The sequence below is a fragment of the Anopheles funestus genome, chromosome 2RL (genome assembly GCF_943734845.2).
Source record: "Anopheles funestus chromosome 2RL, idAnoFuneDA-416_04, whole genome shotgun sequence".
In the NCBI taxonomy this organism is placed as follows: Eukaryota; Metazoa; Arthropoda; class Insecta; order Diptera; family Culicidae; genus Anopheles; species Anopheles funestus.
In genome coordinates this window covers 45081441-45225619 of record NC_064598.1, presented here as the reverse complement: position 1 = coordinate 45225619, position 144179 = coordinate 45081441, and the positions used below count along the sequence as shown (strand labels likewise).

The 144179-nt window shown below is 41.4% G+C and overlaps 1 protein-coding gene across 1 annotated transcript; it reads left to right on the top strand.

Moving 5' to 3' along the window:
* The first annotated feature begins 46408 nt into the window (after positions 1-46408).
* On the top strand, positions 46409-140504 carry LOC125764112 (headcase protein). The gene is made up of 6 exons (XM_049427985.1): positions 46409-49754; positions 68795-68891; positions 138637-138825; positions 139495-139583; positions 140140-140239; positions 140324-140504. The coding sequence occupies exons 1-6, from the start codon at positions 48475-48477 to the stop codon at positions 140495-140497; spliced, it is 1929 nt and encodes a 642-aa protein (XP_049283942.1). The 5' UTR covers positions 46409-48474; the 3' UTR covers positions 140498-140504.
* The last annotated feature ends 3675 nt before the right edge of the window (positions 140505-144179 follow it).

Genomic DNA, 144179 nt, shown 5'->3' with positions numbered 1-144179 from the left:
AGATGAAAATGAAAATGAGGAATAAATAAAGAACCTGTAAAAGTGAGGTAAAATTACGAACGCAGAAACAGAACAAAATCTGCCATAAAAGAGGATGTGTAAGAGAGAACGCAACAAGAATGGTAAATAGAATCGAGAAGATAAAAAAAAAAACAAGACATGCCAACTGCGAGAAGAAACTTCAAGTTCAAGATCTCCAAGTCTTTCTTATAGGAAATGAAGCAAAAAGAAACCAACGCTTACAAAAGCAACCAGGCCAGCGGGCTAACTATCAGCACGAAGGTAGAGACCAACTCCAACGAGGGAAGATCGCATCGTTACCACACCAACATATTCGCGGACTGCGAAAAGAAAAGGAAACGAACGTACTCAAACCCTTGGAAGCCCGTGGAAGTAAAAGTGCACACGGCCATACATACATTCCTTACCGGTTTTCCTCGCACCGGTCTCGTGACGCAACAAAGCACTGTGGAGTTTTTTTCTTGTTCTGTTGCTATTACCATTACACGATCATCCTTTATTTCTGCTTTTCTTCCTGTTTTATCCCCACGGTCCAAGCCACGATCTGTACAATCTGATATTCTCGAACCTAATGCCGTGGCGCAATTGACAGCTGGTGAGCCCGGTGGGTACATCTCGATAGAAGCCGTCTTTTTCCAACCATTCCAAGGCCAACTTTGTTTTGGAATGATGCTTGCTACCAGTGCCCGGTATGTATGCGTTGCCAATGAGCGCAAAACTAACACAAACGAAATTGAGAAAAGACGGAATAGAACGGCACAAGCATTCGTAAGAACTTTTTCGCACTAAGTAAGCAGCAAACAGTGGCTTGAATACGAAGTAAAATACGCAATAAAGCCAAAATAATTCTTTGTGAAAGTAAAAAAAAGAGAACGAAACACATATACGCACAGAAGCAGAACTAGCGAACGAGAGTGAAACAGGGAATTAACGAAGAATCGCAAAAATCAAGCGTATGGCATCATTCATGTGTAGAACGAAAGGAAATAACTAAGCACCTTGTTCTTACATCATTCTGGACATACCATGCTGGAGTGGATGGGAAGTGACCAAAAACGTGGCAACCGTTCCAGGGAAAGCGCAAGTGCAACGAAAGAGAAGAACGATGGTTTGGAGAAGGTGCAGCAAAAGGGGAGTTAAGGAAACGAGAAACGTATTTATCTTGCCTGTAAAAAACGAATCGAATACAAAAACGATGCTGAAGTGTTTAACGAAGGAATGGATAAAAATAAATGCAATCAATTACTGCAACTGTAAAGCGGCTGCTTTCTGGATACTATTTTCTATTGCATGTGAAGGTTGTTACAGGCCTGGTTGACGTTTTATTTTTTCATTTATAACGTTTAGCCTTTCTTTACAATTTATATTATGTGTATTTAAATCTAAACGAAAATAACTTTAATAACAATTAAGTTATTTAAGCACTATTTAGTTCTAGATGGCCAACAGTTAATTGAAACGTAGATTAAATGCTTAGCATCTTCTATTCTACGGAAAGGGTTTACAATGGAAATTTTACTAATTACTTTTCTTCCGTAAATAAGTAAGCATGCATGTACAAATCGGTAATTCAAAACGGCGTTACCAATTTTACAGAAATAAAAAAGTTTAATTAGATATTAAAATCAGCACCAGTTAAGGAATAAAGATTTATCTACCTATTTTAAGGAATTAATTAACAAAAGTATTAACAAAAAATAATAAATTCTTTGTAGAATAACATGATGTTATCATGAAACAAATTATTTCTGATTTGCTTAATTTTTGAGCTCCAAATTACTGAAATTACTGCTGTAATCATAATATTAAAATAAACAAAAAAAATACTAGTATATAAGTTACCGTATCGTGTAGGATAGTGTTAGTATTAAGTATTCTATTTATTTATTAGTTTAAGCAAGGTGTAAGGTACGCATAGATTTTAATAAAACTTTAGTCGATAAGCCATCACCAGAGTGTACAGACTCGATAATTTATGTATGCATCACTGTATAATGAAACTGACATATAAGAGTGAACTGACAAACCATTTATTAAAAAAAACGAAAAACTTTAAAAATAGCTTCAAAACGGTATTACTTTCAAAATTCAAAAGTTAGCAAATCGACCCTAACCTCACATAGTTTTTCGACATCAATATCTGGATGATATTGAAGATGAATAGTGTATTATTATTTTATTTTATTATTGCAGTTTTTTGCAGGATTTTTGCTTCATTTGCAGTCCCATTTGAGATGAGGTGTGTATAATATACTCAAGCCAATTCGTTATTATCTAAATCAAAACGTCACCCACATGTCACATAATACTGCAATATTAATTTTGTATATTAGTTTTCATTATTGCATGCCGTCACATACTTTCCACGCCGTATATACATTTCCATGAAACTGAAAACAATATTTAAAAAAAAACCATGTTACTCTTACCATCGCTTGCAAAGTTCGGCTATTTCTGTACAGTTTCGGCCCGCATCCAGCCCATGGCAACAGTCTCATTCCCAGGCTACGCCGAAAACAAGCGAACCAGAAAAGGCCAAACCGAATAACCAAACTCAAAATTGCCAACCTCCTTCCAGTGCTTCATTCTGAACCATCGCCCATCATCTTACCTTGTGTGCTCGTAAAAAAACCATCTTCGCCGCATCGCCAAACCCACGGGGTTTATCTTCATGCCGGTGTAGTTTTGCTGCCTTGCTAGTTGGCGATGAGTTCTTGGCATGGTGGTGTAAGGAACGCGGTGGAGTCTTAAGAAAATTGGTACTCCGTTCTGCTCCGCTGAGTTGTGCAATTTTTCGGTGCGTGGAGTCGTTTTTCATTTCATTCTCCGTCGGTTCGCTTTGCGGTTTTGCTGGTGAAAGTATCCCTCGCCATCCGATCGTGCGATGTGTCTCATACCGGAGCGGTGCAAGATGGTAGCAGGCAGCACGAAAGGGAACGAGAACGCGCGCAGTTTCCCAAGATTCTGGTGATCTTTGCGAACTGTCACCGACCTGCAACACGCCAACACCGAGAGACTTTTATCGTCGGCAAAATCACCATCTGCCGTTGTTTGGAGCCATTCCGGAGGGCGAAATAATGGCTTATGTGCCCTTCCTTACATTGTTCTATCGAAAATCTATCGCTAGGAGAAACTATAAATTAAACGCACCGTACGGTAAAAACAACCACTTCGGAGACAAATTCGAAATACGGTTTTGCGGTGTCCTTGAGACGGTGGAAAATGTATGAAACCTTTCATCGGAATTAATATCCCTGCGAAGCGTTATTTTGTTCCACACTCGCTTTCCCCATTAGGTAGAGGAAAAGAAAACAGTACATATATGTAGTTTCGTAGAATGTTCATTTCTTCCGGCGAATAAGATGACCGAGTTGATGATGAGAAGAAGTAAACCATTGAACACCGGAATCGAGAACTCATACGCACCTGCCCATACGGATCCAAGCTCAATCTTACACTAGAGCAGATTTAAAACGACTGTTGTCAGGGGAAGTGGCGTGGTTTTTGCGTGGTTAAGAAGCAAACCTCAGTCTCTCAGTCCACCAACATCCATCCAAGACCTTTTCTCCAGCTTCCGGTTTTCGGCCTGGCGTCAGAAAGAATGGCGTCGTCGTTATTTCCCGTCCCTCGCGGAATCGTGCGATGCGGAGTTTAATGTCACTCAGTCCTCCTGACCTGACGGGGACAAATCTTGTTGGGGATGGTTTCACTTACCAGCTACGTTCCCAGAGAGGCCTACATGGTCTATTTTCTGGGGAGCATATTTACGCAGTAACTACATTTCTTTCTATCGCAGTTTTTCCTTCGTTCTTTGTTTTTGTATATGTCTGTGTCTGTGTACTTTGCGTCGAGTCAATACTGCGTTCTTGCTACTGGCTTGAAGTTGGCCGAGGAAAGAAAATATGCCAAGCGTTTTTCGTTACCGTTTTTTTTTTCAAAAAGTCGGGAGAATGATTTCACATAAAAATGGGATAGCATTGGTACAGTGTTTCCAGTTGTCTAAAAGCCGCCGTTTGCTAGAGAGCAAAACCTGAGAAGTTAGATGGAAGCGAAAAGGAGATAAATTTCCGTGTTTCCTTAGTGGTAGTTTGAACTGTACATATTAGTTTAGGTAACATTAAATAATTCATTAATTGCAAAAATTATTTAATTAATAATCTATATAGAGCAATTTTGAGCTTTGTTTCTGAGCTTTGAAAACTCATACGGATTATGGTTTCAGCATAATATCGAAAACGGGAGGGCCCAGTGGTGTATGTCATAAACGGCGCCAGGTTCACACGACAAGAACTGGTATCAAATCTCATGTGAACCGTATCAAAGAATGACTCTCTAGTTGCGTGGTAAAAATAAGTGTAGTCAGCCACAAATTGGCGACATGACCTTAGAGGTCGTAAAGCCTAGAAGAGAATATAAAAAAAAATTCAACCAAAAAGTTTTACAAAAAATATTAAAAATTAAAATACATGAAACTTTGCATCGCAGCCCTGGAGCTTAGCTGCAGGACAACGATAACTTACTTATTTGTTAACCGCAGCAAACGGCGTCGTCTGTCAATCCATTTTACGGATCTTTTTGGCAGACACATCAACTATTAATCGTACATTTGTTTGTAATTACGCCTCCTATGCGAACGGCCTAATACGACTGCTCGGACTTGGTTGTTTGGTGTTATTTTAATACCATGATCAAGCTCATCACAGTCCACATTAATTTAAATTGTTTTCTTTAATTTATTAGTTTCTTTAAAAAACAATAATGCTTAATTGTGCCTTGCGACATAAAATGTCAATAAAAAAATTTGAAATCAAAGATAAACAAATACAACTGGCAAGAACGAAATACATGTTGGCAACACTGTTTGTTGACCATAATGAAATTCTTCCCTTCCGTAAAATTAGCTTACTTAGACGGCACGAACCGCACAGCACATGAATCGATCACGGTAAATGTGTGTCCCTGGCCCCTAGCGCCATCTTTTTCTTCTGCTCTCGTCCAGCGCATCCCACTTGCTCATACTAATGTACTGAAATGCTCACACTGTGACCACCAGAGATCAACTTCCGTACGTCGAAGACCCCCCGCACCAGACCCAAAAAACCTCCAGGATGTAGTTCAGTTCGGTCGTTGTTTGTTGTTTTCCCCGCAGAAGAACGCTGAAGAGCTGGCCGTTTTTTCTTGCTCCTTTGCCAGCAGCATCCCAGCATCCAGGACATCATTGGAAGCGATGGAAAGCGTAGGGAGAGCATATATTTCCGAGTGAAACCGACATTGGAAGGAACTGGCACAGGATACGGTGCCGGTCCGTGAGGAAGGTCTTGCCAGCGTGAAGAGGAGCATATTTTCGCAAAACTCCTGTACACCGTCCTTATCTGCCCGTGCTGTTGCTCTCGCTCTTGCGCTCTCTTTCTATTATGTGGCCTACCGTTAGCGGCATTTTAGAAGGCAGAAGCACTGCCTAGCGAAACGTACGGTGCCAGAAGGCATTTTATGTATTACATAATAGTCCCTCAAACCTTCCGCCACTACCGACTGCTGCCAGCGGTCGATTGTCATTCCCCCAAACGGGTGGACCCCTTTTTTCGCAAAACTTTTGAACGTTGCGAAGTGGGAACCGATTGCGGAGACACATTAGGGTACCGGGTTCCCGGGTACCAGAGACAACGTGGTGGCATATCGTGCCGAAAAGAAGCGGTCGATTTTTAGACGAAGATCATGTGGTGGAGATCAAGGTGGGGTTGGGTGTCGGAGGTGAAAACCAGTTTTCAAGTGCAAAAATCGATTTTTGCCAACCTAAGTGTGCCCTTCGTTTCATCTGCTTGGCCTTCTCCGTTCGCTTGTGCCCGAGTGGCCTGGCGACACACACCATATTCCCTCGCACCCTCTTTTATCAGCATGCAAGTGCCCTTTGCCAAATTGAAGCGACTGGAGAAAAAAAAACCCGCCTACAGGACGCTTTGCGCCTCTGCATTAACGCGTCCTGTCGCGACCATCTTTCGTGGGACGTTCGGGCTGGTGGCATAATTCCTTTTTCCCGTTTTCTACTTTGCAATAACTTTCATTACCCCACGCATTAGCACAAACTGGTATCGGGATTTTGTTTCTTTTTTATTTGTATATAATATTCAACCACAATACACCCGAAGGATGTGCGTTTTGTGCAGCGAACAAAACCAACAATGGCGTGGACGCAAAAAATGGTTCGTCGGGTGTAATGTTGGTTAAGTCTCCAGCCATCACCAGTGCCTGGCATTGGGCCCACCCGGTTCGAAACGAGAAAAAAGGGTTGTGCCATTTTTCAACATGTCAAATTTTTATACTTTTTCCACATAACTCCAACGCTTTCGTGCCGTTCAGTTTCCGTTGCCAGCGGTCTTTCCGTTTCTTGGTGACATTTTTTTTTATTTAAAAACATATTAAACCGATAGGCGGTATGTGCGGTACTTTTAGGTCGGCTGATAGTGATGAACGATTCGGCAGCTCGCAGGCAAACGTATGCAAAGCAAATGAAATCCATTTCCGAATGAAACGCACGGTTCAGGTGTGTCTGGGTTGGTGATGGAGAAAAAAAATGGAAGGATTTATGCATATTTTTAAATGTGATTTTTATGTTTTCACTTTCGATACTGTCCTGGCAAAGTGGGAAATTTCGGTTGATGAGTAAAATTGAGTTGAGCTGAGTGTGGAAATGTTTCGTTTTTAGCGTAACAAGAAGGAAGTTGAAACACATAACAAATATTTGTTGTGTTAAAGATATTAGAACAGCATTAATCTGATGGATTCTTTTCAAGAAAAAAGAAAATTTGAATAATGCTAATTAGAACAGTTTTCTGGGGGATAATTATTTCGATTTCAATGAGCCTTCACTCGGAGACGTTTCATGTGGGCATAAAATAAAGGCAGAAAAATTAGCTGATAATCACATTGGTTATTTAAAAATTTCATCACATCACATTGGTTATTTCTGGGGCGGCCCGGTAGTGCATGTGATAAACGGCGCCGGTCTACACGGCAGGACCGTGTTCAAATCCCATCCTCCCCCCGTAGCAAGGACTGACTATCCGGCTACGTGGTAAAAATAAGTCTAGTAAGACAGAAAACACAGGCGTGACCTGTAAGGTTGTTAAAGCCAAGAAGAGAGAGAGAGAGAGTTCCTTAGTCACCTTTTTGATGAAAGCATTCGTCGTTTTCATCACGAAAAGATTAGATTATATTTTATTTTATTATTATTATATTTGATTAAGTGGGCGAAGGATGACCGATGTTTTTCTTTTACCCGAATAGGGCAGACGATTTGATCAAGCAAAGATACAAGTATCATTGCAATAATGTAGATACTATTGATCTTGCGCGTAGTAAACTTGAAAAGATTATTTGTGTTTAGTGTCTTCCTCGTTGGAACTGCTGTTCGATAAGGTCTTGGACGTATAACGTATAACGTAACTTCTATCCGTAAATATGTTCTGCTTCTACTTTGGAGACTCCTGCCTCATTACAGACAAAGAATTCGGTTCAGCAGTACATTCTCAGAGGTTTTATTCTCTTTCTTCCAATATTTCCTAACTTTTTTTTTGTAGTGCTGTAGTGGAAAAGGTGTACTATGACGTCTACGTATATAAGTCATATAATTTTTAGGTATAACTGAAGTCCTGGTATATAAAAGTCAATAGTTAGATTACTATCCACATCTTCCCATTTCCATGTTTTCCAATTGCTCCATTCCGTTACGTTTTCAATTTGCAATAAAATTGTATATATCAATAACGCAAAGTCTGGAGAACTGATTTTACCAATGGGAACGTATCGTGCGAACCGAGTTTTGTATCACCAACACTTTACTCACACCACAGTGCGAATGTACCACGCTTCCAGCAGAGGGCCGATGAAGAGACCAACTTTCAATGACATTTGTATCACCGATCGCCATTGTTAGCCGTCCCGTTTTTTGTCCATCCTGCGACGTGAACATGAGAAGTTCATTTTGTCGTTTCAAAAATTATTTGCTAGCTGAAATTCAATAACTGTGGAACCGTACGTATTTCAATCCTATTCAACACCATTCTGCGCCAACATCTTCACAACCAACCAGAAGCTCAGAACACGAAACGAACGCACGGCAAAAGAAGGAAGATGTTGGACCAAAGTCGTGAAAGCGTAACCGAAAGCGTCTGACCTGTTCCTCGCAAACGCGGCAACGTGTTTCGGCAACACAAAACCAACAAATCCACGACGGCAAGATGCACATTTGTGCATCGCAACCCTGTGTATGCCATCCTGGCTGTGCATCGGGATGCATCGTGCCACGGATTATGTAATGTAAGCTCGTATGCTCGATCGCTACCTAATGATATAATAACCGATATCTTCCACCATGCCACGCCATACCGTGGTGTTAATAATATCCCCCAATTCGCATTCTTCGATTCACACGACTGGCCATCCTTACTGCACCACCAACATACAGATACACACGTGCAACCCATCCCGCGATGGGATTTTATGTTGCGCGAATGCGCACCACTGTTGAATTCGATTGTTTTTTAATGCTCTTTTCAACCCAACCCACTTGAGCAGAAATGTGTATGCAGTTTGTGAGTTTTTCCCCTTTGCAAACAACAAAAAAAAAAATGCCCAAAAACTACCGAGTGCAACGATGCGCTTGCAACTGGCACGCATTCCCTTGCTGGGAGCCTTGTTCCCTAATTTTATGGAAACGAAAATGAAAATCGCATCATGCGAAAGCGCAATTTGTGGTTTGGCAATCCGTAGGAAGCGATCCATTCCCACCTTCTCGTCATTTTGCATGCAAACGAACAATTCATTCTTTTCACTTAAAATGTGTGCACTCAAACAAGGAGAACGAGGGGTTGTGTGAGTGTGTGTGTGTGTGTGTGTGTGTGTGTGTGTGTGTGTGTGTGTGTGCACCCGTTTTTCCTATGCACCAGCACCACCAACAATCCATACACCATCGTCACGCACGTGTTAATCGATGGCCGTGTTTGCAGCCCTTGCAATCGTTGCATTTCGATGTGCATGTGCATACGGCGGGCAAGAATGCGTCCCGTTGATGAGATTCTAATGGGATCCAGAACCGGTAGGAACGTCCAGCCTTGTTCCGATGTGAAAATGTGCGTACCAGCGATGGGGGGTGGTTTTTGCGTATGTGCGTGTTTGTGTGAAGATAAAGCCGCCTCCATAGCTCTGTACTCCCTACCGTACTCCTTCATAATACGTCCGTCCTCCTGTACATTCTCGTAATACGACCGATAATGATGAGTATTGTATAAATGCATTCAATTTGCACCGCATTGCGTGTTTGGTTTTAGGAGTGAAAGTCGTCCCAATTGGGCAGTGGGAGCCGACAATTCGTATGTTCGTTCATTTTTGCAACTTTTAATGCGAATTGGATTATTATTGCGTGAAGTGCAGCAGTGAGCAGCACAAATAAAGAGAGAATTAATGTAAACGTTATAATCATCTGTTGAGTGAGAACGTTCGTTGTTTTTATTTTGTTACATACTACGAAAATGACTCATTGCAATATGATATACAGCGGTGCACGAAATAAAAGCAGTGAAACTACAATGTTTCGGAGATTTAACGGGAGACATTAAAACTTGACATTAAAAAAGACTTAATAAAACATAAAAGACAACGAAAACATTAGAGAACCGAAATGTTCAAAAAGTATAATGCCAACTGCGTCAAGAGAATTATATTTTAATAGATGTTTTATATTCACTATGTGTTGGATATAAATTTAGCAAAACAGCTTTGTTGATTTTACTTTTTTAACAAAAATTTAATAAGTTTAACAAAAATCTAATAATTTAATAAGTGCACGCTATTTGTGCACCGGACATGGCTTTTTTACGATTACGAATCAAAAATATAGAGGATATATCAACTAACATCAATTCATATTATATTCCTATATGCAAGCATTTTGAATCAAAAATCATGGAAATGTTTATTTAAAATAAAACTTAAATTTGTAAATAAATCTGAATGCCATAAATAAAAAACAATTAGATAAATTAAATAATATCCAGGGAGTAGAAAACCATCAGGAAGATATTTTGAATATGGTGATACTGCTATTGTTTTGAACACTGCTGTTAGACAACAGTATCATAATTTATTTATTTAAAAATAAATTGAAAACTAAAAAAAATATATTCAAATATGAGCAATTGATTAAAACATAAATAAATTAATGCATTTATTTTTCTACTAAACAATATGCTATAAGATATTAAGGTCCATTGATTTCATTACGAATTCATCTATGTAATAGTGAAATTTAAGTTGTATTGTACACTTTTTTCGTCACTTTTATGTTCGGCCATGATTATATATTTTCTATAATCACATTCAAGTTTACAGTTTTTGTTTCATTATTCCTTTACTATGCACATAATATCCTTTGTCGTGTCTATTTCATGCACTTTCTACAATAATCGTCACTCATAGAATCTCATTATTCTTTTCTTTTAATCAATATAAGCAAACCATTTTAGTCTTTAAGTGTTTTCATCATTGTTTTCTATCGCACTGTACACCATAAAGCGTATCTCCTTCAGCCGGGCACTTGAAAAAAATTCCATTCGTCCAAAATTAAAAGATAATTAGAACCATCCCGATAAAGCGATTCCCCTTTAATTGCACTCATAGACAAAAGGCACTGTTTCTGTGCCCGGTATGGAGAGGCCCTTTTACGTACCTTCTTGATAATATGACATAATCGGTTTAAAATCGTCCACTCGAAAACGGTACGCAAAATTTCGGATACCGAAATACGTTTGGAAAGTATGGCTGCGCTCCTCCGCTGTTGAGTTCCTCGCCCGGGATATAAAGTTCCCCATCGTCCATAGTTCTTATTTAATTTCGCACAACCGAAACACACGCACACGCACACACACCCCAATGCTATACGCTGGAAATGGCAAGAATAAAAATAATATTACTGTGTAACTCACCCATCCACCGTGGCCCACCGTTAACACTACCAGCGTTTCGGTGCACCGTGTTCGTGTGTTGTGAACGCATTCGAGATTTGTTGATGCGTTGCAGAATAACATTTTGTCCTTGAAAATCATCCCCGCTCGGCCGCGGCCCACCACACCTGAACATTTTCATTCGAACGTATACCCCGTTCATTCGTTGCTCTCACACGCTTCTGCGCTTCTTTTCTTCGACCGGTTTTCCAGTATCGCTTGTTTCGCTCGTTCGTTCTCGCTATTTATCCGTTTCTTGTTAATTTTATTTTCGTTTCTATTTCATTTTTTTCTTCTGCTTTTTTATTTATTGCTCGTTTTATTTCCCTGGTTTTGCCCTGTTCTCATTTTCTGTGTTCTCATTTTTGCAATGCAAAGGAAAAAAGTACCGTTCTCGGTCTCTGTGGTCCAGTGCGTTTCCTGTCAGGTTGGTTGGTTTTCACTCTTCGTTTGCCCGTTTCGCTTTCTTCCGTTTCATAATTTAATAGTAGCCTGCAGTCTCGTTATTTCTTATTTGCTTCTATTTTACTCTCTCTCTCTCTCTGTTTTCTCCTTTTCTTAGCATTCATTTGTTCTTTTCTTATGTTTTATGTTTTTGTTTTAATTTAAAAGGCCGTAGTTTGAGACTTTTATTATGTTTAACCATTTTCATATTTTTATATCACATTTTTATAATTTGTAAATGTACTTTTTTATTAAAAAAAATTTCTTACTACAAAAATGTTCGATTAAGCACTGGCTGTACTTATATCAGAATCTCTTTCCTGTCTAAAACGGTGACTGTTCCTCCCTTATGCATATCTCGTGAGACACATTTAACCGAATGTTTTACGTTAGTCATTGCTACATTATGTTGGTCCCTTATGTTGTAGATTCATTTATGCGTTTCGCGATATCAAAAAAACAGCAAAGTAGCGTTTCATGTTTATTTCTCCATTTCCACCCAGCACGTCCCTGCTCACTCTATCCTTTCGCTGTTTCATCCCGACAACGATCTCTGACCAACAACAGCAACATGCAACATCCCGGGAAAGAGTTCTTACGATTCTTTGCCAATTTGGTGTATATTTTTTTGCATTTTTTGCCAAGCTACCGGTCGCGAGCTAAATAAAAAGCGCGTTCTTTCACTAACACACAGCACAACCGTACCGCACGAACCGGCCACCAAAGGCAGAACGCGTACCCAGGCTCTTCCTCTCGGTTGGTCGCTTTGCCAATTTATTTTAGCATTTTTTTTTCGTTGTTGTTTTGGCGTGGTTGTTGTTGTTAAGTTCGACCATTCTATGCTTCTCCGCGCTATTCAACGTTCACCCGTGTCTCTATGGTTCCTCGCGCGTTCTGCTCCGGCGACGAGTTTTGGAAACTCGTTTATTTTTGCAACAAACCATACACCGTCCCTGCCGTGCCTTTGCCGGTTCTTGCTAGTTCCTGCTGCTGCTACTGTACGCTATCCATGCCCGCGTGCTGTTTCGTTTGCGCGGTGTTTTGTTCGCGAATTCGGCGCATACGCACATACGGTTTTTGGGAATATTTGCGAAACCAAGCGAAGGATGGGTAGGAAAGCAAAAGCAGGCTTTTATGTTTTTCTACGAAATGTTTTACTGTGTTTTATAAATGTTCATTTAGTCTTTAGCGCCTAGAACATGTAGTTATAAAAAAAATGTATTTTTAATGTAGAAGATAATCGCTTACGTATATGACATTCTTCGCAAAGTGTTAAACTTTTTACTAATATTCCACAAACTGAAATGGTACAGTGCAACGCAAAACAGGAGAACTACCGACATCATGTACTCGCATTTAAAAAAAAAGTTTTATCATATAATTAAACAAAGAAAATATGTAAAAAAATGAAAAAGAAAATTTAGTAAAAAAAAAGTTTAGTAAAAGTAAAATAAAAAATATTTTCAGGGATAGTTGAAGTGCGAATTAATGGAAAATTAGACTACATAAAAAATAAATCTAAAAAAACAATCTAAATTTCTATAAATTATATTTGATAAAAGTATTTAAAACCAAGCATTGAAAAATAAAAAAAAACTTTTTCAGTTTATTCACAATATTAATGTAAATAGCAAAATAAAAGATAATTTAAAAAAAACTCTTCCATATATTATACTCTTTTGATCCCGGTTTTAAGAAATGGTTCTACGAGAGATAAAAAAAACATGTGAAAACACTCACACCGTCATGTTCGCCCGCCACTAATTCGCCGATGGATGGGTGCCTTGTTCTGTTTCCATTTAAAATCTGATCTATTTCTAGCTCGGATGTGTGTGTGTGTGTGTGTGTTTTTTTTTTGTTTCTTATATAAAGAATCCAAATCTGGCCACCAGAAGCGAACCGAGATTGATTCAAACATTCACCGCCACACATAGCATCCGATTGCGGTGAAGCATGTGGTACGCTTTCATACGCTTCGCTGTGGCGCACACAGCCCGGCTTGAAAGAGAATTCAACGTCGGTGAAGAACAGAAACCCCTTGCGTTTCCGTTCCGTAGCGCCACCGGCATTACCGATCCCACGCAATTTTCATGACAGGAATTACGTGTTTTTTTTTCTTTTTTGAGGCGTTTTACTTCGTCCTCTGCTTTTTCGCGCGAATACACATCCACACTCGTGTGGTTCTGACCTACAGAGCACCTCTGCCGAGCAGGGAAGCACAAACTCTGGAAGCTGGAAGTAGAATGTTTGGAGTTTTATTTTTAACACTCCCAGCAAATGTGGAAGAGTTGTTTCCACTTTACTTCACCAGGCAGACGCCATTTTTTTCCCATGGTTCTGTAGGTGCAGCATTTGTAGCGTTTGTTGCTTTTCACCCGGCCAAAGTGTCTAAAAACAGCAGGGCTCACCGGTTTGTGTTGGCACACACAGGGGCACGCATACAACTACGCGGAAAGGACCGGCCCAGCTCGTATACCTTTATCTTTTTTTCGGGTCTATCCTTTGCCTCACAGGTTCTCGTCGTTGTCCGTGCATTCTTCCCGTTCCTGACCATTCCCGAAAAAGAATCCATAATGGCGTCCGTGGAGTGGATTTTTTTTATTCTATTTCCTCTCATTCTCACTCTCTCTCTCTCTATCGCAATCTTTCGGTCTCTTCTTCATTTCTGTGCTTTGCACTTATATACATGGTTGGTTCTATAGGATGATGTACATACCTTTTGCTTTCCGACCATACTCCACTCCATACTGTTATTGCCAGCGTGGCCTCTTTCGCCGCAATCAGAACGGCATCCATCATCATTCGCGCACGCTAGAATGGGCCTTTCGAATGCAAACCGAACCGATGACGGTAATGATGATGATGATGATGATAGATGCTACGTTAATGAGTGTGAGTCTTCTCGTGTTCCTTTTAAACTGGCTTCTTATTTTTTCCTTTTTTACATTCGGTGACCGAATATGCTGCGAGCTATTTCATTCACACGCACGTTCCGTTGAAAACTCTTTAGAACGTTTGCATCCTTTCCATTTCCACTTGTTGTGACCCTTCCAGCAACCATGATGCCCTTGGCCTTCAATGGGAAGTTTTGTGAACAGAGGAGAATAATAATCCGACTGCCACACAATACCCGCTGGGGGAGTCCGGATGGGGAGGCCAAGTACACTCACTCACCAGCGGAACAAACACACGCATACACTCTTGGTGCACCGAAGAAACAGTATTCCTTCAGTGCCTGTTTAAGTAGGTGCCATTCCAGGTCTACAATCTTCACTTTCCGTTGCGATAACCGGGACTGGCGGGAACCGGTTATATCATCGCTTTCATAAGACGCACGATGCCATCCAAATGGTTCTGTGCCCGTTCATTTACGCCAACGTAACGTCCACATGGGATGTGGACCCACCGGCGGCACATAAGATATGGACCAGATTCTTGATGTTTGAGAATCTCTTCTGCCGTTGTTTTTTTTTTTGTTGATTTTCTTAGCTTCCTTTTTATATCCTTTACCCTCGATTATACACACCACGCAAAGAGTTGTCTCTCTCTCAGTCAGTAAGTTACCAGTGCTGTCCATAGCCGAAAGGGTTTTCCAGATCAACTTCAGCGTGCTGCTTTATGGTGAATCCACTGTGGACTCTGTGTGGTACAGCTGCCGTTCGCTTCATCGTTCGCGCTGGAAACGAATATAGTAAAGTCCTTAAAAAACTGTTTCAAATTCACTTTCTCACAAACACAGGAAAGTACTTTTTTGTTTTCTAGCTTGTTTTTTTTTTGTTTGTTTGCTTCCTCTTCCGCGCTTTAGCAGCTTGCCATATTTTATGCCATTTTTAACACATTTATCTCCATTCCTTCATTTCCATTCCGAGTGTGCAACACACAGTGAAGCATCCTGCATCACAAATCCTTTGCCCTGCTGACCTGAGTTATGTGGCAAGTGCTTGAAACTGGTGTACTTTGTGGTACACCCTCGCACACCACCCGTCAACATGGCTTACCCACCAAAAACCGCTCGTTGCATATTGTTTGGAGCAAACGGGTGCTTGTTTTCCGAACGCTTTAACTGGGTTCGCACCGTGGAACAATGGCTTTTGCATTTGTAACTATCGACCTTTAAAGCTGTACGAAAAAAACAGCCAATTCCAATGCTTTGGTAATGGTGAGTTGCATGGAACAGACACATCAATACCGTCATACTTTTGTGATAAATGGAGCACTGAAGCAGTATTTGTTGCATTTTTGAGGTCTACTAATGTCTTTATTAACGGTATGAGAAGTAAATGCAGTTAACAAATATTAAATTATATTAAAAGTAAATTTTCCTGACAAGCTTGGGAAAATAACAAATAAAATATGTTTGTATAAAAATACAATAAATGAACAATTATTTATCCAGTTTTTGGAACAATTAAACATAAAAGGTAATTTGTTATTTTATTGTCATTTAAATAAATAATATCATTATTTTTTATTGACAATACTATTTTTACAGGGGTTCGATTTCAGGTAGAAAATTTAACTCCATGTCAGCATTACTTTCAAGTTAAACTGAAATGTGTTGAAGAAGATCAAGAGATCTTCCTACTTTTTTAACTTTTCAAATAGAATTCTATTTTGTTTAAAGGTTTCATGCTTTACACATTTGGAAAGCTTTCACTTAAGATAGATGTGAACAAAATTGATTTGAATATGAAACGTTAGAAGAATTATAGAAGAATTCCATTCTTACCTTGAATCATTCAAGTTCATCTTGAAAGGAATCTAAAACTGTCTCCAAATTTTCCACTCGAACTCAAAAGACCTCCAATGAAAAACAAATTATTTGTAAACGAAATTCCATTATCGTTACTTTATTTTTTACAACTTCATTCACAATGAAACATCTCATTTTTCAACCAATTGTTGATTTACAATAAAACAATAAATTTAAACGTTTCTTCACACAATCAGCCTGCTACTGTTTGTGCAACAGCTTCATCGGGTTTTTGGTCTCGCTCTATACTACCATGGCAGTGGGAGATGTTCCCCATCGATGGCTTCACATTTTCCGAACGTGTACCCGATACCTCCGCCTAAGAAAAGCATCCTAACCTTCGCCCCATTTGCTGACATTTGGCAATGTGCCCGGTGCTATGCTCCGAAAAATGGCACAGACCTGCACGGACTAAAAATATCCCAGACGAAGTGCAGATAAATTTTTAATTAGACAATTAGACCACTTTCCAGCCGGTCTTTCAGGGCGCTCGAAACGACGATGCTATCCCACGGCGCACATTTGTGTGGTAGCGAAACTTAAACATACCCAAAGCAAAGCAAAAAAAATACATCATGCCAGCCTATTCCTCAGAATGCTGCCGCTACTTCAGCAGTCATTTAATTTAATTAATGCCTTCTTTACGTTCACCCGATGCTGTACGATGGTGAGGGGCACAAAATGGGTTGGTGGAGTTACCATCGACCAAAAAACCTTATGTCAACAAAGTCCCTCAAATACAACCTCGTGGATTGTTCCTTTCGATTGGGCACTTGATGTCAGTAACGCAACACGACTTTTGCCTACCGATGATCTAATTTTAGCACGACCAAAATCGGTCCAAAAATGCGAATGTCTCGTCATCATCGTCAACGTTGGCGGCGTCATACTTGAGACATGTTCTTTACAGGGTTCTCCAATGCCTCCTAACATGGCAATAACGGCTACGTAAAAACCACACACACACACACACACGCGCGCGAGCGCTCGCTCATACATAAGTGCATCAAGTGCAGCTCCCGACCCAGACCCACAACTGCATTCGGTATCGCATGCTCCCCATCGGCTGCATCCCCGTGTGCATGCTCGTTTCGCATCCAGTTTGTTGGTGTGTTAGAGTTTTCGGTTTCGCCTGTTAGGTTGCGTTTTTTTTCGTGTTTCACTCCTTCCTGTCCTCCTCTCCACCACTGGACACTTCCACCAGGTACCGGATGTCTCGGTTCGTTCGTTGCAGTGAAGTGTGTTAGCAGTGCAACCGTCAACGAGCCATGGTCATGGGCGTTCTGCCGGTTCCATGTGGGAACTGTGGACCAGTTTGAAAGAAAGGGAAGGGGGGGGGGGGGGGGCGTTTGGGAAAATGCATCCCACAGCCAGCAAAGCGGGCAGGGAAGCAAAAGCGAAACGAGCAAAAGTTAGGCAATAGTGAAAGCGGAACAGGGAATGTTGGAGTGGCAAGGGTTTCAAGGGTGGTTGGATGTGATACAATGTTTGTCAGTCAGTCAGTCAGTCAGTCGGTGAGAAAGATGAGTAAAAGTAGTAGAAATCATATTAAATAATCGTACAATAGTAGGTTTATGCTGTTGGGTTAACTGATGTACATATCTTAAATTGCCCAGTAAAACAATGCACAATCATTAATGCGATTTTATGAAACTTGTCAGAATTGTTTTCTTGTTTGTAGTATTTAAAAATATTTATACAAATATTATCGTCTATTAACTAAAATATCCTAAAATAACTAAACCACAAAAAAAAACAATTTAAATGGTTTTCTAACTATTATTACTAAATCCAACTCAACAGCATGTTGCAACTGCAGCGTGCAAATGTTAAGAATTGTGATTCTTTTTCAAATGCAGCTGCATAAATGCAATATATTATGCCACGTATTCTTGGTTTATTTTTGCCTTCTTTTTCCACCCATAAACCTATGTTGCAAACTGCACACAACATTTAAAAAAAAAACACACCAAAAATGTAATCCTCCTGAATGTCGCTTCAAAGTCAAAACATGCAACTGCAATTCTTTAGGTTTCTTTGCTCCGTTGTTAGTGGAGGGTTTTGTTTTTTTTCGTTTTTTGGTTTTGCTCGTTCTTTTCGTTTGTTGCCTCTTTTTGGGTGTTTATTACCGATGCACTTTATGCACTTCATGGTTTGCTGTATTTGGTTTGTGAATTTGTGCAGCTAAGATGGTGCATGTTAATACGGTGACATAAGACAGTCCGTCGGCCACAATGGTATATGACAGTCTGTGACGGCTAGTAGTTATCAACACTTCATTCAGTAGATAGTATTTTATATTTTCATTTTTTTAAGATTATATTTTAATAAATAAAACAATTAATTACATTTGATTATTATAAAAAACAACATTAATTTTTACCAAAAACAAAGGAACTGCACATGATAGGATGCAAGCACTGTACATGCATGAGGAACTGTTTGGTCGTTCTACACACCCAGCTTAATAGTGTTGGTAGTGCAAACGGAATGTATGTTAGTAGCATCGTCCACCGATACAGCAACACTTGCACTTTACATATAATGCACTGCATTTGACTGCTGCTATTATTACTGACACTGTAAAGGTTGTGGTGTGGCAAGCATAAATGTACTTGCAGCATAAAATCGAACCGAATGCGTTGCCTTTCGATCGATATTTCCTGCACAACCCCAAAATCGGTGCAAAATACGTTCTACTGCTTAAGTTGGTTTAAAAAAAAAAAGAGGAAAACCAAAATCAAACTGAAATGCGTTGAGTTAGAAGTGAAAATTGGACTGTCATTACCATTCCTGTCAGGATTTTCCTTATTTTGTTTTTGTTTCTTTTTTTGTTTGCACCATCAAATTGAAACGGGTTTCTTTCGTGCATCAAATACACACGCAAATGAAAAAGCGTTTTCATTTTCCAGGAAAAGAAAAATCTCCACCACCACCCTCAAGGAAAGTGGAAACTAAATCCTTGCCGTATATTGTTTCCTCACGCCAAAAATTCACCGTACTTGTGCGGGAGTTTTGCAAATTCATTAAAAGCGTATCCCCCGAAGTGCGTTAAAATTAATTTCCCTGCGCCTAAAGTGGTGAATTTGCGAATATTCGCATACGGTTGTTGTTGGCGGACAGCAGTGCAAAGGGTTCCCGAAAAGCCGAACCGATTGACGGGAATGGGGATGGTGAGGGAAAACATTCAAGACACAGTTTGTGCCGCGAGTTTTAAAACTCATCTACTCAAACACACATACACACACCTCGATGAGCATGTATTGTTGTGCCGGAGGAAGAAGGGAGGAAGGGGTTTGGGGAACCGAATGGAATTCTCCCGGAAAGGGAGTATCAGACCTTTAGAATCTTTCCCTTGTTCCAAATGGTTTCGTCGCTTCGCTGTCGTATGGTGCTACCCAGGCTAGAGGACAAAAAGAGGTCGCAGGGCGCAATGAAACAAAAACACAAGAAGCTACATAAACAACGCCATTCCCGAATGTAACAGAGTGGAAAAAGGAAAGAGACCGAACAAGCGGACATCCCGCCGAACCCTCCCCCGTTGGTATGCTACCCACGGTATACCCTTTGCATTCCCGGTTCCATCCCGGATGGCTTTCATAATATATTGCATAATCGCAATATCTCCAGGCGTTTCCTGTGTGGCCGTGATGTTCCCTGTTGTTGATCGCTTCGGCCGGTGCACACTTTTCCGTCATTTTCAAGAGCACACATACAGCCAGACAGACACACGCACACACACGCATACACATGAAGGTCCTCCCGGCACATACATACAAACAGCAAGCGCTGTATGCGTACCATCGTGTGCAATCAAACGCCACGGATACGGTGGCGCGTTATCGCTGTCGATGTCAGGCGTCGTTTGACGGTTTTTGGTGCGCGAACCGACGGGAACGATAGAGAGATAGAGAGAGAGAGAGAAAAAAACCCCTCCAATGTTAGCCATCTTGTCGGTGGGTTGCTACGCGTTTACCTTTTTATGTTGCAATTCCATGCCATTCCTTAATGCCATTCCCCCCTTTACCCTTGACCCTGGGCCGGTGTTTTAAAGCACCAACACAAACACTATATCGACAAAACAACAATCGCGGCCCTTTTCGGACTCGGAATCCTGGACCCTTGGGCGCAGTCGTTACCAAACGCCGCTTGATACGACGCAATGTGGTATTTTATTTAAAATTTCTCCAAAAACAAATGGCATGATCCCTTTTTTCTAATTTTTTTTTTTACTTTTGGAGAGGCCACTTTTCGTAGAAACGCAGACGAAAATGAAACCAGCCGGCCCTGACCAGTGTGGCCCCACTATGAGCGACAGGTGCAAAGCACCTAATGGCAAAGCACAGATCCGGATGCGTGTGCTCCGGAAGATAATACGCAGCTTGCCGAGTGCTATCAGCACACACACACACACACACACACACACACACTCTGGGAGTTCAGCCATACTGGCACCGGCCTGGCAGCTGCTAGGTTGGTTTCTGTTTCACCACAACATCGGTATCTGTTTTTACTTCATTTAATCAATTCGTTTTTTTTTTGTTGAGGTTCTGCTTCCGTTCCAATCGTTGCAGCTTTTTGGAGGATTTTTGTTTGATCGCACGAAAGGAAAGGATTATAAAAATAAAATCGCATCGGCTAATGTTTGCGGAAGGATTGCGCATAGGTGATTGAGTTTATGTTGCGTAATTATGTATGATAGAAGGTGAAGTAAAGTAGAACAATACACTGTCTTTTTATATGCTCTTTTATGTGTTGGGCGACATCACTTTTGGCTACTTCAAAATTAGTATAATAAAGCCATTTTATTAAATTTTGTTTTGGAGAAATTTTTAGATTGAATCTTTCTTTTTTTATTTGACGTCGAATATTTTTGATCTAATAGCACTAATCTCGAAAGGAAACTCACATCTGAAAAAAAACACATTTATAAAAGTCAGACATGGATTAAAACTCCGCTGCAGGAAATTCGACCAAATTCATCTCCGAACAAATTTCAGTATCGACTCGGGCTCCAGTCCGATTCGGACTTTCGTACGAGATCAAATTGATGTCCGATAACCAAAATTTGAAACTGACTTTAAGTCTACTCCAGAGTTACGCAGATTTTGAATCGATCTGACTTCGTCAAAATTAATATTTTAATCATAAGCAATGTTCACAATTATCCATTCTGAAGAGGCTCTTCAGTAACTTTAAGCAGTAGTAAAATCACTACTTTAGTGATGGCCAGGTCACCAATCCGTTTTCCGGAAACTAGGTACCGAGGCGGTATTCTCCATCGTAAACTCTAAAATCGCAGGCATTGAGGCCTATCGATTGTATTAAAATGTATTAAATATTTTCTATCTTAGAGTCTTCTGGATGTTTCATTGTTTTCTATGACTTAATATGGATTCTTCAATAAAACGCATAGTGTTGGAATATCCTCAATTCCTTTACAACTTATGCGACTTTGCGTTTAGGCTAATGTATCTAATATTTATACATGTCATGACAAAGCCAAGGATGAACAAATAGGTAAGGTAGGCATAACAATGATATTCGATTCGGCCACAGAAGAGTATAAATCTCCAGAAGTCTGAATCATTTTTCCTGCGTTGATCAGCTGCAAAATTTAACTAACTTTATGCTAACTAAGTGTTTATTATTCTTAATTTAATAAGCTTCGTCAAGGCAGAATTTTATCAATTGGTATAAACATGTAATAATTATAAGCGTAATTACGAGTCACAAACTCTCCACAGATAATTCAAAAACTTTATCATTTTAAATCAATCCCCCTTAGGCACTACATTACAAAAAGTAAGACAAGCACTATCCATATCAAGTTTTGTCCAGTTTATCAAGAAATAGGAATGATACATCGAAAGTAATAAAAATATATTAAAACGTATACTTCAAACAGTCAATCTATTACCGATACATTACACTCCACCTTCGAACTGCCAGGTTCGCAACGAAAGATGCTTCCCGGTAATAGCTATCGTTTTTAGTGCATATTTAAGGATTTTTCCACCTCATTCATCGCTTTCCAGGATGATGATGTTGATGATGACGATGATGTAAAAATCTTCCCATGAAACTAGCAGTCAGCTATCAAAGGACTGGATGGGAAAAAGCTTCCCCGATAAAATTGCAGTGCTATTTGTTATCCTCCCTTATGGTAAGCAGCAGTACCAGAAGCATTACATTACGAAACACTTCCAAAAGTAAACCGTTTACTTGCCCATCCGCACTTCCACGCCAATGCGGGTTGTTATGCGAAAATGCTTTTGCAAATGTTGTGCAAATGTTGCCAAAGAAAAGCGGTAGAGAGAGAGTATAAAAAAAAGTATGCGCTCACACACGCGCCTACCCAGCTAGCTACGCCCTTTGGGCGACAACATTATTATGCTCGTTGCTATGCCATGCCGCACGAAGCCTTGCATGGAAAATATGCGCCCCACGAAACGTGCCCGGGCAAAACGTTCGTACCACCCGTCATCATCTTTCTGACGGCGTGCGGCGCCTTGCTCGAGTAGCTCTCCCGAATTCCGGGCCGGCAAAGAAGGGGAGGCGTTGGCATCGTAGATGGTGTGGATGCACCACATGCCCCGTTCGGATGCGATTCCGAACCCGTTTTAGTGTCGGGAAGTTTTCTGGAGCTACCCGGGAATTGTACGTACGGCGCAATCATGCGCTTTTCAATTGCTTAACCTTGACTTTGTAGCCGTGATCGTCGACCGGGACACCAAGTCCTGGCACTAACACAACGATTATCGGGAGAGAAAATACTGCACTGCAGTAATGCCGAATGTCTTGCGTATCTGTGTGTGCGTCAAGGGCTGTATGTATGCCGTGGCGTATACATAACCGTAGCTAGACTTTTGCTTTATGGAACTTTTTTTCTGCCATTTTTTACCGCTTTCCTTCTCTACCAGCATAAAGGAAAAGCTTTTGTGCATCATGTTCTAGACTGTTCCATGGTTGATATTACTTTTTTCTTTTGTTTTTGTGGAAAACCCATCACTCTTCTTTATGTACGTTGCCCATTGCATAATGCGTTGGAGAAGGAACGAGATGAAGGTGGAAATTTGTCGCTATAAAAGCACCTATACACTCACACAGAAGGCCTCCTCTTGACCTTCTTCTGCGAGTAAGTCAGGATATTGCTGATGGAGCTGATGATGACGCTGATGATGATGATGATGATGCTGATGAGAGCACATACGCTTTCGCCTTCATGACCATGAAAATGGCGCATCCCGCAAAATGTCCCGGACAAAGTGAAAGCGAAAATATGCTCTCCATCTCTTGAGCGGAAAATGAAAACTACCGTAGAAAAAAAAACGCAAACAAACTATGCGCTAGTTTATGTTCGTTCTCCAACTCATGGCATAGAAGTAAATGGGGGAAAACGATCAATATTTGCCTTATAGTGCGATATCGTACTCAATAAACGCTCCTCCACAATGTGTTTTTTTGTACTGCAGTGAAAATGGAATTTTCTACTCGAATGGGGAATATTCTTCTTCGTCAGCTACCAGCCTCAAATCGGATCGGTAGTTCCACTGCGGACAATTATCACCTGAAGCGTTCTAATGACATAAAACGGTTTCCCCGGTAAAAGGAAACTCTGAACGATTGTCAAGGGAAGAAAAGTGTCAGTTTAATAATTGATAGGCAATAATTACCTAAAGCCATTTAGGAAGAACCTGAATAAAAAAAAATCCTCAATTAATTATTTGTTAAACGATAGGTCTCTTTTTTATCTCCACAACAGCAAGATCTTCTCTGACCATGATATTTCCCTTTTTCCAGTTCCCCCAATGTTTTGGTACTCCACCGGGTTTTTTTAAAGCGATCCTTCATGAAACGACACTCCATCAGTTAACATTTCTGCCCGCAGTTTTTTTTCCCCCGATAAAATTGCTGCATCGAAATGGACCTACCGAAATTCCCCATTCATATTCGATTCTCTACTTTCAGCATATTCAAATTACGTACAGCGCTAACTGTTTAATTGTCAAGTCACAAACGATCCGGTTCGGGTTTGGATATTTTTCGTCACTTAAACAATTTAAAATTGGAAGCGCTCACGTTACACGATGCTGCAAACGTGACTGGTCGTGTGTTTCTGGTCGTCATCTGGTTGTCATTTTGGAGGTTGGGACTGGAATTCTTCATCAAAACGGTCGGATGCGTGAAATACCAAAAAAAAAAATCTTACAACAAAAATGAACTGATTATCTGTGCGTGAAGTTTCTTGAAAGATGGAAAAGGTTTTACTTGCGTTTTGGATTTGGGTTGATTATTTTCTTTTACGACCCATGACGTGACACCCAGCCGGATCGGATGAAGTGCGCGATCGCTTTGGTCGTAAAATTATGTTTATTACAGTTTCGTTCGCTCTGATTTTTTTGTTGCTGTTTTTTCTTTGCTAGATCAAGAATTGGACAATACCTAAAGTGTGCTTAGAAGTACAGGAGCATAGCAAATGCTTCTTGACACAGGTCTCACAGTCTAAGATGCTATTTTTTAACATTCTTTACAAATTCCTGAATAATAAAAACCATTCATTCATTATTGCTTTATACAGCAGCATACATTTTTAGGACAGTAAATTAAATCTAGTTCTTATGAATATGTTCATCAATCGGTTCTTTGTTAAGCATTTTCACGGCACCGAATAGTTCCAATTATTACAAAACGAGGAATGATTTTAATGACGAGCAGCATAATGATTTAGATACTTTTACTGATCCGATCGCTTTGGTTTCAATCTGTTTCCACTTAAAGGCAAATCATTTCGTAGCTAATTTACTGTCCTTCGGGCAAAACGGAAAAGCGAAACAAAATCCACCAACTATTTAACACGAAACAAAACATTCTCTGTTCTATTACTCCCTTTTTTCCAAATGATGCGATTTTTCTTGAATGAAATCATCACCCGGCACTGAAGCAACACATGGTACACCGGTTTGGTGACCTATACTTGAGTGGGAACCGAACGGAAATTCATTGCCTAATGAAAACCATCCCTAAAAATACCATATCTAACACCAAACTGACACACTCATGGTACAAATAGATCTCTAAATCATTCAACGATTTCTTGCGCAAAGTTGCAAAGAATGTTGATACGGCTGCGAAACGCCACAACCAGTTAAGCATACCGGAACGCCATATAGAGAGACCCTAGCGAATGCCCAGCATGAACACCAACATGCGTTCACTTTCGTTTCCCATGTTCTGCCCAACGCACAAAACATGTGTTTGCGAGCTTCTTTGTTTCGCTCCTTAGACCCTTGTGCGTAGTGTGGGGACGGTTCCGGACTGTGGTGTCACTGTGTACCATCTGTACGTCCAGTTCCTCCATCTGGGACACCCTCCTAGGTTGTATGCGGCCTATCGAATCGGCAAACCGTACCGTTTCGTAATGGGTTGTCACGGAATCAGGTCAGGGCGAACGATCGTCAACCGACCGGATGTGTGCTCCTCGCGTTCCAGAACTTACGTTTGCAGGGGTCGCATGGTAGTTGGATTTTTTTATGACCGACCCCGTGGAGCCCGCGCTCATCTTGTGGCGGCACTAAAAGTGTTGCTAATGGTGGTTTCAGTTCATCGTACCAGCATCGGAAGGTACCTTTGGCACTGTGCAGTAAGCAAACAAAGCCAATATCTAGTACGGTGCCGATTAGCCGTAGGTATAGTAGGAATAGTAGTTCAAGAGCGCAAATAGCAGCTCCATTTGGTGTGGTTACAACCGCAGAAACTATCTGTTTGATCACGCACTTTGCCACCACCGTGAAGCTGTCACCGGTAATGATTTGTGGCTAGTGTCGCCTGGGTTGTGCTTAGAATGCGCTTCAAAGGTCACTGATCAGTTCATACGAAACCTGGTGAGCTGTGGGTTGTTTTGAGTTCGTTTGCTTTGTTTGGAGTGTTTCATTCTTTGTATTATTCGTTGTTTTTATCTCTGTTAAATGTTATAGTAAAGTGTTTCTCCAATTTGTTAATAACTTGGGATGCCCTGGCGATAAATTTGCATGTTAAATTGGTCTACAACATATTGATGAACAACATTCACAGACCACAGACCACTAAAAGTTTGATAATTATTGAGGTATCTCTGGAGCTTTTCTACGTCTAAAGGCTCTCTCCTGTGGATAACTGCCGCTTTTCCTGCCACGCCACTATTGCTGATAAATCTTCTTCTAGTTTATAAAAAAGCTCAATAAAGTTCACTCAACTTTTAAATACGCTCAAAAACATATCGTCCTCCTTACCCAGATTGACAAAACGTGTCTGCTAAACAAAAAGCTCAATAATTGTCACCAATTGCAATTCATTTCTCCATCTGTGCTGGCTCAGATTGATCATAAGTTATAGATTAAGATTAATAGCAGAAATAAGGATCCATGAAGTATGGCGATTGTGGAAAAATTTCCCATTTCAGATTTTTCAGTTATAAAACATCTAAGAAATAGGCGGATAAGCGGATTTATAGGGAAAAAATTACTTTCTCATGTCTTCTAGTAGGACTGAGGTCGTCTTAGGGCTTCACTTACTAGCATCAACAGCATACAATGTAGAGTTCCTGCGATAGAATCGCCATGTCACAAAAGCTCATAATAAACAACATCGAGTTGATCCCACCAGACGATTGATGTAGATTTTTCTTGTACTGGGCCAAAATATGAAATTGACTCGCGATTAAACTATATCAATACAAACATTTCATATATCTTATCTCAGAATGATCTTAAATTACTATCAACATTTTTTGGAGACTGAAAATTATGATGTTCCGTAACAAAAATGTCTGCCAGACCAACGTATGAATTTGTTTACTTTTGGTCATGAACTTTAGATTGATGCCGTACACAACTTGCACCATCCCTATGGCTCATTCATCCTATATAATGCATCACAATTGCAATCATACGTTTTTGGTGTGCAAAGGAAACCAAAAATCTACCAAACCGCAGCAGGTGCTTCAAATATATTGGCCAACTTCGAAGACTTCAAATGTTGTGTTTCATACTGCGCAACTGCATTATTAGTTGCATACAGCCAGCACACATATGCAAGCTGGTTTTGTTGCACCAGATGTTTTCAATAATATAAATTCGCTTTTGGGCGTATTTTAAGATGCAGAGATACCTATTGCTAATTTTGCTTTAGACGCCAAAAACACACATACGGACCATCAGCTCTGTTTCATTTCCAGGGTACTGTGTCATAACCTAATTGCGATTCGAAGAATGCATCGACACCCTTTTCGCCGGATGGTCGCCGTGGACTGCAACAACACACTGCACTGTACCCGAATTCCGGCAGATTGTTAAAATTGCATAACCCTCCTAAATTGGACGACGCAATATTCAAGGGTCTGCAGTTGTTGTTTTTTTCTTTCTCTCTTTGTCCCCATCAGGACAACGGCAACGCAGCACGGATGGATTCTTTTGTCGAGTTGAAAACGCTCTAACGCAGCACCGGATCGTATTCGCTGCGTATTGCGTTCTAATTCTTCCTCCAGAATGGCACCCTAAGACATTCGCCACTCCACACCTTCATTCCGCCGGCTATGGTTCCGCTTTGGCACCGGAAGAAAACGCACACAACCAAAAAGCAAACCCAAAAAAAAAAAAACAGAAGAGACCACTGTTCGTGCCGCGAGTCACTGCGGGGCTGCGTGCAGATGTTATTAATTTTAAATGAGACAGAATAAAACCGGCCACATTCAGACAGGCGCACGGGTAAAAAGACCGATGCGGTGACGAAAGCCATGCTCAATGGGGCAGCTGGTTCGGTGGGTGGGTTCGGAGGTTTGGGTTGGAGCGGATGTTTCCCTCAAATGGGTGGCATATAGAGGGCAGCAGGGCAGAATTCGTCTCACTGTCGCCGAATCCACCGCACACCATCCGTACGTGTTCAACACTGGGCATGTGTGTAAGTGTGGATGATATCGCGCAGAACGTGTGTGCTGGGTTTTTGGTACAGAAATCGGCCACCAAATGGAAAGCGAAAACGGCCTAAAAGCACGCACCGAAATACAGCACCTTCGTTCGTCAAGATCGGACGGATTATGTCGTGACGGTTGGGCGGACATGAGACGCCAGAGCGGTAGCGTTGCGGATGGTGGGAGGAAACGAGGAACGGGGGCCTTTTATCCAACGAATCTTGAATCTCTGTTGCTGGCTGGATGCTTTTCATGCAAAAGTAATCTGCCCGTTCGTTCGTTCTGCCCTCGGGAGAGGCATTCACTGTTTCAGAACCCACTTGACAACTGACAAAAGAATTTTTGGAGCACTGGAACGTTGGGCAGGAACGAGATGGGTCCACGGCAGTGAAGACGTCCTGGGATCGAACGTAATATTCAGATACGGCCAATGGTTTTGCGAGTCTGCAGAAAGGGTCTTTCGTTTTGGGAACGTATGTTGGCCAGCATGCCAGCAGGTCGTGCGGTTGATTGCATGTTCACGGGGTATGTGTGTGTTGGGGGGGGGGGGGGGGACGAGTAGGAAGGAAGGAAGGAGGAGATCGTCAGAAGCGTCTTTGTAGCCCGGGGCTAATTAGAGTACATTCTGTGTGTCCGTGCTTCTTAAGCGTATGGTAATGGCAGGCAGAAACACCTAGAGTAGAGTCTTTCAAAATTCCATTCATTGATCAAATTTAAATTTTAGTGAATTTTAATCAATAACAAATATTTGACACAGGTAGAAAAATATACAAATAAATAAGTAAATAAGATTATGGAATTATTAAAAAAAATATGTTTTTTTACATGAATAAATTACAATATTGTAAACTATGATTTGATGCATTAACTCCAAAATTAATTCAAATTTTTAATAAAGTTTATTTTTTTAGCTCCGAATTTTCATTGTTTAATAAACCGCGGAAAAGTTTGTTTATGAAAATAAGTATTTGCAAAGCAAACAACTAAAACAACCATTTTTAAAACGAATGATTGTTCCAATTCAAAACAAGTGCTTGACTGAAACGCAACATACAAATACGATAAGGTAAAACAACATTCGATGTAAAAATAAACCAAAGAAGAAAAAATAGCACCAAACAGGGAGAAGGTAAAAAACGACAACACTTTGCCATTTTTGTTCTAGTTTGCTTTGTTCCTTAAGTCCGACTATTGTCTGCACCGTGCTGCTCCTCAAGTGATTTGGTCACCCCATTTTCGTTCGTTCCTGCATGATAATGGTGCAGCAGTGGTGCTGCCAGGTCTGGTACTGCTGCAGTCCCGTAGCGAACCACTTGTTCTTACGATGCTGCCCTTTTTGCCATGTGCATCGTGCGCCTTTGATGCTGTAACACGATTGGCATACATATATGCACGGCAGGGCATGGTTCGGGATTTTTTTTTCTTTACATTTGCTCTTGTTACCCCTTTGCTAATCATCCGCCGGAGCACTGCCGGATGTCGTAATAGCAAGGAACCAACCGACGACAATGCCAACAGCGACACAGACACGAGGTGGAAAAAAACCAAACCAAAACGAAGCCAAATATTGAAGAGATTTAACAATGTGTGTGATGAAATGATGCCGGCACAGGAAGATTTGGAATGTGTGTTAGAAGGTCAGCGGAGCATTGCTGATGTGAAGATGCGTACCATCTTGGAAAAATATTCCATTTCCGCATGACGAAATGCTTCCTTTCCCGATTTTATCAAACCCCGATCGGTGCCTTGGCACATTGATTCTAAGCATGATCGTATTCAAAATATGCTGCCATGCTGCTTAACCTAACTAATAATTATCTGCCTCTATTATGGAACCTTGAAATAGTGTGTCTGGCACATTTCGCATATCAATATCCACGCTTGTTTGATCGTACCAGCGCAACACAGAGTTAAACCATAAAGTACCCCTTTGGCAAAGCGCAGGATGGGCCGCATGATCCGGCAGCACTTGTTTCGAAATCGGCATATCGCGTTACATAAGTGAGCACAAGGCGCAAAGAAACAAATAGAAACGAAAAAAAAACAAACACACACACACGCACAAGTATATAAAATCAGCGCCATCGGCTTAAGCTAACCATACTGCGTGTGTGTGTGTGTGTGTGTGTGTGTATGCTTGTTTGAACAGCAAAAGGTTTAGTAATTGAAATAAACAAAACCGGCGATGCTGGTTAGCAAAAACGGCGACCTCCCGAGAGCAATTAAGAGTAATCTGAGAAGCTCACCGAAGCGGATTATGATGCTTTTTTGGGGGGCCGATTTTGGAACGCGAATGGATTCGAAACGGCACTAGGAAGTTCGTTAAGCGATTGTTTCGTGAATAGAAATGATTGATAGTACAAGGCCGATCAAGATTGTGCCAAAAAGCGTTTGTTTGATCAACGAAATTGCTGCTTATGAGGTAAAGATCACGATCACCAGTATGTACTCATCGCGGTTAGTAAAACAATATTTTAAAACAAGAGTTTTTTATATTTTATCGATCACCACAGCAATGTTGATTGTTGTTCATGATTGTGATCATGATATTTTATTCGTTTAATTTTTTGTTGTGTTTAAATAGTTCCATCTTCGATTCGAGCGATGATTATTAGATTCCATCAAAGAGATGATTTCATCTTTGTCTTCTTTTTGTATTTGGTTTGACTTTGAAATGTTTCATACACTATTTTAACTCCTGCCTTACTGCAACCTTATATTTATATTCTTTTAATTTTGATAAATTCTTGCAAGCAACAAACGATCACGTATAAATCAATTAACGTAAAATGTCGGTATCATGCAGCTCCATCCATATAAAAATTGGATTAAAAATTCACAAGATTCTCGAGCTCAACTGGCAAAATCTATTTTATTTTTAGTGTTGATTCTAGAGAAAATATAATGTTGTAAGATAGATCCGAGTCTTATTTATTTTTAATTAAATTCCTTCGAAGCTTTCTCGACTGATACACTGTATAGCGGAAGCATATTCCTTTTGAACAAGATCCATAAATAATGTAATATTCCATCAACTTCCTTCAACGCATTCTAGTTAAACTCGATCAAAATCCAGATACTCGAAATTTTTCTTTTTGCCTTACTGTGGATTTTCAAACTGTTTAAGTCATTTCTTGACACTTTTTAAGTTGAACTTTAACGTGTCGAGGTAGATGTAGAACCCTATTAGCCGTTTTGTGGCTATTATGTGGGTATTGTGAAAGATTTGTTCACAAATTATTCTTACAAACGTACGTAAGAGATTTTTACAAGCTGAGGCCAAGTGTTATTCAAAATTGTCCTAAAGTTAAATTGACTAAATTGACTTAAAGTTTTGCCAGAGTTCTAGGAAATGGACAGCATTCCAGCTCTACTTCGAAACCTACTAGTTCAACTTCAACAGCATCCAGAAATGACTGCAACTCTGCAACTTGAACTCATAGACTTTATATAAATATTCAATTTAATTCATGTATATGTTACTATAAATAAGTCTAGTAAGCCAGAAATGGCCGGCGTGACCTGTGTAAGGTCGTTAAGCCAAGAAGAAGAAGAAGAATATGTTACTATTTTCCAATGAGGATGTAATGCATTTCGAGTAAATAATTTAAACTTATTAAATTTAAAACCAATTCTAAACTCACTCCCAACACCCAAAACATTCAAGGATATTCGAAAGCTCCACAGATGTTAGTGGGTAATCAAACTGTGCCACAGAGAACTGTCACAGATTGCTGCCATGTTTAATCACTTTCACATCACCGCAAACCATTCATCCTTGCCCTGAAAGGGCCAACCGCGTCCTAGAAACCGGCACCTGGGAAAACCACAACGAACAACCACGGTGACCTGCTAAATTGGTGCGCTTGCATGAACAATTGAGAAGCGTTTATACACATTTTTTTTCTCTTCATTTTGTTTGCCCACCAGTTACCTGCCTGTCGAATCCACAAATCCACTAGCGCCACACTATTGAACTAATTTCAAATTTATGTTAAGCAAACAAGTGCGCGCACAAGTTTGCGCAAAATTCTGGTCACGGGTTTTGGGCAAATTCTAACCTGGGATGATGGAACGAACCGCACCACGGAGTAGGTCGTCGTAAAAGTCGAAAGCCCCATAAGAGCTGGCCAAAGTTCCCGCTTTTTGGACAAAGGAATTACAACAACGATATGCACAGTGTTGTCAGCCGGCGTTTTTTGGGATACATTTTTTATGATGCCACGCCACAAAACCGATGAAACGCCGATGGTTGGATTTGGGAGGTTTGGGTTTCAATTATCATGGGACGCTTTGTGCCGCAGGTACCGACCGCGTTACAACAATAGGCGCAGCAACTCGCGCACAATAGCAACCGAACGGGTGGCGTAATGTCTTGCCGGTGGTTTAATTTTCCAGTTCTGGTACACATTCTTCATGTAAATCTTTGCTTCTCATCGCGCTACCTGAAACCACGGCAGCCGTCGGGATCGTTTTTTTTTGCATTTTTTGGATCTATTCCTATTTCTTTAGTTCCCCACCATTTGTTGGGGCACAGTTTTTGGGTTTCTGCTCTGCAATCTTCATTCTCTAGATGCCGGAGGTTGGCACTGGCGGATGATTAAAAATACGCCTCTCGCGCCCTGATACGGTGTGCCAGCATTTTGTACGCAAGAATCGCAAAGAATCTCCCCAAAACATCGCATCCCTCATCATCGTCATCATCATCAGCATCATCATCTTCGCTAGCGCGGTCTCACGGAAGTGCTGTCGTTTTCGATTATTTCCACACTGTGCGATCCCCACAGCAGTTTTATTGCCTTCCAAGGTCGTAAAACAATGCTGGAGTCGAGTTTTTGTGTTTGATGGGAGCTTAAGCTTTGATTTCGAAGACGCGATTTTTGGATAGATTTTCGCAAACGCGTTTCAGCTCCCAAAAACCTTCCAAATGGTTCTTGGTCCGCGTCCGCTTCGAAGGTCAACCAGCCCTCGTAGAATGATCGGTACCGTCATCGTGTCGTCTAGCCGTAGCCGGAGCAAACTGTTTCCAAAGGGGAGTTTCATTCGAATAGACCACGACGAAATGATTTTCTAGCATTTCCAGCTAAAACAGAACCATTGCTTTTAGGGGGTTGTCTCTGTTTGGCGCGAGATTTTAGTATGTTGCCGACAGCAGCTTTATGCTGTGAAGTTTATGATGGGCAGGGAACTGCAAGACGGCATGCAGGATAGAGGAAGGGCGAACATCAAGCGATAGACTAATACATACAGAGCGTAATATTTGTAGTGCGGGAAAATCCGCATCAGCTTTTGGTACAGTTCCGGAAAAGGGACAACAAGCATCGAGTGTACCGGGTGGAAAACTCACCACCGTTCAGCACATTGCCAAACAAAGTTGAATGTTGGAAAGGAAAATTCCCCTTAGGGCTCCTGCCACTTTCCTTCCATCCTTGTAAATTATCTCACACCATCGACGGTATAGCGTATCCTTCGATTCACTTTCACTTGTGTAGAATTTCCCCTTCGGTGGGGAAAATTCGTGCAGTTTGCTATAGAGCTGCGTACAACACATTCGAGCAGTTTGGAAGGAATGAAACAAACCACACTCCCTGCCGTTATACGACGCTTTAGAAAGAAAGAGAGGATAAATATACCGCGCGCACACACACACACAGAGGTAAGGGGTTGGAAAATAGAATTTTCCTCTAGAGGGTGGCATTGCGTGCATGCGTGCCTGCGTGCGTAAATGTGTGTGAGGCGTTTTTTTATGGCAGCAAAACAAACCGATGTTCCACTGCCCGAAATGAGAGCGAGAGTGAAAATGTACGCTTTTGTTTCCTTTCTTCCTTCTGCTCATGTTTCTTGTTCGCCTTCCCTTCCGCTTTTTTTTTTGTTGGTATGCAAACCGTGCGTATACGCATCAGCCGTGTACGCGCAAGACAAACGCAACTCCCAAATACCCAACGGCTCACTCTGGTGGCGTCGCTTCCAGCTCGGTTTACACCTCTTCCGTGTGTATAGAGACCATCAAAGCCCGTTTTTAGGGGTGACTGAAGAAGGACACGGAAAAGTGGGTTGGACGGCCGGATGTGCGTGTGCGTGTATGCGTTCGTTTCGATATTTGCCACTAGATCTCCCTTTTTAGCTTTCTGTTTTTCCTAACTTTTCCTGCTAGTGGTGTGTTGTCTCTTTCTGAAGTTTGTCGACAAAAAAAGCAATATTCTACGCACGTATTTTTTAATATTTTTTTTCTTTCTTACATTCCTTACCCTTTTCATCCCGGAATTAGGATCCGGGAATAGGAATAACTGTACTAAGGGGGTAACGCGTTACGCAACCACACGCAATAACATAAACACGAGAAAAACGGGAACGGCCACTGAGGGCAGGAAAGCAAGGGAAATGCTCGCCTGCAAGGAAGAAACACTACGGACACTACGAAATGTGCCGGGAACCGAACTGGAGATGTGTTGCCAAGTGAACCGAGCAAAATACGCCTCCTTTCCCGGCTGCTTGTACCGTGTTCATGCCCTCGTTTCATCCCAGTTCCTAACGAACAGCCCAACCTTCCGTCACCGAGCTCACTAGACCACACGGGTTAGTGCTGGAAGGGCTTTGCTTCCGCTTTTTTCCTCGATCCCACGGCGGCCGGGGTGATGCGGAAGCGGCGGGGGATTTAAAGATGGCTGCTAAATTGGCAAATTGCTGGCTGACGGTAGCACAACGCTGCCGAGGGTCTGATAGATACGGAGGGTTAAATGTAATCAAGATACATGGCACAAGGGTGTTGTGTATCGTAGTTTGAAAGATGGCCGAATGAGATGGGCCACTCTGGTGAGGATGGTTTTGGTAATGGCTGAGCCTGTGTATTGGCCAGCATAGAGGAATGGGACAGTTTTTCAAATGTTTCAAACCCCGCTCACCCAAAAGTTGAGCATTATATAAGAATTGTATTAAATATTGCCACTAGAGAGGCATGGTAGCAGTGTTTTGGGCACTACGATTGTGGACTAGAGTAGGTTGCAGGGAGCAAAAAAAAACGGAGTCCATTACGTGCGCTTGGTAAAATTTATAGTTATGACCTTGAGGTGGTAGGAACCCTACCAACAAAAGTAGAATAATAGTTGCGTGTCGTTGTTTTCGACGCGTTGTGGACAATTAGCTTCAGTTCGAATTATGCCAAGGTTTCATTATATTGTTTCTTACATTTGCTAACCTTAGAGAATTATTCAAATGTTTGATGTGATTTGATATTTGTGGGTATTTTCCCGCAGGAAAACTACGGAAGAATGACTACTGTTCAGTGTAATTCAGCTACAATTAATTAATTGCTATTTGCAGGGTTGCACCAACTCCGAAAACAGGTAATTTAAGACACAGATAGCTAGTCATTTAGGGAGATAGACCAATGTCCAAACATTTTTGCAACACAGGACTGACTAAAACCTGATATTGCTTATAATGTTGTTTGTTATCAGTAATAAATATAATAATTTATATTTAGTACTAGACGGATGATATCAGTTAAAGAAAATAAAGTGTATTTTCTAAACATTGGTTTAATTATATTTTATGATAGAACCCAGTATTGTTTTCAAAAATGTGTTTATATTTCTTATTTAATTTAAGATAACAATGAATGCAGAATTCTCTCTCTTTCTCTCTCTCTCTCTCTCTCTCTGTCTCTCTCTCTTTCTCTCTCCTTCTCTCTCTTTGTCTCTCTCTCTATTCTTGTCTTAACGACCTTAGAGGTTATGCCGGCCATTTCTGATTTATTAGATTTATTTTACCACTTTGCTGGAAAATTAGTACCTGCTACGGGGAGACGGTCGGGATGGGATTTGATACCCGGTCCTGTTGTGTAGAACCGTTGCCAGACACCACTGGGCCACCCCAATTAAAAACTATTACTACATATAAGATTATTATAAGCTATTAGAGAATTACTACTATCTCGAAGTTTTCTCCGTCAATTAAAAATTCTTCATCGGATAAATAAAACCTTTGAAAAAGACCTTACAATAGACATTTAAAATAAACGACACTCGGTTAGAATATCTAGGAATAAGTGCTACTAGTTGTTTAAATCGGCTTTTAAATTACTTTTGGAGTTCTTATGGCGTAGCTCATATTTTACTTGTTCATGCAATCGTTCGTAATCCTGATTGAACGCACTCTGAGAGGCTTTGGGAGGTCACTGCTTTGGTGTAGTGGCCGCGATGGAAGCTTCGATCAACAACCTTCAATGTAATAGACTTTATGGTGAGTCACAAACGCATATGATCGCTTCTTCAATAAATTTAAGAATATTTTACAGCTTCTAATTTTGATATTCGCATCCTTAAACTGAATACTATTTTCAATTTTTCCTACAAAATACATCGATCTGTTTGTAAATCTGTAGAACAATGAACTGTTCTAAAAAAAAATTAAACACATATAGAACATAAACTACCTTCAGGCAACTGATCCATATATTCGAACTAAGCCATACAAGTTTGTCTTACAAGTCCAAAGATTTGTTTAATCACAACATGCACCGAGCCCGATCGTGCGCAATTTTGAGCGCGAAATCATTATGTTTTAAATCATATTTTATCAATATACACACACACATAAAATTCGTCTGTTTGCATGCCAACATCAGTCCCCGTGATAGATGGCCGTAAGTGGATGCACAAGGGTCCAAAATCCTGCCCACTGATGCATATCTAAACTCGCGCTATTCTCTCGGGTGCGCCACCCAGCGGGATTGTGCTTGATTGTGCCGGTCTGTTTGTTCCACAAAGCCACAGTTTCCATTCGTCCTTCCCCTGGGTGGCAGATATATCACAAAACGCCCGCATGTCTGGGCGAATTTTTGTCACCCAAGCTGTAGAGCTCGTGTTTGCTCTCCGCTATGCCACTTGACGCCACCAACAACATCATCATCATCATCATCGCCGCCGTCATCCGGTCGACGGTCAAACAGGCCAGTAACATTTGCCAAAATTTTAACCATGGCTCATATGGTACCTCATGAAGGCACTTACCAGAGCGCGCTGGTTTGGTGATGTTGGTGTTGTGTACCGGAGAGTGTGCTTGAAAATTCAAATTTGTTTGCACTTGTCGTGTGTCTCGCGATCCCCACCAAACCGGTGTTTGCCTGTAACTTGAACACACAAACCCATCCCAATGCCCCGCAACGTTTTGTACCGAAATGACGCATCGGAATTAGGGACCTCCTGGGTGTAGATATAATGCCAACATGAATACCTCCGTTGGGCAGGCTGCGAGATGGATACCGAAACGGTTATGTAATTTGCTTTTATTGATTAATGTCCTCCATAGTGCACATTGGTGTTGGTGCCTATACGATCGTTGTGTTTGTGTCTGTGTGTGTTTATGTGCTTTTGGGTCTATTTCCGGAACGCCATTTGTTGGATAAATAAATGAATTTCCACTTCCTTTCGCGCTTGACATGCGGCGCTGAATACGTACACTGCGAATCCCTTTATGCTCTCCCCACGTCGTACCGACACGGAATGAGTGACAGAGAGCAAATAAATGAACCTTCCCAGTGCTCCAGGTCCTTTGCCCGTTTCGGCCCCATTCCCATCAGCCGGAGACAGTTTTGGAAACTTTTCCTTTCGAATACACGCTGTATCCGACTAGCGGACCCTCATCCTGTACTACCCAGCTACCGTAATAGCCTGTCCTTTCATTCCCCCCCCCTCCCCCCCAGGAATGCTTTTCTGGCCTGGATACAGGAAGCGAACCGGGCTACGCCCCAACAACGCCATCAAAACCAGGACCATACTAATACACACTCACCCAGAGACTGAGATTCAATCGTTCGCGAGGGAAAATGAAAGGAAAAAGCCATAACAAACATAGAGAGAGAAAGAGAGAGAGAGAGAGAGCTCATACAACATAACTCACACACAGTCAACCCGATTCCCGATTCCTGGTTCTTCGCATGGCAGGGAACAACAAGGAAGCATAAATGGATTATGGGGCTAAAATAGTGTCTACTTGTGGTTGGAACAGGATAGGGAAGGGATTTAGAGAACACAGACACAATCTCGACTCCATCCTTCTGTCCTCTCTCCCCTAGAGACCCCGGATGTCCCAGTGGATGCCAAACTGCGTCACATGTTTTTTTTCTTCCTTCTTCGTAATGTCCATACACCGAACATGTCTCTCTAGTGGCAAGGACACCGCGCAATAGAGGGCCAAATGGGGCGCAACTGCGGAACACGGAATGGGGTGCACACCGGTGATGGGCACCGGACCGATCGAAACTGGTGAACCGATTTGCTGAAATGTAGGGCTGCCTTCGGGGGACGTGTACCAGTGTGCGAGTCCGCAATCTGTCGCTGCCCATTGCACCCATCCAACAGGATGGGCAAACACGGTGTCCTGGTGGACTGCTTTTCCGTCCAATGCTTGGTTTGGTTTGAGTCTGGTGTTTTCTTCTTCTCCACAGCACAACTTCCGCAGGGAACTAGTTTTCCCTTTCCATAAGATTTCCTTTTTTTGTATAGACTCTGGTTTCAGCCGGATGTGTACGGCAGCAGGGATAAGAGACACACGTGGTCACACGTGGAAAATGCTGAAATCGATTTTAACGTGAAACCGTTCACATTCTCGAACAAATGGTAATGGCGATTTTATGTTGCTAAATGTTGTTAAATTCAGTTCTTTTTTTGTTGTTGGTAATCTTAACCAAAGTCTTCCAAAAACCAATCTAAAATAGTTTGTTTTTTTTTTATTTTACGAGAAGGATAAAAAGAAAATGCAAAGGAGAGTACGTAAACATTGGTGAAGAGTTTTTTTTGCCCGAACCCGTATGGTATCTGCTTTTGGAAGTGGAAGTTTATATTTTTCATCCAATACTCTTTTTTTTCAATTCTCTTTAGCATCCGAACAATGAGAAGTCTGTTAGGGTAAGTGTACCTTTTAATGAACTTTTTGAATGGCAAATGTCCACTTAGCACTTTCGGCTTGAAGAACATGTGTGGTGATGTTGAGATGTTGTTGAATTTTAAACGTTTTGGTGAAGTTTATCCACAAATAAGTTTTTGAGTTGGGATGTCATTTTTAAGATGGAGTTTTATTACTTTTTATCAATTAAAATATTAAAAAGCAGATGCAATTTAAAAACTAATATATTTTTATAAACTAAGCTTAAGTAAGTAGAATTTTTTTTAGTAACGTAAGTCAAGAAATAATGTTTTATAACTTACAACCCATTAGAATATAATTTGGAATAAACCGACCTTATATTTAGAATATTTTCTGTTAGTTAATCATTTACATCTCATAACGAAAATATTTAGGCTTACAGGAAAATTTGGGTAATCTTTTTTTAAATCTTCCTTTCATTCTTTCAATCTTTCATTAATTCCAACTCATTTACTAAATTTCTACCTAGCGTCTTGAGTTAAAGTCTGTATATTATTTATGTTATGATTTTGACTATGACTTATTTATATTATGATTTATGCTCTTAAAATTGCAGAAAACAAATCTACAATTTTTTTTATTAAGTATGTACTAAGTAAAAAATATTTTAAAATTGGTATCATAACACAAAATTGTCTTTTACATTAATTAAAAAATATTATTTCATTGTACGTCCATAAAAACATCTTGGTGGAAAAATCAACCAAAACGCAAGTAAGCGCTGCTTCCTGTTGCGGCAATTCGTCTCACATCTGCGTCTTGTCCACGCCATCAGTCCGGCGCTTCTTTCTGTCCAACTTGCTCCGATGAAAGCGAAAACGCAACTAACGAAACACCGCCGAACGCAAAGCAACCGCGACCACGCGCGATCGATGCCGGGCACGGACGGCAAAGTCGACATTCGCACACACACTACCGAACGCCGGTCGTTCTCGCTGCACGTGTGAACGGGATGGAAGCGTAAATAGTGTGAGCTGTCGTCTCGCTCGCACTCACGCGTGCCGGTTTAGTGTGTGCAGCAAAAGCCGAAGCAGCATGCGGGGCAACCTTTTTTTGCTATTCTCATCTATTTGCACACACACACCAACAAACCGGTGGCTTGCCGGTGCGAAATGTGAGAGTATGGGTAGTGTGAGAGAGTGTGTGTCACCGAACAATCGTAGTCGGAAAATGCGGCGAGATTTGCAGTACAGTTGCATCGATAGTGAGTTTTCCACTGGGAAACTTATTGAAGCTTTTGGAAAACAGCAAAAATCATATTTTCATTCATTTAAGCCTTAGTATTGATAAAATAATGTTATAAAATAGCACATAATTTAAAGAAATTTTTCTCAAAGCTCAATTTTGTGATTAAAATTCCAAAATCGTGTATAAAAGTTTAATATTTTAAATTAATGTCTAAATAAGTCTTAATAAATAAAATAATTGAAATAAGTTTTAATAAACATCTTTGTTCGGTTATTCAATATAATAAGCAACTATAACAGAAATTTCTTACGCCACTAAAATCAGCTTTAATTCACACAATTATTGTGTGCGTGCGTATGATAAACGTGATTCACCACTTCCTACCTGACGTATGCGTATACATTTTCACTACCAAACGCTCGCTTTGGTGAAGAAATGAAAAGCTTCTCACTTTCATTGCTCATGCCGGTGAGATAAACTAACACCGAGTCACCGTCTGGCCATGAACGTGAAAATGAATCAGCACGACAATAGCCGGCAAATGCACCACCAAACCCACCCTCATTCCCCAAATAGCACAAAGGGTTGTGACACTGCACCGACCGAGTCGTGCAGTGTGCGGTTTCGTGCCGTGATTTCGCTTTCCATTGGCCTTCCTCATCGTCATGCGTGTAACGCATAGCCGTGGCAACGCCACACCGAAACAATGTGCCACGAGCAAGCCGGCTCACGGCAACAGCCGAACCCCGAACCGTGTTCGTGTGCAGTTCGCCGATCGAGGAGAGCAGAACAAAAAAAAATAATCACAACCGTCTAGCCGAAGTCTAGCCGACAAAGTGATAGTGAAAACTAGATGAAAACCAAACCATCCATCATATCGTCCCGCAGCAGCGATGCAATTCCTCGCCGGCTGTGCATCACACCGCCTGCACTCCGATGCACGAGCGCACCGAAGCTGTTTGCCGACAGCTTTTTGGCGAAGCTTTTGCGTTTGCGCAACCCGAACGGGTGTCGGGTATCCACCGACCGGCCGTTGTCGTTTTTGGCCAGAAGTCAATGTGCATCTACGTGCGGTACATTGTCACTGCACTCGGCACAAACCCGTGGTTTCATGCCATTCCTTTCAAGCGCTAGAAAGATGGGATTTCCTTGTGCCACTGTACATAAGCCATACATCATCCCGGTGTGTTGGTGCATCCAAACCGGCAATGCACACACATGTATGGGGCCGCACAGGGTAAACGTTTCCTGATCGGTACTTCGGGGCTATGTGGACGATGACGGGTGGAAAACCATTTTTGTTTTCCCGAACCGAATGCAATGCACCCCGTATCATGGTGGTGTTGGAGAAGGCCAACGTCCAAACCCGCTGCTTCGTACTAGTCCCGGGAATTTCCCGATCCTTGCTGAGTCGATTTCGCCCCCCACCTCGAACGCCGGAAATGACGTTTTGGGGTGCAACGGTGCAACGGTTGCCGTTGCGCCTAGCCGTGGTACCCGCTTTCTGTAATGGAAAGTGAAATTGTATTACATTGTAGTGGTGCAGGTATACAGCGCATAGGGTTTTTACAACCCTCGATGTACGGAACCCATTACATACTCATGCACAACTCGTCGCCATGCAAGTACTTACTACACGCATTAGTTTTTCAGCTCATGGCACATTTTTTTCCTCTTCTCTCCCACCGAACTGTGCCGCCGTAAGCGGGAAACTGAAAACTGGGTTTTTACATCTACCGGTGATTGTAAAACGGTATGTGGCCGGGCTCCATATTGCCGGCAGGACCTCTGTGTAAGGGGGGATCTCTGAATGTGAGCGTGTGGGCGCTTTATCTGTTTTCCAAGCAACATAATTCAAGCTCATGGTCACGGGCACAACAGTACCGCCGTTCCAACGGCACCGAAAAAGGGGAATATTCTGGATTGCCAGTATGAGCTGACCGTGTGGACAGTGGTACAGGTGATCAGGACGCAAAACTCGAAATCGATACGAAACATCAGGGAGATTCCGAGGGTTTTCCCTTTCCTTCACTAAAAGCCATTTAATTAAAGCGAACATGTATTTGTTCTCACCCATCTGCATCTGCTTGATGCATTTTGCAAATGCATTTTATAAATGTACTTTTTATTTCAATCATCCGCATCGTGCTGTTTCTGCTATATTACAAGCAGTGGAAAATAATGCCCCAAAACAACGGTTGCATTCCCCCTAGGGGTTGGTTGTTTGAGAGGTTTTCTTTTTGCGCAAAATGCAATTCCCTATTTTAAATTATGCAACGCGTTTTACTATGGGCGCCTGATGGAGACACTGCCATTGATGGACCGCGTCAATGTTTGTGTTGGTGATGGTTTTTTGTGATTGAAGTGTGCGTTTTATGTTTAACCCTCAGTACTCCATGCGAAGCCCTCTGCTCCAGGTATCATTGACATTGACTGAATTTTCCAACCGAACCACAGGTGACGATCATCATAATTATATGGCGCAGTGGGTCGAATGGGTGAGGTCGGTTTGATGTAAATGGCATCCTACCGATCTGGACATGCCGCGGGAAAACATGGTTGCGAACCAGCAGTGGAAATAAATGTTTGGTTGGTTGAATGTACAGCATGACTAATAGTGATTATGGGCAACAGCTTTACGGTAGAAATTGGTTAAATGTGAAAAATCGTATTTTTCTTCCCAACACATTGCGTTTTAATTAACTTAACTTGTTCAAACTTTTTATGGGTTTATTGAAAAACATTTTACACCTTATTAATACTTCGTCTTGAAGCGGTTGTTTGATTAGTAAAATTTGATAAATAAATTTGGAGTGTGTGGATAGTCGTTGTGTATGATATCGTAATTGACAATGAAAGATACATCCTCTATGGAGTTTTTATTAACCAAGTTTATTAATATATTAATTAGTCAATTAGAAAAATAATTCAGCTTCAGTTTCAGCTTGCTGATCTTCCTCGACATATTCTAGTTTAAGTTGAAAAGAATCCACAAATGACACTTACATACTTTGCAATTTGAACTACAAACCTCGGTACGTACAATGTTTGTAGATTTTATTGTTGAATAAGTCGTTTAAAATTTATGAAAATTTTAAATAGAATAAACCATTTGATTGGATTGGAAAATTATTCGCACTTTTGCTCACCGAAAAACTCAGCAAAACTCAGCTAAATGCAGGGCATAAAGCAGCAATGTTGGAGACATTTTATGATGATTTTCAAGTTGAACTGTCGAGGTGTGTCGAGGTAGACGTGGAATCCATTTAATTTTTTTTTCTAAATTAATTAAATGAATCAACACTCATGCATTTGTCATGCTGGAAAAGCTTTCCAAAAGCAAATATTTGTGAGTGATGCAAAAACTTTAAACAGAATCGATTTCATCTTCTGAAAGTTCAAGAAAGGTTTAACAATTTTAAAAAGAAGGGCTACTGCTACGTTTAGACATTCTAGTTCAAGAATTCAGAAATAGCTGTAATTTAACATTTTAGAATGAATGAAAGCACCTTTTAAGACACAGCTTTGCAGTTTTTATCATTGAACAAGAACAACTAACAAGAAAAAAAACTATGGTTTGCAAAACAATCAAAACAATCAAAAGTGCATCCTTTCGCAGAAAACTTAAATTACCTTAACCTAACTTAGACATCCGTCGTCATATGCACGTCGGTACATATCAAGCGTATTTTCGATTTTAATTAGTTTTGTCCGTTGTGTCGTTTGTCGACTACCCTCAGCTTCAGCTTAAGTGTTACCGAAAAACCCATCCTTTCCGGCTGCACCTTAGCTTCCATGTTGTTGTGCCAAACAGTGCCGTTCGAAATGCAAATTCGACAAATGTGCTGACAGAATACATTATGCAACTTGTACGGGTTTTCCTATGCAGGTTGTCCAATGGGGTGTGCAATCCAAAAATGTGTGGCTGTTGCGGTTTCCTTTTTGGCAATCGGCATGTGCATTCAGCCATTTTTACTTGCCCTGCAGTTTAAAGTTATTTTATTTGTTGTTTTTTTTTCTCTCCATCCAAATCGACCCACGTCTGGCGTCAATGAAGAGAAGCGAGGAAATAATTAAAGTCATTGGAAAAACTTTGGAAATAAAATTGGCAAAAAAAATAAAGAAATTAGTCCGGAGGAGAAATAGTGGACCGAGAAAAGCTTCGTGGAAAAGTCCTCACGAGCTAATAATGTTCAGCCGTTTGGCGCTGAACACCAAACGATGGACCCTTCTGTTAGTTTCCGTCTTTACAGTTCCAACATTTCAACGGGCGTTTGTTAGTTTTAGTTATGGTTTTACCAGGACCCGAACCGTCCTGGATCTCTGGTTCGAGAACGCTTGGAGTATGGGAATGAAAATTTAATTTTCTTCCACAACAATTTAAAATGACTCACAGTATAAAGCACCGCCCCGAATATTGGCCTTCACCGGGGGGAGAAGTTTTTTTTTTTAAATGAATCTCGCGGAAAATTGTATCAACACACACACACACACGTGCGCCCTCTGGTACACAGATTCTGTGAAAGGATTTTCTTTTTCAGGTCCGCACAACAATGGAATCGTCCTTACTAACACAAACATCGAATTAGTTCTCGTACCTGACTCCACCCTCCCTATTACGTCTCCATTTGGGGCACAAAGAAAGGGGACGCAACCGGGAAAAGTGTACCGTAACCAAACAGGCCAAGAGGCGGATGCTTTTGCGGATCCGGCAGAGAGGAGGTTCACTTTTCTTCCACACCCGGTACTCGGGGAAATTCAACCACTTTCCAAACTAAACAAGGATAGCGTTCGAGTGTGGTAGTGGAAGTGTCCCACCAGTTGTCTCGCTTTCTTCATCGGCTGGGAAAACTCACCGTGTGAAAGCGAAAACGGTTGTACCGGACCGGGGTGGGGAAGAATTTTCCTCAACGTTTTGTGGCGTCCACAGACCCGGAATGGGCGCTAGAGCGGGAAGGACACATTGTCTCAACAGGACGGCGTTTTAGTGCGTTGGGCGGTGGAGGGAGTGTGGGGTTGGTTTCGGTTGGGGAGCTAGGGCAGGGTGTCATCCCGCGCTGTTGCTTTCGTTTTCATCCAATCGAAGGACACGTAAATGTTGAATTGCAGTTTAATGGGAACATTCGTACCGTAATTCCCACTGGCTCTTTTCGGGGAGGTGGAATGTTCCAAGCTTTACACTTGGTGAAAAGCTTTACTTTTCGTAGCGTTTATCTCGCCCAGCAATCAACGATATACTGAATGCATTGAAACAACGAACAGTGAATTAGTAAGCGGTTTGCAATTAATTAGATTTTAAAGTTGCAAAATAGACTTATAACTAGTAGACTTATAATATCGTATTTCTTTTTTAATTTTTACAATAAATAAGCTCAAGATGAAGATGAAGATCAACATGAACAGGATATGTGGATAGAAATGGCAGTCTTATTCCTCGGGTTTCCTTTAATAACAATAAATTTAGTTACAATAGTCCAGATAATTTTTAATCTATTAATTTAAAATAAAAAAGCGTTCATTTTTACAAAACTATTTAAAGAAGACTAAAATATACTAAAAAAAACAACATACCTAACATCAATTCAATAAATGCTTGTTGCAAGTTAAGGATTCAAAAAATTAAAAACAATGCCTTTAAAAGCAATCCATTTTAAAAGCTAAAAACATGATATAATAAATAAAAAGATAATTATAAATAAGAGACAATTAATAAATGGCAAATTTAAGGACAACTATCAAAGAAATTTTACCGACAATACATTACTCACCATCGATGCAACTGTGCTGCAAATTTCGCCGCATTTTCCGACTACGATTGTTCGGTGAATAGCGATGACACACACTCTCTCACACTACCCATACTCTCACATTTCGCACCGGCAAGCCACCGGTTTGTTGGTGTGTGTGTGTGCAAATAGATGAGAATAGCAAAAAAAGGTTGCCCCGCATGCTGCTTCGGCTTTTGCTGCACACAATAAACCGGCACGCGTGAGTGCGAGCGAGACGACAGCTCACGCTATTCACGCTTCCATTCCGTTCACACGTGCAGCGAGAACGACCGGCGTTCGGTAGTGTGTGTGCGAATGTCGACTTTGCCGTCCGTGCCCGGCATCGATCGCGCGTGGTCGCGGTTGCTTTGCGTTCGGCGGTGTTTCGTTAGTTGCGTTTTCGCTTTCATCGGAGCAAGTTGGGCAGAAAGAAGCGCCGGAGCAGTGTGACAGACGTTTTGAAAAGACACACAGTGCGAGACGAGTAAGCAGCAGCAGCTAGTGAGGCAGCGCGTGAGGAACGAATCAAACGTAGCGAGCGAGCGTTCACTTTCGTCGCGGCTAGTTTTTCCGTCAACAGTTTCCCGAGTGTGCGTACGCGCGTGTGTGTGTGTACACCGATGTTGTGTGAAAAGTGAAAAGTCCAGCCCTTGGTAGAAGCGCGTAGTCCATCGAAGACAAAAGGTTGGAGGTCGTATTTTTTTGGGCTGGCCGTTTCGTTGCGTGCACACAGACTAATTCTGTTTTAATGGAGTTAAAACAATCGGTCGCGAAGCAGAAGACGACGACTGCGAGTATCTTCCTGGAAGTGAGCCTCATACCCGTACCGTGGAGTGCGAAAGCAATCAGTGGAAGCCGGAGCGAACTGTGCGGTAAACAACCTCCGGTGACGTTGCGACCGTGTCGTTGCCAGCGGTCAACACCGTGAACGGGGCACATTCATTTGCCAAAAATCTACCTCGTTTTTTTAGCGAAAAGAGAAGAGAAACAAAACACACGCACATCATCCGCCTCGGGTTCATGCACAGCTGTGAGGACAGCACACATCTCAGTAGGCAAAAAAAAACGGAAAAAGCACACCAACGAAAACTGTGTGTAGAGCTCCTTGCGCCCACTTGGATGATTTTTCCACAAAAAAAAAACCAAAACCCGTTCCAGTTTCCCCAGCATACAGTGCGGCTCCGTTCAACGACACTATTTCCCGCGCGATTGAACTTTCCGTGTCAGCGTACGTGTGAGTGAAAGCAAAAATCGATGTTACAGCATTTTTCCTCCCGCGTACCGTGCGTCCGTGGCAGCTTCCCGTCCGTGTGACACAGTGCGGTGCCTTTGCTCTTTTGCGAGAGCAGAAACATCCAACACACCGGAGAAAAGAGTGCGTGACACGATACCCAACAGCTCACGAGTTACCTCAGAAAGGGAACAAAAGGTGTAGTATAAAAGTGTGTGTGTGTGTGCAGGCTGAGAGCAAAAGTTGATGAAATAGAATTTTCCAAACCACCAAACCACGAAGCTAAACGAATGAACACCAGAGCGCTTTTCGGAGGGAAAACAAGTGTAGATCAAACTTCTGTGAAATTTTCCAACCTTCTCTCCTGTGCGGTACCGGTTACGAACTGGAGGAAAAAAAACAGTTTCCAAAGAAGGAAGCGCATAGTAACAAGCAGTAGGCGACGACGGCTTTTCATGTGTTGACCGAAGTTTGCTTCAACGAACAAAAGGGCGCTTGTGACGTATTGTATGCTGTTTGGTTCCCCGAATCGGTCGGTTAACAATTGTGCACAAGAATATTATCGTATTGTGGTTAAAATTTGTTTGGTGCGCCTTTTAATTTTACGCGATTCTATTTTGCGTTTATGTTGTGTGTCGCGTGTGCTACGTGTGTGTCACGAATGGAAGAAGACCGAACGCAATAAAATGGTAGTGTGTCGTCCGGTTTAGAGAAAATAGAAACTTCTACATAAGAACAGGAAAATACACGAAACTATAGGTAGGACAAACAGTGGAAGTGAAAGCATAAGAAAAACAGTACGATATAAGACAGGAATTTGCCGAATTGCATTCGTCAGAGGGGGGGCCCTTTATACAGGCTTTTGGATGTTGTTCCCCATAAATCAAATTAAAAAAGAGCACTTTTCTGTTTACTGACGTTTGGTGATCTCCATAAGATTGACAGCTATAGACAATCAGTTTTGTGTTTGTGTGTGTGTGTGTAAATCTCAGTACTCATGTTGTGTGTTGCGTGAATGTGTAGCGAGGACATGTAAGATTTGTGTGCGTACGAAACAAGCATCGTATGAAGAGTGGTTTTGCGACAAAAGTTACGCACTATTGAACATCGTGTCGCTGCAAAACGCCCGTGTGAGCGTTTTGGGAAGAAATTTAAAAATTGATAATCAACTATTGTTCGGTGGGTCGTTGCTGGCCGCAATGGCACCATTACGTGCAGGACGAACCACTGTCAGCGAGGGACTAATGCAGCATCCCTCCTGCATGAACCAATCCACCCTTACGACGTCCATCGGCGGTGGTGTGTACGATCCGTTCTCCTGGGGCGTGAGCGGTGACTCGGACCATGGCTTCGAATCGTCCCAGTCGGGCGATGGGTCCGGTTCGGAAGGTGCCGGAATGGTACGTTGCTGCATGCCGATCGGTGAGTGCGTGAAGCCGAAAGGTGGCAATCCATTCTCGGAGCTGGGCGCAATGATCAATCTGGAGGATTTGCGCGAATGTGTGCGGGTGCAGTGCAGCAACGAATCTTGCACCGCCGGTCAGTACATGCACCGGGAGTGTTTCGATCGGTGGGAGGATGAGGTGATGGCGTACTTGAAATCTACCGCCCGTGCACGCTCCTGGTCGGATAAGCAACGGCAGCAGTACCTCTGGACGAAGAAGGGTTACGAGCTGGTGCACAAGATGTGTGCCTGCAAGTGTGGACGTGGCAACTTGAAGAAGGATCTGGACTGGAATGCTCCCACTACGGCTACTATGTTTGGACGTGCTCTCGTAGGAAACGGCGGAGGAGGCGGTATCTCCGTTGGAGATGGTTCCATTGACGTCAGTTCGTTGGATGTTGGAGGTATGCTGGGGCCGATCGGTGGTCGCGATGATGAAAGTGCAAAGAAGCAGAAGAAAAAGAAGAATCGGCACAATCAAAAATTGGCGATCTCGACCAGTGCTAGTAGCAGTGCTAACAGTAGCGCTACCAGCAGTCCCAACAGCCAGCAACAGTTACTCCAGCAGCAAACGGATCTTATTCTTCAGCATCACCATCACCTGCTGCAGCAGCAGCAACAGCAACAGCAGCAACATCAAACTACTGAGCAGCAACATCAGCTCAAGTTGCTGTCGATACTGAGCAAGATAAGTGTTTCGACACCGAACGCTGCCACACCGATGCGGCGTGGTACGAATCAACCTCCCGGTCTTGGTGGGCTTGTCATCAGTGGAATGCATTCGCAGCATCAACAGCATCTGCACCATGGTGCACCAGTTCCGGCAGGTATGGTATCGACCTCTGCCTCGGCCCGTATGCGTGCCAACAGTCTGTCATCGATCAGCAATGGGTCTTGCACACCGCCTGCTTCGTCGATTGGTGGATCGGAACAGTCTATCTCACCGATCCACAACCAAGCTCCGAGCCCGGCTAGCATTGCGAAGTTGCCACTGACACCGAAGTCGAAAGTTGAGCTGTACTCGGAACGTGTACGGTAAGTGAATCAGATATTTCATTAAAGAATTTACTAAGATATTACGAATGCTGGAAGAATATGGACTTTAGCAGACATGGTCTTTACAAAAAAGTATTACAGGCTGAAAGGGCTGAGCCCGGTCAATGGACTAATGAAGTCAAGAATGATTCTGGTCAGAAATTCCTTGAGGATGATCTCTTGAGATGGTAGTTTCGCAAAAAAAAATAATTCCAAAGCGGTTTAACAGATGTTAGAACCACAACCTTCAGTTCATTAGACGTGACACCATGAAACTCCTTTGAAATGTATTTCAATAAATCATAACTTATTTATTTATAGGAGCATACTTACCTTCTCAAATTCCCGTCGGGATATGACATATTCTATGAATAGGCAACGTGACATGGGGCTTTTGAATATGTATGCATTTCTACATTGAAAGAGCAGACATTACTGTCGGATTTTCAAGAATTCGCCCGTGAAAATAATATCTATGAATTTTAGATGCGATTCATGTCAATGTTTTTAGTGCTAGTCATTTCTCATCTAGTCACATTATTAGTGTTTTGCTATCAATTTTGTTAGAAACAATTCGATTGTTTTTATTTTTCCTTTTATTTATAAATTTATCTTCTTTTTTTGTTTATTTCTAAATTTTCATTTATATATTTTGAAATATTTCTAACATGTTGGTACACAAACCCTGTCTTTTCTAACTTTTCTAACCTTGGATAACAGCTGATAGATTATGATTCCTTTATGTCGAATCCTCCACAACGAGCGAGCACTCTCTCTCTTTCTCTGTTTCTAGTGATTTTATGTTGCAAGTAACTCACCGAAACCAACCGGCATTGGTGTTCATTCCAATGTAATGCGATGGTAAAATTTTTCCCCTTTTTTATCATCATCCCTTGTTTCGTGCCCCTGTTATCGTTCCTTCATCACAGGCTCTATGTTCTCTGTGTAATGTTCTCTCCAGTTTGTAATGTTGCTCTCCACAGTTTTCACCATCGTGTTTTCACGGTACGGCTGGTGTAGAAAGCTTTTCCGTGAGCAAAACAGTGATCCCCCTCTGCAGCTGCTAGCAAGACAGGAAAAGGGAAGCTGTATTAGAACGCAGTGCAAAAGGCAGGTCAAGGAGAAAAGTGTCGTTTTTCATTGCCTGTAACAGGTTCTGGGTAGGCGAGCGGGATCCGTTGAAGAAAAGACGACGCGCTTTGATGGAGGTTTTCCGTAGAAGAACAAAATGATACCAGAAGGAGGCCTTTTTCCTTCGAGGAGCTCACTCTGTGCTCACTTCCTTCCCTTTGCTCTAGTAAGGGGGTTTCTTTGTGCTGTAAGGAAAATCGACTTTCCACAAGTGGGTTGACCTTGGTATGAATGGTTGTGTTGTACCGTTTCTGCCATGTTCTTCATGCCCACGAATTTATTATCCGGTATTTCCTTTTACATTCACACCTTCAAGGGTAATGATGGTCGATAGTAGTAAAATGTATATACTAACCGTTGTAGAACTTTTCACCGTAGGCCTTTCCTGTTGCACAATGTTGGCAACAACCGATAAGATAGGGGAGGAAAACAACTCTGTGTGTTTTAAATCGTGATTATTTTTTTCCTGTGGTACTGGTTACTTGGGAAGAAATCTGGAGAATATACAATTTTATCACTCTCACGAATCTTCCAATTGTGTGTTTTTTTTGCTTTGAAGAAAATGAAACCAAACAAAAAGGAAAAATTTACAGACATTTAATTTCCTTTTCCTTCTACAAATGTACCTTTTTCCATTTTCTGTTTGGGTCACACATTTCAGTGAGCTTTGGTTTGTTTTTCTTACGATTAAGATTTGCTTGAGCCGGATCGATATTTGTACGAAGTTGTTCTTATTTGGTTTTTTCAGTTGCGTTGCGCTTTTTACAGTTTGTACGTTTTTAAGTTGGATGTTAATTTTTTATCATAACGTCATTTTTCTATAGTGCGTAAAATAACATAATAAGACCATATTTGTTGCTTAAAATATCATCGAAACTTAAAAAAAGTGGTCTATCAATATTTAATGTGTATTTCATGTAGTGATGGGTAAATTATACATTTTGCCATCCGGTAAATTATACTCCGCCACCGGCTGGAGTCGGAGTCCGAATGATTCCGGCAGAAGTGCCGGCAGAATCGACTCCTGTTAAATTTGGTCGAGTACGATCAACTCCAATCGGACTCATCTGGACTCATCCTGATTCGAACGGACCCATTCGGACTCATCCGGACTCGATCGAACTCGGAGTCGACCGGACTCGACCGGGCTCGCCGGATTCAATTTTGATTTTTAGTCGGAGTCGGAACCAATTTTTCATACGCGGAGTGTATCCACGATTCCACAAATTTGTTCTATTGAGTTTAATAATAATTCAGTTGGCTTCAGTGATTTGTTAAAAAATCAATTGTTTTCATAAGTCCTTTTTTTTGCTCTGCATTTGCAACACACGAATCTTTAGGTGTATCGAAATTATGTGATTTTGTGGTTCTCGTTGCAGTCATTGCATAATGCGTGCGAATGTGTTTTTGTTTTGTTGTATCATTCTAAACGGTGCTCAAAAGAAAAAAAAAACAAAAAAAAAACAATGAAAAGAGTGGAAACCGAAATAAAAAAACCGGTATTATAATGTTTTGTAATGTGTTTTTCTTTTCGTATTTACTTCTAAACACCCCAGTTCGGTCTGGTGCGTGCGTGCTGGATTTGTTGGCGATTGTACCCTCTTGCCGTGTCTGCCTTCCACCATCTAGTCGCGGGACAAATCACCATCTATCACGGGAAGAAGATGACGAGTTCGGGTTATGGTAATGACCTAGAAATTATAAACCGGTTTCATTCCGAGTAACTAAACGGTGATACCTTTGAACACATCAGCGCCGGTAACACCTCCGGTGTAAGTTAACGGGAGGGTACGGATGCTGTATCAGCTGCGTTTTAAAGTTTTTATTTTCTGTGTACATTGTGAATAATGTTGTTGCATTTTTGTTCAAACTTGCAATATTCGAATCTCATTAGCTCCGCTACCCAAGTAACGGAAGGAACGCAACAATAAATGATGGTGCGTTTTGTTGGTTGGATACGTTGCAAAAAAGATATGTTGCAGCCGTCAATTCTTCCGACACACAGCAGATGGATGATTCCCGTATTTTTTTTTAAATTCGCGCCCATCATCACCGAAACCGTTTAATTGGAGGCGCGTGTGCGCCACTATTCACATATATGGCTGATTTTGTACAGGTGCATTGATGCAGCTGTCAATTTTTTGGCGGTTTTCACATCGCTGGTAATAAATTTCCATCCGCCTTCTGTCGTATTTTGTCGTTGCTGTTGTTTTGCAATTTTTAGTGTCGTGAACGGGTGTAATGTTAAATACCGATCCGTTAAATAGGCCATTTTTTACAGACGGAAGCACAGTTTAACAAATAATTATTAACGCATTCACTGTTATATGTGCCTAAAATGGCGCAAAAGAGGTGGAGAGAGAGAGTAAGAACGAATGATGGACCTGACATAGTGTAACGCGTTATTTTTACATGTATTTCATGCTTGTTGCGTTGCCGAGACCACGCTGCGTGCCGCTTTTTGCTGCAACCTTCAACCATATGATGTGTTAACCTTGAATTTTAAGTTTGTCAAAAGAATCGTTTGCTTTTGTGACACGCGGTGGTGTGTTTTGTTCATTCGATTAGGTCGTTAGGTCGCATATTCAAACAATATGTCACGCCAGTACTATGTAGGGTTCCCGCCCCAAAAAAACGCACGTGTGTGCGTAGAGTTTTGTTTCGTAAAAGTAGCTGCTCTTCAATATATCAACCGCGCTGATGCGTTACGTTAGAGGTTTTTGTATAGTTGTTTGGAGCCCTTATAGTGCGTGCAGCTGTACCTTTACTTGAAGAGTAATATGCGTGAGTAGCACACGATCACCAATCAACATTTTTGGTGAGGCGGTTACCGGATTTGCGTGTATTGTAGGGGTGGGTGTTCGGTTCGTCTAGTGCCAAAAGTGTGGCCAAACTGTAAAGCGTTATATGTTAATGAGCGTTGGTGCGCACGGGGTCGGTTTTTTTTGGTAAAATGTATAATCACAAGCGAGAGACCGCTTTTGGTGTGGGAAAAAGCGACAAATGCATTAAGCGGGCGCACATCGCAGGCAGGTGACCGACGATAGTGTTCCGCCTGTGTTTCTTCACCACTTTTAAGGGGTATAGTGAGTTGTTTTGGTGGTTGTGTTGTTGTGGCCGTTCGAATAACCTTGAAGATTTAGAGCAGCGTTTCCGCAAGACGGCGCTTGTCAACTTCTAATCGTTGTGCTTTAACAAAGTTGTTAAGTTACATTGCTTACTAATGCTGTTATAATGAATTTAGTAAATAATTTTACGGCAATTTTTTGAATAGTTAAATAGTTCCAAAAATATTTTAACGCGTTTGAAGAAAAATAGTCATCCATCCATTCCTATTTATTTCACAAAGACAAGTGTGTTGATACAAAAAAAAACCATAGCGTTTGCATACGACAACAGTTGGTGGTCATAAATTAAAATAATGAGCCTTAAAATTGCATATTCAAAATGATTTTAGCCACTCAAGGACAAAGGAGACGGTGTTTGCATTAAACCGTTGCGAAGAAGCTTTTGTTTCTATTCTTCACAGAACCGAACGTTTTAAAGTCGTATGGTGTCCAATGTTTTACATACCTACTGACCTCGAAACTGAATTCTAGTTTGCATGCGGCCAAAAAGTTAATCATCAAAACGCCAACCAATATCACCGCGAATTCTTGTAACTTTATCGGTTTTCTGCATTTAACGCATGGCTTCAGGCTTTCCGGCGGACCCTGACAGTTGATCTTGTGTACCGTTTTCCTTCAACTTGATCGCCCCGCTTGGTGTCGAGGTCATCGAGTGTGCGTTTCGTCAAGCGGGTTAACCTCTGTGCCAGAAGGAAGACAATCCCTTCTAGCCGGCAATAGAAAACGGTGTAAATCGACAGAGTATGACTAACGGTTGAAGGTATTTTAAGTAATGAAATTTATCACCTGTCAAGGAAACACGAAACAACGGTAGGAGAGCGACTTACGTAAGGCTTGTTCGTTCACACACCCACCCTCTGACGTATGACGTTTGAGGAGAGGGTAATTAGTAAAAAATGTGTCCGTTCCAATGAGATACATGTGACCCAAGTTGAGTGCTTGTGACCCTCATGTTTTATCGCGCGTAGCACCAACCCGCATATGGGATAGTTTCACCTTCGAATGATTCACTTGGATGCGCTCCGGATCTCCGGAAATGGATGTTAGTGGTAATTAAGATGTTGAAATATTTTATTTCAGTTGTATAAATTGACCGTCTAATATTGAGCAGTGGGTTCTGAGTGAGCGCTTTACAAGGCTCTAGAGAGATACTTTGCAGTTTTGAAAGCACAATTCATAGGGAAATTGTATTGTATAGTCATTCCATGTCTATGTTGTACCATTTAGACATAAATAAAGATCCAAGATATTCGACAACCTTTGTTTTTCAAAATCCATTTTATTGTCCTTATATGGTTTGAAAAGGAGCAGAAGATCACCTGAACATCTTTGATCGCTTTTGGTTGAAGATCTCCTTTTTTTTCTTCACAAGATCTAGAAGACCCGGTTGACCTCGTTTCATTCATTCAGGACATTCGTTAGGTTATTGCAACATGGGATTTATTCCAACAGAAATCGTTCATCGCACCGCGGGTGGCTATCATCTGGGCCGTTCGTGTTGGTTCATCGCCTCTGCAAGCATTTTTCCGAAGGATTTGTATTTAATCCTGTTGCGTGAAAAGAGGTCGTCGTGCGAGCCAAGTGTGTGGTTTTTTCCCAACTGCATCAGAGCTCAAAGTTTTTTTTTTCTGTCAGGGTTTGGATTTAAACATTTAAGCAAACGGAGGGAAGAACCTTTTTGGAAGCTAACGGTGTAAGGATATTGAAGCTTCCTTTCTTGTATGATTTTAAGGTATAGATATCAAAAGAACAATGGAGGAGAGGGTACCGTTAAAAGATAGGTATGAATTGTGCTAGCGCTACTAATAAATCATTGCACGGTTTTATACTGTTCCGCCGATGGTTTATGAGGGATCTGGTTTTGAAGGGCTCTTTTCTTAACATTTTGAACGAGTAATCGTCCCTACTGTTCTTGTTTACGCTTTAATGCTTTGCGATGGCAGTAGTATGATTTCGATTTAGAAAAAAATATTTCCATCACTATTGCGCCATTCGAAGCAAAGTGATGAACATTTAATTCCGCATCCATCTCTCTCATTCATCTATTTAGTTTTAATTATTTATTTCTCTTATATCCTCCTGGCTTTGTACAACTTTTTTGTGTGTTCTTTGCATTTCTTGGTCCAATTGTTTCCCGTTTTTTTTTGTTTCAATTTCCCTTCTCTTTACTTTTTTGTTTTGCTCGTGGCCTGTTCTGAAGATGATAAAAATTGTCCTTTTATGTTACACCGATCGAACGGTAATTCTGTTTTCTGTTTTTTGCATTTCCTTTACCACCTACCTTAGCTAGCGATTGCATAATGATGATGAGCGCACGGTAAATGATGATTTATGCAAAAAAGGCTGGTAACACCACACAGCCAGCATGTGGTAGCGGTGGTAGTCCAATTGGGTTGACAATTGAATTTAGCGATTTTTTTCTTCTTCTCTGGACTGCCTTCCTATTACCTTTGCACGTGGAGGGAGATGTTGTAGGTTTGGCTGTCGCAGATGGGACAGTTGCCTGATATTATAATTTTGTTTAAGGTTACTTGCCCCGTTTTGTTGTACTCCGTTGCATACCGCTTGTATGCAACGTGTGGACCTTTTTATCTCCTGCCCAGGGGGGAAAAATTAATCTCATTTGCATATTGATTGAATTCGTTTCGGTGGACCGCGTTTTCTCAGCAGTTGAAGCTTTTTGAGCGTTCGTATTTGCCATCGTATCGATAGTAGATTTCATGGAAAATTTGTTCTTAACCTCCGGAACAAGGTGATGATTCTGCAATGGAGAAATTCTGAGTTGTTGGGGTGTGTTGTCCTGTTGATTCTGGAACGTCAACTTAACGCACTGAGTATAATTGTTTTTTAGTGTTTCGTTTTTAATTTAGCACATTTTAATTTACATCATTTGGGTTATTTTTTGTATTGCGATAATAAAACACAGAATTTGTTTTTACAAAAAACCAACATAATATATCGTTGTTTAGTACTCAACAAAAACTATCAGCAATATTGAAAAGAATCGCTATACAAGCAGGTGCGAAAGATGCTTTTATAACAAATAAAGGCAAACTAATTCCATTACATCATGACCACCCTCCGCGTTACGATCGACTCACTTTGGGATATATTTTTCATGTTGCGCAAAAAGTTTCCTTTTTCTAGAAACCCAAGCTCAGTTGGAGAAAAAAAATTGATAGACTAAGAAAAATTCAGCTTCGGGATGCAACTTTTTGTGCTCGCCACTAGTTTTTGTTTGTTTGGTGCAGGCAAAGTCGTCGGGTTGATTGTTTCAAATGCGTATGCAAATGTGTCATCATCGTTCTTGTGCATTATATTGGGTGAACTTTGCCACAAAAAAACATGGCAATGTGGAAAAGTTTTACCGTCTATGCGCTCATGATTGCTAGAGACTTCGTAATCAGCAAGATGTTGGGAAAACTGAACTGGAGCAAACTATCGTAATCAGTTAGCAGTAGCTAGCAGTGAACATGATATGCATTAGAACCATATGAAATGTTAGTGTGTCAATATGCTGCAGCAAGTTTTTTTTATAGCTGGTACCATAATCTGGAAACCATGTTGAAGAATTGTTGGCACGCGTTAAGATAGGATCCAATGAAGCAGAATCTTCTTTGCAAGAATGGATTACAGTCACTTCGACGGCCGTACGGGTCCTTTTCAAACCAGTTTTTTAACTGTAACGATGTAAAGGTTAGTTGTTCTCGTAATATTTGGCCCGTTTGGTTTGCTTTGACGAGTTAGTAAAAGTTGGACACAGTCAATCGATCGAAGAGTAGAGGTTTTCGAGTTGAGATAATAAATTGGAACGATTTGTTAAAGTGGAATGTGTAAATTCTTGCGAAGTTGAAACATCTTTGGGACTCAATTTTAATTTGGAACATTATATTATTAGTTGCTTTCCACAACTCACGAATTCTAGTTTAACATAAAAAGAATCCAGAATTGATAAGGAAAATAAAAGGTACATAGCTCTCATAGTCGAAATCCTGGAGAGAGTGTTTGAAGATGTCTGTGGAGATGCAATTATTGGAGGCATAGAAGACATTGCCAGACTCTGATACACTCGTCAAATAGAAGAAGTTGAGGAACTTTACCATTTTAACTTGAAGATCTTGCACAGCACAGTACATCATGTCGTCTATATTGGGTATGTAGCATGAATCATACTGACTGTTACTGACTTGTGCTGTATACTGACTTGTGCTGTATACTGACTTGTGTACTGACTGTTTAATCACCTAACTATCACTATACGCCTATTTTAACGGGGAGGTACGACAGTGAAGGAAAGCCACCATTTACAACCTGTTTCCCGTCCACAGTATTGCCACCAGCGTGCTGGTCTTGTTTTACGGTGTCCAGATAATGACCCAATTTTCGAACCATATTCCACGCTATCTTGATTTGTATTTCACCTCTTTTTTTGAATCGGCGAAGGACATATCGCGGCGTGTATTGTGTTTACTCACACTACTCGTTGGCATTTAAAAAGCTCGATCATGATTTTTTTTTCGTTTAACTCCCGTATGCGTTGTTTCGGCGGTGTCCTCGTAAAGTTCGGTGGCCTTTTCGGTTGTAAAGCTTATAAGACGGGAATAAGCCATTATATTATACCCTTCCAAGTGGCAATCATCAGGAAAGGATGGGAATTGTTAATTAGAGCATGATAAGCTTCCGTTTACGTTTGGGGTCCGCGTCCTTTGTTAACGGACCTGCTATGGATTACTGTCCCCCTTTTCCGTTAGGGGTAAATGCATTTCCCTGTGGTGGGCTAACGGAAATGGAACGTTTTTTATGTTTCAATTTTGTTCCCAACTGTGCAAGGTAACGTTTCCCATGCACATATCACTGATCGTACAATAAAAATTGCAACCGTAAAAATGACCGAAAACCATTCTCCGTGTTGTTGCCTCTGTGAAACAACTGCCAAAAATACAATTTGCATAATTTACGATCGTTTGCTTTTCTGTCGGCTCTTACAACCGGACTGTGGTAAGCGAGAACGCATTTAACCACCCCATCTCGGCCTTTAATGTCCGGTCCGTGTATCCTCACAGCGAATTGGGTGGTACGGTTCTGTGTTTATCGCACTTGCCTCCCTCTCGCTCTGTTTCCCTATCGTTGATCCAATTTAAATTAAATATAACACCCAATTACTTTCGCGTCGCTGTTTTCCTTTCAATTGCTAACCAAAAAAAAAATGTCGGCGACAGTACCAGTTTACACACACAAAACCGAAGGAGCGCACGAGACCGCCTCCCGGAACATGGAGCACCGTCGTCAACTGCGCTGCTCCGTTGCGTGTCTTGGAAGGCAGCAGTCCAAATCATTCGTGTGGTTTTGCGCTCCATCATCGGTGTTACAATTTGGTCTGCGGATCGTGCGAGGATCGGATGGATTTATGAACGTCTTCCGGTGTGTGCAGCCAACCAACTGGGTGGCGCTCGCACACAAGTTCATTTGTGTTCCGGTGTCACTGGGCGGTGTAGCTCGCGTGTGGAACTTCCCTGCAGGAAATGGTGAGGAACTTGCCCCCGAAGAAAGTGGACGCGCTAGGTTCAATCGGACAAGGGAATAGGGGTTTTGTTACGGTTGTTTGTCATGGTTGCAAAGTTATGTTGCATTAGGCATCTCTGATAGGGAAATGGTTTTGTGTTATAAATTCGAACTATTTTATCTAATCAAGATTGAGGATCTCCTCATGATGATTGTGTACCATAACCAATTTTAACAACTGTAATATTAAAATATTGCTTTTAAGTTACTTCTAAATGTCGGTTTCTAATAATAGAATAGTTATGAATAAATTCGAGCTTTAAGGCTGAAACGCCAACAACTATCGGAAGTTATTTTTCCCAATAAAAATGTTGTTTGAAGATGTCGTAACGGTGTTTTCAGATATTTAAGCAAGCCCTTCAGATCGTGCTGTTTGATGCTGTTTGTTATCAACCAATTTCTATATGCAGCTTCACTGAGCTGTCACTTCCGTAAACGTCAGCAGAAGGTGTAACAGTCACGTTGTTTAGTATTGGAAAACGCAAAACACAGTGCATGCAGCTGTTCACAGACCATTGAACATGCATTGCATCATCACTTTACTACTCCAATGTTGCACGCTGAAAGCAAAACACGAAATTCATTCTTTTTTTTTCATTTAAGCAACTTTTTTGTGTTATCATTTGCAAGGCACTGTTAGGGTTTTTTTTTCATTCTTTATCGCATTTGCCCTCCCTACCGTAACAGTGCGGGAAAAGGGGTATTTAAAAATATGTCAGAAGGAAAATGAGACTCACTTCTTTTGGAATGTAAATAAACAAAACCGGGTAAGGAAATGTGCTGATCGTGGTAATAAAAATCGAATGTCGTTCTCTCTAGTGTGAAGGAATGTGTTTAGGGTGGATCTTTACCGTGCTTGGACTGAGTTGCAGGGCTCTTTAAAAATTCACTCTTCGGTTTTCAATAACAAAAACGAAACATGGTTTTTTGTTGTGTGTGCAGCTGCACTGGTAAACAATCTGGCACCCCTGATTGATAGCGCAAGAGGGTAAGGATTCGCTGAATGCAGTCCATTGTATTTTCAGCTTGTTGCGAGAGGGTGTACCCGCTACACCCGAACGTTCGACATCACGTGTCTTGTAGCGGCGATCTTATCTTTGAACCTCTTTCTTTTCGCTAGGTTGTTGATATTTCCAAACCCCTCCACAGGAGTGGTTCACAGTGAAGGCAAGCTTTGGTTAATTCCATGTGCATAAGATGGTACTATACGTTTCGATTACTTCCCAGTCTTGCAGTTTTGGTTAAATATTGATCGGCAAAAACTGTGACACGTTCTTCTGACTCTTAAACGCCTAAAGGGTGGTGGTTGCCGCCACGGTCCGATGTAGATAAATGTTTTTCGTTATGTTTGGTTTCGTACTCTATGTGGGGTTGTTTGTTGAAAAGAAATATATACATATTTTCTTAAGCGGGCACGTACGCATGGGTAGAAAATTGTGACAGGAAAGTTTTTGTCGCTAATGGAAGACGACACAGCGACAGTTGTGGGCGCTACAGCAGCGATGGCCAGATGGCGCCACATGATCATCATTGTCGGGGCCGATTTTTGGGGTAATCGTTTGGTGACATTTCTGTGTTATTGTTCTCCGTTTACCCATTGAGCATTAAAGAACAAAATTCACAGCTAAGTAAAAACGTCTCAATGTAACCCCGATGGGGTATAATATCGTGATCTTGAAACTGTTCGCTTTTAACTGGCTTGTGTTCCAGATCGGGACATCGCGTCCCGTAAAGAAACCGCCGTGAGTTCTTCAATGATCGATGTCTTCATTTGTCACTTCTTTTTTTGGGTGGTATATGCAATTGTTTCGCTATCGCTATAAGGGAAGTGTAGGGGTAGGCAAACGTTTGGAAGACGATCCGATGGTTTGTTTCAATTGTTTTATGCCGGTACGTATTTTTGTGCTCTTGGGTATTTCGAAAACACGTTTTTTTATACGTTTGCCGCAGTTTGCCCAATGAGTGATTTAATATGGAGGGCTCATCATCACGATGCCCGAGGAAGCTTTGCTGTGTGGTTTGTTGTTCCATATGTTATGCATAATAATTAAGTTGAATCGTTTGGATGAACAAAAAAAGGAAAAAAAAACATACGCATCATAAGTGCCACAACCGCTTTCCCGGACTCTTATAGACAATTTTAGAGATGGCGGCACAATGGGTTTTTGCGTTGAATTCCTTCAATTATTGTTCTGAGAAGGAAGCGAACCGAACACACAACTATTGATGGAGGTTCAGGGACACAAATGTGCCCCGTAGACCGGAGCAAACACAAGATCAAATACGGTGGCCTCTCAGATAAGCCTAGCGAAATGAGCGATTTTATCGAATTCGGCTAGGGTGTCCCACGGCTGTATTTAGGAGGATCTTAGCCAACTTCCGTAAACGTTAGGACGGCAACAGTGATGACCCCCCCGACCAAGCCGTTGTGGATTTTATTGCGATTGGGTACGCGATCATAAATATCTTAGCGGATCAACTGTTTTCAGGTAGTTTAGCGAAAAGAACCGAAGATCGAAATTTGATCGTTAAATATGGCTCTGTTCCAATATGACTATTGTATGTGATTAGTTGTTTTTGTTCCAGGGGTAGCTTTGTACGTTAAATTGTTGTACCTGACAGAGTTGATCAAAAATTGTGGAAGGAAGTATTTCACACCAAATTGAAGATCTATGTCTGTAACTTCGTTTCAATAGGATGTCACTAAACACGAACATTGACAAATGGGTTCATTCTTACGTGGTTGATTGTTGAGTTTTTTTTGCGTAACGAGAGGTTTTCCTCGAACAAATGCAGATACGTCTTCTCGGTTTGAATGAACCTTACGTTTGGAGACATTAATTTAATGTGTTGCACAATATTTTGATGGTTCCATGTGCAGCGGTTCCGACGCGCGCGCGCTTAGGGTCATCAAGTCTCAAGCATATATCGCCGAGGCCGAGGTGATGTGTGTTTCCCACATGCATAATACTATCCTGCGTCATTCATCGCTTCGGAACGCGTTTGCCATGGTCCTAACGGCCCAACGGTGGCAATAAATATGTTTGTAGAGCTTTGATGGCTATCCGAATCGCATAAACGAGACCCGAAATGTTGATGTTTCTTCTCGGTAAAAACGGCTATAGGTTATGGAAAAAGGATAATTTTTTGTTGTGGTTTTGTGCGAGGTTTCAGCTGCGGGCCTGTGTTCATGGCAAAGCGGCACTACGGACTGGCGCGCTTTTAAGCGGTACCCGCCATTAATGGTGATTTGGGTTAATTTTCATTTGGAGCGGAGGGTTTTTTTTGCCCCAAAATCATAGACAGGTATCACGGGGTTTGCTTTTGGACGCCACATGTGTTTATTCGCGAACAGGCGGCTATTGGACGGTGTCGTAGAGAAGCAACTTCTTGGCCTTGAAGTTGCTCGCGGCTCACACTGCTTCGGTTGGAAGACTGGAGAATTTATTTAGTTTACGATCCTGGGAACTTATGTGGCATTAGACCTTGTGGGATGGATATAGAAAAATAGATACGTCTGACAGAAATAGTTCCTAAACGGCAACTCTTGCTAATAAATGCTGTAGATCCTTGACGGATGTTTTCGGTTAGATCCTGTATTACATGTATGTGAAATGGGGATTTTCAACGACAATTAAATCTGAAACTATCATAAAATTGACCCTTCATTGTCAAACGAGTTCCAGTCTCTTTGGCTACTCTCAAGACATCGCCTCCGCGTGTTGTTCAGTTACTCGTTCTAGCTTTCAAGTAAACAAACTGACGATTGATTGCTTTCCAAACCGTGAACGATGACGTAACATCACGAGTACGTGTTGTCCTAGTTATGAGATAGTAACACATAAAATCGTTGATTTCCTGCACACCTTCAGGGGGTATTTGAATGGTGCGGAGGTGGCCAGACACCTCACGACATTCGCCTAGAACTAGTGGTTGTTTGTTTCTCTGCCACCGCAAGTAGCCCCAGGACATTGCGCGAATGCCTACCAGAAAGAGAGAGAGAGAGAGAATATAAAGTAGATGACACTAGTTTTATAGTTGTGCCTTCCTGTCAAGCTTCATTACCAAAGGGTACTTCCTCTGAAGGGCGTCATTGGCGTCCTACTCACGCACAAGTGCACCAAAACTGTAGACGTGCCTCACGAGACGAACCACTTCTTGTGCATGGCGAAACCCTCCGGTGTATAGTAATTCGCAAACAGTATTGTGACAGGCGACAAATATGGCGAACTGATGATAGTTTGGTTTGCCTTCTATTGTGTCACCGCCATTCTTGGTCTCCTTAGGAAAGCTGAGCAGGTCTCCCGCCCGTTTTGGACGATAGGTTTAGGAAGGTGTCTCTAACCTCGTTTGGACTGGGGTAAGATTCTTTACCAAGCGCACTCCTCCGCCGATCGGTGCAACAATGTGTATCCGATGATTGATTATCTAACCACAACCCCAGACATGCTGCCAGACAGTCATTGCTGGTATTAGTGATTCACTTCGTGAAGAATGTACACGGTAGCAAACGATACGGAAAATGGCCTGGCAGCTTGGCTGTTGTGGTGCGCTTTGGTGCGAATGTAATGTTGTGGAGGTCTTTCAATGATTGGCAAAAGTTCGATGTTTCTCTTGTGAGGCTATAGGAAAGGAAACAGTCATACAGGGGGGAAAAGAATAAAACCCCCATTGGTGTCGATGTGCTTTTCCCCAAACCCAGGAACACCGCAACATGATGCTGTGGCAAATGATTAATTACCTTTTCGCGTTTCGGTCAGTCACTGTCTGCAGAAACCGCACCGAAAACCTACCAAACATACCTAACCATGTAGGAGAGAGCATGCAACGACGCAATCGATAATGCAATAAAATTGCGTTCCCTCCGTGTTGTGAACTTGTGAACCCATCTGCGAAACGCCGGACTCTTCGTTAAACGATATATAATTAGCGTTACAACGAAGCACAGCGCTGTGGATGAAAGCAATGTTTGCTTCCAGTGTGCGTGTCGGTGTCTATTTTTATATTGGATTCAGCAATTGCAAGAAAAACTCCAGCCATCCATAGCAGTAAACGTGCGTTCCGTGCGTCTCGTGAGAGCTGTCCCATATATTATTGCCGTTGAGACTAAACCGGAAAGTCGTGCTTGTGGCGAAGACTCTGGTGCTGAAGAGACCCATCCTATGGGCGACACCCGTACGGGGATGATGGTTCTTCTGCTGTCCGTCCATCGCTTCGCGACTACTACTTTCGCGTGTGGTGGATTGGTTTGTGTACGAGATCGCTTGATCGTTCCCTTGCGGATACGATGTTGGCGAACGCGCGCGGGGTCTATAGGTTGCTTTACGCCTATGATTTATAGCGTCAAATTATCCCCGGTTCTGTTGGTGATTATTTCCAAGGTCACAGCTGGCGGAAACGTCTTCGTTTTCTGCCCTTGTGGGGAATTGGTTGGGGTGAGCTGTTAGACTATGCGCTTTCTGCTAGACAGACGCAGATAGCAGTTCCCCGATAGTGTGTGAATCAAAATACGAAATATTCAATGAAACATACCCATCGGCGGGCGTGTTTCGATAGAAAGAAATATGTTTCCCATGAAGAGTTCTTACGCACCCGGGGACACATACGGTCACAGCGAGCAGTTGGAGCGATTAAATCTTTGGTACCATTGAAACCGGCTTATAGATCTCGAAATGTCATGCTGATCTCAGTGGTCAGTTAAAATTTGATTCGTTTCAGTTTGTTGCGATTGTTGTCGGGGGATTTTTTTTCGGATGTCTTAAGTTATAGTTACTGGTCGAATGTCTAACTCTACCAGAGTTGAGCTATTTAAAGCAACATTAAAAAAGAAAGACTTCTTTTTATTGTTGGCTTTGCTTGAAGCTGTTTGTTTGGTCCCATGACAAGTTGTTAAAATTTTGAGGTATTCTTAGCAAATAATTACTTCGCGCTGATTAAGGTATGTGCAATCGATGAAGTAATCGCAAGAATGTTGATCACTTGTTGATCAAAAGAATGTTTTTAATTAAGACCTCTAAACCTAAAATGCCAAAAGTTCTTACACACAATATGCGTCTCTGAGTGTTTCAACAATGTTGCAGCAAGAAGTCTTGCTCAGTTTTGAGGTTTGGAGCGGTTCGGTGCGGTTTGGAGTGTGGGGATACATTCGGCGTAAAAATGTATGCCAACATTGATGTGAAGGTGTTGGTGCGCTCTGTGCGTGAGATGTGGTGGTTTGGGAGGGGTGTTCCGTTTATTTTGGAATCAAACACCAAAGAGTAAACGGCAAGCGCGAATAGGGGAGGAACCCCACCGTCTTCCAACATTCCCCCAACAAAAACGCTCTCGCAATACACCACCGCACCTCATTTGGCCGTTTCTTCTTGGTTCGACTCAATGTCAAGGTTAAAATGTGCTGAGTAGCCGCGTGTGTGTGCGCACTGCTGCTGGCTATTTCGTCTGTTTCTCGGTGTGGTTGTGTGTAACCAATCGCAATTCGTTCCGGTGGCGTTTCGTTTTCTTTTGAGATACGCTCTCTTATGCCTTTTTTTTCGGTGTCCGCGAGCTCCGCGAGTTCTGTACCGCCACTGTTCGTGGTTCTGACCAGTTAACTTCTTCGCATCTGCTAGATCTTGTTTTTGGACTCCGTCGCGGTTTGCTCGCGGATCAGAATGGCTGTGGCTGTATGCGTATTATGTGAGAGTGGTTTTTCAACGAGATAGTAGCGTCTCAGATTGGCAAACGTTAAAAAACAACACCGGCCGTCTTTCCACACCAATACACACCCCAAAAACCCCTTGTTTCGTTTGGATTTGCCACGGTACACCGACTGGTTTAGGGATGCAACTACGAGTTTTGTTTTGCTGGCTGAGGCACATTTTTACATTCCATTACTTGGTAATCTTTTTGCCGGGTCCATCCTGTAAAGAGAGCAGGGCCCAAGCACCACCACCAGGGCAGACAAGAAGGAAGAGGAGAGGGTGGTTTTGTGTGCGTGTGGGCGCATAGTAGCGTAAATATTTTTCACATTTCTGCTTTGGTTTGGTTTCTTCTCCTCCGCTATGGTTGATGTAGCGTGCATAAATCCACGACGCAGAAATAGGTAAGCAAAAAAAAAAGCCTCAGAGAAAACATATTAGATAATACCCGCGATTTGTGTGCCTCGCGCATTCTTCTACACACGCCTTTCCATCTCGATCCCTTAATCCTTTCCCGTCTGTGTCTGACGGAATGTACGGAGTTCTTGAATTCTTGAATTATTTTATCGTGACTTTTGCTTTCACTGTTTACGGGATGTGTTTTTTTGGTGCATGTTGATATGATCCAAAAAAAAAAAACAACAACAAAATATTACCGAATTTATGCCCCTACTACATGCCGGAGCATCTTTTTTGATACACGTGTAGAATACACCACACTGCTGTGAAATCATATATTTGGCCGAAGCACAAGAGCAACGAGCACTGCAAATGAATTCGCATCACGTAGCAAAACGGGGCATCGGTGGTAAATGATGCCGGGCAAGCCGAATATTAAGAAAGAGGAAATCACGATTTGTTCCAGGTTTACGTTGGTGTAGGTTTGCTTGGCCGTTTGCTGCGCCGTTAAACACTCTAGGACTGGTTGTCCGAGCCGGGGAAGGCAGATTGCCGAAGGGCGCACATCAACACTGTTTTGTGTCCCTCGCAGGTGAAGAAGTGCGTCCCCGAGCGAGAGACAGGCAGCGTCTTGATTGAGCGAAATATTTCGACCACTATTTGTGTGCTTGTTGTTATACGAGTTGGCGATCTTTTGCCGGCCTTTGTAGCTGTACGTAGAGCTTCGTTTAGTGTTGCTTAAAAAAATATGCTCAAGTGGTTATAAAATCTAGGTGTGCAACCTTTAAAAGCTGATACGTTCGAGTGGCTCACGCCTGGGGGATGTGTTTGGATACCGGTGTTGATAAATCGATGGGTGCGTGTATGCGTCGTTCGCACTTGGAATATTTGAGCATGTTCTTTAGTTGGTCGGGGGGAAACAAGGGAGATGATTGTTTCTCGTTTTGTTTTGTTGTGCAAATAGTTAACCTTGAAATACAACCGAAACCCCTAGTTAGTTACGTAGTAATGTCCATTTTCTCACTCTCGGGTCGTCTCATTTTTTCGGCCTATTGATTCTCAATTCTATCGATGTGTTGGCATGAAAAACTAAATAAAACAATGTCCTACTCGCACATTTTTATTACTAGTAACTGCTGGATAGATTTAACAACATTCCAGGGTAAACAAAAAACCGCACCTCTACATCTTGCTTTGCGTTTCGTTTTGTTAAAAGTTCTCACATGTCCATTCTAATGGGTTTGCCAAACTGCGACCGGGACTTTGCTTCTACCGACCACTATCGATGAATCATGCGAAAGTTTTCGTAATACACAACTTAAGCAGATACTTTGCTTATGCAACGCGACTTTCTGGGCTGATTGTTTTGATTCTTTCTTGAACTAAAAAGTTGTTGTTTCTAGTTTTTGGAAACATTATCCGACAGCATTGGAATTTAAATATAATCGAATATAATTATTAATAGTCGAACTACCAACTATCAAGGATATATCTTGTATAAAGGCCGTTCTGAAGTCTAAATTGGATAGCAATGAAGCTACACACTCATCTTACCACTCCTTTTAGTAAACGTCAATCCAAAGCAGTTAGTTCTCATTTGTCTTCTAATTTCGAAAAAAAAATCTCAAATTACTTCATTACCACGAATTGGCAAATGCAGTCTTTAAATATGACGCATTATTTCACTTTTTTACTTGTTGCATGAAACACATGAGATGAAAGCGCCTTTCGAAATTTGAGTACCAAACATAGCTGTGCTTTAGGTGTGGATTTATTTTTATGTTCTATTTTATTTTCATTGCAAATTTAGAACCTACGATAAGAATAGCAACGCAACTAAATAATTTGTCTTGTTTGCTGGCGAAGAAAGACCACACAAAAAGTCTCCTCATTTAACGCGTTCTGTTTTTCAAGAGTGTTATCAGCGGCTAAGTTACTTGCTTTATTGAGAATCTGATGATTAACTTGTGTGTTTTCTGTAAAGTACTGCATGTTGTCAATACGCATCAAAGTGTCGGGATGTGACTTGACTTCGATATTTATTTAAACTCCTATCTGTATTTGTTTCCATCTGCAGTCGACAGCTTACTGTACTCTTGTTTTACTTGATTTTTATAACATATTTTCCTTCTTTGTTTTACAGAGCTACATCTGGTGCCAATGGAATCTTCTCACGCCGTTTAGACTTTTCGTCGTTCAACGTTTTGCCGCGACAGCGAATAAACTCCTACTCGATAAAGGTAAGCAGCTAATTCGTATATGCTTGATTTGGCTTCCTGGAATCAATGCTTGCCACCTCCTAGGATTTCATTTTCAACTGCATGCATGAGCGCATTTATGAAAATCGTTTGATGCTGAAAAAAAGCGTTCTAAGTCATAAGATAAGCTGTCGGTTACAGTTTGTGGTTGCCGATTGGCAGTTGTGACATTTGATATTGCTGTAAATTGCGATCCACAATCAAGGTGTAATTGAAGCTTCAATTAATTAGCATCGTACAACATTATAACAATATTTTCATGCTTTTCCGCACCGATCGCATCAGCATTGGATTGATTTCACTTCCTGGAAGCTTGAAGCAATAAAACCACGCAATGATTTAGCGTACCTCACCTAATAACTTCGCCGCACGTTTTAAGTCGCATGTGTACGGAACGGAACGTGTCTTGGCAAATAAACGATTCCATATTGGCAGTTTGTCAAGCAAGTGTTGTGTGCTCGACGAAAAAACATATTGCCTTTCGCCCGCTCCTGACACTTTACAAGCAGTGCCGTCATTTTTTGTTGTTGTAAACCAATTCTCGCGTGATGGGGGCAACGAGTGGAGCAAATGGTGAATAACTGACCCATCGCAATACGCTCTAAAACTACTATTTTACTAAGGTTAGTTTTTCTAGTGCATTCTGTCAAATTGGTTGGCTTCGTGCCACATGGAGAAGCAGTAACATTCAACCATTACATTCATTCTACTTCGGGGCGGCAGTTTCCGCATTCTGTACGGTTGCTGTTGGTCGCTCGTATTGAGCAACTGTTGCATTTCGTGCATGTACGCCCCACAGCTTCTACTGATGACGTGGACATTTGACGCGTTCAAGTTAATGAGTGACAGTCACGTTTTGCATGTGGTTCCCCAAAAACCGCAACCGTGACATTGTTGTGGCTTGTATAGCCCCATAGTGGGTGAGTATGATTTTTTTTTATTATGCCAGAAAAGTGGCTCCATCGACAATTATGTCAAAATGTGTCCCATCGGGAGTAGTGTGTAAACAACTCGTTTAATGAAAATTTTACCTGCTTCTTTGCTTCACAAGGCTTTTTATTTGTCTGTCAATGATGATTCATGTGAAAATTTATTGCACGCGGTATAATGTCGATATTAAAACGATCGTGCACGCGTGCTAAGATGGGATTTTACTACAAGAGTATTTTTGGAGATCAGGCTGATGAAGTACTCGTACGAGAATTAATTAATTTTGAAAAAAAATTTCTTCCATTTTGTCATGAAAGTTAGCTTTTTGTGGAAGACTTCTACGATTGGGCGTCATGCGATAATCGGCATCCGTGGACATAGACTTAGTATCATCTCGTGAATGGCGATCCGTAAAGTAATCGATTTATTATGGAAATACTTTCAAGACGCGTTAGGTAGGAGTCGTACAACAGGCGTTCAATTACAACTTATTGTTACTGACCTACTGACTTCAGTACGGCATTTTGAAACTGTTCGAATAGGTGTGGCTAGGATCAAGTTTTATTGCTTTTATTTATATCGTTGTTCGGTAAGGAGGTCAATACGTTGATGCATATTTGTAAGTTTCTTACAGTATAATAGAGTAGAATTTTGCTTAGCATGTTTCTTTCGCATTTGTGTTTGTAAATAAAGCAAATATTTTATTTGATTCGAATCAATCTTCAACAATAATCAGTCACGTCTATAGGCTCTCTTACATGTAATGAAATGTCAAAGCAGTAGGAGCACAAAAAAAACGAAAATACTCTAACAAAGTATGAGGGAAAAACGTATACAGTTAAGAAAATTTCTTGCTCGAGATCGCTCAAAGTGTGCTCTCCGGCATTTCAGAAACTTCTCCTGCTGGCAATGTGAAGACCGAGCAATGGTGAAAGTGCTCAGATCAATTTCCTACATTCTACTGGACAAAGAAGTAAACGTAGCCCGAAAAAAAATAAGCGCTCGAAGTAAAAACCTTAGTGATTTATTAGTGTTTGATACGAGTTTTGGCGCACCGGTTGTGAAGTTCGAACTTTTGCCTTAAGCTTTTTTTTTGCGGAACCCTATCCACCATAGAGAGGGAGAGGAAGTGTTGGAGTGCGTTGAATTTTTCCATCCAGTCTCGAGATCTGGCGGCGCGAGTTGTTCTTGCCATCAGGTCTTATCGTTGGTTGCTTGCTTACAAAGAAAAAAAAACCTATCTACCCCATAGTGCTTGACCTTTCCTTTTCTTTTTTTGGTTTGTATGCACGGCAGGGTGACTCCAAGTTTCGGTAACTCTCTGATAACAAACACGAAAACCTTTTGCGAGGGTTTTCTTGGCCACCAGTATTAGCAATAAGGTAGTACGAAGGAAAACGGAAAGTGTAAAAGTTTTCCATTTTCCAATAGCGTCCCTATCATCGCGAGAAGATGGGGGAATAGAAGTGGCCCCCCGGAGCAACAGGAGAGTGTAAAAAGAATTATTGAAGGAAAACCCATCTCTGCCGAACGACAATCGATAAGCAATCAATTCTCGACAGTTTTCCTTCCTCTTCGGGCGATCGTTCGTCGTTCGTGTCGTGTTTTCGGTGTGTTGTGTGGTAATGTCCCTTTGCGTAATGTTTTGTGGGTTGTGTCGCGTGCGCCTTATCGGTATGCGGACATGGTTCGGACGGAGCATTTCCTTCCAAGCGAAATTGGCAAAATGGTTCGACCCATTGGGGTAGTTAAATGTCACTATTTCGAAACGTGCCAACTGTAATTAAAGTTTAATTTCTACTTATCTCTATGTCTGGTTTTTCGAACCAGGTTTCCACTCTGTTGCACCGTGCTGTTAACCTCTAGCAACGTACATTTTTTGTGCACTATAAGAACAAGAGTTTTGTTGCCAATTTTCTCGAACACAATGTGTGTTTTATAAAGCACAACAAAATGCCATTTTGTCAGAATGTTTAATCATCATCGCTTTATATTTTGTGTAGACTTCTTCCTCTCCGGAAGGATGTACACCGGTACTCGTATACATTTATTCACTTTGCGATGACTATATGTTTGTTAGTCTTCTCTCTTTCTCTCTGCGGTGCAAGATTTCATCAAAATCATCCTCTTTATGGTGTGTCTCGGTCCAATTAAATCATAAAAATTCAATTACATTCTCATAAAGCTTCGTAACGCCTCATAAAGCTCTACCTCCCCATGTATGTGTCTTTGGTGTCCCGAAGGTCAACCTTCCTTAGCCGTGTCCGGAACTGGAGGATATTATCCTTTCCCTCCGCATTGTCACTCGCTTGTTCATGCGTGGGTTTATGATGTGACAGGAGAATGTGAAGGGAAAACCGTTTCATTTATCGATCCTGTTTATCATAAATATCTGGCCTTGTAGAGTGGTTTTCGCTTACTTTCGCACATGTCTTCATGGGGCATCGTTTGGCTGGACTTGTCGGATGAGCCCGGTAGATGATCGGTGGGATAGATGAGTTTATCACTGAGACCGAAAGTTAGTTGATCATTCAGTTTCAGTATTCGTTTAACTAAGGATAAATAATTCATCACTTCATCAAACACGCGGCTCAGACAGTGGAGGAGACAGTGGAGGACAGACTCCCTCTCGCCATTCCAGGACGATGATGGGTTCGATGCAACAAATGGTTGTTTTTCGTTCTTTGCGTGTGTGTTTTCCTTGCTTAGAACGATGATGAAAAAAGGGTTTTGTTTTTCCGTCCCAAAAGAAGCCTTTTTAGTATATGTAGTCGTGTGTCGTTTATTGAAACAAAAAAGTATTCCATGATTTACTGCAAGAGTGGGGTTTCTGAAACACTTTCCTTTTTAAAGTGTTGGTGAACCTCTCAGGAGTTTTTTTAACCACGCACAAAAAAAAGAATCGCCACAACTTAAAGAAAATAAGGAAAATGGCCATCTAGTAAATTTGCAGATAGTCCGCTGTTGCTACTGATAAATCGTCGTCGTCTGTGGACACAAAATCGGAAGACTGGGGGCGCATGCAATGTGCTATAAAAATGATAATGAAAGTAATTAAAGCTCATTAAGGATGAACAATTTTGCCTTTTGCGCTTTTTTTCTGCAACGTTCTTACAGTGTTTCAAAAGTAATCGGAACTGCAGTGCGCAGTGTGGAGGTAAAAGTATGTTAAACTGGATGAAGTGAAGTTTCACTGTTAAAAAGTAGATACACAACTTAATACCAGAAGCAGTTCTTGGGGATGATGGGGTTCATTGGTCCCGGTCGGTCCGATCGAGTTCCTTTTTGGGAACAATGTTTAATGTTATTAGAAGGTTAAGCAAATTTCTTTATGTATTGTTTGCACCTAAAATAAACGAATTAATTCATTTTATTCAATATCTTATCGAAGTTGGATAACTTGCGTTTCGTACTAGTTTCCTTAATCCAAACTCCTTTTTCTTTAAAACAAAGAGCACTATCTGTACAGATTACGATGTTAGGTTATCCAACAAAAAGACTGACATAGCTGATACACGGCAGTATTTCAGACAACTTGCCTATAAAACGTTCTTCCGCTTTATGCTAATTGCTACCGAAATGTAATTTTCAATAGCCACCGGAATAATTTTGTTTCTCCATCTCCACCGGGCAAACTGGTCGGTAGATGGATTTTGTGCCTGGTTTTAATCTCTTTGTGTGCGCCGCATATCGCTGGTGTGTCCGTTAGCGAAGCATAAAATCATTCATCACCCTAATGCGGCGGCGCTTTCGGTGTGTGTGTGTTCAGGTCTTGGACGTTTAGACGCGTACAAGATTGATTTGTCGAGTTAAAAGTCTCGGACAGTGTGACGTCTGTCCCGTGTGCACTTCGGTTTCGCGTCTTTGGATGGTTGCATCGCTAGAGCAAAACGCAGTAAACAATGAGCTGAGAAATGTGGCCCTCGCCTTTGTGTGTTGTTCGGGGCCCATGGCTTTTGGGCTTTATTTTTACGGCTGGGTTGTGTCTCGTGGAGAGAGGATGTCGTAAGGCGTAGAAGAGCACCACACCAATGCGACCGTCTGTAGCTAAAAGGACACACATTATTTAATGTACACATAAAAAAGCAAACTCCATCGTCGTCACTTAGGGGGGGTTCGGGTTCGCATATAATGCTCGTCTCCATCTGCTTCGTTAGTTTTTACGACATAATCTAGTGTCAGAGTTTCGGAACTAACCTTTTTTTTCCGTGCGGTGAAGTAAAAGGTAGTTGGGTGGGTGGACTTGTCTCGGTTTGGATCTGTGAGAAGGTGAGTATATGTCAGTACAGTCGGGGTCCAACTATTGGGCTAGCTGTGCATAACATCTTGCATAATTTTTTTTCTGGTCTAGTAGCGAAAAGAAACCTTTGTTGTATGTCCCTTAAAAATCTCCTGAAGCGCTTAAATGAGACGCTAAATTCGTGGATTTTCTTGGATACAAAGTGAGATTAAGACCAGTAGCAGAATTCGCAGTGTTTTTCGATAAAGATTTTATTTTTTGTTTCATTGATGATTTTGGTCTTGGACGTACATAGATTTTAAATTTGATGAATCTGCAGTCCCCTCTACACGTTAAACGAACAAGCATTTTTGCACCATTGCACTGCGATGTGAAGGGCACAGTTGCAGGTCATAAAAAGACTTGACTCACATCCGGCATAATTATGTGATCGAAATGAGCGTTAGTATCACATAAATTTCTTATCGAAAACTTTGACTCGCGATTTTGGGACGAAAGTTTTACGTTCAGGCTGTGTTGTTTTCGGTTGTGAGCAACATGCAATAAGAAGTTTGGGTGATGAGAGGTGTTCGAATCTTTCGTTCTGTGATATAGAAAGACGAAATTTTCCCCGTTACGATGCTGCCGTTCGAGCGAATTTTATGTTTGTATGATTTATGAGCAACCATCTCCACGGAACATGTTCTCCGAAGAATTGCCGTTTGTTTCGGGGAAGAAATTAAACGGCTGCATTCAGTGAACTTTTAGGGATCCCGTAAATGACAACATTACATGATGTTTTGCCTTTGGTACAAAGAATACCATAGCAACTTGGTTGATGTCTCCACTAATCGAAAGGTCGCTGAACCCTCCGGGCGGTCAAGATAGTTCAATGAGGCAACGCGTATTTTTTAAAACAATTCTAAAATTCCTCTGCTAGTGCTAATATTGTATCGATATTTCTAGTGTTTTTAAATTTTCCATTTAATTGTATTTTTTGTGTGCCAAACGCTGAGATATTTTCATTTTCTGTTTTACGCAACAAACAAAAAATCCAAAAGGAAATCCTTAAATGTCACATGGGAATATATGCAATAATGGCATTTTAACAAGTAATCTGGCATGTCTCCTAACGATCTTCTCTCTATAGCTATCTTTCTCTCTCTCTCCTGGTAACACACAGCATTCCGAAGATTTTGTTCTCGATACGGTAATAAATTAAACGAGGAAGTTTAATGAGAAAAAAAGTTGCTCGAAGGAATGTGTCTGTCATTTTGGTGCTCTTTTTATCATGCTCTTTGTTCAAGTTTTGCTATCACCAAGACATTGCAGCAGGTACAGTTTAGAGCATCATCACTAGAGTTACAGCAGAGCAGCATATTATTTGAAGGAGACTTCCGATGTAAAGTTGTTTTTGTTGTATGATAAATCGATTTCCGTTTAACCTGACTTTAAACTGTCGATTTAAATCTTGATCACACTCCCTGGCTGTCTGCGTATTACAGGAACACTAGGGAAGTGATTTGCATAGTATATACCTCCGATAACCATAGGTTTAGGAGGTTTTTTGTGAACCGTTTTGTTTTGTTTCTATTCCGTCTGGTGTTCCTATGTGCGCCCGCCATGAGTTCAAGCAAAATCAGTATAATTCTACGTACTAGCCAGACCGGAAAAGTGAGTTATTGGTGGGTACAGTAGTAGTATTTCCTTTAATCGTTAGCGTAGATAACGGTATGCTCTCTTCATCATGCTCCACTCGATCGAACCGGTAAGTTAAAGCCAAACAGAATGATAGAAACCGAAGTGTCGAGCGTCGGTACTGCTTATGTAAACATTTGCTATGCTTCGACGTACGAACATTTTTCACGGTCTATCGCCCGAGGTTGGTGAACCTCCGGGAGAGAGAAGGTCGCTCAAGTGTACTTCATCTTGATCCATCTCTATCGTTGATATCGGCATTTGCGTTACTCTCGATGGTTGCTGTCGTTTTGCTGTCCCAGCTGCAACAGTTTTCGATATCTTCGTCCCTACTGGGGATATCGTACATGCTCCCCGCCAAGGGGGTTTGATGTGTACTTCAGCCAGAATGGATCCCCGGTACCTTTCAGGCGTGTAGCCTAATACCAAAGCTTTGCACCCAAACACATCTATCCACCCACATTGTGCGACTAACGCGCGCTGTTGGTTGTTGTGTTACCTTCGGCCAGCACTATTTTTTTCTTCTTCTGTGTGTGGCTTTATATGAAGCTCGTTGTTATTCTGTTGGTTATTCCGGTTAGACGCTGTTGTGGGATCACCCTTCCCTGTACTCTCATTTTTCTGTTTTCATATATTCAGCGCAATTTAATCCACAAAAAGCGAACAGTTCTGCTCGAGTGGTGATAATAAAGGAAAAGAAATTACACAGACTCCCTCTTTTTTTCGTTTGTTGGGTATTGTGAGGTGTGTTAGCCGATCCAGATGAACGTGTGCTCACGACACTAACGCTTCAGTAGGTTGGTACGAATCGAAAGGATTCGTTTGATGTCCTGTGGTACCAATATCCGTATCTCTGGAAGCGGTATGGAGGGGTCTGGCATTGGTCAAACATTCGGTTTTCCCAGTTGTGCCCGAGTACGGTAGTGTAGTGCCCTATGGATGGATAATAAATTTTCACATTTCACACCTGGTGGGCGCACATTGTGTCTTGATGTGAGAATGTTTATTCTTGGTGACCGATTCAGGATTCTATTCTGAACAGAATTGATTTTTTCGCAGAAGTTTGGGTCAATGTACTCTACTATATTTTAGACTATAACCGCTAGGGCACAGTATGTACTAAGCTATATTAAAGTTCGTGATATAAAAATTTGTTGTGAAAAAATGTTAAAATGATTTATATTTTAAAGTTCTAGCTTTGTTAACTGTTGTTAACCGTCAAAAAGTGACGTTGCTAAAGTTGTAGATGCACAACATTTGTTCTTAATGTAATATGGTAAATTGGTTGTAATAAATGGAGATCAATTTGTTATCAGCGTACGGCTTTAGTATCTGATTTATCGTGATTTCATACCAAAAAGGAGGGACTTTAAAGTTTTCGAAGCTTTTTCCAAAAAACTCTCACAGTTTTACCATGGTGATGCGCTACCGTTCAGTCGTTCGTTGCAAATGTGATGTTAATTAGGTGTAATATTTTACTGTCGCTTGAATCACCTGGTTGTCTTACGAGCCAAATCAGTCGCGTTTGCAAGAACCCGGTGGTCCAAGAGCATGGTTATATTTCTTGCGAAAAATTGCTCCCTTGAGAAAGGTGTCAGCATGTTGGAAAGCAAATTTTAGAATCGAACGAAATTCACCGTGTAAGCTTGCGTCTCACAGAGAAACGGTGATCTCAAGGCAAAGTCAAGCTGGATTATAATCGTTCGATAAACGGCGCGTTTTTATACGAATTAAAATCAAGAGGTTCAGATTTCTTGAGGAAATTGTGAGATTAAAGCACAACATAAACTTCCTCCTCAAATAGTCCGATTGAAATCTTTAGTCAGTAGGAAGCATCAATAGAGGTTTGTGTTTATTTAGGTGACTCTTCCAATTGGGATGGTGTACATCCTTTCCATTTTTTCCCTTTGTCTACTTGGAAAAAGGATTTTTGCTCTATTGCTGGTTGGGGCGCTCTCTCGCACGGAGACCATGGGATGACGCGTCATGTCTGGATCCGATCGGTTCGGATCCAATCAGGTTCGCTACAGGGACGAGACAACTATTATGATAACATTTGCGGTCTCTCGTCACTTGTCGTTGAGGGATGCTGAAGTTTCCACGGAATGGTACGTGTCTCGGAACGGAGTAAGCGACCAACACCTTTTTGTGGAAATGTTTCGACTTTTATATGAGACACGGTGCGCAAAACTGTTCGTAGTACGAAAGTTACGTTTTGATTTCCGTAACAGACGGGACAGGAAAATCTTTGGAATACCTGATACACGTTTATTTCAATGCTTGGCTGGCGGACTTTTCCGTTCTTTTCTTAAACCACAAAGATAAAGTAAAGCAGAAAAATGAATAATGATAATGACGCACAGTGTCCGAGACGCGGGGGTTGTGCTAAAAAGATGTTTTTCTATGCTTTCCTTCAAGAAAACAGAAGAATTTTCTTTATTCCATCGCTACCGTGTGGAGGAAAACGAAAGCAATCAATTTAATTCTTGGTTTGTGTTGGTCCTGCTGCGGTTTAGCGCTTCCTTCCGCTTGGCGTTTCGGATTTGTTCGGAACACCTGAATCTCCGGGTGGGTGGTTAGTGTCAAATTAGGGGGTTTATGCTGTATGGAAAAGTTGAGACTGGCAGAAGAAAAAGGGAATGCTTCACAAGGAAGCTGGCTTAAGGTTAGGCAGTTGTAGCTCTTCACTTTGCGAAAGGTCGTTAGCCTTTTCGTCTTGTGCATGTCACGGACCAAGCGAAGATCCTTCACGCCCATGATCCAGACGGACGCCGGAGGTTGTTCTGAAGCATCGCGTGACTGACAAACGGATGCGTCTCCCTTACCTGGTACCCCGTTGCCTCGCTGGGAGCCGCGTATTGCAGCACACGAAATACGTAAAATATCCGACATCCGCCGCACCTACCGCCACTAGCCCCCGCCCATGTTCGGGGTTCGCCTGGGAAAGGAAACACGGTTTGACATTGATATTCATTGAATATTAATATCGATAAAGGTTTCTTCTCGGTTGCGCCCGGGACGCGAACACTTTGTCCGTTTCGCACGTCGGGAAATGATGTTTTTAAAAATTTATATCAAGAAGCTTTTTCGAGATCTGCTCGCCCGAACTGGTTGGTAAATGGAGATAGAGCGAGAGAGAGAGAGAGAGAATGAGGAGTTATGGTGGCGACAACAGAAAATGGAGGCAGCGTGAGGTGTACGGGTTGTTCATCTTCATCGATACCGGAATCTGTGTTGCATGTTGCGGGTTTTTGGCTTTTTTTCTGTTGACTCTCCCAAACACCACACCGGAGTCCGGTGCACGGTTCCATTTGCCTGAGGAAATCCTTCGTACGTGATTTTATTAAAAGAAAATTAAATCCTCTTCGATTTTGCTACACTCTGTGCCTGTGTATGTGCCAGTTTGAGTTTGCTAGTCTGTGATGAGTTTTTGTAAAATATAAAGTCAATGGTGTTCAGTTTTTGTTTGTTCTTTTTTTTGTGCTACATTACTCGGATAGAGTAACCGTTTTCATGGGATATGGGAAATGTTGTGAATTTTTTTTTGTTTCCACACGGAATGGATATCGAACGGACGATTGTTGTTTATTTTCCGGGACAAATGGTTTCGAAAGAAGGGAAACTTTTTTTTAACTCTCTTCCTTTCACGGTGACCGTCTGCGGGTTAGCGAACGGTGGTAGCATTTCTGGGTGTGTGTTTCCTCTTGCAAGAAGATATCTTAGGTTGAATAATTTTTCGCTAACCAGTAAGAAACGATGATATTTATTGAATTCACAGTGAACGGATTACCCACAGCTTGTACGGAATCTTCCAAAGGTTTGTACCGTACTCGGTATTTGTCGGGCGCTCGGATATTGGATGGGTCGTAAAAGTTCGCAAACGCGGCCATAAATTCGAATGGAATTGAAAATTGAATCGTGGTGTTGCGCGCCTCGCCAACACAAAACACACTCCTCGCGCGCAACCCATTTTAGTATCGGCTGAATAACGTGCGAAATAAAACGGCAAAACCAATCTTTTTAAAGCTATGATGGCGAAGAGGAAGGACGTTAGTGGAGACCATTGAAAGATGCGCTTGCGGTGGTGGTTTTTCCCAATGATACCGAGTTTTATTGAATAGAGATTTAAAGATAAACTCATTATAAAACGGATCCGTCAGTGGAGACGGGAAATAAATGCAGCGTGCTGTGCATGCAATTGCATTATTGCAATCTTAATTTTTGCAAATTAAATTTTGTCACATTTTTAATACCATATTTGTGTTCGCCTTCAGTGTGTTCAGTGTGAGAAAAGCACAGAGCAATAAGTATTTTTTTTGCTATAGCGGCAACAGTTTTATTTTAGTAAACGAATGCATTTATTAGTGGAGAAAAATGAACGCTATAAACAACCAAAGGCAACATAATGCCATCGATCAAAACGGTGCAATAAATGCAACGATTTTGCTTACAACCATACTTTTTCATTTTTTGTTTTCTTCTCCATCCTTGTGCAACGCCATTAATCATTGGTTCGAAATTTACGTTTCGTGTGCATCAAAACATCAGTTATATGATTTTTTGTGCCGCCCTTTTTGTTTTTGCATTTATTTCGCATGTTGTGTCAATTTATTATTTTCACACCTATTTGTTTGATAAATGAACGTTCGAAATATCTCGGCTCTGTGCAACACGGGAGGAAATTGAATTTTTCCACTCAATGCAACTTCCGGACCAATCGCTGTCCTCCTTACCATTCCATTTCGGGGAATGGTTATTTCACTGGGGAAGAGTAACCCCCTGTACATCTGAAGCGTCTGAATATACAGCTTTTTGGAAGAAGGGTTTCCCAGGGAAAAAGTTTTTGAACGATGACAGCTGTCATACATAGGACCGTTTTTCCTTTCTATGGCATTCCGTATCGTGAGCACTTGATTTGACGCCCGTCGTCGCGACGTCTGGGCCACCCGTGTGTGCCTTGTTTGTTTTGCTTCATTTTTGAGGTGCGTTTTTTTGTGTATTAGTAAGTTATTTTCTTGGAGGTCAGAAATAGGAGGTTCGTTTCATGAAAATTGTTTGTGCGCGTGTGTTTCCGTATGCTTCCTGTCTAAAATTGCACAAAGAATCGCATTGTGATGAACCAAAGGGGGAGTTCCCAAAAATTTATGCAATCCGCAACAAAAAATAAGAGCTGTTTGCAATGGACGGGAGCCCATCGCTTTGTATTGGTTTGTATGGCGTACGATGAATCAAACAGTGAAGAAGAAATGCGCCGATCTGATCTGTAAAGAAAAACACAGTTTTTACGCTGAAGCGCGCGATGTATGCTTCGCATATTCATCTCTTTCGCTCACTTGAATTGCTGTGTTTCCTTATCCCCGACACTTCCCAAACTCCCACAGTCACCACAAAAAAAAGCTGTCGGATGGAATCGTTTTTGTGTGTTGGCTCCGATTTTGGCATGAATAGGAATGTTTATAGCTTTTTGAAAGCTCACTTTAGCTCACGTCTGTGGAATTTCTTATGCCGCCCCCGAAATCGTTTCCGAGTTCGATCTGTTTTTTGGGGGATGGGTGGCGCGTTAAGGAGACCTCTCCGTTATATGGGGTTGGGATGCGCGTGGTCGGTGCGTTAGACAAACATAGATAAATTGGGTAAATATAGAAAAGAACACCGAAGGACTTGGGTGAAGGATCGACGTTTTTTTCTCTGTCCTACCGTACTGCCAGCAATGGTCCTTGACAAGGGAAATCCCGAGACATCCCGGAAGATTGGGCTACGGGTGAGGACTAGGAAGTTCAGTGACTTTTCCGTGTTTGCTGTACCGTGTCGTCGATGGACCTTTTGCCACAGCTGCAGGATGATGGTGTTGGGAAGGGGTAAGATGCGGAATCCTTGGTTTTTTGTGCCTGCATGCGGTCGCATGTCTCAATGTGTTTTTTTCTTCGCATCCTAGGTGAGGGTCGTCCAAGTTATGCTTTTCCTCCCAAGTACACTCATCACAGGCAATCGTTCAAACTTACGCATGACTGAGCATGGGACGTTGCCGGTGGTTTCGTTGTATTTTCTCACTCGATAGAATTGCATGGAAAACAGGCACCTAACTTCGATAGGTAAGGAGAACAGGATATTCGGCTAGCGTGGAGGAGGAAGCATTTTTGTCTCTCTTCGTTTGTTTCGTGTTCATACCCGTCGACAGCGACCTTCAACAGGAAAAGCGTAAAGGACTCCTGCAATAGTGCACAGTAAAGGATCTGAAATTGGCGGTATTGTGTTTGTGTGTGTGTGTTGCATAGGAGTTCCGGTGAAATAAGCTCGCAGAAGGAACGTGCCAGCACTGTAACAGCAGCGCCCCAGACGGTGGTTGGGAAATAAATTTGAAAAGCTCACCATCTGCAGATTAAAAATGAGTTTTCCACCAACCCTGATGAAATCCTACGGCAAAAAAAAGCATTGCATACCACGTCGTCCTTGTTAATCTACCGATGTGTTCCACAGGAGACACGGGGCGCTAGCATATTTTCGAGAACCGTCATCAAACATTTCCTCATTTGCCGCCGCCGCCACGGTGTACTTTCGTCATGTTTTCGTGGTACCGACGTTTTTGGTAATTTATTACGCAATTCCTAGAATTGCTACTCTAGTGCTATACCAATACTACAATTCGCTCTTCTTCCCGTTTCTGGTGAAATATTTTGCTATTCTTTTTTTGTTAGTGCATGTTGTTACGCGAAATGAAACGATTCAGAAACGACCATCACCACCATTACTTCCTGCTCGGGTGCGAGCGTGCCTTCTGTAGTACATTCCACTGTCACGCTGAGGTTATTTATGGGCATTGGACATCTGTCGCGGCATTCAGATTCACAAGTGGCCAATTTTGAAAGAAATTCTTCAGTATTTTTGGTTGAGCACATTGATGGTTCTTGATGGTTCTTTTATTTATTGTAATATCAATACCTTAGAAGACATGCTTTATTTCTGGAAATCGTTGTTAGGCGTTTAACATCATCTCAGATACAGTTCCTGCATTAAAGTAGTAATATTGATTTTGCACTACTATTGTTAAAGTCTCGGTCGTTCACATGCGTCGTTCACATGCGACTCATTTACGGCAAATGATTAATTGTTGAGGGTTGCGTCCTTTAACTGTCGTTCGGCATATATTAGACGGCAGTATCAATCTTCGGTGGGAGTTATTCTTGTTTTTTTTTGTCTGTCTGGGATCGTCTGATATGTTTGCCGTGTCATCCAAAGCCGGTCCTTCGGTCCCAAGGTAAAATCCTAAGGGTGATTATCCGATTAGGCTTCGTTTGGATCGTTTTTTTTATTATCCTTTCGTTCTTTTTTTTTATTTTTAACCGTCTGAACTCCACGCTTTCATGCTCTCGCTCAACCGTTGCTCACTGGTGCGTAAGTTTCTTCTCCTCGGGTTTTATTCCACGTGTTGCGGAGATGCGTATATTTCGTGAAGGAAAATCATTTCCCCAGTTTTCACAGAGCCTCCGATGGCACTCAGCTGTCTCGTTGTGCATGAATGAGAGCCTTCGGGAAAAGCTCTGCGTACGCACCAGACGGTACGCATTCTCAGTCGGCAAAGTAGCACATTGAACTTCGCGTCCACTTCGGGCCCTTTGTGTGTCTTTGGTGGCTCCGTACTCTCCTCACTGTGACCCTTCAGACACTGCGGGGGAGAGCACTTCCGCACTAGACGGTAAAGCTACACAGCTGGAAAAGCCTTTTCGCCGTAGGCTCGTGGAACATTTAGGCCTCATTTTGGGTTCAATAGACGCACTTCGGGCATTTTCGTGACCAGACAGGCATTTTCCGAACGGTTACGAATAAAGCTTCGATTGTGTGTCGTTTTCCATCGGCGAAACGGAATCTTGGCGGGAAGGCTCGGCGTTTGGCCGGGGTTAGGAAAAGCCCTAAGCCCCCCCTCTGGCCTGTCTGGGTCGATTGGTTGTCTCGCTTCGTTCTCGTTAAAGGAGTTTATGTTTACACATACACACGCACATTGCACGCAATTTTCCTGTTGGTTTTCCCTTATCCTCCGTACGGTGTCTCTTCTTCTGCTCGCTCCGGTATTGTCTCAAACGTTTTCGTCATAGTGAATTGTTCGGCGGGTCAGGTCAGACTCAGACGGGCCACTGTGTTTTGCGAGCATAATGAACCGTGGATAGGGAGGGAAACATAAAAGTACCAAGGGTGCGGAGATGCGTGATTCTTTGCATCGTGGTGTTATTCTTCGTAGGAGCGAAAAGCCGAGGGATTTAATATTCGTCTGAGTTGTGCCGAAATTTAGGCGAACCTTCTCACATCCGTACTTGAACCGTGCGTTGGTCGTAGGCCTTGTACGATACGTCTCAAGGACAAGGTCAAATAATGAGAGTTGATGTTTTATCAGAGCGAGATTGAGAGAGCAAGGAGCAGAGATAAAGGGTGGCGAATCAAGGAAAAAGGTCGTTGAGTGTCGGAAAAGTTTTTTTTGCTTTCATTGGGGTTTTCCAAGTGCGTAGGCGTTTTACGATGGGCTTTTGGAATGGATGACGCTACATAAATGTTTCATCAGCGAGCAAATCGTTAGCAAAACAGCTGACTTCAGACGTGGAATGTCGTTATGAGTTTGCTTGTTGTTGATTTTTTTCTCTGTACTTTTTACTTTAATGTTGCTTTGGGCAGGTGGTTTAATTGTATCTTAACAATTTAAACACCAGTTCAAAATATGATAATTATTGATTATTATCTTCAAACGGTTGTGAGATATTTTATCTTCATTTACACAAATTTTTTAATTTTTCAAAATATGTTTTATTTATGTATAGATAAAAAACAATATAGGAGAAGGGATGCGTTCCAAGATTCGAATAAAGTTCAATAAATCTATGGATAGCCACAAACAGCAGTATAAATTAAAAATATTGCACACGCTGCCAAGCACGAAGCAGTCGCAAAAACAAATCATTTTAAAATATAGCAAAGCATTAAAATCTCAGGATTATGCCCCATCATGGACAAATGTGCAGTTCAGGACGTGTCTTGCTTGTGATTATACTGTAGCTTATATAGATTCGCCGTACCATCGTATTTCCTTCGAAGAGTTTACGGTGTGGAGTGGAAATAGTTTTATTGCTCCTATTCTTCAAGACACACCGCTGAGACCAATATCCTTTTGCACGGCAAACTCTGGCAGGAGCTTTGCGACAATCTCGAATCGCGCGTGTGAGACGCGTTCTCAATCTTCAGCAACACGAGCATCGCGAACTAATCCGCTCGTCTTGCCTGTGTCGGTTGTCTTGTACGATGTGGAGCAATAATTAGGTATGTTTAATTAAATTTCTTACAATCTAATTTACGATGCGCGCACACTACACACCTGACACTACACGGCACGGCAGAAGCACAAGCAAATCGTCCAACAGGCACACCACAGTAGCAGTAGCAGCAGCTTGCAATAGTGGCGTGTCTTATGAGTTTATGTTCTTTCGGTTCGGGAAACTGTTTGCCGGGAAGGAAGAATTGGGGGTAGCGCCCAGGCATGTCGTTCTTGAGAGCATCACGATCGTAAACACACGGTGGTAGTTTGCTAAACGATGGTAAGGATTAGGCAAGCTTCGTTTGGGGGACAATTCAAAAGAGCAGTCTCGTGTGAGATTTTAATGAATTCTTGAGTTTGCTGGAATAGTTGGTAGATTCAGGTGTAAGTGAGAATGGTGAGGAACGAAGCGTTCTGCAACAATCGAAGCCTTACAGTTTTTCTACTACTAAGTCTTCGTTTGGGAGATCTTGGAAGGAAACCAGGAAATCGAGAGTGACACCGATAGACAGCCACGAGTTCTGACAGCTTTCCGTCGGTGTGCTTGTACGGCGCTGATAGTGGCAAGCAGACAGCCAGGACTTTGCTAAAAGCAAGTTAGGTTACTTAGTAGAGGGATTACTTGAGTGACGTACAGAACTGCAATGTAAAGCGATTTGCTAAGGTGAGTGAGTGAACTTTCATTATCTGCAGTATCGAATGATCTCCCAACCGTTGCCGTGATTCGACGGAAGAAATTCAATTATCGTTCTGGAAACGTTTTCTGAGGCTAAGCAAAGCTGTCGGAAGCGTTTAGTGTGTGGTTACGGTTGAAGTCGAGAAAGACTGCTGCAAAATCTGTATGTATGAAGTGAAAATGGCAAGAAAGGAAATGTTGAAGTTTGTTTTACATGTCAGTGGTTTATTGTATTGCTTATTTCGTTTTTATTTGTAGTGTACTGTAGCAAAATGTACATCGTTATTGTTTTTTTGGGACATTTTAATGTCTCATGACGTTCTGGAATTTTTGAAGCACGCTTGAAAACGAAGTCTAGTCGAAGAGAAGCAGAAGAGTTGAATGTCATATAGCGTTGCAATTTATGAGCAATGCGTGCGTTTTGAGCAGACGGTTTAATGGCTGTAAGTTACGTAATTTCGCACAACAAAAAGGTCCTGCCTACCCGTAGGCGATGCCCGATCAGTAGCAAGTGCCAATCGGGTGACTTACCAGGGAAGTTATAGGGGAGGAAGTTATAGAGGGGAGTCGTCGCTAGGGGGCACAACACTCGTTCCATGATTTTCTGGGTGGAGGTTGAATTTAATGGGTAAATAATCGGATAATCGATCTCTCGCGACCCGCCACTTTCAATTTGGAGATGGGAGGGGATTGATTATTGTTGCCCCTTTTTTGTTGCTCCTCTTGAACATGGGGGTTTTCGGGGGGAGCGAAAGACAGAACGTGGGTTGATATTTCCAATGACGGGTCACGTTTATATGGTTTCATTGACCTCCTGTGTATACCGTGCCCCGGGTCACGATGGGTTGCACAAAAATTCGGAACAAAAAAAAAATGGAAAGCATCAGGATTAATGACGCAAAAACAGCTGTTTGGCATGTTTCTTCCTTCCTGTTTTTCTTGGTAATCGGTTTGACGCGCCGAAAATATTCGCCAATGAAAATCCATATCATGCGGATTTTTCGCTTCTTCTTTATGTGTATTTTGTCTGTCTCAATGAGAGAGTTTGGTAAGGGAGGGTCTGAACACAGACGTTGGTTGTGGTAACATTTGGAACATCATCATCGTTATTATGAGCGCATATAAGCAAAATTTCACCCTGCGCTCTATATACACACACCAAACTGCATCAGCAGTTGTGGCAAAACATCGTCAGCGAAAAAATTGAACCAAGAATAGAATAATTTCTCTCAACACACAACACACTTCACCCTTTCGTATCCATGTGATACGGGCCCGTGTGTACTCTGTAGTGTGGAGTCATCAATCGAACTACGAGTTGGGATTTCGATTTTTTTTTGTTTACTCTGGAATGTGCTTTAGCCTTTAGGAACGATCTTCATATGGTAAAAACGGAACGCGCCCTGTTTGCTTGTTTGTCTCTTGGAGCTACTTCTAGCCCGCCCCAATGAAATGCCCTATCTGTCGAAAATGGTGTCCCCTGAGTCAGAGTGCTTATGTGTGATGTACCACATATTGGGAAAAGAATGTCTCATGTAAATGTTAATGGTAATGAGCGTCGTCGCCCTCGAAGCCAAAGGATAATGCCTGTGTGTTCGTGTTGTGATGGCCTTTTGCTCTGTTCGTGTGCATATGGAACTGCAATATTTTCCTCCCCTATTTTAATCCACCCCCAAAGGGTGGAGGTTAATGATGCACCAAAAACGCATCATTGCGGTATTTATTGCTGGTGGTTTAAATGCGCGCGGGTTCATTAGCGTAAGGGCGCTTCCATCGTTACCCGAGAAAATGCTGTCCAATTTATCAATGCTTAGTACTGTTTAATAAATGAGCAAGATTAAAAATTGTTTAAATCTGATGAATGATGCACCGCATTTGTGTCCATTCTCCGTTTTGTTTGCAGTGTCCTTGTTTTATTTTTCGATGTCGCTTAAGAAGCTTCCAAGCTGCGAAACGAACAATCACTGGAACCATGTTTAGCGCGTAAAGGAGGGGAAAAACACTTAAATTAAATTTCACTCAAGCGTCATTATTTAAGCCGGTAGGAAGGTATGAGAGAGCACAGCACACAGAACGCAATGTGTACCTTTTTTTGTATTCAACGAAGAAGAAACACACTTAATATTTTCCTTCACCGGAATCTGTACAACTCGTTTCAACCAACAGCACAGGGTGTTATAATGGTAAACGTCCTCAGAAAAAAGGGAGAATCTTCCGACTAGTCGCTTTTGGTGCTTTATGTAATCACAAGCACTTGAAGATTGGTGGGATGCCCTTTCGGATGGTGGAATCTGCTTTGTCTGTGACGGTGAAGCTGTTGTGTAGTGAAGCTGTCTTCCACCAAATGGTGATTATTAAATAGAAAGTGAAACAGTAGCGGTGTGTTTCCCTCCTGGAAAGAGAAACATTTTGATGTAAACGGAATGATTTAAGGAGCTTGTGTAAAATTGTGGGAAAAACTTCCAAAATTATCCTATTGTGGCACTCCTTACTCTACTCCGCTGCCGAAGCCGCTTTGTCCGAAGCTAGTGAACTGCCAGTCAAGATATGAACGGAAGGACGAATTACCGAGCAGTTTAAAATGTTTTGTCACTGTCTCTAGCACAGTTTTGTTTTTCGGCATCCTTTGCGCATTTATTTCACATTTTAAAAGTACAATCCCAGCCATATCTAAATGAGACGGTAGAAGAGGAGGGCTGTTGCTGTCGAATAAAAAGTTCAACGATTATTTGTGATCGTATTTTCACGGTCGTCCAGTTTTGTCTCGAAGATATCACGATCTCATTTGTTATAAAGAAAGAAGAAGCAAACGACACTTTAGGTAGGTGTCTTTCGCTTTTGACCAATTTTTGAGCAACTTCGAAGGACGGTTGTTAGGTACATGGCGTAAGGCGTGGATGCTGAAGCTCATTAAGGGCTCATGCAAAAAGAAAACATTGAAGTTAAACGACTTTACCAACTGGAGCTCGTGGAAGGGAATTGTAACATGTAACAACATTGGGTTTTAAACTTTTTCACTTTAAAAGCAACATATTTCATTGAAGTTTTAATGTAATGTTTCTCTTTCTCCAAACGTATTTTCAGTTTTTGTTTTGTTTGCCAAACAACCCAACGTTTTTGACCAACGAGATTAGTTTTAAATTCGGAAGACGTATTGAACATTAATAATTTGAAATTAATTTAGAAACTTCTAAATTTTCATTAGAATGTATGAAATTACGCACAGAGCGCTGCGGCGAATCTGGAAAACTCGTGTAAGTGAAAATTGAACTTATAAAGATTAGTTCGATTTTGCTCGAAGATATTTTACTTACTATTATATTCAATATCATTCACATTTTATTAGTGTTAACTGTTTTGTAATGATTCTAGTGAAATATAAAAGTATCGTATTACTACAACCACAATCGCGCAACGCATCGCTATTTTAATTATCAGCGTCTGTTGTCAAGTGCCATTTATCAGTGCTTAATGGAGCAATTAAAGCTATGAAAAATCACTTGAACCGCGTGCAAATGAAAATCACGGGAAAATTCTCGCTTGTTTTTTCCCACTTTACGTCCCCAAAGATATGATAGTTTTATGCGTAAATTTTAACGCTATTTGGAATACATGAATTAATTAACTTCAGCTGCTACAGTACCACCAATTCGATATCGTCATAACTACCTAATCATCTTCGGGCGGAACGTCTTCTGTGTGTGTATGTGCGTGCACTGTTCAAGCGGCCAAATCCCTTGCGGCCAAGTCATCGAACTGCTTGAGAATCGCATAATATATCCTTCGCCCAATTTCTACCCCCAAGGAAATCAAGTCTATGGCATATCGGGACTAACGAACTGATAAAATGTAATTTAGGTTTCAACTACTCACTTCAAACCTGTGCGCAGATCTCTTCTTTGCCATGGGTCGGTTGAACACCACACACGCTGCCTTCGTCAGACGGATAAAGAAGGTCGTGTGGTGATTTAGGAATTCCAGCGAGATGTGTTGTTATTCCGCACAAGAAAACCTCGCCGACGGTTATACGGTTTTTTTTTTGGTTGTTTGTGGCCAATTTCCGCACTGAGAAAGTGTATTTCATTAAAATGTTTTACACGTAACTTGTACACGTCTAACCACCAAAAAAGAGGAACCGTGCAGATTGCGAAGGTTAGTAGCTATCTACCGGTGGTAAAGGTGTGTGAGTATGAACAGTTTTGGAGCACATTAGCACAGCGATGGGTTTCTTCTCTCGGTTTTCCTGAAAGAAAAAGAGCATGATTTTCCAGTGTTTTCCAGTCAGTCAGCTAGTGGAAGGAAAAACAGGTAGCTAAACGGAGAAAACTGCAATGAAGTCACAATGGGGATCGAATAATGAAAGAAAAATAAGGTAGACAGAAAGCGGAAACTCAGAATGTCCGGAAAATGCGGATGAAAAAGAAACCACACACGGTGCAAGGTTTTTTCCGGGTCCGATCGCTGACCGATGTGTGCGTGGGAGCGTGCAAACGCGGTTGTGCAATGTGTGTGGAGTCTGTGGGAAAATGAACGATGATGCTAGTTTATGGTTGAGTAATTTTCCCGTCGGTTGGCTAGACACATCCGTTGCATGCAGGACGAGAATCGGTTGAGCGTATCGCGACTGTTACCCTGGTAGACTGCGGACGTGTGGATGGTAGTGTACGTGGTGCGTTCATTAATCAGATTTGTGATACAATTTGTTATCCTTATGTTTGCAGTCAGCCTGTCGAAGTGTGTGAGTCGCTGATGGTGTTCGGCATGATACGAGTGGTGAAGATCGTCCGGGAAGCGATTGATTGCTTTGTGTCCTCTGCATCGAATCCATCCTTTATCCGGTTAGTATCGGTTGGCTATTGACCGCGGAGTGTCATAATGGACCAAGTTCTTCACACTCACTCGGGAATTGCACCAGATCGATATCATCGGTGGTTATTCGGTCCATTTGACGTTTAGTGGCCATGTTAAATATTATTTATTTGTGTGTTTCGGTTTTCGAATGAATTGCACTATGTATTATGAATTAATTTCTGAATTTGTTTTGAAGGAATTCACTTATTTTCGTCCAAAAGAAGAAGGAAATGAAAATAAAGAATATCTTTTATAGGAACTTCAAGAATTCTTCGAGATCTGATAAAAGATGCAATCCAAAGTTGGTTCATCTGCAAACATGGATATTTCTCCTTACTGTTGTGGAGTGTCAGCTTTATTCTTTCCTTTTACTGAGCGTTCAGTTTACTATTTGAAATTTCCAACTATCACACAATCACCTCGTATAAACATACCATAATTGCTTGGACATGCCATTGTTCCATTGTGTGGTTCGGTCTTATCTCTCAACCGAACGTACTTTATCCTTTGGCAGTTCGGGCATAGCTTGCATTCTCTCCTACTATGCAGCTTGACATTTAATTTTTCCCCCTACAATACAATTGGACTGCAGGACGATTTTGCCTTTTTTTATGATGCTATTCTTTCCTCATCTGGCGAAACGATGCAAAACCAACGAGTCAACACTCGTTGGCAAGGATAGTTTTTCCTTTTTAATTATTCGTACGTGCAAATGACTTTAGCTCCTCTGGTTGAATCGACAGACATCCAACCGAACACGTTTGGGTTAGTAGAAGTTTGTTTGTTGATGGTGGCTTTGGAGAGGACTTTGAAGTTTGCTTATATCTTCAGTCTATGCCCTACAATTCGCTTTATTCGTTCGTCGTTGTTTAGGGAAGTGTGTGAAACATTGAAGAGTATCTACTTGACTTACAGCTACTTACACTGAAGCACTTGTAGTGAATGTTGAGCATGGAAAATGTCTGCTCAGTGTGCATGATAGAAAGAAACGAATGAAATTGAAAGTATTTGCTATTTCGCAGTTTTTTTTCCATTGCGTGGGAGTGATTCGCTTTAGAAAAGCTGCCAATTTATAGAGGAAAAATAAAGAAAATTGCATCCTCAACAACTTTTTTATTTTTTGTGTAATAATAAAGCAAGCGTGCTTTACGGTGAATGTTCTTTTCTATTTGTGGCAAGGAAATACGGTCACAGAATGAATAACCGTGGGAGTTTTCATACAAAATAAATGTGATTTTATGGTTTCTGTGTTGTTGCTTCTTTTTGCTTCCCATAAGATAGTCTACTCCCTTGGAAGCTATATTTGGCTAGTGTTTGCTTGCGTCTCAAAGGACATTCACGCCCTGCAACGTGATACGGATACTCACTGTTTGTTTTTTTAAGTAATCGTTTTGAATGTCAGAAGTGCACTGAGACACGGCGTGTGTCGTTGGATAGGTGAAGGTGGTAACTTCGACGCTAGTAGCTGCTTTGGTCCTTACGCGATTCCTCGGTATGCTGTTCTCTAGAGCAGTCGCTTTCGTCGTCATCGTCGCAGTCGTTGTCACGCCATAGGATCATAAATTTAATGTTTCGGAACATTATTCTTATTTCCTTACGACATCATCTTGTGAGCGAGCGGAGAGAAGGTGTTGTGTGTGCGTGTTGGTTAGGTGACTCGAAGCACCAGCAGAGTAATGAAGTCTTTCGCGTAGTTTTTAATGTAGTGAAAAATTACAATTTCTTTTTCCGGTGAAGGTACTCGTAAATGGAAGTGCAAGTATCGTTGAGTTCACCTCACTTTGCTGGTATAGCTTCAGTTTAAGACTGCTGTAAAAGCTTAGTTCAGTGTTAAGTAAGTTAAGTATGTAAAAATGGACGAGTTACGTGAGAATAATTAAGTCTTGAGGATAAAGGAACATCTCAGTGATCTAAAAAAATCATTTTCTTATTACGAAATATTTTTCCATTTCCATTTGTAAGTATTATTCATGTAAGACTGCTGCTGATTACTCCGTGCATAAACATGAACTACTAAATTAGGTACTTCTTTATCAACCAGCAAACGGTCGTTTTTATCGTGTTAGATCGTGAATAGCTCTGTTCCGGTTACTTGCAAGAGTAGTTAAGTTTCCTGCTCGTTTTGCAAACGGTAATGTTCTGTACGTCTGCTCGGCTGTACGTGGCAAAACCTGATACGAGTTCAATGATCACCCAGTCGACGTGGTGTTAATTAGCAGCAGCATCATCATCATCACTATAGTAGTAGCTGGTCGAGCGAAATGTCCTACCGAAGTGTGCGCTCCACAAGCAGCTTGTCAACCGTGGAATGCAAAATCGTTTGTACGCACTCAATTATATCGCAATGTCTCGTTTTCACGATTGAGATGAACGCGGTCACATTTCAACGGACGTTAAGTGGTCGCGTTTCGTGGCCGTTTCTGTTAGTCTGCATGGCAAACGAAAGCAGTTCTGGCAGAAGAGAGACAGGAAAGAAACTATTAAAATAAAGTCGAGACGACGGCAACTTAACCAGTTCGGTTTCCGCCCCAGTCAGAGAACCCAATGGTGGTTCCATGGTGTGGAGTGGTTTATGCGTCCTTCTTGATATTTTTTTATGTTCAAAAGTGTAACACTCGTTTGCGGACCACGAGAGTACCTTTATTCTCTGGTACAACAGCGACTGACTGGAAAGTTGTGTCTTCATGTATCGTAAAGCTTAATTATTAACAAGTCGCTTGCCTTTATTAGTTCTCTTGCTGATGCGCGTAATGCATCCGTAGTCTTATGTACTAAAGCAAACCCCATATTCTGGCGATTGATGGGTTTAATATTTGCTTCTTTTTCATTAGATGATTATTTAATGCGTACAGACCGCGAGAAGGGCACTCCCCAAACTGCAGATGACAAATTTAATGAAAGTGCATTTTTTGTATGGTTTGTGTGAAGAGTATTTCTTCCTTTTACTTTTCTTTTCTACTGTGTGTTGCGTATTGGGAAGTTTTGTTGGTTGTGTGCATTGTTGTCTTTTGGCGTATTGCCAAAGAGGTTAACGACTTGGTACTTGCGGGTTGGCTTGTGAAAAACATCTGCTTGCCAAAAATTGACGTCCATTGAGGTTGTCAAGTGTGGTTGGATTGCTTTTGAGAAATAAAAAGTGTACCCGATTGTACATGGATGCTGATAAAATGGAGGATTTAAATTTCCAATTTGAACGATTGTAACACAAAAATGACAACCCTTCTTATGAATTTGCTTGTGGTTACAGTTACATGCCCTGTTTGGACAGCATTATAGCGTGATTTGTAAAGTTCTTTATCTCGTTCATGTATTACTGATTAGCGATATTATTCGATAGTTTTTGTTGCCAAGTCGTCGTAAAACTTTCTGGTTCAATACCAGTGACTTCATGTTGCTTTGGTTTATCGTAATCACATCGGTTATTATCGGAAATTAATAAACCGGATTGATCTTGTTTTTTTTTGGTCAAAGCAACTACATAGACTATCGGACAAACATACGGGTGTATGATTATTGGTGTTGTCTATGGCTGAAGCTACTATGGCTATTCAATAGAAAGCTTACCAGAACAGAAAACCATGCGCGCGGTAGTTTCGGGTTTGGAGCGTGTTTGTTTTGCCAACTTTTCTAAACGGCACCGCCAACATTATACATAAGCTCCGAGCATATAAAGGGACGAAGAGTGAAAATGAAGGTTATGTGCGCGCTCCGTCAAAAGTTTTCTATCGGCAACGTATTCCATTTGGCAAATGTGCCATTTTCGAGAGATGCCTTTGAAAAGCTAAACCCACAGAAAGAAGGAAGCATAGCGTCGCCAGCGTTAAGACCAAAAATAAAGCAAAACTTCACGAGATCGAAGTTGGAAAGAAATATCTCCTAACTTCCCACCCCTTTTTTATATTGGTTATAGAAAAACCGAACCACCGTGGCAAAACGATAGAAGTCATAAGAAAACAGCCATAATTGAGGATTATCCCTTCCGAATAGGATACCGGATAACGTTACGAGGAATCATGCTAAAAATCAGTAATAACGAAACCGAATGGACAAAACCGGCTATTCGTCGATGGTGTTTGTTGCTGTCGGTAGCGGGGTGTTCGTATGTGTGTTTATTTTGAGGTGAAAGTTTTCCTTCAACAGAAAACACACATCACAGCCATACACAGGAACAGAAAAAAGGACGCTAAATCGGTCGACGTGTTCAGGTGATTTGGGAAATGTTTTGCTGGAAAATCCATTTTTCCATCTCGATATGGATGTGTGGATCGTTTCGATTTGTTCGAATGTTGGCGAGGTTTTCTTCTTCATATTTGTTTAAACAAGGTTCGTAATAATTGTGTCTGGAAGTTGTGTCTGGAAGATATTTGGAATTTTTAGATTTAAATACTCTAGAATTTCTTTTAAGGATTCACCAAGTAATTCTACCAGTCATACATCATTAGACCAATTTTTTTCTTCAGTCAATCTGTCATTTTTTACCAGCACTGATGACATCAGTAACGCAGATTAAATTATTTCTCAAGGTAAACAAAATTTATTGGTTCGGAATAAAGGCAATATAAAAGCATTTAAGTCGCAATGGACAATCAAGTCGCCAAGCTCCGAAGGAAACCAACTGGTTTCGATCAACCAATGTTAAAAATTGCCATATTGTTGTTTTTTTACCCTTCAGAGGAATAAATGAATGGCAATGTAGTGTGTATGCTGGACCGTCAAGCCACGCGTTAACTTAGCTGCTGCGGCACTTGATTTACGATCACGATCAACAGGACATACACACAACAATATCCGCCGGAGACGACGACACGGCGGTCAGCGTCAGTAAATCATTCCATGCGTGTGGCACTTTAGCGCCTTCGTTCACCACCACCGATAAGCTGCTACAACAATGACCATCAACCATACCAACTCTGGACGTGTGGTTGTGCTCCTTTGATTCGCGTCGTCCTTGCGGAAAGCATCGAGTATATATTTTACCCATCTGAAGATGCATCCTTGGTGGTGTCGGATGTAGCCCAATGTGGTCAATGGTGTTAGAAATGGGTTTTTAGAAAGTAGAGGGATAATCGTGAACTCTTCGTTTGACAGCATTCCCCTGGAATGGGTTGTACGAGGACAGGATATTCGAATAGATAGGGTGAAGCTCCGCTGTTTATCCTTACGTGACCACAATTCCCAGAACAATTGTCAGTGTCGGGTGTCGTAAAAGGAGTCTTCGCGTTTGTCCAGGAGGGCACTTTAGTGTCCGACAGTGTGTGAAACATAAGCACATAAATTGGTTGCTCTGCAACATGGTGCGAAATGTACGTTGTGGGGTTAATTTTTTCCAATACAGAATCAATTATCGGGTTATCGTCGAGATTGAGTTTTCCTCAACCTTGAGATCATCGGTGTTGTCTTCAGGGTAGGGTAGGGGAGTTCAACTTTTTGGGAAAAACTACTCAGGGGTAAACGGAAAATGTTGCGGTGAATTGTGATTTATTGCCGTGTAGCGAACGCGTTTGTAATGATGATACAATCGCTCGTTCATGGACGGATGGACACGCGTGCGTGAAAAGTATGCTCAAGGATGCCATATTTCTTCCCACACTGATCTTGCGGTTTTTGAGTAAATTCTTTCATTGATTAACTTGCGTAACACTGTGTTAGTGAGCATAACTCAAAGATTAATGGACTTCGGAATAATACATAATATCTTCCTTGTTTTTCGTTTCAGGTACGATGCGATTCTGATTTGTATTCAAAAGTTTTACATTACGTAAGTAAAAGCGAATATTAAATATTTGAAGAAGTAAAAAAAACAGCCCAAAATATTAAAATAATTAATTGAATTAAAAAATTATTAATAAAACGCTATTAACATTTAAAAAGACAACTCAGTTAGTTAGGAATTGTTTATTTTAAACTAATTTTTTCATTTGCATTTTATCTGAAGTTGTATCAACCTAATCTAAGATGCAAGTAGCATATTACCGCGTGCATTTCATTGTTTTAAAAGTGGTCAATAATTTTCTAAACAAGCATTTCTGCAGTGGAGCGCAAAATTGAACGAAACAGGAAGATGCTGTTTCCTTTGCTATTTCAGTCTTATTTCGAGCACTTACTCTACGCTTCCCTTAACGAGAAGCGAAAGAAAAAGAGATCATAAAAATAAATTCCTATGCCACACTTACTTTGCTAGTAGTGAGAGAAAAAGAAACGAGGACTTTGCTAGTCAGGACGAACGTACGATGGATAGTAACAAAATATAACAAAAAAAAAACCTTCGAAAGAATGTTTTTAAAAAAGCCATTTTGAATAAATAAACGATTTCGGGAAGGATCAATTTCAATCTGTTACTTCACCGACACCCGTATCTTTTCTTCTGGCGATATGCGAGATGCGTGAAAACGGAACAAAATATATTGAAGCAGGAAACCCCATTTGCTCCATTGGTCGAAGAAGAGAAAGTTGTTGGCAAGGGAATAGTTGGGGTCATATGATCATCAAGGAATGGCATTAGGATGGGTCCTAAATAATGTCGTTTGCGTGATCCTACTTTCTTTTCGGAGTTGGATTGCTGCCATTGGGCTAAAAGGAACAACTTTCCAGTTTTATCAACATTAAGGCAAGTTTACAGTGATATTGTGTTCCTGTGTTGTGTGATCCTTTTTGCATTTTGAAACACGGGTGGGTGGTCTATCTGATGAATGAACTTTTAAGCATACAATAATTTTTTATGTTATTGCTGATATGAGCCCTTGTTGTTCGGGGCGAGAGAATGCTTTTGCTCCAGTGTGAAGGTATATCGTAGAATGTTTGAGTAAAACAGTGGAAAAAAACTTTTCACTAGTTTTGAAGAATAAGAACTATGTTTTGGTACGAAAGGTGAAGCATACCCCAAGTAGAGTGTGTGTGTGTGTGTATGTGAGTATAAGGGTTGATCCAAGTGTTCTACGCTTTGCATCTTAATGTCCATAAGGAAGATGTTTGTGCTTGGAAAGGAGTTCTAGCTCGAAAACGACATTTTTTCACCTCATGTGAGATCAGTTATCCTTTCTCGCTTTCGTTTCATTTTTTCCGTAGCGTCTCCCGCTTTGAAGCAAATGAAACGTGTGGATAAAGGAGCTGCTGTATGCAAAATACCCTGAAAAGAAACGTATCACCATCGTTCCATACTCTCTATGCTGATGGTTTCCGTTCTCACTTCCGAAAAGAACTGTCTTAGCTTCAGCTTATTTTGAAGCAAAAGCATGTGATGCAAAGACAACGTAGAAAAGTGCGGTTACACATGACGGCAGGCAAAACTTGGACAAAACGTTCCCCAGGAACCGTTTGCAATAACGGCAGTTGAAACTGTGTGACAGACATTTGAGGAAAAGCGCTTTCCAGTAGGAATTGGTTGGGTGTCCTTTTGCGTGTGACTGCCCTCTCCCTGATATGTGACGAAAACAGTGACATCCCAAAATTTCTTAGTCGTTTTGCACTTTTCCTTTGTGCCGACCAGCGGACGGCAAACATTGAGGCTTATGCTACGTGAATCTTGTTGATAGCTGGTTTCCCCCCGTCCCAATAATCATTTGACTTTTGCAAAATGGAAATCGCTGCTTCAAGAAGGTCCAACAAAACATGAGGATGGATAGTCAAATTTTGTCGCCGGGAACGGTTGGATTCGTTTGTAACATTGAGTTTGTTTGTGCGTTTTGAGTTAAGATGCGTTCTCGTTGTGAATATGTTTTTGTTTTCCTTCTCGCTCTGTCTCTATCGATAGTTTCGGTGCTGGTAATAGAGAATGAGAGCAATCAACATTTACGATACGACCGTGTAGAAGCTTTTAGTGAAATGATACAAGCGATAGGTGAAGAAGATATCGTGCAAAAGGAGAAGGCGATATGTTGCAAACATATGCAACCGAAGAAAAACTTTCTCGCGAACGGGGATGTGTGCATTTGTGATTGATTTTATGAGCTCTAGCGAATGTCTGCAGTTTTGCAGTTTGCAGGGATGGATGAAGAAACGTTATCTCGTAAGCAAAATGGGATGCTTCAGATGCCAAAACATATTTGTTTGTGTGTTTTGGGGTGCAGAGCACATATGCATTTCCCATGTAACAATCAACATTGGGTGGAAGGGAAAAAAACTCCCATCCTTTGAAATCTCACTAGAGGAAAGGAGGCAGAGAGTTAGGGGGTTAACATACGGTTTTCGCGGTTTATATGCTAAAAATATCCTCATTCGTAACCGCAAACAAAAAGCAAAAAAAAAAAAATCCAGAACATCATCCTCGCGAGTGTGGTTGACATCTGAACCTTCAGAGTTGTCAAGTCAAAAAAAAAAATACAGAAATGAAACAACTTAAAAAGGGATTGCATTTCCGTTGTTGCATATGCTGTTCATTTTCAAATCCCCCCCCCCCCCTAAAAAGTAGGTTTCGGCTTTCTCTTAACATTGCAAATGAAATCCATAAAAAATATCTTACCCCAAGAGTTCAGCGTATATGTACATGGGATATTGCAGGCCCATTGCAATTGCGCCAGACTCGTGTTGTGTTTTATGGCTCCAAAAACTTCCTTTGCACGCAGTTAAACTGAAAATCCTTCTGAGAAAAAAAAATTAAGAAAGACGACTGAAATATCGAATGTTGTCTGTGTGTTGCAGAAGCCGGGATACGTGATACGAATGAGCGCGCGGTGTAACGCACATAAGGATGGGGAAATGTAAATTTTAACCATGCTACACAGCAAATGGCCACAGCAAAAAGGGAAGCGAAGCCGATACAAACACGCGGGGCCCGAACACCCGAAAAATATGACTGATGATGATTGCGGTTTCATTCATCAATGTTTGGGGTTTTTTTTTTCGAGGTTAGTTAGTGTTCGCATTTTGCATACACATTTTACTGCACAAAATGCATCATATATGCTATCAGCAAGCCAGTGGAGTGCTGAATGTGTGCAATATGCGCAGACATTGTGTGTCGTGCGTGCGCGCCCTGCCTTCCAAACAAGCTGTGGCGCACCATCGTTGACGCATTTCCATTTGTCAGTCAGTCAGTCAGTTAGCTTTGGAGCAGCAATCTTCGAAATGTGTTCTTTTTGTTTAACATAAATTACAATGTATGGCACAGAGGGGGGGATAGAAGTGGGTTTGTGGTGAAGCTGATACGCGAAAATGAGAAGTGCATTTTGTTTGTGTCCCTTTACACGGTGACGTTGGTACTTGGGCTTAGTGATGAAAGAGCCATATCTCGTTAGGTACTCCACAGCAGCCATTCTCATAAGGTTCCGCTCGTCTATACTCTCTTTTTTTGTGGATCTTTTTTTTTTGGTTGAGAGAAAAAAAAGTTGCTACAAGTTATACAATTGCGCGACTTTGAAGCGAAGCGACTGGGACATGTAAATATTAAACACAACCGACCGAGTGAGCTATTGACCCGTATCGAAAGGATGATTTATTTTCGATTCATTTTTAAGCCTCATTTTTTGTGCCTTTTACCGATTTGTCTTGAACGTGTGTTGGAAAGCTTACAATGTACTTTTCGGGTTGAATACCTATTTTTCTTGTTCCGAAAATGCATAAAATTTCGCTTGCAAGCTTATGATAGAGCCTCGTGCAAGTGGCTCTTTCTGATTCCTTCCTTGTTTCCTTTTTTTTTGGCACAGAATTGCTTTTACACGTAGGTTGACTTAACCTCATTTCAACAAATCTTGCTTCTTTAGTGGTACGAGTTTCCGATGGGTGGTATATTTGTTCGTATGCCACTGACAGGCACTTAAATTGTAAATCAACCACCGAAAAAAAATAAAACAGCAATCAAGAACTGCATCGGTTGTTAAAGAGTTCATCCTCCATCCAGTGCACACACACATCGCTGGTGGATGGAGGGTAAATGTGAACAACTTGCAAACCATCTCTCCCAGGAGGATGTCGAGTTTCTGGCAAAGAGTCCTTCAAAAAGGGGTCTTTTGCATTTTATAGCTGTCTTTTTTTTCCATCTCTACAGCTCGGTTTCTTGCCTTTTGTGTCGTAGGTTTGCAATTTTTTTTTACCATGTGTGGCGGTCTTTTTTCTCTCATTGAAGTAGACAAAAAATGGCGGAAACAAGGCTATATGTTTTGTGTCTCCAACCCCTCTTGTGAAACCCTCCTTTTTTTGGGGCTGAAGTGAAGTAATGACAATTTTTGTGTCGAGTATGGTAATAACAGATAAACTAAAAAGGCTACAAAAAAAAAGGATTAAAATCATTGTCAAAAACTTTCATTGCAAAAAGGGCTCCCTTGCGCCCTCCAACTATGTGACATGGGGAAAGATACAACGAAAAGCATGGCGTGGCCGAGGCAGCGGTGGCTTATGCGTGTGGTTTTCTTTACAGCATAAATGTTCCATTTTGAGTTTTGTGACGTGCGGTGGTAAACCTCACTCACTTTACATTCGCCTCAGTTGTGCGTTTGTGTGCGGAATTACATATGCATTGCAATTTCATCGTGGGGGCGTGTGCGCCAGGAAAAAGGACGCGTCCGTCAGGGAGAAAGGCAGGTGTCTAGGAAGGCAAGCTGCTGGGAGGAGGTGGTGATGGTGGTGTGTGTGGTATGCATTGTTATTAAAATGATGCATTTGGGTGGTTCATTTGTTTGTAAAATAAAGTACGGCTCACTGCTTGCGGGAGTGGTGGTGGAGGATTGTGGCCGCGCGCCGCGTATGTTTAAAGAATGGCCCCATCCGAGGATAAGGGAAATTGTACGAGCATAAAGTTATTTCTTGTGTGTTTGTTAAACGACTGCTGTACCATGGGGTAAGTGAGATGTGCACTGCACCCCTCCCCCCCCCCCCCTCTCCCTCCCTCCCCTTGCCTTGTTATCCCTTTTTTCGCATCCGGATAGGGCGGCACGACAATGGAGGCAGACGAATGAACGATGGAACCCATGAAGTGTCTTTACCCCGTTGGCGACATTTTTGAGTTGTGTCATTTTACGTTTTTTAAATATTTGCGAAATCGCTTGATGCGAACAGCAAAGACACACACACACCGGAGGTGGTGGTAACATTCGCGAAAATGCTGCAGCGTTGTTTCGTGTACGTGACACTGCCCAAAATGCAACCACAGCTGCAGACAATGTGTGACTTCGTTTTCATTTTTGCTCTCTCCTTACATCGTGTTTATTTATTTATTTATTTATTTATTCGTCAAATTGTCTGCCGCATGGGTTTAACAATGGTTCTTACAAGCTAGGGGAGTAGGAAAAAAGGGATATGGAAGATGTTGTAAGAGGAAGCAAGATTGATTATAAGGGGAAAGTGGAATTATTAAGGAGGCGAGTGCGAAAGTGGGAAATGGGAACGTTGAAATCGAACAGGTGATGGTCTCTGTTAAAAGCAGCGCATGCTCTTAACCAGGGATCATTCTGGCCAAAAACCGAACGGCGGGTTGGAATAAAGATGGGAGGCCTGTCGCGAAGTCTGCGAGAGGGAACATACAGTGGTAGGGAAGATAAAAGGGAAGGAACATCGAAATCGCCGGAAAGGATGCAGGCAATGAAGTACGACTGCGCTTGCCAATGGCGGGATTCAATATCTATTAAACCCAGCAAACGGCAGCGGAGAGAATAGGAGGGTACAGGAACGGAGTAACCGTGAAGAAATCTACGTACTGCGAAGCGCGTAAATTTCCTCTGAACTCTCTCTAGTCTCTGCATAGCAGTACCTCCAGCTGGAGTCCACACGACGCAGGCATAATCAAGAACGGATCGAACCCAGCAACAGTACAGTGCCTTAAGACAAAGAGGATCGCGAATTTCCGAAGACATGCGCATAATGAGGCCTAATGCTCTGTTCGCTTTATTGATCACATGGTTGGTGTGAGTAGCGAACGAGAGACCCTCATCCAACCAGACCCCAAGATCTTTTACAGTGGATTCCCTGCTTATTTGGGTACCACATAGGTAATAGTCCCAAGACAGCCGGGCAGCAGCAGGTCTCCCGAAAGAGATGACGCAACATTTAGGTGGACAGAGCACCAGTCCATTATGCAAACACCACAGAGAGAAATTGTTTAAAAAACTCTGGAGAGATCGACAATCGTAGGACGAGGACACGGTGTTGAGATGTTCGTTATCGTTGCAAAACGTTGAAGAAAAAAAAAGACGAGTGTGTCAATGAGTGGTTGTGATGGTAGAAATTGAATGTGACTAGTCTGTTGCAGGACTTTGGAAGGGCAGTGGATCCCGAAAGGGGCCACTAAGTGCAAAGCAAACGTACGCTTACGCGGCTCTTAATTAGCACTGATGAAGTAATTTTATTCCATCGCCACTGCCCGGTGCATGACTTTCGTGATGATCTTCGTGTCCCAATTTGTGGTGAAAGATGACTGTAAGAATTGGCAATTGATTGTTCCATGATGTTTTTCGGAGTACGTGAGTATGGGAAAGGAGTACTTATTGAATAGTTTTCGGCATGTAAGCACGCGACCTTACTTCCTTTTATAAATTGTACTCCAGTCTTATGACTTCCGGCGCTATCGTTAACTTAATCATTTTATACGTTGTGACGTTTATGTTGGTTTCGTTCCGCACATGATTGATGATCGCTTCCAGACGCGTTTAAGCTGTGCCTTTTTAGCCAACCTACCTACGACTCACGCGCCGGGGTAAACGATCCTATTCATCAGAGTGGCATCGATCCGTCCGGGTTGAAAGCATATATTGCATACCGGGCGGAGTCATCGGTTGGTTAATGACTTGCGCGCGCACTCGCTGTTCCATTTAGAATGTGCCAAATCTATCTGACTCTTGTGTTTTCCTTCTTTTTTTTTACAATCCATTTTCGTCACACACCAAAGACCATACGCATCGAAAGATGCGTCAGGACTGTGTAGTATGTGAAGCGAATTCCTAAGAAAAGCAAAAACAAAACACGCTCAGCTGATTACAAATTATCGTGTGGTTATTCGTGCTGTTGTATGGAGAAGGTATTTCACATAAAAAAACCATCACAAAAAGTTTGTCCGTCGATTTACGCCTTCTAACTCGCGGGGAAGATGTTTTCTTATGTACATTGGGTGTTATAAGACCGATTGTTTGCAGGTACTTGAAGATTGTTTATTGTTTTTTTTCCTCAAGAGAATTTGACAGAGTCAAACATGTTAAACGTTTAGATCCGGCTGTACGAAACGCTTATCATTCGCAAGAAAGTGCTTAAAATAGCGAATTTTGGCCATTGGCAATTTCGTCTTCAACCGCACGGAGGACAGACGGAGAAGAAAGTATATTTTTAAACCTGTAGCATGTCTAATTTTGGTGTGTTTGATTGCGTTTTTTTTTAAATTGATTTTAATGTTTGAGTTATTTCTTTTCCTTACATGAAGATTGTAGAAAAAGCAAATGTGCAAACTAGTTAAGTATCCGATATATCATCTCCAGAAATTCCAGAAATCCCCAATAGCTGGGACGATGTGTTACGCACGAACTAGTTGTTTTAACCTTTCGCAAGGACAGATGTGTCAAAAATTTCATCTCCAATTCTATTGATCTTTTTCCCAACTGCAATGCAGAGATGTACACCATATTTGGCTTCCGGCATAGTTCAATATTTGTCATTCACTCGCAGAAAATAAAACTTGCCCACCGGAACGATGCGTCGAAAAATGTGTCGTTGCGCTAATGATGACATCACCCCCCCCCCCGTACTGAGCGGTTGTTAGCTGCTGTGTGAAGCCGTCAGCTGTCGATGTATGTCGGCTGCGTTTCTGTTTTATTTCACAGTCCTCAGTCACTGGGTGTAGCGATGGTCTAAGACAAATGGTTTCCACCATCCGGCGCTCTTCCATTTTGTGTCACCATCCTTTTTTTGTGTAATGCTCTATTTGAGACGATGCAGTTTTTTTTACTGCCGCTCCTTTCAAATACAATACTGGTAAACTAACTGGTGTGCGTAAAATATCGACAAAGGTGTCATCATTGATGATTGCGTTAAGTAATGAACAACATTTGCTGAGGCAGAGGATAAACCGGACGTCTATAAGAGTGCATTGGCCGCAAACCTTTTTTGCATGCGAAATGTGGAATGTTACGATGTGTGAACTTTGGTTATAATGTTTTAAAAACAAATTGATTGAACATCATCTAGGCACTGAAAGCTTCCTTATCGTTACGTTCCCACATCATGGGCTTTGTCTCTTAATATATGCAGCTACAATTAGCGAACGCGGTATATAATTATTATTAATGGACGACTAATTAATTAGTAATGCAACCACCGGCAGGAGACAGCAGTCACATGGAAATCGTGTCGTAGCTGCAACGTCCTGTAATTCCTACAGATTTCATCCAATTGGCACGGATATATATTTGATCGCATCTCGGCAAATGCACTTTAGTGCATTGATCGTAAAGATCGCTTTTGTGTCGTAAAAAGCGATATTAGTATTTAAATTTATTAGCAAAATGTTCAGTAGGTCGACCCACCACCATCTTCCATTTGTTTCGTTCCAAACCTCGGACGCCGGGTAACCTTGCACTGCAAAAGAGCGCGCACTATGATGTCCACTGCACCCCCTGTATGTGTCGTGGCCAAATGTGCCTGATGGCGGTTATGTACACTTTCCGCCTTATGTGTGTAGCCGGCTGTGCATGTGTGTTGTTGCAATCTATTCTCGGTCACCGGTTTGCACTGCACTTGCACCATGACGGTGTCCTGCTCTTTGGCACAGTCTCTGTACTATAGGCTGCCTACGGGGGCATTGGCCGCACACAAGGTAAAAGCCTAAGCTTCTCCTACGACGACGGTCAGCTGAATCAAGTTAAGCTGCACGACACAGTGGCAAGTAAGCCGTGCTTGTAGCTTTGACGTAGTATGCCTGCCGGCATTGTGAGGTTTTGTTTTTGCTGTTAGACAAACGCTGCACATCGTAAGGAGGAGTGGAAGAAGGTCTTAGAAAACCGATCCAACCTCAATACACGATGCACGTCCGTGAACTGTGCTGTGTGATCCGTGGGAGGAGAGGGTGTGTTAGGCCCTCGGTTTTGGGCCGAGAAAGACACACACAGCTATTACATAAATCGTGCCTAGATGACATGCTGCTGCAACAGCCGCTGGGTGTAGCTCCTTGCTAAGAATACGAGCGCGATAGAGAGGATAATCACGCTAACGTTCGAACGCTATAGTTTGCGTTTGCGACTGGAAGATGTAACGATTATTGGCGTTTGACTGAGTTCAAATATGTGTGTAATGCGTCACCGACACTTTCAACTTCAGCATTTCTGAGACACAAATTGATTCTAGGTTAATCAGTAGATCACGACGATCCCGGTTGTATACAGGGTGATTCTAATCACACGGTATTCAAATATACAAATTAGTATATCGCTCCTTTCTGTCGTTCCGTTTTGCATGATGTGCAGTTAGTAGTGGCCGTTACACTGCGTGCGAGCTTTCGATCCATGTTACGGCCTGTCAGCGACAAAAGCAACAAACGATCTCACGATTTATCGAGAGCCGCCATTTGACAGACAGCCAACGGTAGATACAAATCGGGTTTGGCACGGCCAAAGCAAACCAATTGCTGCAGTTTTATCGCAATGTGCGCTTGTTTGTTCTTCGAATGCACCACTTCGAGCGGAAAAGTCAAGGTATACAACTATTCGAGGTGTTCGCAATTGTTTTTTTTTCTTTAGCCCTGTTTGGTTGCGTTTTGGTACAACGTCAAGTTGCGGTATCCTGCGTCGCGAGAAAAAAGGGCTCCTGGAGAGTAGCTCCCGGTGGACATTTATTAACCGAGTAGGTAATAATGCAATACAAGACGAACTCTGTAGTGCACCAGTTGGTATACTCTTGTAATGTGATTTGAACGGGGTAGACATATCGAACCCCTCCCGTACTTCCATTATCTCCCATGACAAGCACGGTTGAAGAATTGGATTAAAATATTATCTCATTCGATATGCAATCTTGGTGCACGATTTGTCTTGCACCATGTGTGTGTGTGTGTTTAGCAGTGGTTCTTGTTTGTCGTGGGCTGCAAAGATCTGGCATCAAAGGTCGAGCACAGGAGCGGACAACAGGTAGATGTGAGATCGTGAAAACAAATAAACTGACAGCGAGTGGCTAAAAGGGCCCAATCAGAAGGAATGTGCAGTACAGTAGCACTGTTTAAGGCAGGCAAAGCTGATGGGAGTATAATTAGATAGACGGAATCAGAGCAACGTTTGACAGCTTTGAAAAGTGTATGGTTGCAGTGTTAGAGACGACGGGTGGCCATATTTATGATTCGCTCACATTTACATTCCAAGCAAATTCTTCTCTTCGAGGTACAAGATTTGGCCAAATTCATCGATCCACTACATAATCTAATCAGGTGTTGAACTCTCTGAACTTCTCTGCACATGGTATATACTATTTTAGCCTGCAATTGCTCCAGTTTGCAATCAAAATTTTGGAAACAGAAATTCGGTTGCTCTTTTTTTTCTTATCAAACCTTTCATATGCAGTGTAGCGTAACTGTGTTGTTAAGTGACTTACAGAAATGTTTGATATTTCGTCAGGATGCCGCTGCATAATCGCATGTCTATACACAGGGTCTTGTCACCGCGATAACCCAGCTGTTGAACCCAGAAGAGGGGGAAGTTGTATTCTTAGCGATGTAATCGCCTATCACTAAAAAAAAACTCCCGGTTTAATGTTGAGCTTTATTTTTACACTTGCCTTTTGTACAAACTGCGTTTACCGGGTGCGCATGGAGGAGGAGCAGCGCAAACATGAGAACAGTGTGTTTGATAAGAAAGACCGTCAAGTGTATGAAAGGAGGCGAGAGTTAAATAATCGTGAGTTTCTTTTTATGACTCATGACATCTGCAAAACCTCTACTATGGGTCGGACAATCTCTCCTTGGGTAAGATGTCACTATTGCATCACATCGACAATGGTGTGTACAACATTGTGGTTTGACAGATCCTTTGACCAGAGTTGCCTCTGGTACACGTATCTTGCAAAGTGACCGATGATAAAGCTGTGTCAGTTTATGACAATTTTACACAACACAACGAACGCAGAGAAGGGCGCACGGCACGGGATGACATACTTTGCCTGATGCATTGCATATTGTCATGTGCATAATTTGCACATACGAAATGTGTGTGTGCTTGTCTGTATAACTATGCGATGGATGGTTTCTGGCCATTTGTGCGAGCGGTCATTCCACTGTCTCCGGCGGCCAAGGTGAGCGAATTTCAATTCGGCGGCCTCAATCTGTCCGGTAGCAGCAGCAGTTGCCATCTCCTGGGTCTGCGATACCATCTCCACTTCTCTGCACCGTTGTGTAGCGTTGCGTTACGCTGCGGCATCGGTCGACGTACGTCCGACTGTAAATTCCAACGAGCACTCATTTGAATTGCATAAATACATCTGTGGTGCCGTCCGCATAGTGTTACGTGTTAGTTGGGAGGAGATATTTAAAGGGTTCGAAATGTAAAATGGAAGATACGGTGTTGGTTTTAGATTTCGTCAATCTTAGAACATTGTCTGCGGCGTAGTTTGAAGGGAGCTGTTCCGGTGACATACGGTTATTATACTAGTGTGCGCTGTGTTTACTACACTTATGGACATATTTAAAAACGTACGTAAATTCTCTTCCGTGAACCGCTCGTTAAGAAGTGAAGAACCTGATAAAGCGCAATCCTAACCTTCATCAAGTGTTAATACACATAGCACAGAAGTATGTTTATGAAATTTTTGTGCGGAAAAGAAAAATAAGGGTTTATTGAAACAAACCGCAGTTAAAGTGCAGAAGTCTATCGCTAACTGTTAAGAGAAGGGAAAGTTCGGAAAGGAATGATATCCGTCGTGCATGTTTTCCCTTTTCGGTCGACGCACTGATAGCGGAATAATTTGGGGCTGAATTATTCACCATCCCACAGCACACGTAAAAGACCCTTTAAATATAAGCGAAGGTAGCTTGTAAGCAAACATAGCTGAAAAGGACAGTTCTCTTGCTCTGCCAGTATTATTAGTTTTTTTTGCGAAGGAAGCTGAAGTGTCAGTGACATTAGATTTTTTGACCCCCAGAAGTCAAGGCAAAGCTTTGGAATTTAAATGTCCATTTGCTTATGCGTTTAGCCTAATGCCACTCGCAAACGCAATGAATCTCGTGGCTGAATACGTAATGGATAAAAATCCAGAATTGCTTTTCCTGGTGGTTGAAGGTTTGAGGATTAGAGTGCGTGGGAATTTCAAGAAATAAGAAAAAAAACCCCAACACAAAACAACTGAAGCTGGTTGGGATGTACAGACGCAGATACGTCTGTGGTTGATCCAGTCTTGGGGAGATTCGGAAAAAAAGGATGAGTGATCCTGGAATACGAAATGGGATACATTGTGTCGGTTCGTTTCTATTCTGGGAAATAAAGCCGTCTGGATCGATGATAAAATATGCAAATCCATTAGAGTGATGTCTCTTTGTACGATGCTGTTTCCTGTTGAAGTGTTCCAGAACTACGCTGATCAGTGGCATGCGGGATAGATGATAAAAAATTTGTCTCAATCACAGATTAAAATTGGAGGTACTGAAGGAACAAGTTCCAACCTAACATATAATAACTTCGGAAACAGAGCATAACATGTGAGGGAATCAAAAGAAAATTATACCAATCTCTGTAGAATTGTAAAAATATTACGAGTAAATTAGACAGAGTAACATCAATCCAACAGAAGTCCTAGTTGTTGATTAAAGTTCAGGCAACGTACTCTGGGTATGTCGTATTTTTTTTCCATCAACAGGTTGTTGCTTCCAGAGCCGTGGCCAAGACACGAGGCTTGAATTATTCACCATGAGTTGTTTTGGGTGACGGAAAACGACAAAATGTTGCCTGGAAAAAATGTTGCACCCATCACTTCCATTGGATCAGTACTACTGGAAATTCGCTGTCGAGTTGTTAGTCGATAAATTTGGCACTTTACTGCTCCTCACTACGAATGAGCATTTCGGTGATTTAAATCGCTCGGTAAAGCTAAATGTGTTGGTGCAACAATTTTGCTGAAGCAATGGAAAGCATGAAATCAGAGAATGTATTAATTATTCATCGCATGTATACACATTCGGAAAACGGGGAGGGCAAAGAACGAGTGGCAAAAGTTTTACTTCAATATCCCTGTACGCCACACAAAACGGCTTAAAGTGACATGAAGAAACGTATTCTCGTATACGCCGGTTGATTAAGTTAAACAAATTTCATAAGCCCGGTGTGAACTGATTGGATAATTAATTTGCTGAGAGTCACATGAAACATATTCCCGTCCGTTCAGCATGGCTACAGTAAAGTTTAATTTTCATGGCACCATTTGCTGCTAATGAAATATGTACTTTTAAACTTCCAAACTCAACTACAAAAATTAAATGCATCCACTCATTTCATCGTGCTATTGCGGCCATTGAGCAGTGTTTTGAACCATTAACGTTCACATATTCCACCTTTGTACTTCCTCTTTAATATTATCGATCGTAAAAATCGTGTAAAACATGTCACTGTTTGTAGTCGCGCGCACTGTATGTGGCTTCGGGACGGAAAGCAAGTACTAGGCCCGTCATCATTTTATTAGCAGGCCCTTTTTACGTTTACGGTCTGACCATGCCCAAGCATTACCACCCGAGCTACCGGTGGGAGGCAAGTGTGAACGAGTGAAAATTGAGCCTGAGAGAAAATTCACTTCGTGTGTTCGTCGCGTTCTTCCGGCGCTTTTTCCGACGAAGTTCGTGTTCGTTCGACACGAAACCGGCAGAGACGATTGAAGCTGTCTGGGGTTGGCCCGAGACAGCAGCCGGCTTTCTTCATTTCAAGGCCAGCGAAAGGAAAAGCGGAAAAGCCCCAGACGTGGTTTTGTAGGCCTATGCCAAAAGCGTTCTACTTCGCCCGTTTTCGTACTGGTTTTATGTGGAGCGTGTTGCTTTCGTCTCAACGTTAAACTGCTAGTCGTAGGGCCGATTTGTCCGACTGCGTTTTGGGGGAGCAAAGTGCCGAGAGCTTTAGTAAGCATTTTTTTCCATCATTCGCATGAATGGGGCAAACCGTCGGGTAGATGTTTCATTTTTGTCGGCATTTTCCTTTTGTGTGCGGCAGTGTTGATGAGTGTGAGAGCTGTTTTTACTCTTCACGAATAAAAGAATTTCCGCAGGAGTTCCTCAGAAATGGGTTTTAGCGTGTTGCTATGTGTGGCGAGGTAAGAAAAAATGAATGCTGGCTCCTTGCATTGTGTAGCCGTGAATTTATCGCAACCACGTATGGAATTCGTCCGTACATGTTCATGCATTCGCTGGTGCTTTTCGTACGTCCAGCTCGAAAAAAACGAAGAATGAAGAGCGATTATCATACCAGCAGCTGATAACATGTTAATGTTGGGCTCTATTACTCCTTCGCTGCAGACGGATAGGTGCCGATGAAGGGTGTGTGGTGTACAAGACGGTGGTTATGGGGCATTATTGTGTAGTAGACGGCTGCCGATTTGTGTATATTTATGCATATATGTGTGGATGTCGACAAACGTCTTAACAGTCGTCGTAGCAAAAAAGGGGCAAACAGCCAAACGCTAGATTGTGGTCGTTAACAAAATTGATTGCCATGTGAATGTAGCAGCATCAGCTTCGAGCAATATACCACTACGAGATCTCTTAGCGTTCTTAGCGGCGACAATAGCAATTGAAGAGCAAGTAGATCCTTTTCGCTTTTCCGGAGCCTTTTAGCGTTCGCTGGTGTAAAGGACCTTCTTTTTTTTGGGCTGAATGAAAGAATTCAAATGGTGGACAACACTATCATGTTGATGTTTAGTTTCGGCACAAAACACATTTGTGGAATAATCCGCACTGAACCAAGAGCGCTAATGGGCTGGAGATTGAAGATCAAGGCTAATATTCTTCACATTTCAATAGCTTGTGATAATTGGTCCAAAAAGCCGGACTAAAAACGGTTTAGCACTATTGGGAGAAAGCACTTTTAGGGCTTTTATATGCGTTTGCAGTTTATTATTACAATTACTGGGCCAAACATCCTTTCGCCTTTCAAAATTACTGTATGGAATTACTGGCAAAGGATTTAGCAATTGTATATCGTCTGCAATGAAAAGCTCGCAAGGACATGGTAATCGTTTGGTGAAATTTTGAAATTGCTAGAATTGTTATGAAATGTTTTGTTAAAAATTCGTGTACGGTTTAAATAAAAAAAAATATGAGATTTATTTATCGCATCAAGAGAAAAACAACAGTTCCTAATCGAATTCAATCTGTATTTCCGATGCTCTTACCGAGCATAGACATAGCTCCGTTGTTTCTTGACGTTGCAAATACAGCGACTAGGGCCAAATATATTTGAAGATATACTTTTTATATTTTTCTTCTCCTTAGCATAAGGTCAAAACCCTTGGCTATTCTGAGGAGGTTATTTTTTGCTTGCAACATCACAAATTTTTGACGGGTTTTGTTTTGCTCGGTTCCAATTTGTCAAGCAAAGCATTTCATCCGCATTTCAACTCCAATGCTTGGTGAAGATCGTACAAGCTTTTTTCTCATCCTTCCGGATCACCATGTCAGCATGATTCGCAAATAAAGACACACCGTATTGGAAGGAAGGTGGCTTCGGATGGACCTGAACCACCACAGGTACCGCGTACTAAAATTTATGCTTGTTTCTGTTTGTGAAGGTAAAGGGCTTGACTTTTATTGGTGTGGTTGGAGTTTCATCTTCCTCGTCTGCAGAACTGGAATTGAAAAGACTCAACGGTTGGGCGATGAAACAGAACGAACTTCTTGCATTCGTCATAAGACTCGTATCTTCGTTGAGTTGTTGATTCGCTGCTCCGATTCATTACACTCCCGATGGAGCCTCATCTGGTTTATCCGTTTAGTCGTTTTGCGTCTGCTTTATGCATCTCTGTCTCCGCGGGTAGTTGATGACTGGTGGACATATATTCCTTGCTGTCTGAATGTGTCCTTCGATAGATTGGCCCCGAAACGGGAAAGATGGATATGAAGATTTGAAACGTAAAAGTTGCCATAAATTTAGCTCGCGGCGAGTGGAACCGTTTCATGCTTCGATTCGATCAATTCATTGATTGATCAATTTTATGGACAAACATAATCAATGCTTCGGGTGCAGTGATTGAACTCTGCGTGTTGAATAGGAGGATTTATATAAAACAACTTATTTAAAGTCTATCTTTTCAGTTAACTTGCTGATGTTTAATAATTCCTAGAATATTATTAAATACCCTAATTAAAGTGTTCATTCAACACAGCTACTCAACATTACGGAGCAGCGAAATCGAAGATCAAATCTCTCATAAGAAACTACCGGATGACGATGATGACGATGAATGACAAGCGCATCGATAATCGAACATCGCAAAGGAAGTGGCCAACTGTCAATCAACCAGTGCCATTGTATTCGTTCGATCGGATTTGTCATCGTATGTGCAGAATATGTCGTGTGCCGGTCTGGCGTGTAATCCTGCTTTTGTTGCTCCCTTTTTTTAACGCAAGCATAAACAGCCAAAAAGGGCACGCTAATGTGTGCTGCGTGTGTGAGTTGAAGAGGCGGGAATACGTACATTAGATTCACTTTTTTTTCTCAATTGTGTTGAGTCGATGTGGTTTCCCGTTGTTTACTGTGGCTAGTGGACGCACACGTATGCTGCATGTCGTGAGAGAAAAAGAGAGAGAGGGAATGTATGGTAGATGCATGTCAAACGGTTACTGATTTTTATCCAGCACAAAATCCGGATGTGAAACCGTGAAAAGTCTTTCCGACTTGCGTGGTTTTTTTTCGCTTTATCCAGCTTAGAAAAATGGGAATTGACAGGAAACGTTTTGTGCGGATGAGAATTACCGTTCGAACGATATCAATATCATACGATGGGAATCAATTTTCATATCAATTAATTAAATCTACACGGTGTTTGCTATTACCATTCGGTGCCGGTTTCTATGCGGGTGACATTGATTTTGGGATTAATTTTGGAAAGCACCCTTGCAGTTGGCTTACGTTTGAGGAGTTATTGAGACTGCCAACTCCAGGAATTATTGGTAAATGTTTTATGTTGTGTTCTTTTGTTAAGAGTACAAATGATTCATGTGGATCAATATATTTTATTAGCTGCCTTTTTTTAATTTTTAATTTTATTTTTACATCTTGAATAGTTTTATTTCTATGATTTTTTTAACATACTTAAATCAATGTTAGTTTTAGTGAAAAAAAAAATCTGAATGGGTTTTTCAAGGAAAATTGGGCAATCTGAAATTTAAATTTGTCCGAATAATTGTTAACTTTAATACTGGTTTTTCTTCTCAATTCTGTGAGGACCAAAATCCTCATTCCTTTTCCGTTTCTGTATGTTGTATTCCCAACTATAGAGTTATATCTGTAGGAGTGTGAGTTAAATTTATACTATTTGATCATAATTTTATAATCAGATATTAATTATAGAGATTCGGAAAATTTGAATTCATACGTAAGTTTGGAGAAGGATATAATTTCATTTCATTTCAATCTATAACGTATCGGATAAATGAGTGAATTGCTAAAACCTCCAAAATTCTTCTTGTTGAAAAAGCGTTTAGATTTTCGTTGATATTATTGATTTCCTTCTTGATGAACGAGCAATGGTATTGTTTGTGTGGGTGGAATGATATTTAGTGCTGTGTGAAGCGCATAACCACCGTGCTTTACTCCTCCTTCCTGCCAGTCAGTGGTGGATCATTCTTTGGCCTGCGGGAGGAATTAAACTTGATGACACCATCAACCCATAGTCGGGCGCGGGCCACCATGCGATGCCGGTGTCTGGACAGGATAATCTGCTCTCTCTCGGTGGCCCGTCAGATCGAGCTTTTCGTACGCTATCGGGTCGTCGGGCTTCCTTCTTGTATCTTCTAGCCAATAATAATGGCAATAATGTGTTCCTCCAAACCATTTCTGGCGCATTACACTACCCCGTCCCGTTCAACGAGCACCCAGTTATCTTACCGGTAATCGAGAGCCGAAGGTGCGGAGAATGTTAACGGGCGTCATATTGTGAAATTTAATATTCAAACCCATTCTAAGACTGACGGTGTGGTTGGGGTTGTGTTTTTTTTTTACAACGGTAAACGACTAACAACCTTTACCAGCTTGGGTGAAATATATTTCTTGATGGGTTTTTCACGAATATCGTTTTTTCACAACCCTGAGTGGGGTGTGATGGCCGTCTGTTTTTTTTCTTCCGTTTTTACTTTTATTTTAAAATGTCTGCAATTTTGTTCAATAAATAAACACCGAAAGGCGATGGAGGAAGATGTTCTTTGCATTTTCAGATCCACCGTTGATGTATCCATTGACTGGAGTGAGTTTCCCTTTTTTTAAACCCATTATTTGGTGTTCCCAATTGAGATTAAGGTTATGTGAGTTTTAATGAAATCATCTCTTGCTCAGTTTTCTCCAGCCAGGTCGAAATGTTGTAGCACCTGGAGCTGAAGTTTTCCTTTTGCACTATTACAATAACTATTAATCCGACCGGGGTAGTAGAAATGCTACTGTTGGTTGGTAAATCTCCCTCTCTTGTTTGATCGTTTGTTCCGGATGAATAAATTCAATTATCTTTAGACTGTTCCTGCACTGCCGAGACAATGAATCCGATAGGATGCCTTTGAATGCAATTGACCAAAATACCTTTTCAGCTGTGGAGTTTGGAGAGTTTTGTTGCAGGATTAGCAGCAGTCAAACGTGCATACTGAAGAGGATTGCTGTAAAAAAAACGACGATTACTATTTTCTCCATACCGAAGCATATTCTTCTCTCGATTCACCTGTCCCTTGTTTTTTGTTGGTAATCACATTGCGCGCGTCGTCTGAGTGTCATAAAATCAGAAAATTGTGCAATATTCTTTTGGTTATTCGTTCTCGTTGTTGGTGGATTTTTCACCCGGGGGATGATACTCAAGAACCTTCGACGTTGCAAATGTTCACTCGAAGAAGTGCACATTGCTCCAGATGGATAATTAAATCGTTTGGTCGCAACACCCTCAGTACCAGGTTTTTGGTCGGCAGGTCGTTTGAGCGGGTATAATATGTGTCATTTGGTGGCTAAAAGCATTCTCAATTGTTTTTAGTGTCCATGACGAAATGGATGACAATTACATCAAGTCAATTGTTACGACCGCGCCATTATGGGAAGCTGTTAATGGACGCTAATTCTCGAATTCTGCTTCTTGCTGAGGTGTGGTGCATGTTTGGGTTGTTTTTGTCTCCGATTTTTGGTTCTTCTTCAGTAGTGTGAAGGAGTCCCCCCAGGTGTGTGCATATTATGCAGCAAGGAAGGAAGAAATTGTTTTCGCAAACGACTGGAAACAATTTATTCTTACCTAATTGATTTCCTTAATTCGATTTCATTCCATCATTGGAAAGCGTAGAATTCCTGCCCTCGAATGTGTCTTCAATAAGTGGCGCATTCCGGGGCTAATGTATGGATATGTTTTTGTTTAATATTAACTAAACGATTATTTGGTTAGTTTTCCAACCGTGAACATTTATCTATTCGCGGCACCGTAATTGAATCGAAACAAAATGAAGGTCATTTACCTTAAAATACGTCCGGAAAAATGGCGCATCATGTCATTTCCTTGCACGAACCTGCTAGCCGAAGTCTGTCTGTTTGAGGGGATTTTTGTATCGTACCAGACTTGTATTATCCCTTCCTGACTATCATTAAAGGATGTCAGAAAGAGAGCAGCAGCCTTGAAAGTGTGCAGGCAGATGAAAGCTTTATGATGGTAGAATGAAAGCACAACGCTTACCAGGAATGAGGCACGCCTGTATATCTGTATTGACCGGTGTGAGTTTTGCCGGGGGGGTTGTCGGTTAATGATCGTTTTGTCGAGTTTTCCATCCGTTACCCAAGGCTACTACACTTTGCCGACTAGCGACTAAAGCAGACCAAAGCACTTGGTGGAATGTTTCGCCTGAATAAGATATACGCCGGTTCACAAACACACCCACACACTCTCGGGTTATTCCTGGTGTGCGCTAGTCCACCAATTCCTCTCCAATTCCCATTCCGATGGATTAATGGGGTGTTGAAAATTTATTGCCCCGGCATCGTCAGGACGCGCGGGCACAGCTGGCAATGGCAAATTTTGGTTTCAGTTTCAGGTTCCGGGGCACACACAGACACCTTTTTTCCGTAGCGTTGTGTTTTTTTTTTCTCCTTTCCGGAAAAAACCCGCACCACAGCAATAGAATCGTCGTCGAAAGCCACCCCTTCCAGGATAGTGGGAGAAATGTGGACACCAGGAGGGTGTTCGCTCGAATCGGTGATTTATACTTTCGTGATTACAGTCTAAATGAGATCGTCTTTCGCAAGATGGTAGCGAGTGGCCATATGCACCACCACCATCTCCTAACACCACAGCTAACGATCAACCTCCTTGCGCCCACAAGAAAAGAAGGATGTCTGTTTCTTGTGTGTGTGTGTGCCATTGGGTAAAAAATCCTTTTTTCCCCACCACTTCACAAAGGAAGCGTGTTTCGTTCGTGGTATCTGCATGAAAGTTTGAAAAGTTGAAAGTGTGTTGCTCCCGGGGTGGAACACGGGCAGTTCTGAAGGGAAATATGATAAAGGATTTATTAATGACAAGCAGCACCCGGGCTCATATATACACACAGACAACATTATACGGTGAAAGGCTTGGGATGACCCTGAGCTTTTGAACCTCGTTTCTCGTACCGTTAGGCCATTTTTCCTTCACCATTTCCCACATGTGTTTTATGTATGTACATCTTCGGAGGCTTTAGTTTCATATTTATGCGAAGTGTTGCGAGTGATGAAAATGTGCTTTCCGAAATGGAAGACTACAAATGTTTAAAATAGCGTTTCGAAACAGACACTGCATATAAACCCCAAGTTGAGCAAACAGGAAGCGTCAAGGACCTGGTGGAAATGCAATCGAACGAATGGAAACTTCGCTTTTTGGGGAGCTTTGTAGCTTGACAGATGGGTGTGCTTAGAAGGTATCCAGACACCTTAATCACTTTTTTTATACAGCTTCGTCCTTTCTCGATCGTATCCCTGGCCTGGCTCGTATATATTCGTCGTTACCTATGCCTGGAAATGGTGTTAAGGGTGGTTAATGTTTTAGAAATTATATCGTCATTAGTGGCAGCGAGTGAAAAAGCATCGATGAAGCGAACCACGAAACGGCTAATTGGTGCAGTTGAAGAAAATAAGAAAACATGGTGGTGATAAATTGTCTCAAATGAGAGAGACGGAGAGGCAGAGAGTATCGATGGGTTAATTTCAGAATGTGTTGCTTTTTTAGCTGGGATAATATAGTTTGGTTTCAAATTTGGAATTAAAGTACATTCACATTTAATGGATTTTCAGATACACCAAAGTTGACAATAGACAACAAATGTAAAAAAAAAATAAATAATTTTTTGTTGAACAAGTAATAAAAGCAATAAAAGAACCTGCACAAGTTACTACCAGTGGGTGTTAGCTTTCATGATCGTGCCAAAGCTCCGGAAATGAGCCGGCAAATTTAATGCCCAGCATAAAAATTGATATCACCTAATCAACAGAGTTTTCTGTTCAACGGTATTGAAATCTACACGTCATGAAAATTTCGTTCTTTTTCCTTGCCGAATGCCATCGAATTTCGTTGCTTGCGGGCACGGCACACTCTGCTAGTAGCTCTCATTCGACTCTGTGCATTTATCAGAAACATATTTTACAGCTCATTAATACTTGATTAAGCAAATCCGTTTAGCCGTTCAGTACCATCGAACCACCTAATCACCCGCAATGTTCGCCCTTGGTTCTTTGCGTTGGAAAAAGTTGTCTTACCAGACCCTGGGACGCACGGGCCCAGGAGAAGTCTCTCGGAGTAGCCAAATTTTTTTGCCCTGAGCTTACAGAAATGCTACTTTGTGTTTTTTTTGGACACCAGCGTCAGCTGATTCCGTTAATTTGTGCTTTGGGGAAATTTTATTTTGCCACAAGTAAAAATTGAAGAAAGCAAAATTGGAGAAGCAACAAAACCTTCTTGCTTCGCCTTTCCCACTTGTGAACGATTCTATGCCGACGAGTTCAATACAGTCCTTAACCTTAGGGAATTGCAAATTGGCCATAGTTCGAAGTTCGTTAAACACATCCTTACCACACCTTCACCGCTCACCCAAGTTTGTCGAAGGGGAGGGCAATCAATGCCGGTTTGCTTCTAATGGCGCTGGATGAATGTGTAAAGTTGGTGAATGAAATAAAAATTTATAACTTTTAATTGAAACCGGCATTTTCCTCATGGTGTGGTGATTTTAACAAAATCGATGCAAAGGTGAAAGAAATGTTTTTTTACTTTTTGAACGTTGATTGTTGCATGGATTTTGACTATCGTATCCTTGGGGTTTGAATTAAAGGGGTTTTGCACCCGAATTCTTAGATGTCAATAGAATTTTCCTTTTACGGTAAAAAAGTAATTAATCGAATGAATATCTCCTTTCTATGGACATAGATGTAGTTTTTGACACGTTTCATTTCAACTCTTTGTGATTTTAAAAATTTTGGTTAAATCATTATTCTTATTATTTAATAGCGTTCTTTTCGTAAAAAGAATCTAAAGAAAATATTATCCGGATATTATTATCTGCAAATCCGGTCGTATAAAATATTTAAATACAAATCTTCAATATGGAATGCTAAGCTTAAATTAATTGTTGAAATTTGAATGTTTTTAAAACATAACACGTATTGAACTCACGAACTACCTATTTTAATGTCCATCCTTGGCGAAGGTTTTTTCACGATTTTTAAACACAATAAAAACTTTATGTTTTCGTCCGTCCTCCGTTTGAACGCTTTGACTCTCGAGTGAAAATGCAAACACTTTTTTCCCCCGTCAACCAAAGTGAAACATCCTTAGGCAGAGAAGCTGACGCGTCTTGTCTGCAAGCCGGCCCGTGTCTGTCCGCGCGCGAGTTCGTTCGTCTGTCGCATATTCTCTCATCACGATTGAAATGCTGCTCCGCGAAAATCGGTTTTAATGAAAAGTAAACAAAACAGCTGTTTTTCTTTCGAATCTTGCGTCGCCTTCCAAGTCATCCGTAGTGCCGCCATGGCTCACTGAGCAGCTGCCGCCGCCACAATGTTGCGGTAGATGGATGATGGTTCCAAGATAAGCTGGTTTCATACTGCAGGGCGGCGCTTTTCGTAAAAAAAGCCACAAAAAGTCACCACTTCAGCACCGCACAGCAGCCATGCTTATGTTGGGCGATGGGGTGATGGTGCCGACGGCCTATCAAGTTACGAAAGGTGGCAATGTCAATGTCAGAGCGCGTGAATTTTAGTACCGTGCTTTTCGCGGGTATTGTGGCTACAGCGATTGACCGCGAGAAGAAGCTTTTCATCCGTGTTTTTGGGGTGCGCGGATTAAGCGATAACATTCAACACACCGCAGCACCTGCCGGGGTGCTTCCAATCCGAAAAGCTTTCCCGTCTGAAGTCTGTCTTGAGATGTTGTAACAACTCAATCTACGTTTTGGTCATTGGCACGACTATAGCGAAGAAATTGGGAGAAGAATTGTTATTCTACGGTGTGGGATGGTGGCTTTTTTTGTGAAGTTGACGTTTTGTTTAATTACGTTTGGCGCGCCGTTTTCCATCCTCTGACGAAGCAAGTTTGACGTTGATTTGTCCGATGGTGTTTGAAGAAGAGGTAGAAAGAGAGAGAGTGAGAGAAAGAGAGTCACTCCTCTTTTGGAGTGAAGATTCGTGGGGTTGTGTAAAGGACGCGACCTTCGTAATGAATTTAATCAATCACAACTTTAATGGATTTCCGTTTTCTTATTCCGGTTAGCTTTTGTTTTTGCGAAGAAGTGGGGAGCCTCTCGCGCTTGTTGCGGGCCAGACGATAAAGTTTCTTTTCCAGACTTTGCAAACGTTGACAGAAATGGTTGTTCTTGTGCTTTGGAGCGCATATGGATTGGATTTGAATTTAAATTGCAAATGTAAAACGAACAATAAGCAAGCGAACATACAAACGGTGCTTAGCCGTGCGTGAAAAACAGAAGAATAAGATTTTATTATTTATCTGTTGATGCAAAAAAAATGTGTGAAGAATTTCATCTTTATTATTTTAAATTGTATAGAAAGTAATGTACCTAATTGCAATTCGCAACTAATAGTGATTTTCTTTGTTCTTTCTATTTATAGGTAAATAAACATTCCAAAAGGATCGACTAGCCTACGACTGCAAAATAGAATGGCGACCGGTATATTAGGTTAAGTCAATGTTTGATAAATGGTTTATGCTAATTTATAACATTTGATTCAATCCTATAAAAAATGTTATTATGTTGAATTTAACAACAACAGAAATCTTAAACAAAACAAAAAGCGCCTCAAAAATTAAAGCTTTAATTTACAATTTTATAATTTTATTTCATTTTAATTGATTTATGATTGTTTTTTAAATTATGTGTGTAAGTTTGAAGTTGGAATTATACAACTATTTTTTTAAAACGGTTTAATTCAACCATTTTTTCAGCGAGTGGAAATTAATCTCGGGAGCATCGAAGAATATCTTCTTTCTTTCACAAACCCAAATCTCGTTAAATAGTTGTAATTTTGTGCTAAAGTCTCAAACAAAGGTGAACCGGTTATGGAGCTAGATATTTTCAAGTTCGATATATACCGGAAATGGGGGGAAAATTGAAAAAAAGAACATAACGAAAGCTTTGTATTGGCGATGGATACAGCAACACGAAGCGAAACAAGCACAACAGCAGCACCAACTCGTACAAAGCATTAGAGAGCGAAGAAAAACAAAAACTTCGGTTGGCTGGCTTTCGGTAGACGATGACGAAGCACAAAGCGTGCGCACACACACATGCCCGTTGTAACACGTAACATTTTCCAACGCCAAGCTGTTTTCCTACCGAATGCGATTTTTCCGCAAAAAAAAAAACACCACCCACGATGGTGAAAGAGAGTTATGCGGAAAATATGCGCCAGAGCACAGGCGGGTGTCCGTCTGTGTCTCTCGCTCGTATGGTCGTAGATACACGTTGGGGCGGCAACATGAAACCACAGACGCAGACGTCTCGGGCAAAGAAGGTTCTATACGCGCGCGGCACTATTTACCGACCCGGAACAAGGAACGAGAAGCAACGACTCTCGTTTGTGCCGCCATGCTCGGTTCCTAATAGCGTTATATTTGGCGAAGGTTTTTGACCTCATTTTTCGCATTTTACCTTGCCCACATTTAGCCTTGTCCGCGCGTTGAGAGTGAACAAATGCGAGAGTAAATGTATTGTGGGGAGTTCTCTCTGTTGCAAGCGCCAAGGGGGGAAAAGCTCCATCAGCAAAAGGAGCACGTCATCTCGTGTACCAAATCCCGGAAATCTTTCTCCTTTTTCCTACGGTGTTGCCGGATGGTGGTTTCACTCTTCCGGTTCTGGTGTGTGTTGGACCATCCGGGAGGTAGGTAAACCAACGGGAGGGATGGTCCCGAACAACGTCTGAACGGTGTCTGGGTTCGTTTTCGAAAGCTGTAGGTGTTCGGTTTTCTGTCATTCATCATTGCAGAGAGATTATACAAAGAACGACACAACACAAGGACGTCGGATGGACGGAAGAAGAAAAGCTTGGAAACGAAACAGCGCGCATTGCTTTTCCTTCCGACTCCTCGGTGTCGACGATAGGGGGGTTGAAGTCCTTTGTGGGCCACAGCTGGATGTGACGCTTTTCCATCGGTTATGGAATCAACAACGCTGGGCAAGGTGTAGTGGTGTGGTGATGTGTGTTTTTTTTGTTTGCAAAAAGTTCGAAATATGATTGTTCCGCCCCGGAACTACTGAATCCTAGCGAGCGAACAAACGTTGGTTGTCAGATGCCATTTGTAATTACGGTGCCTCATAAGAATTTAGTTTATTAGATTGTTTCGGTGTCATGCATGTCGCCGGATGCGACAGGCAGGAGCAACTCATGAGGGTTGGTGGATAACGAGCAATAGATGTGTGTGTGGAGCCTGACTGGGAGTGCAATATTTTGCTGACTAATATTAAATATGTTTTGTTACGTATTGATATTAAAGCGATTTATGTGCAAGTCATTAATGAAAACAGAAAGACTGCACTTGTATTATAATGTATGGTACTGTGGATCAGGATATCATTAAATTGCCATCGGTCTAAAGCGTTTTATATTAATATATTTTTCTTAAACAGTATCGTCTGTCTGTGTAAACTTTTATGTCCTCAACTCATTCTGTGTAGTTTTAATAATTTCATTATGTACGTATTCATTTCTGTATTTAGTTTATCATTGAAACTTGGTATGCATAGCTTGCAATCTCACAAATTGTCTAGCTTTCAGTTTTGTCGTGCGAGTTGCCTACCGTCCAGGCGCATTCGATGTCCATCCCGTGAGCGCGTTCGAACAAAGCCAAATATCGCTCTGTTTTCGTTCGTAGTTTACCGTGCTATGCTGGACCGGTAGCAGTGTCGATAGGAGGAAACTTTACTTTCAATAACATCGTCATCAGCATCACCGTACTCAATAATCGTTATTGTCTTTCGTGGATGTCGTTCACCGGTATGGCGAGAATCCTTCCCATTGGACATGTTTGGACCGTAGCAACGTACAGCATACAGAAAACGAGCACATCTTCCTTGATCATTGGTGTGGTTCGTTGGCGAAAATCATTCAACAGTTCCTATTCTCTATACTCTGCCACTGAGCACGCGTGGTGATAAATTCCCCATCGACGACCCACCAAGACCCATGTGCTTTGGCTTCGTTCGTACTGATTCTCGTTCGTTTAACAGCGTAGTTGTATCTCGCTATCTTTGTTACTGCTATCAAACTTCCTCCTATACCTGTGCGTAGTGTACCTGTCCTGGTACATTCACGTCTTGTGTCGTTATCGGACTGTTGATCCTTTATGGCACCAGATCGCACTCAATTCCCGGGGTTGTGTACTGTACGGTTTCGCCTGGAGGTACGTGTTCCGATCTCGTCTTGTCTGTGGCGACGCTCGAACCATCTTCTCATATCATATCTATTTGTTATGGAAAGTAATGTATCCTATGGCGTTCTTTTTTTCTTATCCCTGTTTGTTACCCACGTTTTAATACGCACCGATGGAAGAATATTATGCTGGTATATGGTTGCTGACGGAAATAGACGACGGTGTGGCAATATTACGTTCGACAGCTTGGACAGAAGCAACGTAGGAAAGCGGACAAAAACATATTTGGAGAAAGACGCACTTATCACATCACTTCGTAATGCTATGATGCACACGCGAATATCCCAAACGAAGAAGGTTGACAATTTGGTCCAGGAAAAGAGCAGATATGAAGGTAGCAGCGTAAAGTTGGTTTTCCTTGTTGTATGTGGTTTTCGTAAAGGTAAAAATTATCTTTATGTGGGTAGGTGTTTTAATTTGTCATACGTCTTTTCTCCATCATTCGTTTACGAAGGCGCAAAAGATGTTTTGTAACGCATGGTTTCCGTTTTTGGTCGAGTTGAAAAATTACTTTTTAATCCATTTCACACATGAATAAATGGCTCGAAAATGACGAACAAATAAATGGTTTTCGTGGATCATTATCATGATTTTATTTTTTGAATATATTGTGTTGTATTTACTAATGTAATCTGCGCTTTATTTTCTCTCAAAATTATAGACTTATTTCCTGAAGGTAAAGAAAATATTTAAATATCTTATTTTAAATTGATTGTATAAAACACTGTGCTTTGTTCATACCACAAATGTGTAGTAGAAAACAGTAAAAACCACAGATACGTTGACTTTTAAATAGACAATGTTAATAATTATCGGTGAGAGTTGCTAGTAATTTAAACATTACTAAAGCTATTACATCCATAAGCAGAAATATAATTCATTTTCCGTACACAAACTCCTTTTCCAAGCATTTTACTAGATTTGAAAAAGCATATCCGTAACAACTACTGTTTCCTAATCCATCTCTATGAAATTTTGCATTTTGACTTCTAATTTCATAAGCACTCTTTTATCCCATTCATCGTCTCTGTCATGTCCTTCCGTTCTTCCTCTATCATGTTCTTCCGTTCGTTGCTTGTTTCATTGGACGTACAAACAGTGTGAACAGCGGCCAATGCAACAAACCGAAGTAGACACGATAAAGTTAAGTGTCAAGGCAGGTATTTAGAATGAATGGCGAAAACGTGTGTATGCACACACACACGGCGTTGTGGTATTTGGAATTTTTCAGTCGCCACCTCCGGAAAAGTGCCATTACCCTTCGACCTCAAGCCCAGGATCAACACGAGAAGAAGGGCGGGGAGGGACGCTGTGATGGTGGCATATGGAGTAGAGAAGGACTAACTTTTCCCGCCGGCGCGCGCGGCAATGGCGAACCCTTTTTCCAACACGCCCGGCGAAAAGTCTCATAAATAATACCACATCACTTCGTTTTCCGCCTTCCGTCTTCCGTTTTCGTGCACTCGAGGTCGACGGTTTGGCTGGAAAATGCGTGCCTGTGTATATATCTGTGAGCTTTTTGCGGTTATCGGTGTGGTCTTACCTTCAATGAACTGCACTTGTGTGTTGTTTCTTTTTTTTCGTTTAGTATTTCGTAGCTGCCGTTCCCTTGTCGTATTTTTTTAGTTATTTCCATACGCTTTTTGTAGTTGTTGGATAAAAAACTGAAAGATCTTTCAACGGCAACGAAACTCTTTCCGCAAGGACAACGACGTTCGCCGTTTTCGCTATGGTAGACCACCCAACAGCGTTAAAGGCTTGAAACGAGATGAGGTCGCATGCCTTTGGGTTAGGGCGATAATGAAAATGAACTGGAAAGTGAAGCGGTAAAACACTCCCAAAAGGATGCTAACTTCTCGAGTGCGCTTCATCCCCTATACGAATGGTAAAACCGGATCCGGGGTAAATGGGAGGCGCGCGCGCGGTGTATTATGCTGGTGAGATATTTGTTCCCAGGGTGTGCTATAGCAGGGAACACTTCAGTCACCAAGGCAGAGCAAAGTGAGGTTTTGCTGGTTGTTTGTGTACCGGCACCACCACCCCACTGTCTAAGGGGGCATATTCGACCGATTTCCCACCGAATCCTGAAAAGGAGCGAGGAGCGATATGTTGAGAAGGGTGACAGGTTTCACTCATAGTGGAAGTTTTGACTTGTTATCTGTCTACCGAGAAGGATGTACGAGCGGGGTCGCTTCACTTCGCAAAGACAAAGGAGCAACCAGCTTCTACGCTGGTTAAAACATTCAACGGTTTGAAGTACCTCGTCGAGAGTAAAAGTAGTTTGTTATCACATTTTAATAACGTCAACCAACAATTCATCTACAGCCCGCCCATCGCACTGTGGGAATGGGGCCGAGTGCCGAGGAATGGCATGACAACCGCTCATAAACGTCGAAATAGTGTAAAACATAAAGTGTGGGATTCAGTGGCGTGTCTTTGCACCCGCTTCAAAAGCGCACAGACCTTCGTGAGCGCAGCGCATTCTGTGTATTATGAGATGAGTCTTCTAAATGCATAGATAAATTAAATTTTTCTACAAGCGTTTCCGGAATTTTCCTCCGCTCCGTATGCAATGCTGCTGCCTGGGTGGAGGAGGTAGGTACGAAAAACGCTAATGTACGGATGTGCATATTTCGGCATGCGAGATCCACTAGGGTACCATAAACAGGCGGAGATTGCACTATTATAATGCATATCTGGTGGAATGCAAAGCGTATAATGACCGCACTCAAAACCACGATGCATCCGTTGATGTGTTGCACTGGTGTAAGCGCCTGCAAGGTATGCAATCACGGTGAGTTGTTGCTAATGAAGGTAGAACGTTTTGGTGTTGCAGTACTACTACTACTACTACCACCATCACACAGAGCCGTAACGTGTGTCTCGTTAGTGGAAAATCAAATTTAATTAGCACACTATCATATCACGAACGAATGGGGAAACCGGTAAATGTATTATTAAATCTTTTACGCTTCAATAATGTTTTAGTGGCGTTAAGTGGGTATGAGTCGTTCGGTTTGAGGCATGGCCAACGTTAGTTAGCGATATTGTTAGCACGAAAATGTTGGCTGAAACACGATACATTATCGTGTGTTTGGGGAGGAAGAGATAAATTCATTAAAATGTTCATGTGCAAAACGTGTGTGTTATATACGTTGACTAAAATCCCTTATTAGCATTAAAGATTAAATATAAAAAAGACATGTTTGAAAAGGACTTTAATCCAATTGTTCGCGCTGTAAAGTAAGATACTTATAAAGTAAAGAAAAAATCAAATAAAACCTACCTTTGCCGTTTTCTCCCGTGGCCAAATTCCTGGGGAAAACGTGAAGGTTATAAATTTTACAACTGTCACGTTGCAATCCGCACGGCTCGGTGATGTTTCGTCGCGTCGCGAATATCAATGATGTGCAAATGATTGCACCAAATCAACGAACCACAGCAACAATCCGGTTGGTTTATGACACCTGTGGAGATGATTTTTTGTTGGTTTTTTGCCTTTCCAATAAAAACCGTCTCTTGGATTGTGTGTAAAACTTTGCGCAGTTGGGAAACACCATTTTACGACGTACACTTTCCAGTTTGACCGCGAAAAGTATGTTTTTTTTTAAACTTATTCTCTTTAGACATTTGTTGGTGACTGTATTGTTTTTTTTTTGTTGAATTTCTCCGTTGTTGAGCTTCGTATATGGATATAATATAAATTATAAATAATAAATAAATAAATATTCACAGTCAGTGTGCCAGAAATATGTTCAGTTATAAAGTAGTCCTACAGAATTTTTTTTTCATTCTATAGGTACGCTATATTCAATTGTGCGATGAGGCATTGTTTTGATTTTGCTCTAATGCGAGAAAACCCAATTCTTTTCCTTCGAAGCGCTGCTTTGGCCTTGAAGCACGCCTCCTGGATGTTATGAATATTTGAGCAACATTTTCGACACGGCTGTGTTGAGGGTTTTTTTTGTTGCCTCTCTGTGGCTTTCTACAAGGAACTAAGAAAGATAAAGAATGCGTACACGGGTGAGGATGTATGAGAAACTTAGCATTCGGTGTTGATATGTTGATGGTGCGTTGGCGTTTTTCACCATGTGGTGGCTGCGTTGGATGTGATGAATATTTTTAAAAGTATCCGTTGTTTCTCCGTTGTTCTCATGAATGTGAATTAAGGTGTTTTTTTTTGTATGGTGATGAATTTAGTCTTGTTGTGTTTTGTTTTATTACACTGTCCAAATTTGTTATCCAATTCTTATTATTTCTTACTGACTGTATTACTGGGATTATAGACTTACCATCAGTAATGTTACACCTGTATACCATTTTATTATATTCGAACAACTGATAAAAGGACAAGTAAAGCACTCGTAACGATTTATAATCAGCACCGCCTTCTCATCATCATGCTAATCAAACACTACGCTTCGTATCATTGTCGTCTCGTTATCAGCGCACGTTCGAATGCACTTGAATAATCTACATTGCGAGGAGTGAGGAACCGTAGCGGGCTCTCGGTAACACCATGTTCTTTCCACTTCTGGTTCGGTCGCGAAAAGGATATTGAAACGCCACCGAGTGAAAATAATCATGCTAATAAGGAACATTGTCCTGTGGCGTATTTGCATTTTGTTTTATTTTTCCCTATCGAGAAAAAGGACACGTTTTCGATTGGAATGCGACGTGAATGAAATTTTCCTGCTGCTGCTGCCGCCAATCGATTCGATTAAAGTAAAGCAGAAATTTGTATTGCCTAGTTTGGAGCCTGGTGGGAGTGGTCCCGGATTTAGATTGTTGATTTTGCGCTCATCAACGTTCTCGCACTTACCATCGAACCGTGGCGAAGGAGTGTTTGCCTTCGTTTCCCAGCAGCAAATCGATGGAGGAGTAGGGTGTGATAGCAGAGAGCCCAGCTTATGCGTGGATGATGGTCTTTGCCCTCTGATTAGAATAAACCAATTGGGTGAGGGAGTTGTGGTTTTTTGTGCTGCTGGCCGTGTGTTTGTCTATTCACTCCAAAAACGAAGTCACTGAGAATTGTCTTTATCAGGTGTGCGCACCACGACTGGGACTTCTTCCTACCGTCAGTTATGTTTACCGAAGTCACTTGGTGATGATGCCGGGGAAGAAAGTAATAAAGATAATACGCCAAAATCAACTCATCTTCTCCGGATGAGAAAACGGTGTGGTGGATGGATGTGTGTTTGGTGGTGGGCAAGATGTACACAATTTGTTTCAATGAACGTTCCTTGTTCCACTGCCCATCATCAAGAAGCAACAGAGAATTCCCGTCGTGAATTGGAAACGATCGAAGGGGAAAACTCACTGATACTTTGATGATAGCAGTCGTGATTTAATTTACTACGCTTTTCTTCGATATCGTCCAGTAAGGATATGACTGTGCTGCTAAGACAATGGTTCCCTCCTGTACGTGTTGTACGGCAAGCAAAAGTGATATATTTTCTGCAATCGTTTCTTGCGGATGCATGATATGGCGGCTGATGATAGTTTGCAATAAATTATCGACACCATTATCGCGACACACCGTTTGATGTACGAGGGTAAGGGAAGGAATCATCGAACAAACCATTTCGATTGTATTGAACACAACAAACCATTGAGATGTGGATTGTAGAGAGTAAGTGTAGCCTTATAATGAAATAGGTCTTAAATCAGACCGGAGGGAAAATAATTAAAGCTACTCTTGTGCGCGTATGTGTTTGCTTTTAATCGGTAACGACTTCTAATTTTCCTCCCTTTATATGAAGATAGTGCGCCTGTCAAGCAGTTGAGAGAAACAATAGAACGACGCAGTGCTTCTTTTGATCGATTAGAGCACTGAAGAAGTCAATGGCTGGAGGCGAGTGAACGAAGATCAGTGGATACGCGGGTATATTTGCCCCAAGGAACTACTGCTGGCTGAGTCAATATTGACAGCAACACCCAAGGTGTATGGTGTGATGTTTCCTTCCTTGATTCAATTTTACCACGTACACAGGGCATCGTCCTGTGAAGGAAAGTGTGAAAGCGAGTTTACGGAAAGCTGCAATGAACTCTGCCATAATTGATGATTAAGTTAGGATAGTGCAATTTTTCCCTTATTCAATTATATGCACAAGCTGTGGTGTATTCATCATCATCTTTCCTTTTAGGAAAGGGGGGTCGGGTTAAAGTGAATGCACTTGCATTGTTTAGCGCCATTCACTCTTATCGTCTGGTGCATTCGTCAGTTATGGACGCCACAACGTTGTTCATACTTGCGGGTGTGTTGATGGTTAGTGTCGCGCTGCCCTCCATTTGCATTTTGATTTAAATATTATTCAATCGTCACCTCATCGTAGCGTGTTCCGTACATCCATCGCTCAGTTGCGTCAAGGTATTCACCACCCGGGATTGGTGTTTGTGGGGATAATGTAGGAATGGAAACAAATTACGATTATCTAGCAATAGTTTGGGTAAGCAGTGTGAACTGTGCATCATGGTTGAGGTTTGGTGTGCAAACGACCCCCTAAACAGTGTCATTTGAATTCATCAACTGAATCACCGGGCGTCTCCATCACACGATCAACGGTTTATTTTCTATCTTGTTCGCTTGTTTGCTCTCCCCTTGGGAGGAGAACGCACGCTATCGAGGTAGAAAATTGCTAACCTTTTTTAAGCTTTGTCCCTTTTCCACGAGTCTTACGTACAATGTGACGTAAGCGAGATGAAAAAAAATGAGCTGAGGTTAAACAGCTTACATTTGTAAAAAGGGAGAAAAAAATCCTTGATAAAGATGAGAAACACTGGATATAGTAGTAGTACGTCGGAAGCGTAATGCTGCTCGTTTAAATGCACATCAGGATTCTTCCGACGAACGCGATAACAGTGCTCGGGGAAGGATTGCACTGCTTGATGTTGCGGTTACATGCGTCGTCTTCATTGCTGGTGGTAGAGCTTTTGTCCGCCGTCCTATAAACCGCAACCCTTACAAACGATATGATGATGGTGGCAGTTGTTGAGAAGCGATCGTGCGGCAACACGACGTTAGTTGACAATCCTATAAAATTAAATGCACGTTAAAATGGAACCATTTCCATGGGATGGTTAGTCGTGCGAATGGTTGATGATGGTTGGGAAAGCATACAGAAAATTGTTGGACACAACAGTGTGCCATAAGTTCAAAGCAAAAACTAAACTGAAGAATTTGCAATTGCAGATATGCGGTTTGATAATTCTTAAAAATATATATATGTATTTTGTATCAATTAATATTTCCCAGAGTTCACAGAGATTGCTGTATCGCAAGTGAATGATTGAATTGTGGATGTTGTAGTGGGGTAGCTTTGCTTCTTAGTTAGTTACTGTTTGTCTATTTTTTGTATGCTTTTCACCAACATCCGCACTATCCGTAAATTGTGGTAACTCCATCTATAAATTGGGCCCAAGAGTATATAAACGGATAAAAAAAACTTCATGAAAAATCTCTTACAACTTTTGTCTCTCTCTCACGCCTAATGTGTATCAACTTTAAAGTTGATATTTCTGGTTTGTCAACGGCGGGCTTTGTAAGGCATTTGTTGGCAGCCGAACCAACTTGACACGAAGGACAAAGTTTAATAAATTTATGAAGTTACATATTCTTTTTCCGTTTTTTTTTTGGTGGCCGTCCTAACTAATGCGTGCTATGCTTTTTGTACGTTGCTGTTAAGGCAAAAGGAGGAGTTCGTTTCTGTCACATTTTTATGATGGTTTTGGTTTAAAATTTTGCTCACGCTTCTGTACCCCAAGCGTAAGGGAAACAACACAAATGTGAAGACAAACCGTAAAGAGTGTGGTGATCATTTATTCTTGTTCTGGGCAGTGTGTTTTGTTACAGCTCGTACATATTTTTAACTGTCGTCGGATGGTGGCTTACCGTTTTAAATAAAGGCTTCGTGTTGTCGCATCAGCCGAAGACGGAAAACTTGTTCCAATTGGTTTTGGGAATGATTTGTGAAAGGTGCACGTTGCTGGAGTTCTTTTCGTGGAGTACCCTTATAACACGGTTTAACATATCAGTTCCCTTCATTTTGTCTGGATGTAGTGAATAAATTGGAAACTCGGAATATAGTTGGAGTTTTATGTTTTTTGTTGTTGCTGATGTGGCTATGTACATGAAATAAGTGAACAAAGACAGACAGATGCACTATAGACAGACAAGAAATCAGTGAAATACGTAGAATTCGTTTGCCAGTGTCGATTCCGTTGAAGTGTGATGCTTGAAACTGCAGCACGATGTTTTCGAAAGTCATCGTCGATCGAATAGTCATGGAGCACCAACTCACGCTGACACATGACTGCAATTGTGCAATTGCATCTCCTGCTCAATGTACATCTGACTAGCAGACGGAATGCCGTTCGATTCATGGTTGTTGTCGGGCGTCAATGCCGTATTTAGTTTCTGCCGAGAAAAGTAAAATGCGTAAAAAACTCACAAAACACTCGAACATCCGGCATCCGGTATTCGAATGTTGGTAATCTTATTTCAATCAAGCTGAAGGATGCTTCGTTTTGTGATGTGTACCATCAATCCGTTCCGAGTCTGCTCTGTCTCGTTATCAATACGCACACACACACAAGCTCTACGATTCATGAGGATGTGATTTTCAACTATCAAACTTTATCTACTTGACTACTGCAATACGGCAAAGGATATTGAAGGTTTTGCTGCAACGGAGCGTATGCTTCGATGCTGAGTGACGTAGACAACTGAAGAAGCGTTTTCTAATGCTGGTTTATTGTGGTATTGTAGGAAAATGTTTATTCAGACGGAAAATTTGTGTAGTTTTTTGCAGAAGAAAAACAATTTTAAGATGTCTTCTGTTATCTATTTTTATCCACCAGCAGGAATTCTTCACGAAAACTTGTACCGAAAACACTCTCCAACAATGAAAAGGAGATGGGCGTTAGTTGAAGCAACAACACTCTGCCTGATTGCATTTTAACTTTCTTCAATGATTTTTACCATTTCCTGTCGATTCTGTGGATGAACTTTTTTCGTCGTGCTATTCTTGTTTGATCTTGGTGTGCATTAAATCGATTTTATTAATCAACCGTTTCAAGCATGGTGAATTTCCTCTTGCCTGGCAACTTAACCTTGAACCCAGACCGTAGCAAATGGGCGTCAAAGTGAAATACTCCATCGTAAGCAACCGTTACACTATTCCCTTGACTGGTTTTATCGTGTGAAAATACCGCTTCTAGGCAAGTTACTCGACCATGAAGCTCCCAATGATGATAGTTTTACAGTTCACTTTCTTCACATGTAGCTTTTCTGGATGATGTCAGAAGTGAATACTTCTTCTACTTTAGCTTTCCCATTCTAATCGAAATCAACGAGGAGTGAAAATGATGAGATTGAAGAGAAAATGGTCAATCACATAGAATCATCGACGAAATCTGGTTCTTTCTTTACTGCAACACCATCCTTCGTACGAATGAATAAAGTTCAAACGGTAATGTAAAGAAGCAGATGCTTGCCGAGAAGCGTCAAAGATTTTCCCATTGACGAACGGCTCCGGGGTACGGCACAGCTTCTCACTGTGGAGTACATCCTTCTTCAACAAGTTTCACGCAGGGAAAAAGAACGCGCATTTTCCCTAGATAAAACTTTCACTCCAACCCCTCCTGGAGCTATTCTGCAAGTCTACTTTCAAATCGGTATTTTACACTGTGGTTAGTTTTCGAGGTCTCATACCTCACGCTCTATGCTGTTCTTGTCTAGCTTTTCAAGCACAACCATAACGGAGTGAGAGATGGTACTAAAACTCACGATGATGACTATCATTTTTGTGTTAGTTTGCTCTTGCTTTCGTGTTCTTACGTCGTTGTCAAAGACGTTCCCGGCATTGGTTTGCCAAACGTACGATGTCGTCACAAGTTGGACAGAAGTGTGGAGCTCACATTTCATAAAAGAAAATCAGCTCTTGAAAGCTCTAGCTGCCATTGTAACAAGTATGGTGCACAACAACGGAGGCACGTGCCACCAGCGATGGGGTTGTGCGAAATATTACAGTTTTTAAGAAGAAATAGTTTTTTCGGGTAAGTAGATGGGTTTTTCCTTGCATCGAGAAAACGAATGACTTTTGCAGAATGGGCGCGCGCTGGCAGAAAGATTTTGAAAAATGTGTATCACGATAGAGAACGCGTGTCTTACGATGTGAATGAGTGGTCTAACGGAAAAGGAACGTCTTGTTTAAGTAATATCATACACACTATCATTCGTTAGATTTTTTGTCTGGTAAAAACATAGAAGCAACAGAACTCAAACCACACCAACGGATGACATTGATGATGATTTTTATGGCGCAAAAGACATATTTATTTTCGTTTTCTTGGAAAAAAGGGGTAATAAATTTGTACTTGGTTGTAAATGAGGAAGTACAACGAGAGGTGAGAGATGTTGATGAGAAGATGTTTTGTTGTAAATTATAGAGATATTTTAAAAGTCTGTTTTAACTTTACCTTCACAATACCAACATCAGGTTGTTAAAAATTATTACAGGTTACAGGAAATGCGTATTGAAATCATTCATGAAATATTTCAAGGATGAACTGGAACGGAATCACACTAGATAAGTTAGTTAGACGCGTTATCTAAAATAGTTAACGAGCTCATAAGATTAGATAAATGAACTGGAATGAACTTGACTTGACGCAGGAATAAAAGGTTACAATCGGAACGGCGCAAATGAAGGACGATTTTCTCGTCGCGGTAAAAATTAAAAAAAATTGAAAAATAAAAAAGTATTGTAAAGTATTTTTTTATGTATAAATTGAGTCTTGTAGTAGACGTATTACCATTAGTGTCAAAATCTTTTCAAAAAATAAATGTTATTTTTTTGTTAAGATTCGCAAAATTTTTCATGAATTTCCTCTTGATTTCCTCCTTTTCAATCATATTGTATGGGAGCCGGGACCGTATTATATTTCCCTCGAAAGAGTACCGTTAAAGCTTCCGTATCTTAAATCCAACCCAACGTGCCCCAAAAAAGGCATTCGTTCATTCGCTAGCATGCCCGCAAATAAAACAGTGAGAACGGACAAAAAGGTTAAGCGATTTTATCGGTTTCGTTGCCCCGAAAAATCCGATAACCAATATATACACAGCACCAGCATGAGAAGCTCTGGTCTGGTGCATTTCCCTCTGCCATTTGGATCCGGACGGAAGACAACGACCATAGCGTACCGGAGAGCAAATGGTACCACGGCACACTACGAGACTTTAAACGAATCCTAGCTAAGGAGGAAGGATCGTTTTCTTCCGATCTTCGTTCCCCACACCGTGAAAGACGAGTGTTTTAAAGGACCTCGTTAAAAATGCATAGCATGAGTTTAAAATATTTAAATAGCTGCTATACAGCTTTTACACCTTCAGGCCACCTTTTTACTACCCCGTATCGTTCGGTTTGTTGTGTTTTTTGTTCTCTCGCCTTCGTTATACGGAATGCATCCACACGCCAAAGCCAGGTGAATAAGATTCCTTTTTGGTTGTTTTTTTGTTGTTGTTGCGCTATTGTAGCTACGCGTGATAAAGAAAGGAAAGAAAAATAATCAGTCTGATTTGCGAAAGGTAAAATACTTACCTTAGCATCCTTCCCCGCCAGAGAAAGAAAAGGTAAAATTCGCTGTTGACTGGATGGAACGAAGACACGTAAGACTGGCGTGGGCAAAAAGCAAAAGATCAGGTGCTTAATGCGCTCGACGAGAATTTAAAATAATATTTATCCTTTCCTTTCTTTGCACCTCTTCGGTAGCTTCAACACCTCCTCCCTTTGCACGTGTTGTGTTGTCCTTTTGCTTGATTTCCATTTCCGTTCTGCATCGCACACTGCACTCTCGGTCCTTTGCAGCTGCTCTGTACAGCATCATCCTTTTCTTGAAAGGGAAACGACAACGGTACGAACAAACAACTCTTCCAATACCATTCAAAACTGGTACTTTCGTGTAGCTAAGGACACGAAACGGAACTGGTCTCTGCTGATAGAAACGGCCTTTTGTACTGCATCGAATAGAGTCGGAAGGTTTTTTGTACCTTCATTTATTCTGCAGGCGTGATTGTAGTGAAATGAGCAAAAAGATATCAGCGTTTTTGTGTGTCTACCGTGAACAACACACGGACTGTTTGGATCGTTCGAATGTCCTTTTTTTAAACCCTACGAAACAGTGCACCACACATAATCAGATTCCGAAATCGTTTAATTTTGAGCTTTTCAGGTAAATTAACCCACCGTTTTTACGTTGCATTCTGCAGCGTGTGCAGTTGTCTGCCCGGCTAAGTGTGTGCTCTCGTTGTTTAGTTGTTTGTTTTTCTTTCACTTTTGTGATTTTCTTATGGAAATGTGAACTCTCGCAATCGATGCAGTGTTGTTTGGTGGAGATTAGCAAAATGCTAGAAACAAATCCTGCACTAAACGGTGGAGTGTTCGATTGCAAATTAAGCTCCTAATTTAATACTTTTTTTAAATTACTTAAGCGCTGTCCGTTGCGATGCAGTACGAATTGTTCATGAGGTTCATTTACTAACGAATATCGTTAAGCTATGGTAATCATTTTTTGTTAACACGAAAGTAAGCTATCTGTAAAGTTAAATGCTTTGTTTTTACGGTGGAAAATAACGTAAGAAGGTACTGCTCGTATCCGGATTGTGCAAATGGTATTATTTTAGCTCCATTTCCGTTGTGTGAATCCCATTACCCTTAGTTTGCAGTATTTTGTTTTGCTTTTTTTCTAAATTTTATTTCCAAAATTGCAGCACTTGTTGTAACTGAAACGTATGAAATGAAAACCAAATATATAGAAATAAATGCTTAAGTCCATGGTGCATCGATCGAGTTGAAGGATAAGCAATGGAGGAAGTAAGCATGTGCAGTCTGTTGGGTATAATATTAAGAGCTGCCTTGTAAAAACCTTTGTTCCGGAACGTTTTATGTAGCATTCTTATAAAATTTTTTGTTTTGTTTTGTTTTGGGTGATATTCGTATAGGTGTGGAGTGGACTATATGCGCGTGTGAAGCGTATTGTGCACGAGAAGTGCGACAAATTCCAGACACATAAAAAGGAAATACTTTCCGCTGAAGATGACAGTTTTTTCGATTCGATTCGTAACTGGTTCTATGTTATTTTTCTCTGAACAATGTTTTGCTAAGACCGAGCTGCAATGCATTCTTGAACATTGGGGAATTATGAAAGCTTACTGGAGACAAGTACAATAAAGTGACTTAGTGTACAGAAAATAAGTGGAAGTAAAGGAGTAAAGGAAGCTGGGTTTTTACAGCAAAAATAAAAAAAACAAACATTTTTTTTATTGTAAATTTATGGATCTTAAATCTTAAATCTTTCGGTAAGGGAAGAAATAACAACTTACGATTTTCATTGACGGAAAGAAAAATAGCGCTCTTGTTGGGTGACATTGAAAACGAAAGACAAGTTTTATCACACTACGAAAATTTAACTTTGCAGAGAGTACTCTTGGACATTTATGCTTTTATTGATAGCCATACTTGCTTTTAGGAGTGCCCATGCATCCATTCCATAAGAGCTTAGTAACAAGCTAAAGGTAACAAAGAGACATCAATGCGAACTCAAACTACGCCCTTTTAAGCTTAATGGCGGTATATCGTGACAATTCATTTGTGGGACAAAAATGCCAACCGTCTGGCGTAGGAATGGTTTATACAAGACTGACTAGCTAGTCTTTATATTTTTAGGACTGGCTTTTCTGGGTCAAGATTCGGCGTTCCAAGGAAGTTTCCAAGCACTCAGGTTCCTTCAAACCGTCTTTTTATCAATTCTTTGACTTTTTACCTCAACTTTTAGCGCCTAGTCGTTGGCACATTGCTGATGTCGAGTGACTAGACCCTCCCCAAGGGAGCAGTGACGGTTCCGTGCCATCCATCAGTCGGCGAAACATCACCAACACCATCCGTCCTTAGATGCCATATGCCATTGAACCAACGTAACGTTTAATGCCGGTGCCATTGCTCGAAAAGCAGCTTTTCGTTTAAGTAAGGAAACGCATTTTAATGAGATATTTCAATTTCCTTTCGAATAGTTCTCATCTAATGCACAAGTGCACACGGCGGGTGGGTGGGGACGCATGAAACTTCTCCCGGAAAGCATTTATTTCCACAAGCGCGCAGAGGTAAACATCCCAAGCACCAAAAGACTCGGAAGATGTGAAAGCTTCTTGGTGAGCGCGCCATCTTAAGAACAGGAAAATGCTTGACAGTGTTTTTCTCTTCTTTTGTAAATTTTTTTTTGCCGGCTGGCTAAAAAGTTGTTTATCTTTTTCCTTTAGACAGTCTTTGGGTAGTATTCGCTCGATAACAAAACCAGATCGCGTGCAAAGTAAAAGGAAGAGTCGAGAGGTATTAATGAAAAATGACTTTCTACATTGAGTTTGACCGGTGGCTGTAGTGGCAATGCGCTTTCAAAGAAAGCAAAACTTTTTATGTACCCTCTTCTTGTGTCTTTTCCACTCACTTTTACGTTTTTGTTTGATGCCCGCAAGTCAAAACAGATTTTCCAGCAAAATCGTTCTTTGCCCTTTGCCACTGCCAGAAGGCCAGGAAATGGTTATGTGGAAGTGTTTTGGAAAAATGCATCGAGAAGTGATAGATTCGTGGAATGCTTTTGACGTTTTATAAGTAGGTTTTCCACCAACGGCAGTGGAGTGGTCAAAGCCTCCAAGTGGTGGTGTTGTTTGATCATAAACTTTGATGAAAAAAGGGAAGATGTTCCTCAAAGTACGCTTGTACAGGCTGTGATGCATAACTTTAATATAAAAGTAATTTTAATTGTAATGGTTTATTGTGAACAGAAATTGCCAACAAATTATTTCAAAGAGTGCAAAAACTAATACTAAGGAAGTTTTTTTATTCTTAAAGAGTTTTGTATTGCTGTTATTATTGTCTAACGATCTATTTAACGATTTCGCCGACAACTATCTCTGTATAAAATTTGTAATTTAATTTTCCCATAAATTTTATAATTTCATTCTAATGTAATATTTCCTATGCCTTATTTATCTCTATTACAGATCGAAGATGAAGGCAATCACGGAAACGATGAAACACGTCTCTTTATACTTTCCTCGCTAGCCGCACAGCATAAGAGTCGCGTTGCGTGTGTGCTGTGCGAGGAACCGATGCTAGTCTTTGACCGCTATCCACTGGTCGACGGAACGTTCTTTCTCAGCCCGAAACAACACAACAAAGGGTGCATTGAGGTGAGTACACTATCCTTATGAGTGTCTGTCTTATTTCTGTCTGCTAAAGAGTAATGATTACGTCCGACGGGTGGCAGACAATTGACTTCCTAGACGAAAATGTCAATGTCACCGATGACCTAAATTTGATAAAATATAATTCCAAACGTCTCACACCACCGGCATTGGACTTCGGGCTGAAGCTTTCACTTATGAACAACGGAATACAACCAAATGACCATATCACTGTATTACACGTCCCGATGACCGCATCGTCGTCAAAAATCGTTTGGTTCGCACCGCGATGGTCTATAATGGCAGTACATGATTTACAACTGCTTCCGTGCCACCCCATTCACCGGTGTGGGGGTGGAGGTGGGAAACTCTGAAGCTTAAGTCCAAACAGAACAAAGACGAAAACCAGACGACACTGACCTGTTGTGTTGTGGCAGAACCGTTGTATGCCATACGATGAATTAATAAACGATTAAGTACGTAACGCTTCTCCGGTGTAACACCTAACGGCAAGGAAGTATCAAAAAGTGGTGCCCCTAACCGTTATGCAAATGTTTTACGCCAGTTCGAACGCTCCTTTGACCGGCGAACCTTTGCTTTATTAGATTGCCTTACCTTACATAAAACATCGTCAGGACATGTTATGATTGTGTTGGTTTTCTTTCTTGTCTGCAGGTGAAGTACGAGAATCGTGTCCAGTATCTAACATCCGTCTGCATGGCGTGCTTGGAAGGCGTCGAGCCAAACCGTGTCGTACGGTGCAGGTAAATATAAATTTTTTTCGGTTTTTTTTGCGACTAAAAGCTGCCGAGAATCGATGCGATATCTGGCGGTATTAAAGAACCAATCGAGTGGTTGCAGACACGGGTGTGTAAAGTAAACGAAAAACGATCAAACTGCATTAAGCCAACGATATATAACGGGTGTAAAAGGTAGACTAGCCGTACAACGTCACTACCAGGCGCGCGCCTCACGTTCTGAGTGCGATGGATTATCAGTGAATTAATTTCATGGAAATTCTTGTTCTGAACGGTCAATTAACCCGAATATTCATGAGCAATGCTGCCGACTTTAACCGATCTTGTTGTAGCACGTTATTAAATCGTTGCCTGGCTATTTCACCGAGATGATTGATTGGTTTCCCAAGTGGAAGTTTCATTAATTGCATGCATTGCAATGTGTAGCAAACGATTGATGAAGCTAATTTTTTAATTGAACACCGTGATTTTGGGTCGTCTTGCTTTTTTTGTCTCGCTACTGCAAATGCTTGTCGTAGATTATTTTTAAATATGATTGTTTCAATATTTTTTTTTCTCAAAGATTTTGTGTGAATAAGTGGGACGGTTCATCGCTCGTCCTTGGAACCATGTATTCTTATGACATCTTCGCTGCTATGCCATGCTGCACGGAACGTTTAAAGGTAAGTTTTGTGCAAATTCATCGATATATCAGTATTAGATAAATAATAGGATTTTTCTTCTTCTTCCTTTGATATTTTCAACAGTGTAACAACTGCTTCAAAATGATGCTGTCTCCAAATCAGCGGCTCAACTTCTACAGCGATTACAGTCACAGCGTATCGTGCCCGTATTGTTCGGCTCAGGATAATCACTTTGTAAAGCCACTGAGCTACTGCTACACCAAGCAGCCGATGCAGTTTTTCCAGCACTGGCCATAACATGAGGCCACGTTGGAATCACCTAAGTCGAGCGTGAACAGTGGCTCGCTGACGGATGCTACCGGCCGTCAGGAGCAGCAGTCACCGTTCAATGGATCGTCCGCTTCGTGCACCGTCTCGACGAACACGAATGCTGATAAAGCAGCCGCTGATTCTGCTGCGATGAATTCGTTCATTCAGGAATTGCGTCATCTCAGCAACAGCAGCACTATCAGCAACATTAGCAGCACGAGCAACGATTCAGGCTTCTCGACCTCTTACTGTGGTGATTCTAACGTTGGCAGTGGCCGGGCCGCTGCCACCCCGAGTAACAACATGCAACAACAGCTACAACATTCGCTAAACAACAAGCCAATCGTACCAGGTACTGTATCGAAAAATGAATCTACTATTAACCCGGCATTGTCCAACATCATCTGGGGCAATAAATCGCTTTGGGGTCCTGCACCACCGTCACCGTCAGCAGCAGCATCAATGGTGAGTCCCTCAGCATCATCTTTAAAATCGGCAATGGTTCTTCCTAGTGCAGTTACAACAAACCCTACCTCGAACGCGTTGTACACTAGCTTAAGTAAAGAATTGTACACCCCCTGGACAACATCCACTGCCAACATGCCATCGATGGCGTCGTCACAAATGCAGCAATTGCCCTGTACCATATCCCAAAACAATGAATCCTCAACCCTACCCGAAACCTTACCCATCTGCTCTGGCAATATTGGTACGAACATCTGGGAAAGTAAGCTCGGACTGATCAGTGGTCCACAGCAAAGCCTCGAGCCATTAGAGTCTATCTGGTCAGCACCGGAACCTGCGCCAACTGGTGCTCTGAATGGCGAAAATGAGCATGGCACTACTGCCAGTGGCCAAAGCGTTTGGCAATCCGATGTTCCTTCCGGTACTCGAGAACCATACACGGTTGGATCTCAGTTCCTGCGAATACAGGAATCGATGAATGGTAGACCGACTACTACCGGTAATGCGATCGATACTATACCAAAGCTTAGTTCCCTTTGGACACAGACACCGTGGACCTCCGGTGTGAATAGTATAGCGATCAATGGCAGCAATAGTAGCGTTCTACGATCGCTACGTATGGGCGAGTCTGCCTGTTCTGCGACAAATTCGAGCTCCAGCAATTGCATTACCAAGGACTCGAATGTAAGCATTGGGACCGTAGAAAAAAATGACACATCTGCTGCCAGTTCGTACATGACGATGGTTTCGGATGATGTCATAAATTATCTTAATATATTTAATTAGACAATTTGTTTTTGTTTCTTACGACTGGTTTTTCTTTTATTGTTTACTGTCTCCAGTTTCTTTGACGTGAAAGTGTACCTCACTTTTAGAACAATTTTGTTATTTAGTTCTATTTTATGGTTTTGTTTCCAAGTGTCTTTTTTCATGTTTTTTTTTTCAATATAGCAATGATTCGCAAGTTGTTCGTTAGATTATTTAGTTTTTTTTGTTTTTATTTTTCTGATAGATGCTTTGGAGACATGTTCTGTTGTTTATCAAAAACTATTTACACTTTTTTTTTATTTAGTACAACTTATCTCAATCGAAATCCTTCGTTCACCATTGTTTAATACCATATAGTTATTGTAGTAGATGGATTAAGAACAATTTGAATTTTTGTAAGTGCATTGTTTCAGTATCGTTTCTTCCTTAAATTTGTAAGAATTTATCAACTGTCTCGCAAAATGGTCGTTTTTTAGCTGTAAGGTATAAAAGTACTATATTGTCGTTTTTAAATAAGTAAACAAAAAAAAAATACGGTTACAGTTAGGTAACAGGCATAAGCAAATTGATATGTTTATGTGTCTTGTAACAGTACGTTAAGCGACATCTACCACCGCTGCACATAAATTACATGAAAGTGAACGAAGTGTTGTAATATTCCAGTGTTCTGGCGCAAAAGGTTTAGCATTGATATTATAACGCTTGTTCTTTAAATACTAGCCATGAAATTGTAATGGTACGACAACCGACAACAGCTATTTTATTGTTTTTAGTTTTATGTACTTCGTAACCTCAGGGACTATATATGTCTAGCAAACTCCAGTGTGTCGGTACACTTTGACGATCGGAGGTAGACAAGGGGAATCGTATCTGTGCCGCACACACTGAAGATACTGGACTTTTTTCCGTTAGTCTTTACAGCGAGGTTAGGAATTGCGTTTCGACAAATGCACACAATCATTAAGAGGAAGGTTGGGAAACAGACAACGAGATGGAGAGAATGAGAAAAAGCGAGTCGTAGAAGAGTAGAAGTGTAATTACGAAGAAAATCATGCACTGTCAAACTGTGAAAGTAAGAAAAGAATTTTCATCTCTCCTCTCGAAATGATGTATATTTTTAATTCCGACTCTGAGGGAGATCGAGCCGGAGTTGCTTGGGGAACAAAAAAAATCGTAGAAAAGCAATGAAGGATTTAGTTAAGTCAACCATTTAAATATCAGGTAACGTTTCACCTCAACACCATCTACCCCACTGTGTGTTGTAGTGAAATGAACTAGAGTGTAAGTGTAATAGAAGTAAGCATTTATATTCATTCTTAGTGTTTAGGGGAGGTACGTATGTGTATTATAGCTTACTGTAAACGGCATACTACCTAATGGAGTACATTTTTACTTGTAAATAGCGTACGATTCAAGTGCACGATTAGAAAGCAATATGTATGAACGCGATCGCGGGTATATCTGTACGCGTGTTTCCGTGGCCGATAACGCCTGGATAAACGCATATGGAAAATTCCCCGAAATGTATGATTTGTGCGTATGATGGGTGAGTGTTTGAGCAGCAAACAAGAATGTACGTTTTGCGAATGGGCATTAACTGTTTGGAATATTTCTGTGGGTTTGCATTTTTACATTGCTTACTTACATTTTGTGTTGTACGTAAAACCATTTATGTCTTCTTCGATAACATTAAACTAAACAGCGTGCACAGCGGTTGCTCGTACTGCTCTCACAAATACGTCATAGAATTAAAAACACTCCCAATAACAGTGAACACTTTACTGGATGAAGACGGGAACACGAACACGAACTTAAGGCATCAAATGACAAAAAAGCTACTTGTGATCATGGGAAACAAAAAAATTAAAATCAGAAAAGAATGTGGTGAAACACCTGTCACCAGAAGTACTGTTTTTTGATAATAAACAGAGCGAAAAGAAGAAGAATAAAACGATATGAGGTGGAACCGACCCCCGGGGGGTCCTACCAGTGATCGAAAGCTATTACCTTAGCGGTGATTACGTTTGGACGATGTTCCTTTTTCGATGCATTTTAGAGGCGAGTTTAAAAAACTTGGTATTTTTGTGTTGCACTTTTTCGGAAGCGAACGGTTTTTTGCTAGTGAGTAGCAACGCACTCGTTTGCTTGTGTTTTGAGATATTTTGGGATGGGTATATACAAAATGAAATATAAATACATTATGGTACTGTGTCGTCAATGATTGTTATAATGGAGTTTGGCCGATGAACAGGTGTGAACGTATTGGATTAGACTGCTGAATCAAAATTCGGGCCCAGTTTGTGCACCGTGGTACGACCATTCACTGGGAATGTGGACCTGGGCACAAATTGGCCAACTATAAATGCTCGGAAAAATGCCAAATCGATAAATGAAAATAGAATCGGACATGTATTTAAACAATTTAAAAAAAATGGAA

Coding starts and splice junctions, on each gene's coding strand:
- LOC125764112 (XM_049427985.1), top strand. CDS start 48,475: ATGGCACCATTACGTGCAGGACGAACCACTGTCAGCGAGGGACTAATG. Junction 138,826..139,494: donor ACAACAAAGGGTGCATTGAG/GTGAGTACACTA, acceptor TCTTGTCTGCAG/GTGAAGTACGAGAATCGTGT. Junction 139,584..140,139: donor AACCGTGTCGTACGGTGCAG/GTAAATATAAAT, acceptor TTTTTCTCAAAG/ATTTTGTGTGAATAAGTGGG.